The sequence below is a fragment of the Mchenga conophoros genome, linkage group LG22 (genome assembly GCF_057382185.1).
Source record: "Mchenga conophoros isolate Kocher_MC1m ecotype Shallow Benthic linkage group LG22, M_conophoros_male_GT1.1, whole genome shotgun sequence".
Classification (NCBI taxonomy): domain Eukaryota; kingdom Metazoa; phylum Chordata; class Actinopteri; order Cichliformes; family Cichlidae; genus Mchenga; species Mchenga conophoros.
In genome coordinates, this window is record NC_140546.1 from 13,742,942 (window position 1) to 13,860,971 (window position 118,030).

General features: G+C 46.5%; 1 protein-coding gene and 108 non-coding genes across 109 annotated transcripts; 108 read left to right on the forward strand and 1 right to left on the reverse strand.

The window, feature by feature from the left end:
* Window positions 1-537: 537 nt before the first annotated feature.
* tmem42b (transmembrane protein 42b) lies at window positions 538-7,454 on the reverse strand. The gene is made up of 3 exons (XM_085262620.1): window positions 7,139-7,454; window positions 5,679-5,825; window positions 538-5,396 (listed from the first exon to the last, which is right to left on the reverse strand). The coding sequence occupies exons 1-3, from the start codon at window positions 7,313-7,315 to the stop codon at window positions 5,250-5,252; spliced, it is 471 nt and encodes a 156-aa protein (XP_085118746.1). The 5' UTR covers window positions 7,316-7,454; the 3' UTR covers window positions 538-5,249.
* Window positions 7,455-18,079: 10,625 nt separating this feature from the next.
* On the forward strand, window positions 18,080-18,190 carry trnal-caa (transfer RNA leucine (anticodon CAA)). Its single transcript has 2 exons — window positions 18,080-18,117; window positions 18,145-18,190. It is a non-coding gene; the product is annotated as a tRNA-Leu (tRNA).
* A 953-nt stretch (window positions 18,191-19,143) lies between these two features.
* trnak-cuu (transfer RNA lysine (anticodon CUU)) lies at window positions 19,144-19,216 on the forward strand. The gene has a single exon. It is a non-coding gene; the product is annotated as a tRNA-Lys (tRNA).
* Window positions 19,217-19,675: 459 nt separating this feature from the next.
* trnal-caa (transfer RNA leucine (anticodon CAA)) lies at window positions 19,676-19,786 on the forward strand. The gene is made up of 2 exons: window positions 19,676-19,713; window positions 19,741-19,786. It is a non-coding gene; the product is annotated as a tRNA-Leu (tRNA).
* A 952-nt stretch (window positions 19,787-20,738) lies between these two features.
* Window positions 20,739-20,811, forward strand: trnak-cuu (transfer RNA lysine (anticodon CUU)). The gene has a single exon. It is a non-coding gene; the product is annotated as a tRNA-Lys (tRNA).
* A 464-nt stretch (window positions 20,812-21,275) lies between these two features.
* Window positions 21,276-21,386, forward strand: trnal-caa (transfer RNA leucine (anticodon CAA)). Its single transcript has 2 exons — window positions 21,276-21,313; window positions 21,341-21,386. It is a non-coding gene; the product is annotated as a tRNA-Leu (tRNA).
* Window positions 21,387-22,339: 953 nt separating this feature from the next.
* Window positions 22,340-22,412, forward strand: trnak-cuu (transfer RNA lysine (anticodon CUU)). Its single transcript has one exon. It is a non-coding gene; the product is annotated as a tRNA-Lys (tRNA).
* A 464-nt stretch (window positions 22,413-22,876) lies between these two features.
* Window positions 22,877-22,987, forward strand: trnal-caa (transfer RNA leucine (anticodon CAA)). The gene is made up of 2 exons: window positions 22,877-22,914; window positions 22,942-22,987. It is a non-coding gene; the product is annotated as a tRNA-Leu (tRNA).
* A 953-nt stretch (window positions 22,988-23,940) lies between these two features.
* On the forward strand, window positions 23,941-24,013 carry trnak-cuu (transfer RNA lysine (anticodon CUU)). Its single transcript has one exon. It is a non-coding gene; the product is annotated as a tRNA-Lys (tRNA).
* Window positions 24,014-24,474: 461 nt separating this feature from the next.
* On the forward strand, window positions 24,475-24,585 carry trnal-caa (transfer RNA leucine (anticodon CAA)). The gene is made up of 2 exons: window positions 24,475-24,512; window positions 24,540-24,585. It is a non-coding gene; the product is annotated as a tRNA-Leu (tRNA).
* Window positions 24,586-25,537: 952 nt separating this feature from the next.
* Window positions 25,538-25,610, forward strand: trnak-cuu (transfer RNA lysine (anticodon CUU)). Its single transcript has one exon. It is a non-coding gene; the product is annotated as a tRNA-Lys (tRNA).
* Window positions 25,611-26,074: 464 nt separating this feature from the next.
* On the forward strand, window positions 26,075-26,185 carry trnal-caa (transfer RNA leucine (anticodon CAA)). The gene is made up of 2 exons: window positions 26,075-26,112; window positions 26,140-26,185. It is a non-coding gene; the product is annotated as a tRNA-Leu (tRNA).
* A 953-nt stretch (window positions 26,186-27,138) lies between these two features.
* Window positions 27,139-27,211, forward strand: trnak-cuu (transfer RNA lysine (anticodon CUU)). The gene has a single exon. It is a non-coding gene; the product is annotated as a tRNA-Lys (tRNA).
* Window positions 27,212-27,675: 464 nt separating this feature from the next.
* On the forward strand, window positions 27,676-27,786 carry trnal-caa (transfer RNA leucine (anticodon CAA)). Its single transcript has 2 exons — window positions 27,676-27,713; window positions 27,741-27,786. It is a non-coding gene; the product is annotated as a tRNA-Leu (tRNA).
* Window positions 27,787-28,739: 953 nt separating this feature from the next.
* Window positions 28,740-28,812, forward strand: trnak-cuu (transfer RNA lysine (anticodon CUU)). The gene has a single exon. It is a non-coding gene; the product is annotated as a tRNA-Lys (tRNA).
* Window positions 28,813-29,273: 461 nt separating this feature from the next.
* trnal-caa (transfer RNA leucine (anticodon CAA)) lies at window positions 29,274-29,384 on the forward strand. The gene is made up of 2 exons: window positions 29,274-29,311; window positions 29,339-29,384. It is a non-coding gene; the product is annotated as a tRNA-Leu (tRNA).
* A 952-nt stretch (window positions 29,385-30,336) lies between these two features.
* On the forward strand, window positions 30,337-30,409 carry trnak-cuu (transfer RNA lysine (anticodon CUU)). The gene has a single exon. It is a non-coding gene; the product is annotated as a tRNA-Lys (tRNA).
* Window positions 30,410-30,873: 464 nt separating this feature from the next.
* On the forward strand, window positions 30,874-30,984 carry trnal-caa (transfer RNA leucine (anticodon CAA)). The gene is made up of 2 exons: window positions 30,874-30,911; window positions 30,939-30,984. It is a non-coding gene; the product is annotated as a tRNA-Leu (tRNA).
* Window positions 30,985-31,937: 953 nt separating this feature from the next.
* trnak-cuu (transfer RNA lysine (anticodon CUU)) lies at window positions 31,938-32,010 on the forward strand. Its single transcript has one exon. It is a non-coding gene; the product is annotated as a tRNA-Lys (tRNA).
* Window positions 32,011-32,474: 464 nt separating this feature from the next.
* On the forward strand, window positions 32,475-32,585 carry trnal-caa (transfer RNA leucine (anticodon CAA)). The gene is made up of 2 exons: window positions 32,475-32,512; window positions 32,540-32,585. It is a non-coding gene; the product is annotated as a tRNA-Leu (tRNA).
* Window positions 32,586-33,538: 953 nt separating this feature from the next.
* Window positions 33,539-33,611, forward strand: trnak-cuu (transfer RNA lysine (anticodon CUU)). Its single transcript has one exon. It is a non-coding gene; the product is annotated as a tRNA-Lys (tRNA).
* Window positions 33,612-34,070: 459 nt separating this feature from the next.
* trnal-caa (transfer RNA leucine (anticodon CAA)) lies at window positions 34,071-34,181 on the forward strand. The gene is made up of 2 exons: window positions 34,071-34,108; window positions 34,136-34,181. It is a non-coding gene; the product is annotated as a tRNA-Leu (tRNA).
* Window positions 34,182-35,134: 953 nt separating this feature from the next.
* trnak-cuu (transfer RNA lysine (anticodon CUU)) lies at window positions 35,135-35,207 on the forward strand. Its single transcript has one exon. It is a non-coding gene; the product is annotated as a tRNA-Lys (tRNA).
* A 461-nt stretch (window positions 35,208-35,668) lies between these two features.
* Window positions 35,669-35,779, forward strand: trnal-caa (transfer RNA leucine (anticodon CAA)). The gene is made up of 2 exons: window positions 35,669-35,706; window positions 35,734-35,779. It is a non-coding gene; the product is annotated as a tRNA-Leu (tRNA).
* A 953-nt stretch (window positions 35,780-36,732) lies between these two features.
* trnak-cuu (transfer RNA lysine (anticodon CUU)) lies at window positions 36,733-36,805 on the forward strand. Its single transcript has one exon. It is a non-coding gene; the product is annotated as a tRNA-Lys (tRNA).
* Window positions 36,806-37,266: 461 nt separating this feature from the next.
* On the forward strand, window positions 37,267-37,377 carry trnal-caa (transfer RNA leucine (anticodon CAA)). Its single transcript has 2 exons — window positions 37,267-37,304; window positions 37,332-37,377. It is a non-coding gene; the product is annotated as a tRNA-Leu (tRNA).
* A 953-nt stretch (window positions 37,378-38,330) lies between these two features.
* On the forward strand, window positions 38,331-38,403 carry trnak-cuu (transfer RNA lysine (anticodon CUU)). The gene has a single exon. It is a non-coding gene; the product is annotated as a tRNA-Lys (tRNA).
* Window positions 38,404-38,864: 461 nt separating this feature from the next.
* Window positions 38,865-38,975, forward strand: trnal-caa (transfer RNA leucine (anticodon CAA)). The gene is made up of 2 exons: window positions 38,865-38,902; window positions 38,930-38,975. It is a non-coding gene; the product is annotated as a tRNA-Leu (tRNA).
* Window positions 38,976-39,928: 953 nt separating this feature from the next.
* On the forward strand, window positions 39,929-40,001 carry trnak-cuu (transfer RNA lysine (anticodon CUU)). The gene has a single exon. It is a non-coding gene; the product is annotated as a tRNA-Lys (tRNA).
* Window positions 40,002-40,462: 461 nt separating this feature from the next.
* trnal-caa (transfer RNA leucine (anticodon CAA)) lies at window positions 40,463-40,573 on the forward strand. Its single transcript has 2 exons — window positions 40,463-40,500; window positions 40,528-40,573. It is a non-coding gene; the product is annotated as a tRNA-Leu (tRNA).
* A 953-nt stretch (window positions 40,574-41,526) lies between these two features.
* Window positions 41,527-41,599, forward strand: trnak-cuu (transfer RNA lysine (anticodon CUU)). The gene has a single exon. It is a non-coding gene; the product is annotated as a tRNA-Lys (tRNA).
* Window positions 41,600-42,060: 461 nt separating this feature from the next.
* Window positions 42,061-42,171, forward strand: trnal-caa (transfer RNA leucine (anticodon CAA)). Its single transcript has 2 exons — window positions 42,061-42,098; window positions 42,126-42,171. It is a non-coding gene; the product is annotated as a tRNA-Leu (tRNA).
* A 953-nt stretch (window positions 42,172-43,124) lies between these two features.
* trnak-cuu (transfer RNA lysine (anticodon CUU)) lies at window positions 43,125-43,197 on the forward strand. The gene has a single exon. It is a non-coding gene; the product is annotated as a tRNA-Lys (tRNA).
* A 461-nt stretch (window positions 43,198-43,658) lies between these two features.
* On the forward strand, window positions 43,659-43,769 carry trnal-caa (transfer RNA leucine (anticodon CAA)). Its single transcript has 2 exons — window positions 43,659-43,696; window positions 43,724-43,769. It is a non-coding gene; the product is annotated as a tRNA-Leu (tRNA).
* A 953-nt stretch (window positions 43,770-44,722) lies between these two features.
* On the forward strand, window positions 44,723-44,795 carry trnak-cuu (transfer RNA lysine (anticodon CUU)). The gene has a single exon. It is a non-coding gene; the product is annotated as a tRNA-Lys (tRNA).
* A 461-nt stretch (window positions 44,796-45,256) lies between these two features.
* On the forward strand, window positions 45,257-45,367 carry trnal-caa (transfer RNA leucine (anticodon CAA)). Its single transcript has 2 exons — window positions 45,257-45,294; window positions 45,322-45,367. It is a non-coding gene; the product is annotated as a tRNA-Leu (tRNA).
* Window positions 45,368-46,320: 953 nt separating this feature from the next.
* Window positions 46,321-46,393, forward strand: trnak-cuu (transfer RNA lysine (anticodon CUU)). Its single transcript has one exon. It is a non-coding gene; the product is annotated as a tRNA-Lys (tRNA).
* A 461-nt stretch (window positions 46,394-46,854) lies between these two features.
* On the forward strand, window positions 46,855-46,965 carry trnal-caa (transfer RNA leucine (anticodon CAA)). Its single transcript has 2 exons — window positions 46,855-46,892; window positions 46,920-46,965. It is a non-coding gene; the product is annotated as a tRNA-Leu (tRNA).
* Window positions 46,966-47,918: 953 nt separating this feature from the next.
* Window positions 47,919-47,991, forward strand: trnak-cuu (transfer RNA lysine (anticodon CUU)). The gene has a single exon. It is a non-coding gene; the product is annotated as a tRNA-Lys (tRNA).
* Window positions 47,992-48,452: 461 nt separating this feature from the next.
* Window positions 48,453-48,563, forward strand: trnal-caa (transfer RNA leucine (anticodon CAA)). The gene is made up of 2 exons: window positions 48,453-48,490; window positions 48,518-48,563. It is a non-coding gene; the product is annotated as a tRNA-Leu (tRNA).
* A 953-nt stretch (window positions 48,564-49,516) lies between these two features.
* Window positions 49,517-49,589, forward strand: trnak-cuu (transfer RNA lysine (anticodon CUU)). The gene has a single exon. It is a non-coding gene; the product is annotated as a tRNA-Lys (tRNA).
* Window positions 49,590-50,050: 461 nt separating this feature from the next.
* On the forward strand, window positions 50,051-50,161 carry trnal-caa (transfer RNA leucine (anticodon CAA)). The gene is made up of 2 exons: window positions 50,051-50,088; window positions 50,116-50,161. It is a non-coding gene; the product is annotated as a tRNA-Leu (tRNA).
* A 953-nt stretch (window positions 50,162-51,114) lies between these two features.
* trnak-cuu (transfer RNA lysine (anticodon CUU)) lies at window positions 51,115-51,187 on the forward strand. Its single transcript has one exon. It is a non-coding gene; the product is annotated as a tRNA-Lys (tRNA).
* Window positions 51,188-51,651: 464 nt separating this feature from the next.
* trnal-caa (transfer RNA leucine (anticodon CAA)) lies at window positions 51,652-51,762 on the forward strand. The gene is made up of 2 exons: window positions 51,652-51,689; window positions 51,717-51,762. It is a non-coding gene; the product is annotated as a tRNA-Leu (tRNA).
* A 953-nt stretch (window positions 51,763-52,715) lies between these two features.
* Window positions 52,716-52,788, forward strand: trnak-cuu (transfer RNA lysine (anticodon CUU)). The gene has a single exon. It is a non-coding gene; the product is annotated as a tRNA-Lys (tRNA).
* Window positions 52,789-53,252: 464 nt separating this feature from the next.
* On the forward strand, window positions 53,253-53,363 carry trnal-caa (transfer RNA leucine (anticodon CAA)). The gene is made up of 2 exons: window positions 53,253-53,290; window positions 53,318-53,363. It is a non-coding gene; the product is annotated as a tRNA-Leu (tRNA).
* Window positions 53,364-54,316: 953 nt separating this feature from the next.
* Window positions 54,317-54,389, forward strand: trnak-cuu (transfer RNA lysine (anticodon CUU)). Its single transcript has one exon. It is a non-coding gene; the product is annotated as a tRNA-Lys (tRNA).
* A 466-nt stretch (window positions 54,390-54,855) lies between these two features.
* trnal-caa (transfer RNA leucine (anticodon CAA)) lies at window positions 54,856-54,966 on the forward strand. Its single transcript has 2 exons — window positions 54,856-54,893; window positions 54,921-54,966. It is a non-coding gene; the product is annotated as a tRNA-Leu (tRNA).
* A 953-nt stretch (window positions 54,967-55,919) lies between these two features.
* trnak-cuu (transfer RNA lysine (anticodon CUU)) lies at window positions 55,920-55,992 on the forward strand. The gene has a single exon. It is a non-coding gene; the product is annotated as a tRNA-Lys (tRNA).
* Window positions 55,993-56,451: 459 nt separating this feature from the next.
* Window positions 56,452-56,562, forward strand: trnal-caa (transfer RNA leucine (anticodon CAA)). The gene is made up of 2 exons: window positions 56,452-56,489; window positions 56,517-56,562. It is a non-coding gene; the product is annotated as a tRNA-Leu (tRNA).
* A 953-nt stretch (window positions 56,563-57,515) lies between these two features.
* On the forward strand, window positions 57,516-57,588 carry trnak-cuu (transfer RNA lysine (anticodon CUU)). Its single transcript has one exon. It is a non-coding gene; the product is annotated as a tRNA-Lys (tRNA).
* A 459-nt stretch (window positions 57,589-58,047) lies between these two features.
* trnal-caa (transfer RNA leucine (anticodon CAA)) lies at window positions 58,048-58,158 on the forward strand. Its single transcript has 2 exons — window positions 58,048-58,085; window positions 58,113-58,158. It is a non-coding gene; the product is annotated as a tRNA-Leu (tRNA).
* Window positions 58,159-59,111: 953 nt separating this feature from the next.
* On the forward strand, window positions 59,112-59,184 carry trnak-cuu (transfer RNA lysine (anticodon CUU)). The gene has a single exon. It is a non-coding gene; the product is annotated as a tRNA-Lys (tRNA).
* A 464-nt stretch (window positions 59,185-59,648) lies between these two features.
* On the forward strand, window positions 59,649-59,759 carry trnal-caa (transfer RNA leucine (anticodon CAA)). Its single transcript has 2 exons — window positions 59,649-59,686; window positions 59,714-59,759. It is a non-coding gene; the product is annotated as a tRNA-Leu (tRNA).
* A 953-nt stretch (window positions 59,760-60,712) lies between these two features.
* Window positions 60,713-60,785, forward strand: trnak-cuu (transfer RNA lysine (anticodon CUU)). The gene has a single exon. It is a non-coding gene; the product is annotated as a tRNA-Lys (tRNA).
* A 464-nt stretch (window positions 60,786-61,249) lies between these two features.
* trnal-caa (transfer RNA leucine (anticodon CAA)) lies at window positions 61,250-61,360 on the forward strand. Its single transcript has 2 exons — window positions 61,250-61,287; window positions 61,315-61,360. It is a non-coding gene; the product is annotated as a tRNA-Leu (tRNA).
* Window positions 61,361-62,313: 953 nt separating this feature from the next.
* trnak-cuu (transfer RNA lysine (anticodon CUU)) lies at window positions 62,314-62,386 on the forward strand. Its single transcript has one exon. It is a non-coding gene; the product is annotated as a tRNA-Lys (tRNA).
* Window positions 62,387-62,850: 464 nt separating this feature from the next.
* trnal-caa (transfer RNA leucine (anticodon CAA)) lies at window positions 62,851-62,961 on the forward strand. Its single transcript has 2 exons — window positions 62,851-62,888; window positions 62,916-62,961. It is a non-coding gene; the product is annotated as a tRNA-Leu (tRNA).
* A 953-nt stretch (window positions 62,962-63,914) lies between these two features.
* trnak-cuu (transfer RNA lysine (anticodon CUU)) lies at window positions 63,915-63,987 on the forward strand. The gene has a single exon. It is a non-coding gene; the product is annotated as a tRNA-Lys (tRNA).
* Window positions 63,988-64,446: 459 nt separating this feature from the next.
* Window positions 64,447-64,557, forward strand: trnal-caa (transfer RNA leucine (anticodon CAA)). Its single transcript has 2 exons — window positions 64,447-64,484; window positions 64,512-64,557. It is a non-coding gene; the product is annotated as a tRNA-Leu (tRNA).
* A 953-nt stretch (window positions 64,558-65,510) lies between these two features.
* On the forward strand, window positions 65,511-65,583 carry trnak-cuu (transfer RNA lysine (anticodon CUU)). Its single transcript has one exon. It is a non-coding gene; the product is annotated as a tRNA-Lys (tRNA).
* Window positions 65,584-66,042: 459 nt separating this feature from the next.
* trnal-caa (transfer RNA leucine (anticodon CAA)) lies at window positions 66,043-66,153 on the forward strand. The gene is made up of 2 exons: window positions 66,043-66,080; window positions 66,108-66,153. It is a non-coding gene; the product is annotated as a tRNA-Leu (tRNA).
* Window positions 66,154-67,106: 953 nt separating this feature from the next.
* On the forward strand, window positions 67,107-67,179 carry trnak-cuu (transfer RNA lysine (anticodon CUU)). The gene has a single exon. It is a non-coding gene; the product is annotated as a tRNA-Lys (tRNA).
* A 459-nt stretch (window positions 67,180-67,638) lies between these two features.
* trnal-caa (transfer RNA leucine (anticodon CAA)) lies at window positions 67,639-67,749 on the forward strand. The gene is made up of 2 exons: window positions 67,639-67,676; window positions 67,704-67,749. It is a non-coding gene; the product is annotated as a tRNA-Leu (tRNA).
* A 953-nt stretch (window positions 67,750-68,702) lies between these two features.
* On the forward strand, window positions 68,703-68,775 carry trnak-cuu (transfer RNA lysine (anticodon CUU)). The gene has a single exon. It is a non-coding gene; the product is annotated as a tRNA-Lys (tRNA).
* Window positions 68,776-69,234: 459 nt separating this feature from the next.
* Window positions 69,235-69,345, forward strand: trnal-caa (transfer RNA leucine (anticodon CAA)). The gene is made up of 2 exons: window positions 69,235-69,272; window positions 69,300-69,345. It is a non-coding gene; the product is annotated as a tRNA-Leu (tRNA).
* A 953-nt stretch (window positions 69,346-70,298) lies between these two features.
* trnak-cuu (transfer RNA lysine (anticodon CUU)) lies at window positions 70,299-70,371 on the forward strand. The gene has a single exon. It is a non-coding gene; the product is annotated as a tRNA-Lys (tRNA).
* Window positions 70,372-70,835: 464 nt separating this feature from the next.
* On the forward strand, window positions 70,836-70,946 carry trnal-caa (transfer RNA leucine (anticodon CAA)). The gene is made up of 2 exons: window positions 70,836-70,873; window positions 70,901-70,946. It is a non-coding gene; the product is annotated as a tRNA-Leu (tRNA).
* Window positions 70,947-71,899: 953 nt separating this feature from the next.
* trnak-cuu (transfer RNA lysine (anticodon CUU)) lies at window positions 71,900-71,972 on the forward strand. Its single transcript has one exon. It is a non-coding gene; the product is annotated as a tRNA-Lys (tRNA).
* Window positions 71,973-72,436: 464 nt separating this feature from the next.
* Window positions 72,437-72,547, forward strand: trnal-caa (transfer RNA leucine (anticodon CAA)). The gene is made up of 2 exons: window positions 72,437-72,474; window positions 72,502-72,547. It is a non-coding gene; the product is annotated as a tRNA-Leu (tRNA).
* Window positions 72,548-73,500: 953 nt separating this feature from the next.
* Window positions 73,501-73,573, forward strand: trnak-cuu (transfer RNA lysine (anticodon CUU)). The gene has a single exon. It is a non-coding gene; the product is annotated as a tRNA-Lys (tRNA).
* A 464-nt stretch (window positions 73,574-74,037) lies between these two features.
* trnal-caa (transfer RNA leucine (anticodon CAA)) lies at window positions 74,038-74,148 on the forward strand. Its single transcript has 2 exons — window positions 74,038-74,075; window positions 74,103-74,148. It is a non-coding gene; the product is annotated as a tRNA-Leu (tRNA).
* A 953-nt stretch (window positions 74,149-75,101) lies between these two features.
* Window positions 75,102-75,174, forward strand: trnak-cuu (transfer RNA lysine (anticodon CUU)). Its single transcript has one exon. It is a non-coding gene; the product is annotated as a tRNA-Lys (tRNA).
* Window positions 75,175-75,638: 464 nt separating this feature from the next.
* trnal-caa (transfer RNA leucine (anticodon CAA)) lies at window positions 75,639-75,749 on the forward strand. Its single transcript has 2 exons — window positions 75,639-75,676; window positions 75,704-75,749. It is a non-coding gene; the product is annotated as a tRNA-Leu (tRNA).
* A 953-nt stretch (window positions 75,750-76,702) lies between these two features.
* On the forward strand, window positions 76,703-76,775 carry trnak-cuu (transfer RNA lysine (anticodon CUU)). Its single transcript has one exon. It is a non-coding gene; the product is annotated as a tRNA-Lys (tRNA).
* Window positions 76,776-77,239: 464 nt separating this feature from the next.
* Window positions 77,240-77,350, forward strand: trnal-caa (transfer RNA leucine (anticodon CAA)). The gene is made up of 2 exons: window positions 77,240-77,277; window positions 77,305-77,350. It is a non-coding gene; the product is annotated as a tRNA-Leu (tRNA).
* A 953-nt stretch (window positions 77,351-78,303) lies between these two features.
* Window positions 78,304-78,376, forward strand: trnak-cuu (transfer RNA lysine (anticodon CUU)). The gene has a single exon. It is a non-coding gene; the product is annotated as a tRNA-Lys (tRNA).
* A 464-nt stretch (window positions 78,377-78,840) lies between these two features.
* trnal-caa (transfer RNA leucine (anticodon CAA)) lies at window positions 78,841-78,951 on the forward strand. Its single transcript has 2 exons — window positions 78,841-78,878; window positions 78,906-78,951. It is a non-coding gene; the product is annotated as a tRNA-Leu (tRNA).
* A 953-nt stretch (window positions 78,952-79,904) lies between these two features.
* On the forward strand, window positions 79,905-79,977 carry trnak-cuu (transfer RNA lysine (anticodon CUU)). Its single transcript has one exon. It is a non-coding gene; the product is annotated as a tRNA-Lys (tRNA).
* A 1,525-nt stretch (window positions 79,978-81,502) lies between these two features.
* Window positions 81,503-81,575, forward strand: trnak-cuu (transfer RNA lysine (anticodon CUU)). Its single transcript has one exon. It is a non-coding gene; the product is annotated as a tRNA-Lys (tRNA).
* A 459-nt stretch (window positions 81,576-82,034) lies between these two features.
* Window positions 82,035-82,145, forward strand: trnal-caa (transfer RNA leucine (anticodon CAA)). The gene is made up of 2 exons: window positions 82,035-82,072; window positions 82,100-82,145. It is a non-coding gene; the product is annotated as a tRNA-Leu (tRNA).
* A 953-nt stretch (window positions 82,146-83,098) lies between these two features.
* Window positions 83,099-83,171, forward strand: trnak-cuu (transfer RNA lysine (anticodon CUU)). The gene has a single exon. It is a non-coding gene; the product is annotated as a tRNA-Lys (tRNA).
* A 464-nt stretch (window positions 83,172-83,635) lies between these two features.
* trnal-caa (transfer RNA leucine (anticodon CAA)) lies at window positions 83,636-83,746 on the forward strand. Its single transcript has 2 exons — window positions 83,636-83,673; window positions 83,701-83,746. It is a non-coding gene; the product is annotated as a tRNA-Leu (tRNA).
* A 953-nt stretch (window positions 83,747-84,699) lies between these two features.
* On the forward strand, window positions 84,700-84,772 carry trnak-cuu (transfer RNA lysine (anticodon CUU)). Its single transcript has one exon. It is a non-coding gene; the product is annotated as a tRNA-Lys (tRNA).
* Window positions 84,773-85,236: 464 nt separating this feature from the next.
* Window positions 85,237-85,347, forward strand: trnal-caa (transfer RNA leucine (anticodon CAA)). Its single transcript has 2 exons — window positions 85,237-85,274; window positions 85,302-85,347. It is a non-coding gene; the product is annotated as a tRNA-Leu (tRNA).
* Window positions 85,348-86,300: 953 nt separating this feature from the next.
* On the forward strand, window positions 86,301-86,373 carry trnak-cuu (transfer RNA lysine (anticodon CUU)). The gene has a single exon. It is a non-coding gene; the product is annotated as a tRNA-Lys (tRNA).
* A 464-nt stretch (window positions 86,374-86,837) lies between these two features.
* On the forward strand, window positions 86,838-86,948 carry trnal-caa (transfer RNA leucine (anticodon CAA)). Its single transcript has 2 exons — window positions 86,838-86,875; window positions 86,903-86,948. It is a non-coding gene; the product is annotated as a tRNA-Leu (tRNA).
* Window positions 86,949-87,901: 953 nt separating this feature from the next.
* trnak-cuu (transfer RNA lysine (anticodon CUU)) lies at window positions 87,902-87,974 on the forward strand. The gene has a single exon. It is a non-coding gene; the product is annotated as a tRNA-Lys (tRNA).
* Window positions 87,975-88,438: 464 nt separating this feature from the next.
* trnal-caa (transfer RNA leucine (anticodon CAA)) lies at window positions 88,439-88,549 on the forward strand. The gene is made up of 2 exons: window positions 88,439-88,476; window positions 88,504-88,549. It is a non-coding gene; the product is annotated as a tRNA-Leu (tRNA).
* Window positions 88,550-89,502: 953 nt separating this feature from the next.
* On the forward strand, window positions 89,503-89,575 carry trnak-cuu (transfer RNA lysine (anticodon CUU)). The gene has a single exon. It is a non-coding gene; the product is annotated as a tRNA-Lys (tRNA).
* A 464-nt stretch (window positions 89,576-90,039) lies between these two features.
* On the forward strand, window positions 90,040-90,150 carry trnal-caa (transfer RNA leucine (anticodon CAA)). The gene is made up of 2 exons: window positions 90,040-90,077; window positions 90,105-90,150. It is a non-coding gene; the product is annotated as a tRNA-Leu (tRNA).
* A 953-nt stretch (window positions 90,151-91,103) lies between these two features.
* Window positions 91,104-91,176, forward strand: trnak-cuu (transfer RNA lysine (anticodon CUU)). The gene has a single exon. It is a non-coding gene; the product is annotated as a tRNA-Lys (tRNA).
* Window positions 91,177-91,640: 464 nt separating this feature from the next.
* trnal-caa (transfer RNA leucine (anticodon CAA)) lies at window positions 91,641-91,751 on the forward strand. The gene is made up of 2 exons: window positions 91,641-91,678; window positions 91,706-91,751. It is a non-coding gene; the product is annotated as a tRNA-Leu (tRNA).
* Window positions 91,752-92,704: 953 nt separating this feature from the next.
* trnak-cuu (transfer RNA lysine (anticodon CUU)) lies at window positions 92,705-92,777 on the forward strand. Its single transcript has one exon. It is a non-coding gene; the product is annotated as a tRNA-Lys (tRNA).
* Window positions 92,778-93,241: 464 nt separating this feature from the next.
* Window positions 93,242-93,352, forward strand: trnal-caa (transfer RNA leucine (anticodon CAA)). The gene is made up of 2 exons: window positions 93,242-93,279; window positions 93,307-93,352. It is a non-coding gene; the product is annotated as a tRNA-Leu (tRNA).
* Window positions 93,353-94,305: 953 nt separating this feature from the next.
* trnak-cuu (transfer RNA lysine (anticodon CUU)) lies at window positions 94,306-94,378 on the forward strand. The gene has a single exon. It is a non-coding gene; the product is annotated as a tRNA-Lys (tRNA).
* Window positions 94,379-94,839: 461 nt separating this feature from the next.
* Window positions 94,840-94,950, forward strand: trnal-caa (transfer RNA leucine (anticodon CAA)). Its single transcript has 2 exons — window positions 94,840-94,877; window positions 94,905-94,950. It is a non-coding gene; the product is annotated as a tRNA-Leu (tRNA).
* Window positions 94,951-95,903: 953 nt separating this feature from the next.
* Window positions 95,904-95,976, forward strand: trnak-cuu (transfer RNA lysine (anticodon CUU)). The gene has a single exon. It is a non-coding gene; the product is annotated as a tRNA-Lys (tRNA).
* Window positions 95,977-96,440: 464 nt separating this feature from the next.
* trnal-caa (transfer RNA leucine (anticodon CAA)) lies at window positions 96,441-96,551 on the forward strand. The gene is made up of 2 exons: window positions 96,441-96,478; window positions 96,506-96,551. It is a non-coding gene; the product is annotated as a tRNA-Leu (tRNA).
* Window positions 96,552-97,504: 953 nt separating this feature from the next.
* trnak-cuu (transfer RNA lysine (anticodon CUU)) lies at window positions 97,505-97,577 on the forward strand. The gene has a single exon. It is a non-coding gene; the product is annotated as a tRNA-Lys (tRNA).
* Window positions 97,578-99,102: 1,525 nt separating this feature from the next.
* Window positions 99,103-99,175, forward strand: trnak-cuu (transfer RNA lysine (anticodon CUU)). The gene has a single exon. It is a non-coding gene; the product is annotated as a tRNA-Lys (tRNA).
* A 459-nt stretch (window positions 99,176-99,634) lies between these two features.
* On the forward strand, window positions 99,635-99,745 carry trnal-caa (transfer RNA leucine (anticodon CAA)). The gene is made up of 2 exons: window positions 99,635-99,672; window positions 99,700-99,745. It is a non-coding gene; the product is annotated as a tRNA-Leu (tRNA).
* A 953-nt stretch (window positions 99,746-100,698) lies between these two features.
* On the forward strand, window positions 100,699-100,771 carry trnak-cuu (transfer RNA lysine (anticodon CUU)). Its single transcript has one exon. It is a non-coding gene; the product is annotated as a tRNA-Lys (tRNA).
* A 464-nt stretch (window positions 100,772-101,235) lies between these two features.
* On the forward strand, window positions 101,236-101,346 carry trnal-caa (transfer RNA leucine (anticodon CAA)). The gene is made up of 2 exons: window positions 101,236-101,273; window positions 101,301-101,346. It is a non-coding gene; the product is annotated as a tRNA-Leu (tRNA).
* A 953-nt stretch (window positions 101,347-102,299) lies between these two features.
* trnak-cuu (transfer RNA lysine (anticodon CUU)) lies at window positions 102,300-102,372 on the forward strand. The gene has a single exon. It is a non-coding gene; the product is annotated as a tRNA-Lys (tRNA).
* Window positions 102,373-102,836: 464 nt separating this feature from the next.
* Window positions 102,837-102,947, forward strand: trnal-caa (transfer RNA leucine (anticodon CAA)). Its single transcript has 2 exons — window positions 102,837-102,874; window positions 102,902-102,947. It is a non-coding gene; the product is annotated as a tRNA-Leu (tRNA).
* Window positions 102,948-103,900: 953 nt separating this feature from the next.
* trnak-cuu (transfer RNA lysine (anticodon CUU)) lies at window positions 103,901-103,973 on the forward strand. Its single transcript has one exon. It is a non-coding gene; the product is annotated as a tRNA-Lys (tRNA).
* Window positions 103,974-104,437: 464 nt separating this feature from the next.
* Window positions 104,438-104,548, forward strand: trnal-caa (transfer RNA leucine (anticodon CAA)). Its single transcript has 2 exons — window positions 104,438-104,475; window positions 104,503-104,548. It is a non-coding gene; the product is annotated as a tRNA-Leu (tRNA).
* A 6,297-nt stretch (window positions 104,549-110,845) lies between these two features.
* On the forward strand, window positions 110,846-110,918 carry trnak-cuu (transfer RNA lysine (anticodon CUU)). Its single transcript has one exon. It is a non-coding gene; the product is annotated as a tRNA-Lys (tRNA).
* Window positions 110,919-118,030: the final 7,112 nt, after the last annotated feature.

Here is a 118,030-nt window from a genome sequence, read left to right on the forward strand (position 1 = left end):
TATAATAAGGTAAAGACTCTAACATATTAGAAAGAAACTCCCAACAATCAGACAGTTCTTCATTAGCAGCACTTTGCAAAAGTGAAAGAAGAACTCCCTTTTGACAGGAAGGAGACCTCAATTTGTGCAATCTGTGTAGAATTACAGATTTTCATCATTTCAAAACCTTCAAAGGATGAATCACATCCATTGAATCACAATCTGAATGGTTGCTGCCTTTAAGTTTTGAGCGTACTTTTGCAGATTTCATGAAGGGCTGTTTTCCATTTTTACTGGAACAAGACTACTTAAAGAAAGGAGGCCAGTCTAACAGAGCACACATCTCATTGTGTAATTAGATGTAAACTAGCTCAAGGACAGCACTTTCTCCAGCCCCATTATCAACAGTAATGCTGTTTTTTATCGGACACTGCTGTGGTTGAATTTCCTCTTCTCTTCATGAAAACGTACACTCCCATTCAATGTGAATTAACCGGAAACAGCAGAGCTTCAGATTTACAAAGAGCATCTTACTACAACACAGTAATGAGTCAACAATCCGTTTGTTAGATGAGATGTTTAATAGGTTGGGTGGGACTTCTCTCAATGGAGTTCTTACTTTACACATTTTTCTATATTAACAATATATTTACACTTTTACAAATGTTTGTTCCACATAATCTGTAATGCATTTTAATAATGATTCATATCAGAGCAATCTAATCAAACTGTCTCAATGCATATTAAAAAGTTGAACATGAGAAGAAATATTTTGGTGTAGCAGCTTTCAGATTAAAGCGATGACTGAGCTGCTTATAGCAGGAGCCGGAGTACAACAGACACAAAATCAGTCTGTTTTCCTTCAGGTCTTCAGTGAGCTCCCCTTATCTTGTTTTCAAACATGAACTCTACAATTTCCAGCACACAGTAGAAGAGTCATGTTTTGTCACTATTTGAAATATTCTGTTTTAAATCAAAGAGCTGCCTGGATAGAGCATGCAGAATGCAGCATCTTGCCTGTAGTGAAATCACCAGAAAATGACCCATTCTATTATCATTTGGGTTCAACAGCTGCATCATATAGTTGCATTACGGAGCTACCAAGTTAAACACTGTTTAAGACCATTTTAGTTTTCTTGCAGTGCAGCATATTAACTTGTCATTGTGACATGCAGCTTGTCAGGTCAAAGCCCTACTATAGTGATTTTCTAAACACTTTGGACACCCACGGATAGAAATGCATGCCACTTCAATACCATGCTGCTCTCACAAAGCTATAATTTTTGCTACTGCAGAATCTCTGGATGCTTATCTTACAGTGAGAGTGGCTTCACAGGAACATGGTTTCCCATATCATGCCGTTAACTGGAGAAAAGCCAGGCAGATATTAAAGGCAGATTAAAGAAATACATCAGCATTTAATTTCTTGCTGTGAGCCAGATGAGATCATTACCACAGCCAAGAACCCCATAGATAGGCCTAACATTAAGATTGCAAATGGGAGAAGGAGGATCTATCAAAAAGACCCCTCTAAAACTCACTGACATATTACTTTGTTAACATTTAAACTCTCTAGGTGTAAAAATGTAAAGTCATTATGATACGGGGTCTAGAAGCAAAGTCTCTGAACACTGATACTAATCAGACAATGAATGAGTTTGACATTTTTAAGAATTGATGTTATCTAAATTAGCTTGCAGCCGTTTGTAGTCTTTATGCCAGCTGCAAGCTGGTTAGTTTAGGTTAGGTTGTAAATGGTTTGGCATATGGATTTATGTAACAATTTTTAAATCATGCTAAGCTAACTAACTAGGTTAGCTACTTGATTAGCTTAGCATAGGATATAAATCGAATTGTTATTTACTAGCAATCTTCTTTTTAGTCTTTTTAGTCTTAGGCTAACCAACAGCTTAGCTTGTAATTTCAAATGTATTGGTATTTACAGTCCATTTAAAATATTTTTGGTGAGCTAAGCTAACTAACAGTTACTGATTAGCTTAACTTAGCATATAGGCGCTCTTCTAGTCTTGCTGACCACTTAAAGCTTTTTTACAGAGTGGTATAATGATCTCATCAGGCTCCTGTTAAAATATCTTACTGTTACTTTTAAATTAAAGCAAAACATTGAGGCATAAACACCTGATGATGCTTCATGTACATCCCTGCTATGAAATATTGTTCGGCGTGCCTTGAATATGAGAAGATAATATTATAGTCACATTTTCACTGCAGTCACATTAACTGGGATGCAAATCACATGGTACAAAACCTTCACAGCAGCACTTGGAAGGACATTTGATATATTTGTGCGTTACTGCTGTGAGATACTACAGACAAGTACCATAGCTACCATTATGCATTTATATTATGATATGTATCCAAACAACAGCAAAATGTGATTTGTTCATTAAAGCAGCCTTTGATGTCTTGTTCAGGCAAATCCCTGTAGCTGATTATACTAAGAGAACCTCCCTCTGGTAGCATATATTGACATTTTCTCTCTTCATTTATTAATGTTCACAGCTCCCTCCGTAACACACGTCACAGTGTATGAGAAAATACGTTATTGCACTCTCACCGACTCATCCAGAGATGTTGATGGAAGCTGTTAGTGAACAGAGATGTCTATGAAGCCCAAAGAAATAATGAATTATTATTCAAGATGTGCGACAGACTAATATGAGAATTTAAATTCAGGTCAAAGAAGCTAAACTGGCAATCGCAAGGCCTGGCACTGGAGAGATAGCGGGGGACACTTAAGTCACAAGTTTAATGAAGCGGTTCACAAAGGGGACGTCACTCTGATTCTGAGTGGATTGTAGATGCAGGAGGATGCTTTGGTGTGATTTATCTGAGTTCAGGCCCTCTTGATAATATGCACACATCTATCATGAAATCGAAAATCAGCTGCCTCTGAATCAAAATATGTGTCATGCTCATATCTCGAGGTTAAGGTTCAAGCTGTCAAGAAAGGCAGATAAAAATAAATAAATTCAGGCAGAGAGAGAATTCCTCTCGGGGGGATAAGCCTTTGAGTGCTACATCAGAAGCATTATTACTTGTGAAAATATAAGCACACTTCATTAGCTAAGGACTTCACTTATAAAACATTGCCTTGAGCATGCATAAAATGCAATGTTGGTGCTGGATGTTGTGGTGAGTGTCTTAGTAACTTAAGGAAATGGGAGAATTAAGAGAGCTTTTTGGAATACAATACCTAATGCACAGGCTGAGTGATGCACAGAGCAGAAGATGTTATTTGTCCATTGCTAATGACACATGGAAATCAAATATGTGCAGAAATTCTTAAATTATCCTTCTGTATTATTTGAGTTTTCCTATAAAGATTTCCATTTACAGTAATGTATCTATTCCTTTCCTGCAGACAGCCAGATGAAAAGATTGATTACTCTCATGTCTATACAGTTAATGGTGGTGGACAAAGTCTGTCTAATGGCTCAGTCACACTAGAGTAAAATATGATGGTGACTTACTTGCACCTGGGAAAAATTGGTTGTTGCCAGATGACTAGTTGTGGCAACCAACTGGTCACTCAGAGACTGAGCATCTAACACTTTCAGTCTCTGCAGTTACTCTCAGTTGCAAGACAATTGCACAGGTTGCCTGGTGGGAGGCAACCTGTCTCCAGAAAATCGGAGTCTGACTCAGAGTGACAGCAACTGCTCTCAGACAGGTTGACAAGGGTTTGAAAATATTATTGCCAACATGATGCAATCAATCTGAGTTTGTCTGTGCTGATGAGTGCAACTTGTCTGCCATGTCTCTTTGCATTAGTCATCTCAACTCAACTAGTTGCCAACTGGGTGGTTTCTGGTTATATTCCTTAGAAAAGCAAGGTTGATAAGCACCTACGTCACTTTACAGTTATACTGCTGTCCTATAGTAACTACATTACTAATTGTGGAGGAACTTCTCTTTCAAATCTACAAGATTCTGGTTGGACTCTGAGTGCAAGTAGTTAATGTGATTTTTCTGTATATGCAGATGGCAACAGATTTGCAAATTTTCACCAATTTATTTAATCATTGGATTACCACAACAGGTCGCATGTAGTTGCCAATTTGGACCCATTCAATAGCAAACTGATAGCAGAGTTGCTCTTATTGCCTGAAGACAGCAACTGCAAATGATCACAGACTCAGTTCCGTCTTTGAAGCAACTGTTTCAAAGGCAACAAGATCGCAGGTTTATAGCACAGTTAAAATAATTTTGGTCATTTATGGTCTCCAATCACTTTTCCCCTAATAATCTAGTAACTCCCAGCTTGTGTTCTGTGTCAAAAACCAAAGAGTAAAATCAACACCTTGGTTTTAATGACTCCCTTTATCAGGAAGGAAGTCACTACCCTTAGTTAGAAAGTAGTTTCACAAATATTGACCTACAAAGACAATAAATGTCATTTTTGCAGTTCTGTTTGTGAATATATTACACAAACATGACATAATGCATTAATTATTTAAATAAAATGTGTTTAAAAGGAGATTTGGTTATCTTGACACTGAGCCAGGCCAGCTACCCTTTGATTTCCAGTCAGACTAAATTATGCCAGATGAGGCTTCATAAAGTATGTCTCTAAAGACATGTTAGTGGTATCAATCTTCTCATGTAACTCTCAAAAAGAAATCAAACAGATGCATTTCCCAAAATATCTAACAACCTTTTTATTTATCTTCCTTTTTATATTTTCCATTAGCTCAGAAGCTGTTGTGCTATTGTTGACTTTCCAAAAAGTAATGTAAAGCTAGTATAATTTTTGCTTCTTCTTTGTGGACAGAGATGATTTCAGACTTAGCCATCCATTATTTTGTCTCTACTAGCCAGACTTTGGATGTGCTCTGGTTTGACTGTCTGAAAGCCAACATCTCCTCTGATTTTAGGAAAGGGCTAAACAAGGCTGCACCACAGCTGAACCAGCAGGGTTTTACATCCTGCAGGGCTACAAACAGCAACCTGTAAAACAGATATTGATTTCAATAAAGCAATCTTTTTTTAAGTATGTTGATTAATAATTTCACTTTAGGCTAAACAGGTGAAACTGAATTTTGTTATATGACTGGAAGAAAACAACTATTTCTACTTGCTCTTTAACAAGTGGAATAATAACTTTTCCAGGTGTGCCCAGATTAAAGAAGAAAACACTTTAAATTCAACTGCTGTTTCAGATTTTACTGCTCTTTGGCTCTGAAGTCAGAGAAGATGTCTGCCAAAACAGACCACAAGCCACAGCCAGCTGGTAGAGACAGGTCACATTATTCATCTTTTTTGGCAACCGTGTTCTGTTGTCCATCCTGCGGCGAAACCCTCTGCAGTACCAACAAACCAGAGAAGGTCAGAGAGATCCCAACCCACCACAATGTTATCTGGGCTTCCCCAAAGATCAGCTGGCCCAGGAAAGCCTGCAAAGAAAAAAACATCATGCCTGTTTTTAGAAACAAATTGCCAATAAAGGTGCCCTAATGGCCAATATCCCTGCTGAGCTTAACAATGAAGAGCCATAAATCACAGTGACAAGTTATTTCTGAATACAGTCTAGCCTATTTTCTAAAATAAATCAGGTTACATAAGAAGGAAGGACGTTAAGGTCAACGTGAAAATATTTTCACCCTCTACTGTCTGATGTAAAGGATTTCACTCAGAGGACATGAAGTAAGAGCTATAAGAGACAGATCGTCACTTACGGAAGATATGAAGTTGGAGGCAGTGGTGGTCACAGTGGTTCGGGTGGAGGACGAGGAATACCTGAGTGCTTTGGCAAGGAAGGTCCACATCACAGCATTGCAGGTGAAAAGCAGGCCGCCACACAGCAGCCTCAGAGGGATATGAAGCTGAAAGACGAGAGAAGAAACTTATTAAAGATGCTCTTGACAAATTTTTCTCCCCCACTGAAGGGAGGAAGTATCTAATCTGCACAGTTTTTTTGTTTGTGTGTTTCTCTGTTTGTTAGTGGTCTAGTGTCCACAGTTTTCAAGATATCATTTTCAAAATTAATGTGATGGTATATACTCATAACTGATTTCATTTTTGTGAAAATTGGGTCAAGGTCACACCAAATGTGAAATTAAAATTTTTTATTACCCACAATTTCTTTTTGATCATCTTTAAATATCACAACAATGTACTAGGTATTGGGCAGCGTGGATACCTAGTTTGGCTAACATTTGACTTTCACCTTCATGGTTAGCACCCACGGTCAAAGTTAACCTTGTAAAAAAAATTTCAAGCAACCACATCGAGTAATGTGCTATATGAAAGGCGACGGAGAGAGCTGCACAACACACTTTTTCCAATACAAAGTCCAACAACGTCACATTGATGCCATAACGGGTTGATGTCATCATATTGGAATAAAAACGTCATAAAACATCAAAGTTCTTTGTACAGCCCATGCCCTTCGGGGGAAGTTGCACTCTCTGAGAGCTCCAACAATGAGAGAGACCCCCAGCTCTTTCCCGACAGTGGGAAAGAAAAACTCCCTTTTAACAGAAAGAAACGTCCAGCAGTATCATGCTCATAGAGGGGCCAGTGGCCAAAGGTAGTCACTTAGTTCTAACATTTACTTTCCAAAGCTTCACAGTGCATTGTGGCAAATCTCGTGGTGCAAAGTAACAGCCTTTACATACGCTTTGCATCCACCTGCAATCCTAATTTGCAATTCTGTCAATTCATTTGTGCCTTAAATCACGTATCGGGGTCGCTGCTTTCCACGTTTCTACAGTTTAAGGCTTCAGACAGCCGCCTGCAGATGTTTCTGACATCACTGTGTGACGTATGTAGGCAGCTTGAAGGTCATTCACAGAAAAACTTGACATCCTCACCATCAGATACCAGCCGTTCAGCTTATTATCTACACGCAGAGATCATTTTTACGCTTATAGAATAAAACAACGCCTAAATACAAGTAACTGTAGTGGTGTGCTTCGGGGGCGCGGGTACGCCACGAGCGCGCCGCTGCCTGCGCGGGCTCCCCCAGTGTGATGCCGCAGATGGTGCTGATGCTGAGGGAGGCGGTGAGGAGAGGCGGGCGGGGATAACCCCCCTAACTTCCCTCGTGAGAAATCACCCCGCTCGCAGGCGAGCATTATTATTCACCCTCACTGTGTTAATAATTAAAGCGAGTTTAACTGCGGCAATGCCTCACCCGGTCACAGGCGGTAGTTTCGTCCGCCTGTCTGAATTTCCGCTGTTCTCCCCATGTCCGGAGTCCGGTTTCACAGACACCCTTCAGGTAGTCGGCTCCCAGCGACAGTTTGGCCGAGGACGACGCCACGGCCCCGAGGAAACCCGCCAGCAGTGCATAGAAAACTCCCGGGAACATGGTAGTGGCGATGATGGTGATGATAGGCGAGGGACATTATTTTCTAATCCATCTTTTTACATGTCTGCTGCTGAAGCTGGTCGGCGCTGAGCTGCGTGCATGCTTGTATGACTGTCACTGAGCACGTTTTCCTGCACTTTCCATCGACAGCCGTCCGGTGGCAGTCACACAACTCATGGCCGTGGCTCTCCGAGGCATTCTGGGAATTGCAGTTCCGTAATATTAGTTCCGATATTTTAGTTTCGTATTATCTATTTTTTATATTTATATCATTTTGACTCTTAGTTTTTAAGTCAGTCTAGCTTCAGTTAGTTTCCATGGTGTTTTTTTTAGTTAATTTATTATTATTATTATTTTCAGAGTTGGTTTTAGTCTTTTTAATTGTTATTTAACATGTTGTATATTATAGAGGCAAGATTTCGGACAATCAGTAAAGGAATTACAACAAAAACACAACTTTTTGGAAGCAGTGGACTCTCAGTCTTGTAGGGATGCAAAGTCTCCATAAACATGTTCATTTAAATCCCCATCAGGCAAGTTGTAATACCATTTTTTATACCAAACCAACAAATATTTAAAGTAAGGCTATTTCCTTTATATTATTTTTCATTTTATTTTAGTTAAGAGAAGTGACAATTACAGGTAAAGTCACACTTTTGTATAAATCACATAATATATCCCACATTAGTGAATACATGCCTTAAGTTTTTTATTAAAACATTGTGAGGTTAAGAAGAGTTTGAACTGAAGTCCCTTCACATTATTTTGTACTATAAATCCTGGGTGGAGCAGAGGGCAGTCAATACTAATGTAATGTTCTTGAGTGTGGGTGGAGAGCACTGACTCCACTTGATCCAGGGACAAACCTTGGTTTGCTTTTAGCATACTGATGAGCTGCAGTATAAAGGTTCATTACATTAACCCACACAGGGTATAAGTTAAGTGAGTGAGAGGCGTATGAATGTGTGTTGGTCACTTATGGTCCTTCGGTGGTCCTTATAGAGAGAGGACCCTGTAAGAGAGGTGGAACCAGAGCAAGACTAAATGAGTCTCCTAATTAGAGGCAGAAAATTGAGCAACAGCTCAGATCCATGGGTCTGTAATGAGAGTATTAATCAGAGTGTTGTAATAGAGACAAGAGTCATCAGACAGATGTCCGTCTCTTCATCGGACTCTGCAGCTGAACATCTGGTTGTAGATGGATGAGAGACCATTCAGTCAGCATTGCATTTGGCTATTAATTTGGCTTTTCATGTGGAGCAGCATGAATCAGTGCTTCATACACCAGTGTAGTGAACTCAGCATAGCGCACACTGCCTGGCCTTTATAGTAAAACACAAGACTGTGCATGGGAAATAGAAAGAACACAAACAGAGATGCATAAACTCGCCGTAATTACTTTACTTTCAAATGTAGGTGAATACATTTGAACGTGTGATGTCTGCTCTTACAACTGATTGACTTATTGCAAAGAAGGGAGACATGACCTTTTCAAAAAAGAAAAAAAAAAGTCAAAATTTGAATAAATACTGATCTTTTGGTAAAATGGTACAACAGATTGACACTGTTATTCAAAAATTGATTATATCAGTGAAGATAATTCAGGTTGCCTTGGAACTGTTCGCAGCCGAGTGTGAAGTGGTGGGAATGAGAATCAGCACCTCCAAATCTGAGGCCATGGTCCTCAGCCAGAAAAGGGTAGAGTGCCCACTCCGGGTCAGGGACAAGTTCCTGCCCCAAATGGAGGAGTTTAAGTATCTCGGGGTCTTGTTCACAAGTGATGGGAGAAGGGAGCAGGACCTCGACAGACGGGTTGGTGCAGCGGCTGCAGTAATGCGGACGCTGTACCGGTCTGTTGTGGTGAAGAGAGAGCTGAGTGTAAAAGCGAAGCTCTCAATTTACCGGTCGATCTATGCCTCTACCCTCACCTATGGTCACGAGCTGTGGGTATTGACTGAAAGAACGAGATCGCGAATACAAGCGGCGGAAATGAGCTTCCTCCGAAGGGTGGCTGGCCTCTCCCTTAGAGATAGGGTGAGAAGTTCAGCCATCCGGGAGGGGCTCAGAGTAGAGCAGTTGCTCCTCCACATCGAAAGGAGCCAGTTGAGGTGGTTCAGGCACCTGACAAGGATGCCTCCTGGGTGAGGTTTTCCGGGCATGTCCCACCGGGAGGAGGCCCTGGGGGAGACCCAGGACAGGCTGGAGAGATTATATCTCTCGGCTGGCCTGGGAACGCCTTGGTATCCCGCGGACAAGCTGGAGGAGGTGGCTGGGGAGAGGGAGGTCTGGGCTTCTCTGCTTGGGCTGCTGCCACCGCGACCCGGCCCCGGATAAGCGGAAGGAAATGGATGGATGGATGGAGATAATTCAGGTTACTGAAGCAACCAGCTTATTTTTGTAGTTCTGGTTGATTTCTACGTTTCTTATGTATTTTAAAAAGTTTTCTCAACAAAAAAGTTTGATTTATTTATATAAAATAATTTTAAGATGCACTTTAAGTGGTCTAACCATGAGAAATTATATAAAAATACTCGAAGTAGTTTTAGTCTAAGGCAGAGGTGGAGGTTTCTTCTGCTAAGCCAGCATGGTTTAGTCTAAATTTAACATCAACACTTTAATTTGTCTGATATAATAATTAAATGAAGCAACCAGCTTATTTATGTGGAAAAATATCTTAAATTACTGTGATTAAAGTTTACCAAACACAGTGTTAACTACAGGGAGGCAAAAAGAAAACGTCACCTAGCTTATATTTAGACTTAAAACTGTTAGGATGCCTGGGTCGTCGACCCAGGGTTTTTGAGTTTATGATATTATTTATACTGTCTAGTTTTTGGTTTCTTTGAGTTCTGTCTTATGGCTTAGGTCTCTGTCTTCTTTAGTTGCTCTGTCTCCCCTATCACCTGCATCCCCTTGTCTAGTTCGCGTCTATGTGTATCTTAAGTTCCTATATCCCCGTGTTCAGTCAGTGTTTGTGTCTGCCCTGTTCCCACGTCTCTGTTCCCTTTGTAGTGCCTGCATGTGAGTCTGTGTCTTTGTTCAGTCTGTGTTATGTGTTTCCTGTTTTACTTTGAAGGTCTCCGTCTTTTCTCAGTGTGTTCAGGTTACGCTTCTTTGGTCTCGTCAGTTCTGATTTGCCCCAGCTGTGTTTCCCTTCTGTTACTCATTTCCTGATTGCTCCCTCTGTGTATTTAAGCCCTGTGTTTCTTAGTGTCTGGGTCGCGATCTACCGTTTATTTTGCTGTGTGTTTTGCCAGTCCACCGGTGTTAGTTTATGTTCAGTTTTTCCCAGTTATGTTATGTTTACGTTCAGCATTAAAGCTGTTTTGGTTTAAGTTTGTCTCCGGAGTCTGCATCTTGGGTCCTATTCCTGTTTGCACACAGCCGTCACCTAACAAAAACAGACTGCACAGTCTACTGCTTGCACTATGAGCAACATCATGTATTTTATCACAGAGTAAATCATTATTACAGCTATTTTAGCTGATTTAAGGCTCCTTTGACAACGTATTTGAAGCTCTCATACAAGAGAGTTAAGAAAAAACTGTAACAAATAAATAAGTCAATAAAACAATAATATACTTATAATAAATGTCTGTCTATAATATAGACAGACATTTACAAGCATGTTTTTAGATTGTTGGAGAAATCCAGAGAACATGCAAACATCCACACCGAAAGGAATCAGCCAGCAGATTCAAACCCAGATCCCCTTTGGAGTGAGGTGATAGTGCTAAACGCTGCACCAATGTGCCACCACTTCTGAATGTGTATGTGTGTAAACACACATTAACAGTGATGAAGTGGTAAGTCATGACAGTAACTCAGCAACCACAAATAGCAGGATTTTAAAGTAGTGAAGCAGGTAAACGTCACTCAGTCTTCGTTAATCTAATTTAAACCTGCGTCTTTCCATCTGTAACATACTGAAATGGTTATTTGGCAAAAGATTTAGCATATCACCTGGTATTTCCTAAGAAATTATGTGTCACCCTCGTCATACTCAGCTCAGTTCTGGACAGGTTTGGGGTGGCCTACTTTGCTAAGACCAAGTCTACTGTTGCCATTGTTTATAAATCCGGAAAATTACATCATTACTTGGCACAACTTCCCCAACCACATCTTTACTGGCCAGCAGAGGTCTCTAGTGTTCTGCAGAAATATAGACATCGACTACAAACCTGCTGTGGATGTAAATCATTGACTTGCTGCCTGCATGCTGTTGATTCAGGTAACAATTAGGTTGAAGTACAACCTATTTTCACTGTTTATGCTTTGATAAGTTGTTTCCACATCTGCCCATTGCTTTTCCATCTTGACATTTGGAAGTAATAACATTTTGATTATTCCATAAAGAAGTTATTATGACAGCATTGCTGCTGTCAGTGCCTTTGTATGTTAGCTTACAAGAATTTAGCTAAGAAGCAAATCATAGAGTTCTCAAAGGAAATTAGAGTCACAAAACATGGGCAGTAATAAAACCTGAAGCTCATAACAGTGCAGGTTAAATTTGTGTGTGTAGTTTGCATGCAGTATGTGTGTGTGTTTTCCTGTTGCCCATGGAAGAGGAAATTAAAGTGGTGAGCAATGACAAGGCAGAAGACAAGTAAGGTGTCCTCTGCATTGATTTCAGTGAAACAAGCTTCAGGGGAACCATTGTCCTCACTCCATCACATTTAGACTTTTGACACAGTCATCCTTTTGGCTTAGAAGCAAAAATCTTCTCATACTGAGTTTCCAGCCTGAAGCCCCTCTGACAAACACAAGTGTCAAGTTAGACCACTAATTGGGGTCCTTCTGCTTCTGTTCAAATGAGGGATAATTGAGCCCACAGAGAGCCTTAGTGACAGTTTTGCTTAAGGTCTGCCGCTGCTGTCTAGTATCTTTGTCCGCCTTTTATGCTTTCGGTCCTCCAGGGTGATCTAATAATGAAAAAATATGTATGTCTTCAAACTGTAGGGTTCATTAGTGTAATGGCTTTAACTCTGACATTTAACTCTGGCAAACGATTGATGACTAAAATAGATTATAATGAAATTTGATAAGCAAAAAGTCTTTGAAGTGTCTTTTTTTTTATTACCTTTCTATTTTGAATAATTTTTCATGGAAACTAGGGATTTTTATATATGATGTGCAAATAGTTTAACTTCATGATGGAGAAAATGAATTCACAGCTGCAGCTTGCGTTTTCAGTACTGACTAAAGGACTAAAGTGGTCCTAAGGTGCTGGCATTTTTTGATATGTGAAATCTTGCACTGTTGCCAGCCAGATACTTTCCAGATGGTATTACATGGTGGATCAAAAATATTTCAGGTCCTGTCCATGTGAAATATTTGTGAATCCCTTGAGCCAAAGGGCCCAACTTTCACTCTGTAGGAAAACTCCATTATTGATTTGTGTGGCAATTTTCAGTTTCACTACAGCCTGGAGAGTTGTTTGTCACTGGCCAGTCAGTAAATCAGTCACTTCCGTTCACAAAAATATGCTAAAGAACAGAACAATCATATGGAATTTCTCTGCCAACTGACTGGGGAATACACATTTTTCCCTAGTGACAGGTGGTTGCCAGGGGATCACTGAACAGTTTGTAAGTCAATTTTGCAATTATTATAATACTATTTTTTTCCTTGCAATTGTTGGTTGCCAGATGGTTGGGGAGCAGTCTTTAGGTGCTTTATTCACTTGACTCTACATTTCACCATTTGGTCACACGTCCAAAATGGCGGATTTGTTAATGTCACATGGTTAGTGGTCATGTGTCTGCAAACCTGTTTGTTTTCTTGGGGGGTTTTTAACCAGTGGAGTTGCCCCCTGCTGGCAGTTAGAAATAATGCTGGTTTGTGGCATTTACTTATGCACCTTTGTAACTGAAGAGACTTCCTTAAACCTGCAGTAGATTCAGTTTTCATAGACAAAAGCTATATCTATCTTTTATATGCCCTCTACTGCATTAACAGCAATGAATTAACGAGCTTTAAATTAGTTGCGATAAGGTTATCAGAAGGTTATTTCATCAATTTCACTTAAAATATGTTATGTACGGACCTGGATTTTTGATATTATGAAGGCCATCTCTGATACATTTGTGTTAATTTCCTGGTCTTAATTGTCTTCATTCTTGTACAAGTATTGGTATTAAAAAGAATCATACAAAGTGCTGCCTCCATATTTAGCATCACGCAGGCTTATTTCTAAGCCTCCTAATGAATATGCATGGCTTCATCTTACACCTGTGCATGGAAAGAGGCAGTAGGGAGAGAGATACAGTGAAATATTCGGTCAAAGGCAGAGATCCAATAAAATCCCTCTCCTTTGCTTTTAGCTTCTCTTTCCTGTTTCTGTCTGACTTACACACACAAATACACACACAGTCGAATAAACATAGTCAGCTGACCTTGTCAGCATACTGGGTCAATAGCTCCCCTCTAGTTCATTAAGTAGTTAGTGGCGAGGTTGTGAATAATGCAGGCTGGTGTGCAAACATATGCAATCTTTTGGCAAGCTGAGCACTGCTGCATGCCACTTATATAGGCTGTACTCAGTTATACATCTCACTCACAAATTAAATAAAGAGAAAAATGTTTTGACTCAAGATGACATGATGTCATAATTTTAAGATTACGGTAGAGTAAAACCAAAGTAAGAGCTGTCAGAAACAATAAGGTTTTTTTTACATATCAGATAAGAGAGACATTTTATGGAGCCATCTTGGTGGGTAGCAAAGTTTGCACTAAACAGATAAAATGCTCCATAAACAAACTGGCTCAAAATTATCTCAGTTCTCATGGTTGCCAGAAACAATTAGATGATGTAAAATGCTAATCTAATCCAACTTTTCGTTGAACATGCAGTGTCGGCTGAGCAAACGAAGGTTACTGTGTCTGTCTATTTCTATGTTATTACATGGCTTTGATTTGAACTCTGAATCTGCTAGGAGCAAAATGCTGAGGGACATGCAGATTATGAGTGTGAATAGGTGCACAAAGTGATTGGCAGTGTAACATTATGTAGAAGTACCAGGAACAGGGACAGCCAAGCTCACAGATCTAAATAATAATACGATCACTGATGTAATACATCAGTTATTCAAATTCTGACAGCCATCTCTAAATTGAGCCTTGTTATTCATTAGTTTTCCCTGTAACCTTTCAAAATGTGCACAGACTGAACAACAATCTTTTTTTTTTTACATCTACAGTGGGGCAAAAAAGTATTTAGTCAGCCACCGATTGTGCAAGTTCCCCCACCTAAAATGATGACAGAGGTCAGTAATTTGCACCAGAGGTACACTTCAACTGTGAGAGACAGAATGTGAAAAAAAAAATCCATGAATCCACATGGTAGGATTTGTAAAGAATTTATTCGTAAATTAGGGTGGAAAATAAGTATTTGGTCAGTAACAAAAATACAACTCAATACTTTGTAACATAACCTTTGTTGGAAATAACAGAGGTCAAACGTTTACTATAGGTCTTTACCAGGTTTGCACACACAGTAGCTGGTATTTTGGCCCATTCCTCTATGCAGATCTTCTCGAGAGCAGTGATGTTTTGCGGCTGTCGCCGAGCAACACGGACTTTCAACTCCCGCCACAGATTTTCTATGGGGTTGAGGTCTGGAGACTGGCTAGGCCACTCCAGGACTTTCAAATGCTTCTTACGGAGCCACTCTTTTGTTGCCCGGGCAGTGTGTTTTGGATCATTGTCATGTTGGAAGACCCAGCCTCGTTTCATCTTCAAAGTTCTCACTGATGGAAGGAGGTTTTGGCTCAAAATCTCACGATACATGGCCCCATTCATTCTGTCCTTAACACGGATCAGTCGTCCTGTCCCCTTGGCAGAAAAACAGCCCCATAGCATGATGTTTCCACCCCCATGCTTCACAGTAGGTATGGTGTTCTTGGGATGCAACTCAGTATTCTTCTTCCTCCAAACACGACGAGTTGAGTTAATACCAAAAAGTTCTACTTTGGTTCCATCTGACCACATGACATTCTCCCAATCCTCTGCTGTATCATCCATGTGCTCTCTGGCAAACTTCAGACGGGCCTGGACATGCACTGGCTTCAGCAGCGGAACACGTCTGGCACTGCGGGATTTGATTCCCTGCCATTGTAGTGTGTTACTGATGGTGACCTTTGTTACTTTGGTCCCAGCTCTCTGCAGGTCATTCACCAGGTCCCCCCGTGTGGTTCTGGGATCTTTGCTCACCGTTCTCATGATCATTTTGACCCCACGGGATGAGATCTTGCGTGGAGCCCCAGATCGTGGGAGATTATCAGTGGTCTTGTATGTCTTCCATTTTCTGATGATTGCTCCCACAGTTGATTTTTTTCACACCAAGCTGCTTGCCTATTGTAGATTCACTCTTCCCAGTCTGGTGCAGGTCTACAATACTTTTCCGGGTGTCCTTCGAAAGCTCTTTGGTCTTGGCCATGGCGGAGTTTGGAGTCTGACTGTTTGAGGCTGTGGACAGGTGTCTTTTATACAGATGATGAGTTCAAACAGGTGCCATTCATACAGGTAACGAGTGGGGGACAGAAAAGCGTCTTACAGAAGACGTTACAGGTCTGTGAGAGCCAGAGATTTTCCATGTTTGAGGTGACCAAATACTTATTTTCCACCCTGATTTACGAATAAATTCTTTACAAATCCTACCATGTGGATTCATGGATTTTTTTTTTCACATTCTGTCTCTCACAGTTGGAGTGTACCTCTGGTGCAAATTACTGACCTCTGTCATCATTTTAGGTGGGGGAACTTGCACAATCGGTGGCTGACTAAATACTTTTTTGCCCCACTGTACAAATAAAACCCTCCTTTTGCCACTTGCTACAGGTACCTTTCAGATGTCTGGATCAGAAAAAAAAATTGTAGGGCATGGTTCAGAGTTCAAAATTGGGAAACATCTCTAAAGTTCTGAAACAAGAACTCCAGAAACAAAAAGCTGGCAGCACAACATGTGATTGTTTTTCATTAAAGAGGTAGTTTGGCATTTTGAAAAGTATGCGTATGCACTTGGATGCATGTATAAGGTGCACATATACTTAAAAATTAAAGGAACAATTTTTTAATCCGAGTATAGCATCATCTATTATCCTTTTGAAGCCTAACAACTCAGTAGCGAAGAAAGATGTTTCCCAACACTTTTTAAAAACATTTATAACTCCTATAACTGCTAAACCATTTGCTCAATTAAAATAATTCCAACACTTCTAGAAAACAGCGACTCTACACTTTACAGTGATATTAGTGTTATTACTATAATCCCACGCACGGTGTCACATCAGCCCCATGAAGACGAAGGTTGGCTGAGAGAGTTAGTGAGAGAGATGAGCTCTCAAGAAAACAGCTGGTTTATTGGACCTTTGGGTTATGTTTAACATGTTTTTTAATTGTTTTGTTGATGCTTTTTGTTGTTGTTTTTTCTGTAAAAACCGGATAATCACTGAAAAAGACAGAGTTGATGCTTTCAGGAACCATTGGAATTTTTTGATCAAGCTAATGGTTCAAGAGTTATGGTGGTTTGACTTTTGTTTTAATAATTTAAATTCCTAGGATATTAATTTAGTCTGGTATATACCAGACAAGACTTTTGACAGTTTGACCTAATTTGATGTTAAGGAAATTATCAACAGGTACACTAGAGTAGAAAAAACCCTGAAACAAGTGGCACTGGCAATTTTTCCATCCGTGTCATATCTCAAATCAAATCAAATCAAATCACTTTGATTATCACATCACATGTGCTAGTACACTGGTACAGCACATGTGACTGAAATTGCTTCACAAGCAACAGTGGTAAGAAAAATACAGAACCATAAGATACAAGCCAAATATAGGAACAGGAATGTGACAATTGTAAGAAAAGTAAAAATATAAGAATGTATGCACATTACTAGATACATATATATATATATGTGTGTGTGTGTGTGTGTGTATGTGTGTGTGTGTGCACGTATCTACATATATCTAAAATAAAATATGAAGAGGTCAGCAGTATGAATAATGTGCAAAAGAAATGGCAATATGTACAAAATGGAATGCATAAATGTCGAAGTACCAATGAGTGTTTGTGTGTTAAACTCAACAAAGTGCGGCTTGTTGAGGTAGCTGTAGGGTTGCTGTGAAATCAGCTTTGCAGCTTATAGGAACTTTTGTAGTGAAGAGCTTTCGTTAACATGACAGAGCTCTGCTTTCTAAGTGGAAGCCTGAATTGAAATCCCGCTTGTATCTGGCATTTGTCATGGAATACCAGAATTGCCACCTCCACCACTGGCACCCTGTGCTTTTCACAGAGGACAGCGGATTTAACCTTAGAACATATAACACATGTGAAAGCTTCCCGAGAAGTCGTGGGGAACTTTATGCTGAATGTAACATCCTTGATTATGAGTGCTTTGCTGGTGGGTCAGTGATGGTCTGGAGAGGCACATGCACTGAGGTACCATTTGATGATTCTGGACTAACTTTAAGGAGAGCTTAGCAAAAAAGCAACACTCTAGGTTTACCAGCATCCCTACTCTCACCTAGGGTCACAAACTGTGGGTAGTGAATGAAAGCATGAGCTCACAGATATAAGCAGCGGCAATGAGTTTTCTCCGTCGGGTGGCAGTGCTCGGCCTCGGAGATTGGATGACAAGCTTAGTATTTCAGGAGGAACTCAGATTACAGCTGCAACTCCTCCACATCGAAAGGAGCCTGCTGAGGTGGTTCGGACATTTGAACATCCAGGATGACTTTGAAGAGGTCGCTGGTCAACTCGTCAGGATGGCCGAGTGGTCTAAGGCGCCAGACTCAAGGATAGGCTCCTTCCAGACAAAAGGGACTTCTGGTCTCCAAATGGAGGCGTGAGTTCAAATCCCACTCCTAACATCTACTTTCTTTACTTAAAAATATGTTTTCAAGAGCTTCATCAACCTTTGTGTGTTAAACTCAACAAAGTGCGGCTTGTTGAGGTAGCTGTAGGGTTGCTGTGAAATCAGCTTTGCAGGTTATAGGAACTTTTGTAGTGAAGAGCTTTTGTTAACACGACAGAGCTCTGCTTTCTAAGTGGAAGCCTGAATTGAAATCCCGCTTGTATCTGGCATTTGTCATGGAATACCAGAATTGCCACCTCCACCACTGGCACCCTGTGCTTTTCACAGAGGACAGCGGATTTAACCTTAGAACATATAACACATGTGAAAGCTTCCCGAGAAGTCGTGGGGAACTTTATGCTGAATGTAACATCCTTGATTATGAGTGCTTTGCTGGTGGGTCAGTGATGGTCTGGAGAGGCACATGCACTGAGGTATGCACAGGCCTCTACAGGCAAGGCAACGGCACAATGAGTGCAGTTAGGTATGGGCATGAAATTCTCCGACCCACTGTCAGACCCTACGCTGGTGCAATGGCTCCTGGCTTTCTTCCTGCTGCCCGGCCTCATCCGACAAGAGTATGCAGGCAGTTTGCGTGGGGACTGATACCGTTGACCGACACTCCCCAGCCCCCAACCCTATATTGGCCTACTTGACCAAAATTCAATACAACACCCCTGGGACATTTAGCTTTGGTCCATCTGACACCACCAGGTTGGAACTCAGACTGTCCAGGAGCTCAGTGATGCCCTGGTCCAGATCTGGGGAGAAGATTCCCCGGGAGACATTCAGTCGTCTCAATCGGAGCATGCCCGGTGGTGTGGCATGCATACAAGGACATAAGAGCTTGAATGGATGATAGAAAAACTTGAAAGTAGCCTGTGCTTTCTTTGCCTGCGCTTGAAATGCTAGTCAACCTCCCCCAGCTATAAGAACCTGTGTCCATCTTAAAGCCTTACTGCTGAAGAAGCCCAGCTAGCTCAGTCGGGAGAGCATGAGACTCTTAATCTCAGGGTCGTGGGTTCGAGCCCCACGTTGGGCGAGGGGACTTTTGTGCAAATGCCCGCAAGAGCGAAAACACGTGTGTATAGAGAACAGCAAATGGCGTGTTGTGCAAAGGAAGATGAATGTATGGTAACAGAAACCAAAGTTACACTGTCGTGTCTGCACAAGTCCACATCTCCACCATTTGATCATTCTGGACTAAATTTAAGGAGAGCTTAGCAAAAAAGCAAAACTCTAGGTTTACCTGCATCCCTACTCTCACCTAGGGTCACAAACTATGGGTAGTGAATGAAAGCATGAGCTCACACATATAAGCAGCGCAATGAGTTTTCGCCGTCGGGTGGCAGTGCTCGGCCTCGGAGATTGGATGACAAGCTTAGTATTTCAGGAGGAACTCAGATTACAGCTGCAACTCCTCCACATCGAAAGGAGCCTGCTGAGGTGGTTCGGACATTTGAACATCCAGGATGACTTTGAAGAGGTGGTTGGTCAACTCGTCAGGATGGCCGAGTGGTCTAAGGCGCCAGACTCAAGGATAGGCTCCTTCCAGACAAAAGGGACTTCTGGTCTCCAAATGGAGGCGTGGGTTCAAATCCCACTCCTGACATCTACTTTCTTTACTTAAACATATGTTTTCAAGAGCTTCATCAACCTTTGTGTGTTAAACTCAACAAAGTGCGGCTTGTTGAGGTAGCTGTAGGGTTGCTGTGAAATCAGCTTTGCAGCTTATAGGAACTTTTGTAGTGAAGAGCTTTCGTTAACATGACAGAGCTCTGCTTTCTAAGTGGAAGCCTGAATTGAAATCCCGCTTGTATCTGGCATTTGTCATGGAATACCAGAATTGCCACCTCCACCACTGGCACCCTGTGCTTTTCACAGAGGACAGCGGATTTAACCTTAGAACATATAACACATGTGAAAGCTTCCCGAGAAGTCGTGGGGAACTTTATGCTGAATGTAACATCCTTGATTATGAGTGCTTTGCTGGTGGGTCAGTGATGGTCTGGAGAGGCACATGCACTGAGGTATGCACAGGCCTCTACAGGCAAGGCAACGGCACAATAAGTGCAGTTAGGTATGGGCATGAAATTCTCCGACCCACTGTCAGACCCTACGCTGGTGCAATGGCTCCTGGCTTTCTTCCTGCTTCCCGGCCTCATCCGACAAGAGTATGCAGGCAGTTTGCGTGGGGACTGATACCGCTGACCGACACTCCCCACCCCCAACCCTATATTGGCCTACTTGACCAAAATTCAATACAACACCCCTGGGACATTTAGCTTTGGTCCATCTGACACCACCAGGTTGGAACTCAGACTGTCCAGGAGCTCAGTGATGCCCTGGTCCAGATCTGGGGAGAAGATTCCCCGGGAGACATTCAGTCGTCTCAATCGGAGCATGCCCGGTGGTGTGGCATGCATACAAGGACATAAGAGCTTGAATGGATGATAGAAAAACTTGAAAGTAGCCTGTGCTTTCTTTGCCTGCGCTTGAAATGCTAGTCAACCTCCCCCAGCTATAAGAACCTGTGTCCATCTTAAAGCCTTGCTGCTGAAGAAGCCCAGCTAGCTCAGTCGGGAGAGCATGAGACTCTTAATCTCAGGGTCGTGGGTTCGAGCCCCACGTTGGGCGAGGGGACTTTTGTGCAAATGCCCGCAAGAGAGAAAACACGTGTGTATAGAGAACAGCAAATGGCGTGTTGTGCAAAGGAAGATGAATGTATGGTAACAGAAACCAAAGTTACACTGTCGTGTCTGCACAAGTCCACATCTCCACCATTTAATTTGATGATTCTGGACTAAATTTCAAGAGAGCTTAGCAAAAAAGCAACACTCTAGGTTTACCAGCATCCCTACTCTCACCTAGGGTCACAAACTATGGGTAGTGAATGAAAGCATGAGCTCACAGATATAAGCAGCGCAATGAGTTTTCGCCGTCGGGTGGCAGTGCTCGGCCTCGGAGATTGGATGACAAGCTTAGTATTTCAGGAGGAACTCAGATTACAGCTGCAACTCCTCCACATCGAAAGGAGCCTGCTGAGGTGGTTCGGACATTTGAACATCCAGGATGACTTTGAAGAGGTGGTTGGTCAACTCGTCAGGATGGCCGAGTGGTCTAAGGCGCCAGACTCAAGGATAGGCTCCTTCCAGACAAAAGGGACTTCTGGTCTCCAAATGGAGGCGTGCGTTCAAATCCCACTCCTGACATCTACTTTCTTTACTTAAACATATGTTTTCAAGAGCTTCATCAACCTTTGTGTGTTAAACTCAACAAAGTGCGGCTTGTTGAGGTAGCTGTAGGGTTGCTGTGAAATCAGCTTTGCAGCTTATAGGAACTTTTGTAGTGAAGAGCTTTCGTTAACATGACAGAGCTCTGCTTTCTAAGTGGAAGCCTGAATTGAAATCCCGCTTGTATCTGGCATTTGTCATGGAATACCAGAATTGCCACCTCCACCACTGGCACCCTGTGCTTTTCACAGAGGACAGCGGATTTAACCTTAGAACATATAACACATGTGAAAGCTTCCCGAGAAGTCGTGGGGAACTTTATGCTGAATGTAACATCCTTGATTATGAGTGCTTTGCTGGTGGGTCAGTGATGGTCTGGAGAGGCACATGCACTGAGGTATGCACAGGCCTCTACAGGCAAGGCAACGGCACAATAAGTGCAGTTAGGTATGGGCATGAAATTCTCCGACCCACTGTCAGACCCTACGCTGGTGCAATGGCTCCTGGCTTTCTTCCTGCTTCCCGGCCTCATCCGACAAGAGAATGCAGGCAGTTTGCGTGGGGACTGATACCACTGACCGACACTCCCCACCCCCCAACCCTATATTGGCCTACTTGACCAAAATTCAATACAACACCCCTGGGACATTTAGCTTTGGTCCATCTGACACCACCAGGTTGGAACTCAGACTGTCCAGGAGCTCAGTGATGCCCTGGTCCAGATCTGGGGAGAAGATTCCCCGGGAGACATTCAGTCGTCTCAATCGGAGCATGCCCGGTGGTGTGGCATGCATACAAGGACATAAGAGCTTGAATGGATGATAGAAAAACTTGAAAGTAGCCTGTGCTTTCTTTGCCTGCGCTTGAAATGCTAGTCAACCTCCCCCAGCTATAAGAACCTGTGTCCATCTTAAAGCCTTGCTGCTGAAGAAGCCCAGCTAGCTCAGTCGGGAGAGCATGAGACTCTTAATCTCAGGGTCGTGGGTTCGAGCCCCACGTTGGGCGAGGGGACTTTTGTGCAAATGCCCGCAAGAGAGAAAACACGTGTGTATAGAGAACAGCAAATGGCGTGTTGTGCAAAGGAAGATGAATGTATGGTAACAGAAACCAAAGTTACACTGTTGTGTCTGCACAAGTCCACATCTCCACCATTTAATTTGATGATTCTGGACTAAATTTCAAGAGAGCTTAGCAAAAAAGCAACACTCTAGGTTTACCAGCATCCCTACTCTCACCTAGGGTCACAAACTATGGGTAGTGAATGAAAGCATGAGCTCACAGATATAAGCAGCGCAATGAGTTTTCGCCGTCGGGTGGCAGTGCTCAGCCTCGGAGATTGGATGACAAGCTTAGTATTTCAGGAGGAACTCAGATTACAGCTGCAACTCCTCCACATCGAAAGCATCCTGCTGAGGTGGTTCGGACATTTGAACATCCAGGATGACTTTGAAGAGGTCATTAGTCAACTCGTCAGGATGGCCGAGTGGTCTAAGGCGCCAGACTCAAGGATAGGCTCCTCCCAGACAAAAGGGACTTCTGGTCTCCAAATGGAGGCGTGGGTTCAAATCCCACTCCTGACATCTACTTTCTTTACTTAAACATATGTTTTCAAGAGCTTCATCAACCTTTGTGTGTTAAACTCAACAAAGTGCGGCTTGTTGAGGTAGCTGTAGGGTTGCTGTGAAATCAGCTTTGCAGCTTATAGGAACTTTTGTAGTGAAGAGCTTTCGTTAACATGACAGAGCTCTGCTTTCTAAGTGGAAGCCTGAATTGAAATCCCGCTTGTATCTGGCATTTGTCATGGAATACCAGAATTGCCACCTCCACCACTGGCACCCTGTGCTTTTCACAGAGGACAGCGGATTTAACCTTAGAACATATAACACATGTGAAAGCTTCCCGAGAAGTCGTGGGGAACTTTATGCTGAATGTAACATCCTTGATTATGAGTGCTTTGCTGGTGGGTCAGTGATGGTCTGGAGAGGCACATGCACTGAGGTATGCACAGGCCTCTACAGGCAAGGCAACGGCACAATAAGTGCAGTTAGGTATGGGCATGAAATTCTCCGACCCACTGTCAGACCCTACGCTGGTGCAATGGCTCCTGGCTTTCTTCCTGCTTCCCGGCCTCATCCGACAAGAGTATGCAGGCAGTTTGCGTGGGGACTGATACCGCTGACCGACACTCCCCACCCCCCAACCCTATATTGGCCTACTTGACCAAAATTCAATACAACACCCCTGGGACATTTAGCTTTGGTCCATCTGACACCACCAGGTTGGAACTCAGACTGTCCAGGAGCTCAGTGATGCCCTGGTCCAGATCTGGGGAGAAGATTCCCCGGGAGACATTCAGTCGTCTCAATCGGAGCATGCCCGGTGGTGTGGCATGCATACAAGGACATAAGAGCTTGAATGGATGATAGAAAAACTTGAAAGTAGCCTGTGCTTTCTTTGCCTGCGCTTGAAATGCTAGTCAACCTCCCCCAGCTATAAGAACCTGTGTCCATCTTAAAGCCTTACTGCTGAAGAAGCCCAGCTAGCTCAGTCGGGAGAGCATGAGACCCTTAATCTCAGGGTCGTGGGTTCGAGCCCCACGTTGGGCGAGGGGACTTTTGTGCAAATGCCCGCAAGAGAGAAAACACATGTGTGTATAGAGAACAGCAAATGGCGTGTTGTGCAAAGGAAGATGAATGTATGGTAACAGAAACCAAAGTTACACTGTCGTGTCTGCACAAGTCCACATCTCCACCATTTGATGATTCTGGACTAAATTTCAAGAGATCTTAGCAAAAAAGCAACACTCTAGGTATACCAGCAACCCTACTCTCACCTAGGGTCACAAACTATGGGTAGTGAATGAAAGCATGAGCTCACACATATAAGCAGCGCAATGAGTTTTCGCCGTCGGGTGGCAGTGCTCGGCCTCGGAGATTGGATGACAAGCTTAGTATTTCAGGAGGAACTCAGATTACAGCTGCAACTCCTCCACATCGAAAGGAGCCTGCTGAGGTGGTTCGGACATTTGAACATCCAGGATGACTTTGAAGAGGTGGTTGGTCAACTCGTCAGGATGGCCGAGTGGTCTAAGGCGCCAGACTCAAGGATAGGCTCCTTCCAGACAAAAGGGACTTCTGGTCTCCAAATGGAGGCGTGGGTTCAAATCCCACTCCTGACATCTACTTTCTTTACTTAAACATATGTTTTCAAGAGCTTCATCAACCTTTGTGTGTTAAACTCAACAAAGTGCGGCTTGTTGAGGTAGCTGTAGGGTTGCTGTGAAATCAGCTTTGCAGCTTATAGGAACTTTTGTAGTGAAGAGCTTTCGTTAACATGACAGAGCTCTGCTTTCTAAGTGGAAGCCTGAATTGAAATCCCGCTTGTATCTGGCATTTGTCATGGAATACCAGAATTTCCACCTCCACCACTGGCACCCTGTGCTTTTCACAGAGGACAGCGGATTTAACCTTAGAACATATAACACATGTGAAAGCTTCCCGAGAAGTCGTGGGGAACTTTATGCTGAATGTAACATCCTTGATTATGAGTGCTTTGCTGGTGGGTCAGTGATGGTCTGGAGAGGCACATGCACTGAGGTATGCACAGGCCTCTACAGGCAAGGCAACGGCACAATAAGTGCAGTTAGGTATGGGCATGAAATTCTCCGACCCACTGTCAGACCCTACGCTGGTGCAATGGCTCCTGGCTTTCTTCCTGCTTCCCGGCCTCATCCGACAAGAGTATGCAGGCAGTTTGCGTGGGGACTGATACCGCTGACCGACACTCCCCACCCCCAACCCTATATTGGCCTACTTGACCAAAATTCAATACAACACCCCTGGGACATTTAGCTTTGGTCCATCTGACACCACCAGGTTGGAACTCAGACTGTCCAGGAGCTCAGTGATGCCCTGGTCCAGATCTGGGGAGAAGATTCCCCGGGAGACATTCAGTCGTCTCAATCGGAGCATGCCCGGTGGTGTGGCATGCATACAAGGACATAAGAGCTTGAATGGATGATAGAAAAACTTGAAAGTAGCCTGTGCTTTCTTTGCCTGCGCTTGAAATGCTAGTCAACCTCCCCCAGCTATAAGAACCTGTGTCCATCTTAAAGCCTTGCTGCTGAAGAAGCCCAGCTAGCTCAGTCGGGAGAGCATGAGACTCTTAATCTCAGGGTCGTGGGTTCGAGCCCCACGTTGGGCGAGGGGACTTTTGTGCAAATGCCCGCAAGAGAGAAAACACGTGTGTATAGAGAACAGCAAATGGCGTGTTGTGCAAAGGAAGATGAATGTATGGTAACAGAAACCAAAGTTACACTGTCGTGTCTGCACAAGTCCACATCTCCACCATTTAATTTGATGATTCTGGACTAAATTTCAAGAGAGCTTAGCAAAAAAGCAACACTCTAGGTTTACCAGCATCCCTACTCTCACCTAGGGTCACAAACTATGGGTAGTGAATGAAAGCATGAGCTCACAGATATAAGCAGCGCAATGAGTTTTCGCCGTCGGGTGGCAGTGCTCGGCCTCGGAGATTGGATGACAAGCTTAGTATTTCAGGAGGAACTCAGATTACAGCTGCAACTCCTCCACATCGAAAGGAGCCTGCTGAGGTGGTTCGGACATTTGAACATCCAGGATGACTTTGAAGAGGTGGTTGGTCAACTCGTCAGGATGGCCGAGTGGTCTAAGGCGCCAGACTCAAGGATAGGCTCCTTCCAGACAAAAGGGACTTCTGGTCTCCAAATGGAGGCGTGCGTTCAAATCCCACTCCTGACATCTACTTTCTTTACTTAAACATATGTTTTCAAGAGCTTCATCAACCTTTGTGTGTTAAACTCAACAAAGTGCGGCTTGTTGAGGTAGCTGTAGGGTTGCTGTGAAATCAGCTTTGCAGCTTATAGGAACTTTTGTAGTGAAGAGCTTTCGTTAACATGACAGAGCTCTGCTTTCTAAGTGGAAGCCTGAATTGAAATCCCGCTTGTATCTGGCATTTGTCATGGAATACCAGAATTGCCACCTCCACCACTGGCACCCTGTGCTTTTCACAGAGGACAGCGGATTTAACCTTAGAACATATAACACATGTGAAAGCTTCCCGAGAAGTCGTGGGGAACTTTATGCTGAATGTAACATCCTTGATTATGAGTGCTTTGCTGGTGGGTCAGTGATGGTCTGGAGAGGCACATGCACTGAGGTATGCACAGGCCTCTACAGGCAAGGCAACGGCACAATAAGTGCAGTTAGGTATGGGCATGAAATTCTCCGACCCACTGTCAGACCCTACGCTGGTGCAATGGCTCCTGGCTTTCTTCCTGCTTCCCGGCCTCATCCGACAAGAGAATGCAGGCAGTTTGCGTGGGGACTGATACCACTGACCGACACTCCCCACCCCCCAACCCTATATTGGCCTACTTGACCAAAATTCAATACAACACCCCTGGGACATTTAGCTTTGGTCCATCTGACACCACCAGGTTGGAACTCAGACTGTCCAGGAGCTCAGTGATGCCCTGGTCCAGATCTGGGGAGAAGATTCCCCGGGAGACATTCAGTCGTCTCAATCGGAGCATGCCCGGTGGTGTGGCATGCATACAAGGACATAAGAGCTTGAATGGATGATAGAAAAACTTGAAAGTAGCCTGTGCTTTCTTTGCCTGCGCTTGAAATGCTAGTCAACCTCCCCCAGCTATAAGAACCTGTGTCCATCTTAAAGCCTTGCTGCTGAAGAAGCCCAGCTAGCTCAGTCGGGAGAGCATGAGACTCTTAATCTCAGGGTCGTGGGTTCGAGCCCCACGTTGGGCGAGGGGACTTTTGTGCAAATGCCCGCAAGAGAGAAAACACGTGTGTATAGAGAACAGCAAATGGCGTGTTGTGCAAAGGAAGATGAATGTATGGTAACAGAAACCAAAGTTACACTGTTGTGTCTGCACAAGTCCACATCTCCACCATTTAATTTGATGATTCTGGACTAAATTTCAAGAGAGCTTAGCAAAAAAGCAACACTCTAGGTTTACCAGCATCCCTACTCTCACCTAGGGTCACAAACTATGGGTAGTGAATGAAAGCATGAGCTCACAGATATAAGCAGCGCAATGAGTTTTCGCCGTCGGGTGGCAGTGCTCGGCCTCGGAGATTGGATGACAAGCTTAGTATTTCAGGAGGAACTCAGATTACAGCTGCAACTCCTCCACATCGAAAGCATCCTGCTGAGGTGGTTCGGACATTTGAACATCCAGGATGACTTTGAAGAGGTCATTAGTCAACTCGTCAGGATGGCCGAGTGGTCTAAGGCGCCAGACTCAAGGATAGGCTCCTCCCAGACAAAAGGGACTTCTGGTCTCCAAATGGAGGCGTGGGTTCAAATCCCACTCCTGACATCTACTTTCTTTACTTAAACATATGTTTTCAAGAGCTTCATCAACCTTTGTGTGTTAAACTCAACAAAGTGCGGCTTGTTGAGGTAGCTGTAGGGTTGCTGTGAAATCAGCTTTGCAGCTTATAGGAACTTTTGTAGTGAAGAGCTTTCGTTAACATGACAGAGCTCTGCTTTCTAAGTGGAAGCCTGAATTGAAATCCCGCTTGTATCTGGCATTTGTCATGGAATACCAGAATTGCCACCTCCACCACTGGCACCCTGTGCTTTTCACAGAGGACAGCGGATTTAACCTTAGAACATATAACACATGTGAAAGCTTCCCGAGAAGTCGTGGGGAACTTTATGCTGAATGTAACATCCTTGATTATGAGTGCTTTGCTGGTGGGTCAGTGATGGTCTGGAGAGGCACATGCACTGAGGTATGCACAGGCCTCTACAGGCAAGGCAACGGCACAATAAGTGCAGTTAGGTATGGGCATGAAATTCTCCGACCCACTGTCAGACCCTACGCTGGTGCAATGGCTCCTGGCTTTCTTCCTGCTGCCCGGCCTCATCCGACAAGAGTATGCAGGCAGTTTGCGTGGGGACTGATACCGCTGACCGACACTCCCCACCCCCCAACCCTATATTGGCCTACTTGACCAAAATTCAATACAACACCCCTGGGACATTTAGCTTTGGTCCATCTGACACCACCAGGTTGGAACTCAGACTGTCCAGGAGCTCAGTGATGCCCTGGTCCAGATCTGGGGAGAAGATTCCCCGGGAGACATTCAGTCGTCTCAATCGGAGCATGCCCGGTGGTGTGGCATGCATACAAGGACATAAGAGCTTGAATGGATGATAGAAAAACTTGAAAGTAGCCTGTGCTTTCTTTGCCTGCGCTTGAAATGCTAGTCAACCTCCCCCAGCTATAAGAACCTGTGTCCATCTTAAAGCCTTACTGCTGAAGAAGCCCAGCTAGCTCAGTCGGGAGAGCATGAGACCCTTAATCTCAGGGTCGTGGGTTCGAGCCCCACGTTGGGCGAGGGGACTTTTGTGCAAATGCCCGCAAGAGAGAAAACACATGTGTGTATAGAGAACAGCAAATGGCGTGTTGTGCAAAGGAAGATGAATGTATGGTAACAGAAACCAAAGTTACACTGTCGTGTCTGCACAAGTCCACATCTCCACCATTTGATGATTCTGGACTAAATTTCAAGAGATCTTAGCAAAAAAGCAACACTCTAGGTATACCAGCAACCCTACTCTCACCTAGGGTCACAAACTATGGGTAGTGAATGAAAGCATGAGCTCACACATATAAGCAGCGCAATGAGTTTTCGCCGTCGGGTGGCAGTGCTCGGCCTCGGAGATTGGATGACAAGCTTAGTATTTCAGGAGGAACTCAGATTACAGCTGCAACTCCTCCACATCGAAAGGAGCCTGCTGAGGTGGTTCGGACATTTGAACATCCAGGATGACTTTGAAGAGGTGGTTGGTCAACTCGTCAGGATGGCCGAGTGGTCTAAGGCGCCAGACTCAAGGATAGGCTCCTTCCAGACAAAAGGGACTTCTGGTCTCCAAATGGAGGCGTGGGTTCAAATCCCACTCCTGACATCTACTTTCTTTACTTAAACATATGTTTTCAAGAGCTTCATCAACCTTTGTGTGTTAAACTCAACAAAGTGCGGCTTGTTGAGGTAGCTGTAGGGTTGCTGTGAAATCAGCTTTGCAGCTTATAGGAACTTTTGTAGTGAAGAGCTTTCGTTAACATGACAGAGCTCTGCTTTCTAAGTGGAAGCCTGAATTGAAATCCCGCTTGTATCTGGCATTTGTCATGGAATACCAGAATTTCCACCTCCACCACTGGCACCCTGTGCTTTTCACAGAGGACAGCGGATTTAACCTTAGAACATATAACACATGTGAAAGCTTCCCGAGAAGTCGTGGGGAACTTTATGCTGAATGTAACATCCTTGATTATGAGTGCTTTGCTGGTGGGTCAGTGATGGTCTGGAGAGGCACATGCACTGAGGTATGCACAGGCCTCTACAGGCAAGGCAACGGCACAATAAGTGCAGTTAGGTATGGGCATGAAATTCTCCGACCCACTGTCAGACCCTACGCTGGTGCAATGGCTCCTGGCTTTCTTCCTGCTTCCCGGCCTCATCCGACAAGAGTATGCAGGCAGTTTGCGTGGGGACTGATACCGCTGACCGACACTCCCCACCCCCAACCCTATATTGGCCTACTTGACCAAAATTCAATACAACACCCCTGGGACATTTAGCTTTGGTCCATCTGACACCACCAGGTTGGAACTCAGACTGTCCAGGAGCTCAGTGATGCCCTGGTCCAGATCTGGGGAGAAGATTCCCCGGGAGACATTCAGTCGTCTCAATCGGAGCATGCCCGGTGGTGTGGCATGCATACAAGGACATAAGAGCTTGAATGGATGATAGAAAAACTTGAAAGTAGCCTGTGCTTTCTTTGCCTGCGCTTGAAATGCTAGTCAACCTCCCCCAGCTATAAGAACCTGTGTCCATCTTAAAGCCTTGCTGCTGAAGAAGCCCAGCTAGCTCAGTCGGGAGAGCATGAGACTCTTAATCTCAGGGTCGTGGGTTCGAGCCCCACGTTGGGCGAGGGGACTTTTGTGCAAATGCCCGCAAGAGAGAAAACACGTGTGTATAGAGAACAGCAAATGGCGTGTTGTGCAAAGGAAGATGAATGTATGGTAACAGAAACCAAAGTTACACTGTCGTGTCTGCACAAGTCCACATCTCCACCATTTAATTTGATGATTCTGGACTAAATTTCAAGAGAGCTTAGCAAAAAAGCAACACTCTAGGTTTACCAGCATCCCTACTCTCACCTAGGGTCACAAACTATGGGTAGTGAATGAAAGCATGAGCTCACAGATATAAGCAGCGCAATGAGTTTTCGCCGTCGGGTGGCAGTGCTCGGCCTCGGAGATTGGATGACAAGCTTAGTATTTCAGGAGGAACTCAGATTACAGCTGCAACTCCTCCACATCGAAAGGAGCCTGCTGAGGTGGTTCGGACATTTGAACATCCAGGATGACTTTGAAGAGGTGGTTGGTCAACTCGTCAGGATGGCCGAGTGGTCTAAGGCGCCAGACTCAAGGATAGGCTCCTTCCAGACAAAAGGGACTTCTGGTCTCCAAATGGAGGCGTGCGTTCAAATCCCACTCCTGACATCTACTTTCTTTACTTAAACATATGTTTTCAAGAGCTTCATCAACCTTTGTGTGTTAAACTCAACAAAGTGCGGCTTGTTGAGGTAGCTGTAGGGTTGCTGTGAAATCAGCTTTGCAGCTTATAGGAACTTTTGTAGTGAAGAGCTTTCGTTAACATGACAGAGCTCTGCTTTCTAAGTGGAAGCCTGAATTGAAATCCCGCTTGTATCTGGCATTTGTCATGGAATACCAGAATTGCCACCTCCACCACTGGCACCCTGTGCTTTTCACAGAGGACAGCGGATTTAACCTTAGAACATATAACACATGTGAAAGCTTCCCGAGAAGTCGTGGGGAACTTTATGCTGAATGTAACATCCTTGATTATGAGTGCTTTGCTGGTGGGTCAGTGATGGTCTGGAGAGGCACATGCACTGAGGTATGCACAGGCCTCTACAGGCAAGGCAACGGCACAATAAGTGCAGTTAGGTATGGGCATGAAATTCTCCGACCCACTGTCAGACCCTACGCTGGTGCAATGGCTCCTGGCTTTCTTCCTGCTTCCCGGCCTCATCCGACAAGAGAATGCAGGCAGTTTGCGTGGGGACTGATACCACTGACCGACACTCCCCACCCCCCAACCCTATATTGGCCTACTTGACCAAAATTCAATACAACACCCCTGGGACATTTAGCTTTGGTCCATCTGACACCACCAGGTTGGAACTCAGACTGTCCAGGAGCTCAGTGATGCCCTGGTCCAGATCTGGGGAGAAGATTCCCCGGGAGACATTCAGTCGTCTCAATCGGAGCATGCCCGGTGGTGTGGCATGCATACAAGGACATAAGAGCTTGAATGGATGATAGAAAAACTTGAAAGTAGCCTGTGCTTTCTTTGCCTGCGCTTGAAATGCTAGTCAACCTCCCCCAGCTATAAGAACCTGTGTCCATCTTAAAGCCTTGCTGCTGAAGAAGCCCAGCTAGCTCAGTCGGGAGAGCATGAGACTCTTAATCTCAGGGTCGTGGGTTCGAGCCCCACGTTGGGCGAGGGGACTTTTGTGCAAATGCCCGCAAGAGAGAAAACACGTGTGTATAGAGAACAGCAAATGGCGTGTTGTGCAAAGGAAGATGAATGTATGGTAACAGAAACCAAAGTTACACTGTTGTGTCTGCACAAGTCCACATCTCCACCATTTAATTTGATGATTCTGGACTAAATTTCAAGAGAGCTTAGCAAAAAAGCAACACTCTAGGTTTACCAGCATCCCTACTCTCACCTAGGGTCACAAACTATGGGTAGTGAATGAAAGCATGAGCTCACAGATATAAGCAGCGCAATGAGTTTTCGCCGTCGGGTGGCAGTGCTCAGCCTCGGAGATTGGATGACAAGCTTAGTATTTCAGGAGGAACTCAGATTACAGCTGCAACTCCTCCACATCGAAAGCATCCTGCTGAGGTGGTTCGGACATTTGAACATCCAGGATGACTTTGAAGAGGTCATTAGTCAACTCGTCAGGATGGCCGAGTGGTCTAAGGCGCCAGACTCAAGGATAGGCTCCTCCCAGACAAAAGGGACTTCTGGTCTCCAAATGGAGGCGTGGGTTCAAATCCCACTCCTGACATCTACTTTCTTTACTTAAACATATGTTTTCAAGAGCTTCATCAACCTTTGTGTGTTAAACTCAACAAAGTGCGGCTTGTTGAGGTAGCTGTAGGGTTGCTGTGAAATCAGCTTTGCAGCTTATAGGAACTTTTGTAGTGAAGAGCTTTCGTTAACATGACAGAGCTCTGCTTTCTAAGTGGAAGCCTGAATTGAAATCCCGCTTGTATCTGGCATTTGTCATGGAATACCAGAATTGCCACCTCCACCACTGGCACCCTGTGCTTTTCACAGAGGACAGCGGATTTAACCTTAGAACATATAACACATGTGAAAGCTTCCCGAGAAGTCGTGGGGAACTTTATGCTGAATGTAACATCCTTGATTATGAGTGCTTTGCTGGTGGGTCAGTGATGGTCTGGAGAGGCACATGCACTGAGGTATGCACAGGCCTCTACAGGCAAGGCAACGGCACAATAAGTGCAGTTAGGTATGGGCATGAAATTCTCCGACCCACTGTCAGACCCTACGCTGGTGCAATGGCTCCTGGCTTTCTTCCTGCTTCCCGGCCTCATCCGACAAGAGTATGCAGGCAGTTTGCGTGGGGACTGATACCGCTGACCGACACTCCCCACCCCCCAACCCTATATTGGCCTACTTGACCAAAATTCAATACAACACCCCTGGGACATTTAGCTTTGGTCCATCTGACACCACCAGGTTGGAACTCAGACTGTCCAGGAGCTCAGTGATGCCCTGGTCCAGATCTGGGGAGAAGATTCCCCGGGAGACATTCAGTCGTCTCAATCGGAGCATGCCCGGTGGTGTGGCATGCATACAAGGACATAAGAGCTTGAATGGATGATAGAAAAACTTGAAAGTAGCCTGTGCTTTCTTTGCCTGCGCTTGAAATGCTAGTCAACCTCCCCCAGCTATAAGAACCTGTGTCCATCTTAAAGCCTTCCTGCTGAAGAAGCCCAGCTAGCTCAGTCGGGAGAGCATGAGACTCTTAATCTCAGGGTCGTGGGTTCGAGCCCCACGTTGGGCGAGGGGACTTTTGTGCAAATGCCCGCAAGAGAGAAAACACGTGTGTATAGAGAACAGCAAATGGCGTGTTGTGCAAAGGAAGATGAATGTATGGTAACAGAAACCAAAGTTACACTGTCGTGTCTGCACAAGTCCACATCTCCACCATTTGATGATTCTGGACTAAATTTCAAGAGATCTTAGCAAAAAAGCAACACTCTAGGTTTACCAGCATCCCTACTCTCACCTAGGGTCACAAACTATGGGTAGTGAATGAAAGCATGAGCTCACAGATATAAGCAGCGCAATGAGTTTTCGCCGTCGGGTGGCAGTGCTCGGCCTCGGAGATTGGATGACAAGCTTAGTATTTCAGGAGGAACTCAGATTACAGCTGCAACTCCTCCACATCGAAAGGAGCCTGCTGAGGTGGTTCGGACATTTGAACATCCAGGATGACTTTGAAGAGGTGGTTGGTCAACTCGTCAGGATGGCCGAGTGGTCTAAGGCGCCAGACTCAAGGATAGGCTCCTTCCAGACAAAAGGGACTTCTGGTCTCCAAATGGAGGCGTGCGTTCAAATCCCACTCCTGACATCTACTTTCTTTACTTAAACATATGTTTTCAAGAGCTTCATCAACCTTTGTGTGTTAAACTCAACAAAGTGCGGCTTGTTGAGGTAGCTGTAGGGTTGCTGTGAAATCAGCTTTGCAGCTTATAGGAACTTTTGTAGTGAAGAGCTTTCGTTAACATGACAGAGCTCTGCTTTCTAAGTGGAAGCCTGAATTGAAATCCCGCTTGTATCTGGCATTTGTCATGGAATACCAGAATTGCCACCTCCACCACTGGCACCCTGTGCTTTTCACAGAGGACAGCGGATTTAACCTTAGAACATATAACACATGTGAAAGCTTCCCGAGAAGTCGTGGGGAACTTTATGCTGAATGTAACATCCTTGATTATGAGTGCTTTGCTGGTGGGTCAGTGATGGTCTGGAGAGGCACATGCACTGAGGTATGCACAGGCCTCTACAGGCAAGGCAACGGCACAATAAGTGCAGTTAGGTATGGGCATGAAATTCTCCGACCCACTGTCAGACCCTACGCTGGTGCAATGGCTCCTGGCTTTCTTCCTGCTTCCCGGCCTCATCCGACAAGAGTATGCAGGCAGTTTGCGTGGGGACTGATACCGCTGACCGACACTCCCCACCCCCCAACCCTATATTGGCCTACTTGACCAAAATTCAATACAACACCCCTGGGACATTTAGCTTTGGTCCATCTGACACCACCAGGTTGGAACTCAGACTGTCCAGGAGCTCAGTGATGCCCTGGTCCAGATCTGGGGAGAAGATTCCCCGGGAGACATTCAGTCGTCTCAATCGGAGCATGCCCGGTGGTGTGGCATGCATACAAGGACATAAGAGCTTGAATGGATGATAGAAAAACTTGAAAGTAGCCTGTGCTTTCTTTGCCTGCGCTTGAAATGCTAGTCAACCTCCCCCAGCTATAAGAACCTGTGTCCATCTTAAAGCCTTACTGCTGAAGAAGCCCAGCTAGCTCAGTCGGGAGAGCATGAGACCCTTAATCTCAGGGTCGTGGGTTCGAGCCCCACGTTGGGCGAGGGGACTTTTGTGCAAATGCCCGCAAGAGAGAAAACACATGTGTGTATAGAGAACAGCAAATGGCGTGTTGTGCAAAGGAAGATGAATGTATGGTAACAGAAACCAAAGTTACACTGTCGTGTCTGCACAAGTCCACATCTCCACCATTTGATGATTCTGGACTAAATTTCAAGAGATCTTAGCAAAAAAGCAACACTCTAGGTATACCAGCATCCCTACTCTCACCTAGGGTCACAAACTATGGGTAGTGAATGAAAGCATGAGCTCACAGATATAAGCAGCGCAATGAGTTTTCGCCGTCGGGTGGCAGTGCTCGGCCTCGGAGATTGGATGACAAGCTTAGTATTTCAGGAGGAACTCAGATTACAGCTGCAACTCCTCCACATCGAAAGGAGCCTGCTGAGGTGGTTCGGACATTTGAACATCCAGGATGACTTTGAAGAGGTGGTTGGTCAACTCGTCAGGATGGCCGAGTGGTCTAAGGCGCCAGACTCAAGGATAGGCTCCTTCCAGACAAAAGGGACTTCTGGTCTCCAAATGGAGGCGTGCGTTCAAATCCCACTCCTGACATCTACTTTCTTTACTTAAACATATGTTTTCAAGAGCTTCATCAACCTTTGTGTGTTAAACTCAACAAAGTGCGGCTTGTTGAGGTAGCTGTAGGGTTGCTGTGAAATCAGCTTTGCAGCTTATAGGAACTTTTGTAGTGAAGAGCTTTCGTTAACATGACAGAGCTCTGCTTTCTAAGTGGAAGCCTGAATTGAAATCCCGCTTGTATCTGGCATTTGTCATGGAATACCAGAATTGCCACCTCCACCACTGGCACCCTGTGCTTTTCACAGAGGACAGCGGATTTAACCTTAGAACATATAACACATGTGAAAGCTTCCCGAGAAGTCGTGGGGAACTTTATGCTGAATGTAACATCCTTGATTATGAGTGCTTTGCTGGTGGGTCAGTGATGGTCTGGAGAGGCACATGCACTGAGGTATGCACAGGCCTCTACAGGCAAGGCAATGGCACAATGAGTGCAGTTAGGTATGGGCATGAAATTCTCCGACCCACTGTCAGACCCTACGCTGGTGCAATGGCTCTTGGCTTTCTTCCTGCTTCCCGGCCTCATCCGACAAGAGTATGCAGGCAGTTTGCGTGGGGACTGATACCGCTGACCGACACTCCCCACCCCCCAACCCTATATTGGCCTACTTGACCAAAATTCAATACAACACCCCTGGGACATTTAGCTTTGGTCCATCTGACACCACCAGGTTGGAACTCAGACTGTCCAGGAGCTCAGTGATGCCCTGGTCCAGATCTGGGGAGAAGATTCCCCGGGAGACATTCAGTCGTCTCAATCGGAGCATGCCCGGTGGTGTGGCATGCATACAAGGACATAAGAGCTTGAATGGATGATAGAAAAACTTGAAAGTAGCCTGTGCTTTCTTTGCCTGCGCTTGAAATGCTAGTCAACCTCCCCCAGCTATAAGAACCTGTGTCCATCTTAAAGCCTTACTGCTGAAGAAGCCCAGCTAGCTCAGTCGGGAGAGCATGAGACCCTTAATCTCAGGGTCGTGGGTTCGAGCCCCACGTTGGGCGAGGGGACTTTTGTGCAAATGCCCGCAAGAGAGAAAACACATGTGTGTATAGAGAACAGCAAATGGCGTGTTGTGCAAAGGAAGATGAATGTATGGTAACAGAAACCAAAGTTACACTGTCGTGTCTGCACAAGTCCACATCTCCACCATTTGATGATTCTGGACTAAATTTCAAGAGATCTTAGCAAAAAAGCAACACTCTAGGTATACCAGCATCCCTACTCTCACCTAGGGTCACAAACTATGGGTAGTGAATGAAAGCATGAGCTCACAGATATAAGCAGCGCAATGAGTTTTCGCCGTCGGGTGGCAGTGCTCGGCCTCGGAGATTGGATGACAAGCTTAGTATTTCAGGAGGAACTCAGATTACAGCTGCAACTCCTCCACATCGAAAGGAGCCTGCTGAGGTGGTTCGGACATTTGAACATCCAGGATGACTTTGAAGAGGTGGTTGGTCAACTCGTCAGGATGGCCGAGTGGTCTAAGGCGCCAGACTCAAGGATAGGCTCCTTCCAGACAAAAGGGACTTCTGGTCTCCAAATGGAGGCGTGCGTTCAAATCCCACTCCTGACATCTACTTTCTTTACTTAAACATATGTTTTCAAGAGCTTCATCAACCTTTGTGTGTTAAACTCAACAAAGTGCGGCTTGTTGAGGTAGCTGTAGGGTTGCTGTGAAATCAGCTTTGCAGCTTATAGGAACTTTTGTAGTGAAGAGCTTTCGTTAACATGACAGAGCTCTGCTTTCTAAGTGGAAGCCTGAATTGAAATCCCGCTTGTATCTGGCATTTGTCATGGAATACCAGAATTGCCACCTCCACCACTGGCACCCTGTGCTTTTCACAGAGGACAGCGGATTTAACCTTAGAACATATAACACATGTGAAAGCTTCCCGAGAAGTCGTGGGGAACTTTATGCTGAATGTAACATCCTTGATTATGAGTGCTTTGCTGGTGGGTCAGTGATGGTCTGGAGAGGCACATGCACTGAGGTATGCACAGGCCTCTACAGGCAAGGCAACGGCACAATAAGTGCAGTTAGGTATGGGCATGAAATTCTCCGACCCACTGTCAGACCCTACGCTGGTGCAATGGCTCCTGGCTTTCTTCCTGCTTCCCGGCCTCATCCGACAAGAGTATGCAGGCAGTTTGCGTGGGGACTGATACCGCTGACCGACACTCCCCACCCCCCAACCCTATATTGGCCTACTTGACCAAAATTCAATACAACACCCCTGGGACATTTAGCTTTGGTCCATCTGACACCACCAGGTTGGAACTCAGACTGTCCAGGAGCTCAGTGATGCCCTGGTCCAGATCTGGGGAGAAGATTCCCCGGGAGACATTCAGTCGTCTCAATCGGAGCATGCCCGGTGGTGTGGCATGCATACAAGGACATAAGAGCTTGAATGGATGATAGAAAAACTTGAAAGTAGCCTGTGCTTTCTTTGCCTGCGCTTGAAATGCTAGTCAACCTCCCCCAGCTATAAGAACCTGTGTCCATCTTAAAGCCTTACTGCTGAAGAAGCCCAGCTAGCTCAGTCGGGAGAGCATGAGACCCTTAATCTCAGGGTCGTGGGTTCGAGCCCCACGTTGGGCGAGGGGACTTTTGTGCAAATGCCCGCAAGAGAGAAAACACATGTGTGTATAGAGAACAGCAAATGGCGTGTTGTGCAAAGGAAGATGAATGTATGGTAACAGAAACCAAAGTTACACTGTCGTGTCTGCACAAGTCCACATCTCCACCATTTGATGATTCTGGACTAAATTTCAAGAGATCTTAGCAAAAAAGCAACACTCTAGGTATACCAGCATCCCTACTCTCACCTAGGGTCACAAACTATGGGTAGTGAATGAAAGCATGAGCTCACAGATATAAGCAGCGCAATGAGTTTTCGCCGTCGGGTGGCAGTGCTCGGCCTCGGAGATTGGATGACAAGCTTAGTATTTCAGGAGGAACTCAGATTACAGCTGCAACTCCTCCACATCGAAAGGAGCCTGCTGAGGTGGTTCGGACATTTGAACATCCAGGATGACTTTGAAGAGGTGGTTGGTCAACTCGTCAGGATGGCCGAGTGGTCTAAGGCGCCAGACTCAAGGATAGGCTCCTTCCAGACAAAAGGGACTTCTGGTCTCCAAATGGAGGCGTGCGTTCAAATCCCACTCCTGACATCTACTTTCTTTACTTAAACATATGTTTTCAAGAGCTTCATCAACCTTTGTGTGTTAAACTCAACAAAGTGCGGCTTGTTGAGGTAGCTGTAGGGTTGCTGTGAAATCAGCTTTGCAGCTTATAGGAACTTTTGTAGTGAAGAGCTTTCGTTAACATGACAGAGCTCTGCTTTCTAAGTGGAAGCCTGAATTGAAATCCCGCTTGTATCTGGCATTTGTCATGGAATACCAGAATTGCCACCTCCACCACTGGCACCCTGTGCTTTTCACAGAGGACAGCGGATTTAACCTTAGAACATATAACACATGTGAAAGCTTCCCGAGAAGTCGTGGGGAACTTTATGCTGAATGTAACATCCTTGATTATGAGTGCTTTGCTGGTGGGTCAGTGATGGTCTGGAGAGGCACATGCACTGAGGTATGCACAGGCCTCTACAGGCAAGGCAATGGCACAATGAGTGCAGTTAGGTATGGGCATGAAATTCTCCGACCCACTGTCAGACCCTACGCTGGTGCAATGGCTCTTGGCTTTCTTCCTGCTTCCCGGCCTCATCCGACAAGAGTATGCAGGCAGTTTGCGTGGGGACTGATACCGCTGACCGACACTCCCCACCCCCCAACCCTATATTGGCCTACTTGACCAAAATTCAATACAACACCCCTGGGACATTTAGCTTTGGTCCATCTGACACCACCAGGTTGGAACTCAGACTGTCCAGGAGCTCAGTGATGCCCTGGTCCAGATCTGGGGAGAAGATTCCCCGGGAGACATTCAGTCGTCTCAATCGGAGCATGCCCGGTGGTGTGGCATGCATACAAGGACATAAGAGCTTGAATGGATGATAGAAAAACTTGAAAGTAGCCTGTGCTTTCTTTGCCTGCGCTTGAAATGCTAGTCAACCTCCCCCAGCTATAAGAACCTGTGTCCATCTTAAAGCCTTACTGCTGAAGAAGCCCAGCTAGCTCAGTCGGGAGAGCATGAGACCCTTAATCTCAGGGTCGTGGGTTCGAGCCCCACGTTGGGCGAGGGGACTTTTGTGCAAATGCCCGCAAGAGAGAAAACACATGTGTGTATAGAGAACAGCAAATGGCGTGTTGTGCAAAGGAAGATGAATGTATGGTAACAGAAACCAAAGTTACACTGTCGTGTCTGCACAAGTCCACATCTCCACCATTTGATGATTCTGGACTAAATTTCAAGAGATCTTAGCAAAAAAGCAACACTCTAGGTATACCAGCATCCCTACTCTCACCTAGGGTCACAAACTATGGGTAGTGAATGAAAGCATGAGCTCACAGATATAAGCAGCGCAATGAGTTTTCGCCGTCGGGTGGCAGTGCTCGGCCTCGGAGATTGGATGACAAGCTTAGTATTTCAGGAGGAACTCAGATTACAGCTGCAACTCCTCCACATCGAAAGGAGCCTGCTGAGGTGGTTCGGACATTTGAACATCCAGGATGACTTTGAAGAGGTGGTTGGTCAACTCGTCAGGATGGCCGAGTGGTCTAAGGCGCCAGACTCAAGGATAGGCTCCTTCCAGACAAAAGGGACTTCTGGTCTCCAAATGGAGGCGTGCGTTCAAATCCCACTCCTGACATCTACTTTCTTTACTTAAACATATGTTTTCAAGAGCTTCATCAACCTTTGTGTGTTAAACTCAACAAAGTGCGGCTTGTTGAGGTAGCTGTAGGGTTGCTGTGAAATCAGCTTTGCAGCTTATAGGAACTTTTGTAGTGAAGAGCTTTCGTTAACATGACAGAGCTCTGCTTTCTAAGTGGAAGCCTGAATTGAAATCCCGCTTGTATCTGGCATTTGTCATGGAATACCAGAATTGCCACCTCCACCACTGGCACCCTGTGCTTTTCACAGAGGACAGCGGATTTAACCTTAGAACATATAACACATGTGAAAGCTTCCCGAGAAGTCGTGGGGAACTTTATGCTGAATGTAACATCCTTGATTATGAGTGCTTTGCTGGTGGGTCAGTGATGGTCTGGAGAGGCACATGCACTGAGGTATGCACAGGCCTCTACAGGCAAGGCAACGGCACAATAAGTGCAGTTAGGTATGGGCATGAAATTCTCCGACCCACTGTCAGACCCTACGCTGGTGCAATGGCTCCTGGCTTTCTTCCTGCTTCCCGGCCTCATCCGACAAGAGTATGCAGGCAGTTTGCGTGGGGACTGATACCGCTGACCGACACTCCCCACCCCCCAACCCTATATTGGCCTACTTGACCAAAATTCAATACAACACCCCTGGGACATTTAGCTTTGGTCCATCTGACACCACCAGGTTGGAACTCAGACTGTCCAGGAGCTCAGTGATGCCCTGGTCCAGATCTGGGGAGAAGATTCCCCGGGAGACATTCAGTCGTCTCAATCGGAGCATGCCCGGTGGTGTGGCATGCATACAAGGACATAAGAGCTTGAATGGATGATAGAAAAACTTGAAAGTAGCCTGTGCTTTCTTTGCCTGCGCTTGAAATGCTAGTCAACCTCCCCCAGCTATAAGAACCTGTGTCCATCTTAAAGCCTTACTGCTGAAGAAGCCCAGCTAGCTCAGTCGGGAGAGCATGAGACCCTTAATCTCAGGGTCGTGGGTTCGAGCCCCACGTTGGGCGAGGGGACTTTTGTGCAAATGCCCGCAAGAGAGAAAACACATGTGTGTATAGAGAACAGCAAATGGCGTGTTGTGCAAAGGAAGATGAATGTATGGTAACAGAAACCAAAGTTACACTGTCGTGTCTGCACAAGTCCACATCTCCACCATTTGATGATTCTGGACTAAATTTCAAGAGATCTTAGCAAAAAAGCAACACTCTAGGTATACCAGCATCCCTACTCTCACCTAGGGTCACAAACTATGGGTAGTGAATGAAAGCATGAGCTCACAGATATAAGCAGCGCAATGAGTTTTCGCCGTCGGGTGGCAGTGCTCGGCCTCGGAGATTGGATGACAAGCTTAGTATTTCAGGAGGAACTCAGATTACAGCTGCAACTCCTCCACATCGAAAGGAGCCTGCTGAGGTGGTTCGGACATTTGAACATCCAGGATGACTTTGAAGAGGTGGTTGGTCAACTCGTCAGGATGGCCGAGTGGTCTAAGGCACCAGACTCAAGGATAGGCTCCTTCCAGACAAAAGGGACTTCTGGTCTCCAAATGGAGGCGTGCGTTCAAATCCCACTCCTGACATCTACTTTCTTTACTTAAACATATGTTTTCAAGAGCTTCATCAACCTTTGTGTGTTAAACTCAACAAAGTGCGGCTTGTTGAGGTAGCTGTAGGGTTGCTGTGAAATCAGCTTTGCAGCTTATAGGAACTTTTGTAGTGAAGAGCTTTCGTTAACATGACAGAGCTCTGCTTTCTAAGTGGAAGCCTGAATTGAAATCCCGCTTGTATCTGGCATTTGTCATGGAATACCAGAATTGCCACCTCCACCACTGGCACCCTGTGCTTTTCACAGAGGACAGCGGATTTAACCTTAGAACATATAACACATGTGAAAGCTTCCCGAGAAGTCGTGGGGAACTTTATGCTGAATGTAACATCCTTGATTATGAGTGCTTTGCTGGTGGGTCAGTGATGGTCTGGAGAGGCACATGCACTGAGGTATGCACAGGCCTCTACAGGCAAGGCAATGGCACAATGAGTGCAGTTAGGTATGGGCATGAAATTCTCCGACCCACTGTCAGACCCTACGCTGGTGCAATGGCTCCTGGCTTTCTTCCTGCTTCCCGGCCTCATCCGACAAGAGTATGCAGGCAGTTTGCGTGGGGACTGATACCGCTGACCGACACTCCCCACCCCCCAACCCTATATTGGCCTACTTGACCAAAATTCAATACAACACCCCTGGGACATTTAGCTTTGGTCCATCTGACACCACCAGGTTGGAACTCAGACTGTCCAGGAGCTCAGTGATGCCCTGGTCCAGATCTGGGGAGAAGATTCCCCGGGAGACATTCAGTCGTCTCAATCGGAGCATGCCCGGTGGTGTGGCATGCATACAAGGACATAAGAGCTTGAATGGATGATAGAAAAACTTGAAAGTAGCCTGTGCTTTCTTTGCCTGCGCTTGAAATGCTAGTCAACCTCCCCCAGCTATAAGAACCTGTGTCCATCTTAAAGCCTTACTGCTGAAGAAGCCCAGCTAGCTCAGTCGGGAGAGCATGAGACCCTTAATCTCAGGGTCGTGGGTTCGAGCCCCACGTTGGGCGAGGGGACTTTTGTGCAAATGCCCGCAAGAGAGAAAACACATGTGTGTATAGAGAACAGCAAATGGCGTGTTGTGCAAAGGAAGATGAATGTATGGTAACAGAAACCAAAGTTACACTGTCGTGTCTGCACAAGTCCACATCTCCACCATTTGATGATTCTGGACTAAATTTCAAGAGATCTTAGCAAAAAAGCAACACTCTAGGTATACCAGCATCCCTACTCTCACCTAGGGTCACAAACTATGGGTAGTGAATGAAAGCATGAGCTCACAGATATAAGCAGCGCAATGAGTTTTCGCCGTCGGGTGGCAGTGCTCGGCCTCGGAGATTGGATGACAAGCTTAGTATTTCAGGAGGAACTCAGATTACAGCTGCAACTCCTCCACATCGAAAGGAGCCTGCTGAGGTGGTTCGGACATTTGAACATCCAGGATGACTTTGAAGAGGTGGTTGGTCAACTCGTCAGGATGGCCGAGTGGTCTAAGGCGCCAGACTCAAGGATAGGCTCCTTCCAGACAAAAGGGACTTCTGGTCTCCAAATGGAGGCGTGCGTTCAAATCCCACTCCTGACATCTACTTTCTTTACTTAAACATATGTTTTCAAGAGCTTCATCAACCTTTGTGTGTTAAACTCAACAAAGTGCGGCTTGTTGAGGTAGCTGTAGGGTTGCTGTGAAATCAGCTTTGCAGCTTATAGGAACTTTTGTAGTGAAGAGCTTTCGTTAACATGACAGAGCTCTGCTTTCTAAGTGGAAGCCTGAATTGAAATCCCGCTTGTATCTGGCATTTGTCATGGAATACCAGAATTGCCACCTCCACCACTGGCACCCTGTGCTTTTCACAGAGGACAGCGGATTTAACCTTAGAACATATAACACATGTGAAAGCTTCCCGAGAAGTCGTGGGGAACTTTATGCTGAATGTAACATCCTTGATTATGAGTGCTTTGCTGGTGGGTCAGTGATGGTCTGGAGAGGCACATGCACTGAGGTATGCACAGGCCTCTACAGGCAAGGCAATGGCACAATGAGTGCAGTTAGGTATGGGCATGAAATTCTCCGACCCACTGTCAGACCCTACGCTGGTGCAATGGCTCTTGGCTTTCTTCCTGCTTCCCGGCCTCATCCGACAAGAGTATGCAGGCAGTTTGCGTGGGGACTGATACCGCTGACCGACACTCCCCACCCCCCAACCCTATATTGGCCTACTTGACCAAAATTCAATACAACACCCCTGGGACATTTAGCTTTGGTCCATCTGACACCACCAGGTTGGAACTCAGACTGTCCAGGAGCTCAGTGATGCCCTGGTCCAGATCTGGGGAGAAGATTCCCCGGGAGACATTCAGTCGTCTCAATCGGAGCATGCCCGGTGGTGTGGCATGCATACAAGGACATAAGAGCTTGAATGGATGATAGAAAAACTTGAAAGTAGCCTGTGCTTTCTTTGCCTGCGCTTGAAATGCTAGTCAACCTCCCCCAGCTATAAGAACCTGTGTCCATCTTAAAGCCTTACTGCTGAAGAAGCCCAGCTAGCTCAGTCGGGAGAGCATGAGACCCTTAATCTCAGGGTCGTGGGTTCGAGCCCCACGTTGGGCGAGGGGACTTTTGTGCAAATGCCCGCAAGAGAGAAAACACATGTGTGTATAGAGAACAGCAAATGGCGTGTTGTGCAAAGGAAGATGAATGTATGGTAACAGAAACCAAAGTTACACTGTCGTGTCTGCACAAGTCCACATCTCCACCATTTGATGATTCTGGACTAAATTTCAAGAGATCTTAGCAAAAAAGCAACACTCTAGGTATACCAGCATCCCTACTCTCACCTAGGGTCACAAACTATGGGTAGTGAATGAAAGCATGAGCTCACAGATATAAGCAGCGCAATGAGTTTTCGCCGTCGGGTGGCAGTGCTCGGCCTCGGAGATTGGATGACAAGCTTAGTATTTCAGGAGGAACTCAGATTACAGCTGCAACTCCTCCACATCGAAAGGAGCCTGCTGAGGTGGTTCGGACATTTGAACATCCAGGATGACTTTGAAGAGGTGGTTGGTCAACTCGTCAGGATGGCCGAGTGGTCTAAGGCGCCAGACTCAAGGATAGGCTCCTTCCAGACAAAAGGGACTTCTGGTCTCCAAATGGAGGCGTGCGTTCAAATCCCACTCCTGACATCTACTTTCTTTACTTAAACATATGTTTTCAAGAGCTTCATCAACCTTTGTGTGTTAAACTCAACAAAGTGCGGCTTGTTGAGGTAGCTGTAGGGTTGCTGTGAAATCAGCTTTGCAGCTTATAGGAACTTTTGTAGTGAAGAGCTTTCGTTAACATGACAGAGCTCTGCTTTCTAAGTGGAAGCCTGAATTGAAATCCCGCTTGTATCTGGCATTTGTCATGGAATACCAGAATTGCCACCTCCACCACTGGCACCCTGTGCTTTTCACAGAGGACAGCGGATTTAACCTTAGAACATATAACACATGTGAAAGCTTCCCGAGAAGTCGTGGGGAACTTTATGCTGAATGTAACATCCTTGATTATGAGTGCTTTGCTGGTGGGTCAGTGATGGTCTGGAGAGGCACATGCACTGAGGTATGCACAGGCCTCTACAGGCAAGGCAACGGCACAATAAGTGCAGTTAGGTATGGGCATGAAATTCTCCGACCCACTGTCAGACCCTACGCTGGTGCAATGGCTCCTGGCTTTCTTCCTGCTTCCCGGCCTCATCCGACAAGAGTATGCAGGCAGTTTGCGTGGGGACTGATACCGCTGACCGACACTCCCCACCCCCCAACCCTATATTGGCCTACTTGACCAAAATTCAATACAACACCCCTGGGACATTTAGCTTTGGTCCATCTGACACCACCAGGTTGGAACTCAGACTGTCCAGGAGCTCAGTGATGCCCTGGTCCAGATCTGGGGAGAAGATTCCCCGGGAGACATTCAGTCGTCTCAATCGGAGCATGCCCGGTGGTGTGGCATGCATACAAGGACATAAGAGCTTGAATGGATGATAGAAAAACTTGAAAGTAGCCTGTGCTTTCTTTGCCTGCGCTTGAAATGCTAGTCAACCTCCCCCAGCTATAAGAACCTGTGTCCATCTTAAAGCCTTACTGCTGAAGAAGCCCAGCTAGCTCAGTCGGGAGAGCATGAGACCCTTAATCTCAGGGTCGTGGGTTCGAGCCCCACGTTGGGCGAGGGGACTTTTGTGCAAATGCCCGCAAGAGAGAAAACACATGTGTGTATAGAGAACAGCAAATGGCGTGTTGTGCAAAGGAAGATGAATGTATGGTAACAGAAACCAAAGTTACACTGTCGTGTCTGCACAAGTCCACATCTCCACCATTTGATGATTCTGGACTAAATTTCAAGAGATCTTAGCAAAAAAGCAACACTCTAGGTATACCAGCATCCCTACTCTCACCTAGGGTCACAAACTATGGGTAGTGAATGAAAGCATGAGCTCACAGATATAAGCAGCGCAATGAGTTTTCGCCGTCGGGTGGCAGTGCTCGGCCTCGGAGATTGGATGACAAGCTTAGTATTTCAGGAGGAACTCAGATTACAGCTGCAACTCCTCCACATCGAAAGGAGCCTGCTGAGGTGGTTCGGACATTTGAACATCCAGGATGACTTTGAAGAGGTGGTTGGTCAACTCGTCAGGATGGCCGAGTGGTCTAAGGCACCAGACTCAAGGATAGGCTCCTTCCAGACAAAAGGGACTTCTGGTCTCCAAATGGAGGCGTGCGTTCAAATCCCACTCCTGACATCTACTTTCTTTACTTAAACATATGTTTTCAAGAGCTTCATCAACCTTTGTGTGTTAAACTCAACAAAGTGCGGCTTGTTGAGGTAGCTGTAGGGTTGCTGTGAAATCAGCTTTGCAGCTTATAGGAACTTTTGTAGTGAAGAGCTTTCGTTAACATGACAGAGCTCTGCTTTCTAAGTGGAAGCCTGAATTGAAATCCCGCTTGTATCTGGCATTTGTCATGGAATACCAGAATTGCCACCTCCACCACTGGCACCCTGTGCTTTTCACAGAGGACAGCGGATTTAACCTTAGAACATATAACACATGTGAAAGCTTCCCGAGAAGTCGTGGGGAACTTTATGCTGAATGTAACATCCTTGATTATGAGTGCTTTGCTGGTGGGTCAGTGATGGTCTGGAGAGGCACATGCACTGAGGTATGCACAGGCCTCTACAGGCAAGGCAATGGCACAATGAGTGCAGTTAGGTATGGGCATGAAATTCTCCGACCCACTGTCAGACCCTACGCTGGTGCAATGGCTCCTGGCTTTCTTCCTGCTTCCCGGCCTCATCCGACAAGAGTATGCAGGCAGTTTGCGTGGGGACTGATACCGCTGACCGACACTCCCCACCCCCCAACCCTATATTGGCCTACTTGACCAAAATTCAATACAACACCCCTGGGACATTTAGCTTTGGTCCATCTGACACCACCAGGTTGGAACTCAGACTGTCCAGGAGCTCAGTGATGCCCTGGTCCAGATCTGGGGAGAAGATTCCCCGGGAGACATTCAGTCGTCTCAATCGGAGCATGCCCGGTGGTGTGGCATGCATACAAGGACATAAGAGCTTGAATGGATGATAGAAAAACTTGAAAGTAGCCTGTGCTTTCTTTGCCTGCGCTTGAAATGCTAGTCAACCTCCCCCAGCTATAAGAACCTGTGTCCATCTTAAAGCCTTACTGCTGAAGAAGCCCAGCTAGCTCAGTCGGGAGAGCATGAGACCCTTAATCTCAGGGTCGTGGGTTCGAGCCCCACGTTGGGCGAGGGGACTTTTGTGCAAATGCCCGCAAGAGAGAAAACACATGTGTGTATAGAGAACAGCAAATGGCGTGTTGTGCAAAGGAAGATGAATGTATGGTAACAGAAACCAAAGTTACACTGTCGTGTCTGCACAAGTCCACATCTCCACCATTTGATGATTCTGGACTAAATTTCAAGAGATCTTAGCAAAAAAGCAACACTCTAGGTATACCAGCATCCCTACTCTCACCTAGGGTCACAAACTATGGGTAGTGAATGAAAGCATGAGCTCACAGATATAAGCAGCGCAATGAGTTTTCGCCGTCGGGTGGCAGTGCTCGGCCTCGGAGATTGGATGACAAGCTTAGTATTTCAGGAGGAACTCAGATTACAGCTGCAACTCCTCCACATCGAAAGGAGCCTGCTGAGGTGGTTCGGACATTTGAACATCCAGGATGACTTTGAAGAGGTGGTTGGTCAACTCGTCAGGATGGCCGAGTGGTCTAAGGCGCCAGACTCAAGGATAGGCTCCTTCCAGACAAAAGGGACTTCTGGTCTCCAAATGGAGGCGTGCGTTCAAATCCCACTCCTGACATCTACTTTCTTTACTTAAACATATGTTTTCAAGAGCTTCATCAACCTTTGTGTGTTAAACTCAACAAAGTGCGGCTTGTTGAGGTAGCTGTAGGGTTGCTGTGAAATCAGCTTTGCAGCTTATAGGAACTTTTGTAGTGAAGAGCTTTCGTTAACATGACAGAGCTCTGCTTTCTAAGTGGAAGCCTGAATTGAAATCCCGCTTGTATCTGGCATTTGTCATGGAATACCAGAATTGCCACCTCCACCACTGGCACCCTGTGCTTTTCACAGAGGACAGCGGATTTAACCTTAGAACATATAACACATGTGAAAGCTTCCCGAGAAGTCGTGGGGAACTTTATGCTGAATGTAACATCCTTGATTATGAGTGCTTTGCTGGTGGGTCAGTGATGGTCTGGAGAGGCACATGCACTGAGGTATGCACAGGCCTCTACAGGCAAGGCAATGGCACAATGAGTGCAGTTAGGTATGGGCATGAAATTCTCCGACCCACTGTCAGACCCTACGCTGGTGCAATGGCTCTTGGCTTTCTTCCTGCTTCCCGGCCTCATCCGACAAGAGTATGCAGGCAGTTTGCGTGGGGACTGATACCGCTGACCGACACTCCCCACCCCCCAACCCTATATTGGCCTACTTGACCAAAATTCAATACAACACCCCTGGGACATTTAGCTTTGGTCCATCTGACACCACCAGGTTGGAACTCAGACTGTCCAGGAGCTCAGTGATGCCCTGGTCCAGATCTGGGGAGAAGATTCCCCGGGAGACATTCAGTCGTCTCAATCGGAGCATGCCCGGTGGTGTGGCATGCATACAAGGACATAAGAGCTTGAATGGATGATAGAAAAACTTGAAAGTAGCCTGTGCTTTCTTTGCCTGCGCTTGAAATGCTAGTCAACCTCCCCCAGCTATAAGAACCTGTGTCCATCTTAAAGCCTTACTGCTGAAGAAGCCCAGCTAGCTCAGTCGGGAGAGCATGAGACCCTTAATCTCAGGGTCGTGGGTTCGAGCCCCACGTTGGGCGAGGGGACTTTTGTGCAAATGCCCGCAAGAGAGAAAACACATGTGTGTATAGAGAACAGCAAATGGCGTGTTGTGCAAAGGAAGATGAATGTATGGTAACAGAAACCAAAGTTACACTGTCGTGTCTGCACAAGTCCACATCTCCACCATTTGATGATTCTGGACTAAATTTCAAGAGATCTTAGCAAAAAAGCAACACTCTAGGTATACCAGCATCCCTACTCTCACCTAGGGTCACAAACTATGGGTAGTGAATGAAAGCATGAGCTCACAGATATAAGCAGCGCAATGAGTTTTCGCCGTCGGGTGGCAGTGCTCGGCCTCGGAGATTGGATGACAAGCTTAGTATTTCAGGAGGAACTCAGATTACAGCTGCAACTCCTCCACATCGAAAGGAGCCTGCTGAGGTGGTTCGGACATTTGAACATCCAGGATGACTTTGAAGAGGTGGTTGGTCAACTCGTCAGGATGGCCGAGTGGTCTAAGGCGCCAGACTCAAGGATAGGCTCCTTCCAGACAAAAGGGACTTCTGGTCTCCAAATGGAGGCGTGCGTTCAAATCCCACTCCTGACATCTACTTTCTTTACTTAAACATATGTTTTCAAGAGCTTCATCAACCTTTGTGTGTTAAACTCAACAAAGTGCGGCTTGTTGAGGTAGCTGTAGGGTTGCTGTGAAATCAGCTTTGCAGCTTATAGGAACTTTTGTAGTGAAGAGCTTTCGTTAACATGACAGAGCTCTGCTTTCTAAGTGGAAGCCTGAATTGAAATCCCGCTTGTATCTGGCATTTGTCATGGAATACCAGAATTGCCACCTCCACCACTGGCACCCTGTGCTTTTCACAGAGGACAGCGGATTTAACCTTAGAACATATAACACATGTGAAAGCTTCCCGAGAAGTCGTGGGGAACTTTATGCTGAATGTAACATCCTTGATTATGAGTGCTTTGCTGGTGGGTCAGTGATGGTCTGGAGAGGCACATGCACTGAGGTATGCACAGGCCTCTACAGGCAAGGCAATGGCACAATGAGTGCAGTTAGGTATGGGCATGAAATTCTCCGACCCACTGTCAGACCCTACGCTGGTGCAATGGCTCTTGGCTTTCTTCCTGCTTCCCGGCCTCATCCGACAAGAGTATGCAGGCAGTTTGCGTGGGGACTGATACCGCTGACCGACACTCCCCACCCCCCAACCCTATATTGGCCTACTTGACCAAAATTCAATACAACACCCCTGGGACATTTAGCTTTGGTCCATCTGACACCACCAGGTTGGAACTCAGACTGTCCAGGAGCTCAGTGATGCCCTGGTCCAGATCTGGGGAGAAGATTCCCCGGGAGACATTCAGTCGTCTCAATCGGAGCATGCCCGGTGGTGTGGCATGCATACAAGGACATAAGAGCTTGAATGGATGATAGAAAAACTTGAAAGTAGCCTGTGCTTTCTTTGCCTGCGCTTGAAATGCTAGTCAACCTCCCCCAGCTATAAGAACCTGTGTCCATCTTAAAGCCTTGCTGCTGAAGAAGCCCAGCTAGCTCAGTCGGGAGAGCATGAGACTCTTAATCTCAGGGTCGTGGGTTCGAGCCCCACGTTGGGCGAGGGGACTTTTGTGCAAATGCCCGCAAGAGAGAAAACACGTGTGTATAGAGAACAGCAAATGGCGTGTTGTGCAAAGGAAGATGAATGTATGGTAACAGAAACCAAAGTTACACTGTCGTGTCTGCACAAGTCCACATCTCCACCATTTAATTTGATGATTCTGGACTAAATTTCAAGAGAGCTTAGCAAAAAAGCAACACTCTAGGTTTACCAGCATCCCTACTCTCACCTAGGGTCACAAACTATGGGTAGTGAATGAAAGCATGAGCTCACAGATATAAGCAGCGCAATGAGTTTTCGCCGTCGGGTGGCAGTGCTCGGCCTCGGAGATTGGATGACAAGCTTAGTATTTCAGGAGGAACTCAGATTACAGCTGCAACTCCTCCACATCGAAAGCATCCTGCTGAGGTGGTTCGGACATTTGAACATCCAGGATGACTTTGAAGAGGTGGTTGGTCAACTCGTCAGGATGGCCGAGTGGTCTAAGGCGCCAGACTCAAGGATAGGCTCCTTCCAGACAAAAGGGACTTCTGGTCTCCAAATGGAGGCGTGGGTTCAAATCCCACTCCTGACATCTACTTTCTTTACTTAAACATATGTTTTCAAGAGCTTCATCAACCTTTGTGTGTTAAACTCAACAAAGTGCGGCTTGTTGAGGTAGCTGTAGGGTTGCTGTGAAATCAGCTTTGCAGCTTATAGGAACTTTTGTAGTGAAGAGCTTTCGTTAACATGACAGAGCTCTGCTTTCTAAGTGGAAGCCTGAATTGAAATCCCGCTTGTATCTGGCATTTGTCATGGAATACCAGAATTGCCACCTCCACCACTGGCACCCTGTGCTTTTCACAGAGGACAGCGGATTTAACCTTAGAACATATAACACATGTGAAAGCTTCCCGAGAAGTCGTGGGGAACTTTATGCTGAATGTAACATCCTTGATTATGAGTGCTTTGCTGGTGGGTCAGTGATGGTCTGGAGAGGCACATGCACTGAGGTATGCACAGGCCTCTACAGGCAAGGCAACGGCACAATAAGTGCAGTTAGGTATGGGCATGAAATTCTCCGACCCACTGTCAGACCCTACGCTGGTGCAATGGCTCCTGGCTTTCTTCCTGCTTCCCGGCCTCATCCGACAAGAGTATGCAGGCAGTTTGCGTGGGGACTGATACCGCTGACCGACACTCCCCACCCCCCAACCCTATATTGGCCTACTTGACCAAAATTCAATACAACACCCCTGGGACATTTAGCTTTGGTCCATCTGACACCACCAGGTTGGAACTCAGACTGTCCAGGAGCTCAGTGATGCCCTGGTCCAGATCTGGGGAGAAGATTCCCCGGGAGACATTCAGTCGTCTCAATCGGAGCATGCCCGGTGGTGTGGCATGCATACAAGGACATAAGAGCTTGAATGGATGATAGAAAAACTTGAAAGTAGCCTGTGCTTTCTTTGCCTGCGCTTGAAATGCTAGTCAACCTCCCCCAGCTATAAGAACCTGTGTCCATCTTAAAGCCTTGCTGCTGAAGAAGCCCAGCTAGCTCAGTCGGGAGAGCATGAGACTCTTAATCTCAGGGTCGTGGGTTCGAGCCCCACGTTGGGCGAGGGGACTTTTGTGCAAATGCCCGCAAGAGAGAAAACACGTGTGTATAGAGAACAGCAAATGGCGTGTTGTGCAAAGGAAGATGAATGTATGGTAACAGAAACCAAAGTTACACTGTCGTGTCTGCACAAGTCCACATCTCCACCATTTAATTTGATGATTCTGGACTAAATTTCAAGAGAGCTTAGCAAAAAAGCAACACTCTAGGTTTACCAGCATCCCTACTCTCACCTAGGGTCACAAACTATGGGTAGTGAATGAAAGCATGAGCTCACAGATATAAGCAGCGCAATGAGTTTTCGCCGTCGGGTGGCAGTGCTCGGCCTCGGAGATTGGATGACAAGCTTAGTATTTCAGGAGGAACTCAGATTACAGCTGCAACTCCTCCACATCGAAAGCATCCTGCTGAGGTGGTTCGGACATTTGAACATCCAGGATGACTTTGAAGAGGTGGTTGGTCAACTCGTCAGGATGGCCGAGTGGTCTAAGGCGCCAGACTCAAGGATAGGCTCCTTCCAGACAAAAGGGACTTCTGGTCTCCAAATGGAGGCGTGCGTTCAAATCCCACTCCTGACATCTACTTTCTTTACTTAAACATATGTTTTCAAGAGCTTCATCAACCTTTGTGTGTTAAACTCAACAAAGTGCGGCTTGTTGAGGTAGCTGTAGGGTTGCTGTGAAATCAGCTTTGCAGCTTATAGGAACTTTTGTAGTGAAGAGCTTTCGTTAACATGACAGAGCTCTGCTTTCTAAGTGGAAGCCTGAATTGAAATCCCGCTTGTATCTGGCATTTGTCATGGAATACCAGAATTGCCACCTCCACCACTGGCACCCTGTGCTTTTCACAGAGGACAGCGGATTTAACCTTAGAACATATAACACATGTGAAAGCTTCCCGAGAAGTCGTGGGGAACTTTATGCTGAATGTAACATCCTTGATTATGAGTGCTTTGCTGGTGGGTCAGTGATGGTCTGGAGAGGCACATGCACTGAGGTATGCACAGGCCTCTACAGGCAAGGCAACGGCACAATAAGTGCAGTTAGGTATGGGCATGAAATTCTCCGACCCACTGTCAGACCCTACGCTGGTGCAATGGCTCCTGGCTTTCTTCCTGCTTCCCGGCCTCATCCGACAAGAGTATGCAGGCAGTTTGCGTGGGGACTGATACCGCTGACCGACACTCCCCACCCCCCAACCCTATATTGGCCTACTTGACCAAAATTCAATACAACACCCCTGGGACATTTAGCTTTGGTCCATCTGACACCACCAGGTTGGAACTCAGACTGTCCAGGAGCTCAGTGATGCCCTGGTCCAGATCTGGGGAGAAGATTCCCCGGGAGACATTCAGTCGTCTCAATCGGAGCATGCCCGGTGGTGTGGCATGCATACAAGGACATAAGAGCTTGAATGGATGATAGAAAAACTTGAAAGTAGCCTGTGCTTTCTTTGCCTGCGCTTGAAATGCTAGTCAACCTCCCCCAGCTATAAGAACCTGTGTCCATCTTAAAGCCTTGCTGCTGAAGAAGCCCAGCTAGCTCAGTCGGGAGAGCATGAGACTCTTAATCTCAGGGTCGTGGGTTCGAGCCCCACGTTGGGCGAGGGGACTTTTGTGCAAATGCCCGCAAGAGAGAAAACACATGTGTGTATAGAGAACAGCAAATGGCGTGTTGTGCAAAGGAAGATGAATGTATGGTAACAGAAACCAAAGTTACACTGTCGTGTCTGCACAAGTCCACATCTCCACCATTTAATTTGATGATTCTGGACTAAATTTCAAGAGAGCTTAGCAAAAAAGCAACACTCTAGGTTTACCAGCATCCCTACTCTCACCTAGGGTCACAAACTATGGGTAGTGAATGAAAGCATGAGCTCACAGATATAAGCAGCGCAATGAGTTTTCGCCGTCGGGTGGCAGTGCTCGGCCTCGGAGATTGGATGACAAGCTTAGTATTTCAGGAGGAACTCAGATTACAGCTGCAACTCCTCCACATCGAAAGGAGCCTGCTGAGGTGGTTCGGACATTTGAACATCCAGGATGACTTTGAAGAGGTGGTTGGTCAACTCGTCAGGATGGCCGAGTGGTCTAAGGCGCCAGACTCAAGGATAGGCTCCTTCCAGACAAAAGGGACTTCTGGTCTCCAAATGGAGGCGTGCGTTCAAATCCCACTCCTGACATCTACTTTCTTTACTTAAACATATGTTTTCAAGAGCTTCATCAACCTTTGTGTGTTAAACTCAACAAAGTGCGGCTTGTTGAGGTAGCTGTAGGGTTGCTGTGAAATCAGCTTTGCAGCTTATAGGAACTTTTGTAGTGAAGAGCTTTCGTTAACATGACAGAGCTCTGCTTTCTAAGTGGAAGCCTGAATTGAAATCCCGCTTGTATCTGGCATTTGTCATGGAATACCAGAATTGCCACCTCCACCACTGGCACCCTGTGCTTTTCACAGAGGACAGCGGATTTAACCTTAGAACATATAACACATGTGAAAGCTTCCCGAGAAGTCGTGGGGAACTTTATGCTGAATGTAACATCCTTGATTATGAGTGCTTTGCTGGTGGGTCAGTGATGGTCTGGAGAGGCACATGCACTGAGGTATGCACAGGCCTCTACAGGCAAGGCAACGGCACAATAAGTGCAGTTAGGTATGGGCATGAAATTCTCCGACCCACTGTCAGACCCTACGCTGGTGCAATGGCTCCTGGCTTTCTTCCTGCTTCCCGGCCTCATCCGACAAGAGTATGCAGGCAGTTTGCGTGGGGACTGATACCGCTGACCGACACTCCCCACCCCCCAACCCTATATTGGCCTACTTGACCAAAATTCAATACAACACCCCTGGGACATTTAGCTTTGGTCCATCTGACACCACCAGGTTGGAACTCAGACTGTCCAGGAGCTCAGTGATGCCCTGGTCCAGATCTGGGGAGAAGATTCCCCGGGAGACATTCAGTCGTCTCAATCGGAGCATGCCCGGTGGTGTGGCATGCATACAAGGACATAAGAGCTTGAATGGATGATAGAAAAACTTGAAAGTAGCCTGTGCTTTCTTTGCCTGCGCTTGAAATGCTAGTCAACCTCCCCCAGCTATAAGAACCTGTGTCCATCTTAAAGCCTTGCTGCTGAAGAAGCCCAGCTAGCTCAGTCGGGAGAGCATGAGACTCTTAATCTCAGGGTCGTGGGTTCGAGCCCCACGTTGGGCGAGGGGACTTTTGTGCAAATGCCCGCAAGAGAGAAAACACGTGTGTATAGAGAACAGCAAATGGCGTGTTGTGCAAAGGAAGATGAATGTATGGTAACAGAAACCAAAGTTACACTGTCGTGTCTGCACAAGTCCACATCTCCACCATTTGATGATTCTGGACTAAATTTCAAGAGATCTTAGCAAAAAAGCAACACTCTAGGTTTACCAGCATCCCTACTCTCACCTAGGGTCACAAACTATGGGTAGTGAATGAAAGCATGAGCTCACAGATATAAGCAGCGCAATGAGTTTTCGCCGTCGGGTGGCAGTGCTCGGCCTCGGAGATTGGATGACAAGCTTAGTATTTCAGGAGGAACTCAGATTACAGCTGCAACTCCTCCACATCGAAAGCATCCTGCTGAGGTGGTTCGGACATTTGAACATCCAGGATGACTTTGAAGAGGTGGTTGGTCAACTCGTCAGGATGGCCGAGTGGTCTAAGGCGCCAGACTCAAGGATAGGCTCCTTCCAGACAAAAGGGACTTCTGGTCTCCAAATGGAGGCGTGCGTTCAAATCCCACTCCTGACATCTACTTTCTTTACTTAAACATATGTTTTCAAGAGCTTCATCAACCTTTGTGTGTTAAACTCAACAAAGTGCGGCTTGTTGAGGTAGCTGTAGGGTTGCTGTGAAATCAGCTTTGCAGCTTATAGGAACTTTTGTAGTGAAGAGCTTTCGTTAACATGACAGAGCTCTGCTTTCTAAGTGGAAGCCTGAATTGAAATCCCGCTTGTATCTGGCATTTGTCATGGAATACCAGAATTGCCACCTCCACCACTGGCACCCTGTGCTTTTCACAGAGGACAGCGGATTTAACCTTAGAACATATAACACATGTGAAAGCTTCCCGAGAAGTCGTGGGGAACTTTATGCTGAATGTAACATCCTTGATTATGAGTGCTTTGCTGGTGGGTCAGTGATGGTCTGGAGAGGCACATGCACTGAGGTATGCACAGGCCTCTACAGGCAAGGCAATGGCACAATGAGTGCAGTTAGGTATGGGCATGAAATTCTCCGACCCACTGTCAGACCCTACGCTGGTGCAATGGCTCTTGGCTTTCTTCCTGCTTCCCGGCCTCATCCGACAAGAGTATGCAGGCAGTTTGCGTGGGGACTGATACCGCTGACCGACACTCCCCACCCCCCAACCCTATATTGGCCTACTTGACCAAAATTCAATACAACACCCCTGGGACATTTAGCTTTGGTCCATCTGACACCACCAGGTTGGAACTCAGACTGTCCAGGAGCTCAGTGATGCCCTGGTCCAGATCTGGGGAGAAGATTCCCCGGGAGACATTCAGTCGTCTCAATCGGAGCATGCCCGGTGGTGTGGCATGCATACAAGGACATAAGAGCTTGAATGGATGATAGAAAAACTTGAAAGTAGCCTGTGCTTTCTTTGCCTGCGCTTGAAATGCTAGTCAACCTCCCCCAGCTATAAGAACCTGTGTCCATCTTAAAGCCTTGCTGCTGAAGAAGCCCAGCTAGCTCAGTCGGGAGAGCATGAGACTCTTAATCTCAGGGTCGTGGGTTCGAGCCCCACGTTGGGCGAGGGGACTTTTGTGCAAATGCCCGCAAGAGAGAAAACACGTGTGTATAGAGAACAGCAAATGGCGTGTTGTGCAAAGGAAGATGAATGTATGGTAACAGAAACCAAAGTTACACTGTCGTGTCTGCACAAGTCCACATCTCCACCATTTGATGATTCTGGACTAAATTTCAAGAGATCTTAGCAAAAAAGCAACACTCTAGGTTTACCAGCATCCCTACTCTCACCTAGGGTCACAAACTATGGGTAGTGAATGAAAGCATGAGCTCACAGATATAAGCAGCGCAATGAGTTTTCGCCGTCGGGTGGCAGTGCTCGGCCTCGGAGATTGGATGACAAGCTTAGTATTTCAGGAGGAACTCAGATTACAGCTGCAACTCCTCCACATCGAAAGCAGCCTGCTGAGGTGGTTCGGACATTTGAACATCCAGGATGACTTTGAAGAGGTGGTTGGTCAACTCGTCAGGATGGCCGAGTGGTCTAAGGCGCCAGACTCAAGGATAGGCTCCTTCCAGACAAAAGGGACTTCTGGTCTCCAAATGGAGGCGTGCGTTCAAATCCCACTCCTGACATCTACTTTCTTTACTTAAACATATGTTTTCAAGAGCTTCATCAACCTTTGTGTGTTAAACTCAACAAAGTGCGGCTTGTTGAGGTAGCTGTAGGGTTGCTGTGAAATCAGCTTTGCAGCTTATAGGAACTTTTGTAGTGAAGAGCTTTCGTTAACATGACAGAGCTCTGCTTTCTAAGTGGAAGCCTGAATTGAAATCCCGCTTGTATCTGGCATTTGTCATGGAATACCAGAATTGCCACCTCCACCACTGGCACCCTGTGCTTTTCACAGAGGACAGCGGATTTAACCTTAGAACATATAACACATGTGAAAGCTTCCCGAGAAGTCGTGGGGAACTTTATGCTGAATGTAACATCCTTGATTATGAGTGCTTTGCTGGTGGGTCAGTGATGGTCTGGAGAGGCACATGCACTGAGGTATGCACAGGCCTCTACAGGCAAGGCAATGGCACAATGAGTGCAGTTAGGTATGGGCATGAAATTCTCCGACCCACTGTCAGACCCTACGCTGGTGCAATGGCTCTTGGCTTTCTTCCTGCTTCCCGGCCTCATCCGACAAGAGTATGCAGGCAGTTTGCGTGGGGACTGATACCGCTGACCGACACTCCCCACCCCCCAACCCTATATTGGCCTACTTGACCAAAATTCAATACAACACCCCTGGGACATTTAGCTTTGGTCCATCTGACACCACCAGGTTGGAACTCAGACTGTCCAGGAGCTCAGTGATGCCCTGGTCCAGATCTGGGGAGAAGATTCCCCGGGAGACATTCAGTCGTCTCAATCGGAGCATGCCCGGTGGTGTGGCATGCATACAAGGACATAAGAGCTTGAATGGATGATAGAAAAACTTGAAAGTAGCCTGTGCTTTCTTTGCCTGCGCTTGAAATGCTAGTCAACCTCCCCCAGCTATAAGAACCTGTGTCCATCTTAAAGCCTTGCTGCTGAAGAAGCCCAGCTAGCTCAGTCGGGAGAGCATGAGACTCTTAATCTCAGGGTCGTGGGTTCGAGCCCCACGTTGGGCGAGGGGACTTTTGTGCAAATGCCCGCAAGAGAGAAAACACGTGTGTATAGAGAACAGCAAATGGCGTGTTGTGCAAAGGAAGATGAATGTATGGTAACAGAAACCAAAGTTACACTGTCGTGTCTGCACAAGTCCACATCTCCACCATTTAATTTGATGATTCTGGACTAAATTTCAAGAGATCTTAGCAAAAAAGCAACACTCTAGGTTTACCAGCATCCCTACTCTCACCTAGGGTCACAAACTATGGGTAGTGAATGAAAGCATGAGCTCACAGATATAAGCAGCGCAATGAGTTTTCGCCGTCGGGTGGCAGTGCTCGGCCTCGGAGATTGGATGACAAGCTTAGTATTTCAGGAGGAACTCAGATTACAGCTGCAACTCCTCCACATCGAAAGCATCCTGCTGAGGTGGTTCGGACATTTGAACATCCAGGATGACTTTGAAGAGGTGGTTGGTCAACTCGTCAGGATGGCCGAGTGGTCTAAGGCGCCAGACTCAAGGATAGGCTCCTCCCAGACAAAAGGGACTTCTGGTCTCCAAATGGAGGCGTGGGTTCAAATCCCACTCCTGACATCTACTTTCTTTACTTAAACATATGTTTTCAAGAGCTTCATCAACCTTTGTGTGTTAAACTCAACAAAGTGCGGCTTGTTGAGGTAGCTGTAGGGTTGCTGTGAAATCAGCTTTGCAGCTTATAGGAACTTTTGTAGTGAAGAGCTTTCGTTAACATGACAGAGCTCTGCTTTCTAAGTGGAAGCCTGAATTGAAATCCCGCTTGTATCTGGCATTTGTCATGGAATACCAGAATTGCCACCTCCACCACTGGCACCCTGTGCTTTTCACAGAGGACAGCGGATTTAACCTTAGAACATATAACACATGTGAAAGCTTCCCGAGAAGTCGTGGGGAACTTTATGCTGAATGTAACATCCTTGATTATGAGTGCTTTGCTGGTGGGTCAGTGATGGTCTGGAGAGGCACATGCACTGAGGTATGCACAGGCCTCTACAGGCAAGGCAATGGCACAATGAGTGCAGTTAGGTATGGGCATGAAATTCTCCGACCCACTGTCAGACCCTACGCTGGTGCAATGGCTCTTGGCTTTCTTCCTGCTTCCCGGCCTCATCCGACAAGAGTATGCAGGCAGTTTGCGTGGGGACTGATACCGCTGACCGACACTCCCCACCCCCCAACCCTATATTGGCCTACTTGACCAAAATTCAATACAACACCCCTGGGACATTTAGCTTTGGTCCATCTGACACCACCAGGTTGGAACTCAGACTGTCCAGGAGCTCAGTGATGCCCTGGTCCAGATCTGGGGAGAAGATTCCCCGGGAGACATTCAGTCGTCTCAATCGGAGCATGCCCGGTGGTGTGGCATGCATACAAGGACATAAGAGCTTGAATGGATGATAGAAAAACTTGAAAGTAGCCTGTGCTTTCTTTGCCTGCGCTTGAAATGCTAGTCAACCTCCCCCAGCTATAAGAACCTGTGTCCATCTTAAAGCCTTGCTGCTGAAGAAGCCCAGCTAGCTCAGTCGGGAGAGCATGAGACTCTTAATCTCAGGGTCGTGGGTTCGAGCCCCACGTTGGACGAGGGGACTTTTGTGCAAATGCCCGCAAGAGAGAAAACACGTGTGTATAGAGAACAGCAAATGGCGTGTTGTGCAAAGGAAGATGAATGTATGGTAACAGAAACCAAAGTTACACTGTCGTGTCTGCACAAGTCCACATCTCCACCATTTAATTTGATGATTCTGGACTAAATTTCAAGAGAGCTTAGCAAAAAAGCAACACTCTAGGTTTACCAGCATCCCTACTCTCACCTAGGGTCACAAACTATGGGTAGTGAATGAAAGCATGAGCTCACAGATATAAGCAGCGCAATGAGTTTTCGCCGTCGGGTGGCAGTGCTCGGCCTCGGAGATTGGATGACAAGCTTAGTATTTCAGGAGGAACTCAGATTACAGCTGCAACTCCTCCACATCGAAAGCATCCTGCTGAGGTGGTTCGGACATTTGAACATCCAGGATGACTTTGAAGAGGTGGTTGGTCAACTCGTCAGGATGGCCGAGTGGTCTAAGGCGCCAGACTCAAGGATAGGCTCCTTCCAGACAAAAGGGACTTCTGGTCTCCAAATGGAGGCGTGGGTTCAAATCCCACTCCTGACATCTACTTTCTTTACTTAAACATATGTTTTCAAGAGCTTCATCAACCTTTGTGTGTTAAACTCAACAAAGTGCGGCTTGTTGAGGTAGCTGTAGGGTTGCTGTGAAATCAGCTTTGCAGCTTATAGGAACTTTTGTAGTGAAGAGCTTTCGTTAACATGACAGAGCTCTGCTTTCTAAGTGGAAGCCTGAATTGAAATCCCGCTTGTATCTGGCATTTGTCATGGAATACCAGAATTGCCACCTCCACCACTGGCACCCTGTGCTTTTCACAGAGGACAGCGGATTTAACCTTAGAACATATAACACATGTGAAAGCTTCCCGAGAAGTCGTGGGGAACTTTATGCTGAATGTAACATCCTTGATTATGAGTGCTTTGCTGGTGGGTCAGTGATGGTCTGGAGAGGCACATGCACTGAGGTATGCACAGGCCTCTACAGGCAAGGCAACGGCACAATAAGTGCAGTTAGGTATGGGCATGAAATTCTCCGACCCACTGTCAGACCCTACGCTGGTGCAATGGCTCCTGGCTTTCTTCCTGCTTCCCGGCCTCATCCGACAAGAGTATGCAGGCAGTTTGCGTGGGGACTGATACCGCTGACCGACACTCCCCACCCCCCAACCCTATATTGGCCTACTTGACCAAAATTCAATACAACACCCCTGGGACATTTAGCTTTGGTCCATCTGACACCACCAGGTTGGAACTCAGACTGTCCAGGAGCTCAGTGATGCCCTGGTCCAGATCTGGGGAGAAGATTCCCCGGGAGACATTCAGTCGTCTCAATCGGAGCATGCCCGGTGGTGTGGCATGCATACAAGGACATAAGAGCTTGAATGGATGATAGAAAAACTTGAAAGTAGCCTGTGCTTTCTTTGCCTGCGCTTGAAATGCTAGTCAACCTCCCCCAGCTATAAGAACCTGTGTCCATCTTAAAGCCTTGCTGCTGAAGAAGCCCAGCTAGCTCAGTCGGGAGAGCATGAGACTCTTAATCTCAGGGTCGTGGGTTCGAGCCCCACGTTGGGCGAGGGGACTTTTGTGCAAATGCCCGCAAGAGAGAAAACACGTGTGTATAGAGAACAGCAAATGGCGTGTTGTGCAAAGGAAGATGAATGTATGGTAACAGAAACCAAAGTTACACTGTCGTGTCTGCACAAGTCCACATCTCCACCATTTAATTTGATGATTCTGGACTAAATTTCAAGAGAGCTTAGCAAAAAAGCAACACTCTAGGTTTACCAGCATCCCTACTCTCACCTAGGGTCACAAACTATGGGTAGTGAATGAAAGCATGAGCTCACAGATATAAGCAGCGCAATGAGTTTTCGCCGTCGGGTGGCAGTGCTCGGCCTCGGAGATTGGATGACAAGCTTAGTATTTCAGGAGGAACTCAGATTACAGCTGCAACTCCTCCACATCGAAAGGAGCCTGCTGAGGTGGTTCGGACATTTGAACATCCAGGATGACTTTGAAGAGGTGGTTGGTCAACTCGTCAGGATGGCCGAGTGGTCTAAGGCGCCAGACTCAAGGATAGGCTCCTTCCAGACAAAAGGGACTTCTGGTCTCCAAATGGAGGCGTGCGTTCAAATCCCACTCCTGACATCTACTTTCTTTACTTAAACATATGTTTTCAAGAGCTTCATCAACCTTTGTGTGTTAAACTCAACAAAGTGCGGCTTGTTGAGGTAGCTGTAGGGTTGCTGTGAAATCAGCTTTGCAGCTTATAGGAACTTTTGTAGTGAAGAGCTTTCGTTAACATGACAGAGCTCTGCTTTCTAAGTGGAAGCCTGAATTGAAATCCCGCTTGTATCTGGCATTTGTCATGGAATACCAGAATTGCCACCTCCACCACTGGCACCCTGTGCTTTTCACAGAGGACAGCGGATTTAACCTTAGAACATATAACACATGTGAAAGCTTCCCGAGAAGTCGTGGGGAACTTTATGCTGAATGTAACATCCTTGATTATGAGTGCTTTGCTGGTGGGTCAGTGATGGTCTGGAGAGGCACATGCACTGAGGTATGCACAGGCCTCTACAGGCAAGGCAACGGCACAATAAGTGCAGTTAGGTATGGGCATGAAATTCTCCGACCCACTGTCAGACCCTACGCTGGTGCAATGGCTCCTGGCTTTCTTCCTGCTTCCCGGCCTCATCCGACAAGAGTATGCAGGCAGTTTGCGTGGGGACTGATACCGCTGACCGACACTCCCCACCCCCCAACCCTATATTGGCCTACTTGACCAAAATTCAATACAACACCCCTGGGACATTTAGCTTTGGTCCATCTGACACCACCAGGTTGGAACTCAGACTGTCCAGGAGCTCAGTGATGCCCTGGTCCAGATCTGGGGAGAAGATTCCCCGGGAGACATTCAGTCGTCTCAATCGGAGCATGCCCGGTGGTGTGGCATGCATACAAGGACATAAGAGCTTGAATGGATGATAGAAAAACTTGAAAGTAGCCTGTGCTTTCTTTGCCTGCGCTTGAAATGCTAGTCAACCTCCCCCAGCTATAAGAACCTGTGTCCATCTTAAAGCCTTGCTGCTGAAGAAGCCCAGCTAGCTCAGTCGGGAGAGCATGAGACTCTTAATCTCAGGGTCGTGGGTTCGAGCCCCACGTTGGGCGAGGGGACTTTTGTGCAAATGCCCGCAAGAGAGAAAACACGTGTGTATAGAGAACAGCAAATGGCGTGTTGTGCAAAGGAAGATGAATGTATGGTAACAGAAACCAAAGTTACACTGTCGTGTCTGCACAAGTCCACATCTCCACCATTTGATGATTCTGGACTAAATTTCAAGAGATCTTAGCAAAAAAGCAACACTCTAGGTTTACCAGCATCCCTACTCTCACCTAGGGTCACAAACTATGGGTAGTGAATGAAAGCATGAGCTCACAGATATAAGCAGCGCAATGAGTTTTCGCCGTCGGGTGGCAGTGCTCGGCCTCGGAGATTGGATGACAAGCTTAGTATTTCAGGAGGAACTCAGATTACAGCTGCAACTCCTCCACATCGAAAGGAGCCTGCTGAGGTGGTTCGGACATTTGAACATCCAGGATGACTTTGAAGAGGCGGTTGGTCAACTCGTCAGGATGGCCGAGTGGTCTAAGGCGCCAGACTCAAGGATAGGCTCCTTCCAGACAAAAGGGACTTCTGGTCTCCAAATGGAGGCGTGCGTTCAAATCCCACTCCTGACATCTACTTTCTTTACTTAAACATATGTTTTCAAGAGCTTCATCAACCTTTGTGTGTTAAACTCAACAAAGTGCGGCTTGTTGAGGTAGCTGTAGGGTTGCTGTGAAATCAGCTTTGCAGCTTATAGGAACTTTTGTAGTGAAGAGCTTTCGTTAACATGACAGAGCTCTGCTTTCTAAGTGGAAGCCTGAATTGAAATCCCGCTTGTATCTGGCATTTGTCATGGAATACCAGAATTGCCACCTCCACCACTGGCACCCTGTGCTTTTCACAGAGGACAGCGGATTTAACCTTAGAACATATAACACATGTGAAAGCTTCCCGAGAAGTCGTGGGGAACTTTATGCTGAATGTAACATCCTTGATTATGAGTGCTTTGCTGGTGGGTCAGTGATGGTCTGGAGAGGCACATGCACTGAGGTATGCACAGGCCTCTACAGGCAAGGCAACGGCACAATAAGTGCAGTTAGGTATGGGCATGAAATTCTCCGACCCACTGTCAGACCCTACGCTGGTGCAATGGCTCCTGGCTTTCTTCCTGCTTCCCGGCCTCATCCGACAAGAGTATGCAGGCAGTTTGCGTGGGGACTGATACCGCTGACCGACACTCCCCACCCCCCAACCCTATATTGGCCTACTTGACCAAAATTCAATACAACACCCCTGGGACATTTAGCTTTGGTCCATCTGACACCACCAGGTTGGAACTCAGACTGTCCAGGAGCTCAGTGATGCCCTGGTCCAGATCTGGGGAGAAGATTCCCCGGGAGACATTCAGTCGTCTCAATCGGAGCATGCCCGGTGGTGTGGCATGCATACAAGGACATAAGAGCTTGAATGGATGATAGAAAAACTTGAAAGTAGCCTGTGCTTTCTTTGCCTGCGCTTGAAATGCTAGTCAACCTCCCCCAGCTATAAGAACCTGTGTCCATCTTAAAGCCTTGCTGCTGAAGAAGCCCAGCTAGCTCAGTCGGGAGAGCATGAGACTCTTAATCTCAGGGTCGTGGGTTCGAGCCCCACGTTGGGCGAGGGGACTTTTGTGCAAATGCCCGCAAGAGAGAAAACACGTGTGTATAGAGAACAGCAAATGGCGTGTTGTGCAAAGGAAGATGAATGTATGGTAACAGAAACCAAAGTTACACTGTCGTGTCTGCACAAGTCCACATCTCCACCATTTGATGATTCTGGACTAAATTTCAAGAGATCTTAGCAAAAAAGCAACACTCTAGGTTTACCAGCATCCCTACTCTCACCTAGGGTCACAAACTATGGGTAGTGAATGAAAGCATGAGCTCACAGATATAAGCAGCGCAATGAGTTTTCGCCGTCGGGTGGCAGTGCTCGGCCTCGGAGATTGGATGACAAGCTTAGTATTTCAGGAGGAACTCAGATTACAGCTGCAACTCCTCCACATCGAAAGGAGCCTGCTGAGGTGGTTCGGACATTTGAACATCCAGGATGACTTTGAAGAGGTGGTTGGTCAACTCGTCAGGATGGCCGAGTGGTCTAAGGCGCCAGACTCAAGGATAGGCTCCTTCCAGACAAAAGGGACTTCTGGTCTCCAAATGGAGGCGTGCGTTCAAATCCCACTCCTGACATCTACTTTCTTTACTTAAACATATGTTTTCAAGAGCTTCATCAACCTTTGTGTGTTAAACTCAACAAAGTGCGGCTTGTTGAGGTAGCTGTAGGGTTGCTGTGAAATCAGCTTTGCAGCTTATAGGAACTTTTGTAGTGAAGAGCTTTCGTTAACATGACAGAGCTCTGCTTTCTAAGTGGAAGCCTGAATTGAAATCCCGCTTGTATCTGGCATTTGTCATGGAATACCAGAATTGCCACCTCCACCACTGGCACCCTGTGCTTTTCACAGAGGACAGCGGATTTAACCTTAGAACATATAACACATGTGAAAGCTTCCCGAGAAGTCGTGGGGAACTTTATGCTGAATGTAACATCCTTGATTATGAGTGCTTTGCTGGTGGGTCAGTGATGGTCTGGAGAGGCACATGCACTGAGGTATGCACAGGCCTCTACAGGCAAGGCAATGGCACAATGAGTGCAGTTAGGTATGGGCATGAAATTCTCCGACCCACTGTCAGACCCTACGCTGGTGCAATGGCTCTTGGCTTTCTTCCTGCTTCCCGGCCTCATCCGACAAGAGTATGCAGGCAGTTTGCGTGGGGACTGATACCGCTGACCGACACTCCCCACCCCCCAACCCTATATTGGCCTACTTGACCAAAATTCAATACAACACCCCTGGGACATTTAGCTTTGGTCCATCTGACACCACCAGGTTGGAACTCAGACTGTCCAGGAGCTCAGTGATGCCCTGGTCCAGATCTGGGGAGAAGATTCCCCGGGAGACATTCAGTCGTCTCAATCGGAGCATGCCCGGTGGTGTGGCATGCATACAAGGACATAAGAGCTTGAATGGATGATAGAAAAACTTGAAAGTAGCCTGTGCTTTCTTTGCCTGCGCTTGAAATGCTAGTCAACCTCCCCCAGCTATAAGAACCTGTGTCCATCTTAAAGCCTTGCTGCTGAAGAAGCCCAGCTAGCTCAGTCGGGAGAGCATGAGACTCTTAATCTCAGGGTCGTGGGTTCGAGCCCCACGTTGGGCGAGGGGACTTTTGTGCAAATGCCCGCAAGAGAGAAAACACGTGTGTATAGAGAACAGCAAATGGCGTGTTGTGCAAAGGAAGATGAATGTATGGTAACAGAAACCAAAGTTACACTGTCGTGTCTGCACAAGTCCACATCTCCACCATTTGATGATTCTGGACTAAATTTCAAGAGATCTTAGCAAAAAAGCAACACTCTAGGTTTACCAGCATCCCTACTCTCACCTAGGGTCACAAACTATGGGTAGTGAATGAAAGCATGAGCTCACAGATATAAGCAGCGCAATGAGTTTTCGCCGTCGGGTGGCAGTGCTCGGCCTCGGAGATTGGATGACAAGCTTAGTATTTCAGGAGGAACTCAGATTACAGCTGCAACTCCTCCACATCGAAAGGAGCCTGCTGAGGTGGTTCGGACATTTGAACATCCAGGATGACTTTGAAGAGGCGGTTGGTCAACTCGTCAGGATGGCCGAGTGGTCTAAGGCGCCAGACTCAAGGATAGGCTCCTTCCAGACAAAAGGGACTTCTGGTCTCCAAATGGAGGCGTGCGTTCAAATCCCACTCCTGACATCTACTTTCTTTACTTAAACATATGTTTTCAAGAGCTTCATCAACCTTTGTGTGTTAAACTCAACAAAGTGCGGCTTGTTGAGGTAGCTGTAGGGTTGCTGTGAAATCAGCTTTGCAGCTTATAGGAACTTTTGTAGTGAAGAGCTTTCGTTAACATGACAGAGCTCTGCTTTCTAAGTGGAAGCCTGAATTGAAATCCCGCTTGTATCTGGCATTTGTCATGGAATACCAGAATTGCCACCTCCACCACTGGCACCCTGTGCTTTTCACAGAGGACAGCGGATTTAACCTTAGAACATATAACACATGTGAAAGCTTCCCGAGAAGTCGTGGGGAACTTTATGCTGAATGTAACATCCTTGATTATGAGTGCTTTGCTGGTGGGTCAGTGATGGTCTGGAGAGGCACATGCACTGAGGTATGCACAGGCCTCTACAGGCAAGGCAACGGCACAATAAGTGCAGTTAGGTATGGGCATGAAATTCTCCGACCCACTGTCAGACCCTACGCTGGTGCAATGGCTCCTGGCTTTCTTCCTGCTTCCCGGCCTCATCCGACAAGAGTATGCAGGCAGTTTGCGTGGGGACTGATACCGCTGACCGACACTCCCCACCCCCCAACCCTATATTGGCCTACTTGACCAAAATTCAATACAACACCCCTGGGACATTTAGCTTTGGTCCATCTGACACCACCAGGTTGGAACTCAGACTGTCCAGGAGCTCAGTGATGCCCTGGTCCAGATCTGGGGAGAAGATTCCCCGGGAGACATTCAGTCGTCTCAATCGGAGCATGCCCGGTGGTGTGGCATGCATACAAGGACATAAGAGCTTGAATGGATGATAGAAAAACTTGAAAGTAGCCTGTGCTTTCTTTGCCTGCGCTTGAAATGCTAGTCAACCTCCCCCAGCTATAAGAACCTGTGTCCATCTTAAAGCCTTGCTGCTGAAGAAGCCCAGCTAGCTCAGTCGGGAGAGCATGAGACTCTTAATCTCAGGGTCGTGGGTTCGAGCCCCACGTTGGGCGAGGGGACTTTTGTGCAAATGCCCGCAAGAGAGAAAACACGTGTGTATAGAGAACAGCAAATGGCGTGTTGTGCAAAGGAAGATGAATGTATGGTAACAGAAACCAAAGTTACACTGTCGTGTCTGCACAAGTCCACATCTCCACCATTTGATGATTCTGGACTAAATTTCAAGAGATCTTAGCAAAAAAGCAACACTCTAGGTTTACCAGCATCCCTACTCTCACCTAGGGTCACAAACTATGGGTAGTGAATGAAAGCATGAGCTCACAGATATAAGCAGCGCAATGAGTTTTCGCCGTCGGGTGGCAGTGCTCGGCCTCGGAGATTGGATGACAAGCTTAGTATTTCAGGAGGAACTCAGATTACAGCTGCAACTCCTCCACATCGAAAGGAGCCTGCTGAGGTGGTTCGGACATTTGAACATCCAGGATGACTTTGAAGAGGTGGTTGGTCAACTCGTCAGGATGGCCGAGTGGTCTAAGGCGCCAGACTCAAGGATAGGCTCCTTCCAGACAAAAGGGACTTCTGGTCTCCAAATGGAGGCGTGCGTTCAAATCCCACTCCTGACATCTACTTTCTTTACTTAAACATATGTTTTCAAGAGCTTCATCAACCTTTGTGTGTTAAACTCAACAAAGTGCGGCTTGTTGAGGTAGCTGTAGGGTTGCTGTGAAATCAGCTTTGCAGCTTATAGGAACTTTTGTAGTGAAGAGCTTTCGTTAACATGACAGAGCTCTGCTTTCTAAGTGGAAGCCTGAATTGAAATCCCGCTTGTATCTGGCATTTGTCATGGAATACCAGAATTGCCACCTCCACCACTGGCACCCTGTGCTTTTCACAGAGGACAGCGGATTTAACCTTAGAACATATAACACATGTGAAAGCTTCCCGAGAAGTCGTGGGGAACTTTATGCTGAATGTAACATCCTTGATTATGAGTGCTTTGCTGGTGGGTCAGTGATGGTCTGGAGAGGCACATGCACTGAGGTATGCACAGGCCTCTACAGGCAAGGCAATGGCACAATGAGTGCAGTTAGGTATGGGCATGAAATTCTCCGACCCACTGTCAGACCCTACGCTGGTGCAATGGCTCTTGGCTTTCTTCCTGCTTCCCGGCCTCATCCGACAAGAGTATGCAGGCAGTTTGCGTGGGGACTGATACCGCTGACCGACACTCCCCACCCCCCAACCCTATATTGGCCTACTTGACCAAAATTCAATACAACACCCCTGGGACATTTAGCTTTGGTCCATCTGACACCACCAGGTTGGAACTCAGACTGTCCAGGAGCTCAGTGATGCCCTGGTCCAGATCTGGGGAGAAGATTCCCCGGGAGACATTCAGTCGTCTCAATCGGAGCATGCCCGGTGGTGTGGCATGCATACAAGGACATAAGAGCTTGAATGGATGATAGAAAAACTTGAAAGTAGCCTGTGCTTTCTTTGCCTGCGCTTGAAATGCTAGTCAACCTCCCCCAGCTATAAGAACCTGTGTCCATCTTAAAGCCTTGCTGCTGAAGAAGCCCAGCTAGCTCAGTCGGGAGAGCATGAGACTCTTAATCTCAGGGTCGTGGGTTCGAGCCCCACGTTGGGCGAGGGGACTTTTGTGCAAATGCCCGCAAGAGAGAAAACACGTGTGTATAGAGAACAGCAAATGGCGTGTTGTGCAAAGGAAGATGAATGTATGGTAACAGAAACCAAAGTTACACTGTCGTGTCTGCACAAGTCCACATCTCCACCATTTAATTTGATGATTCTGGACTAAATTTCAAGAGATCTTAGCAAAAAAGCAACACTCTAGGTTTACCAGCATCCCTACTCTCACCTAGGGTCACAAACTATGGGTAGTGAATGAAAGCATGAGCTCACAGATATAAGCAGCGCAATGAGTTTTCGCCGTCGGGTGGCAGTGCTCGGCCTCGGAGATTGGATGACAAGCTTAGTATTTCAGGAGGAACTCAGATTACAGCTGCAACTCCTCCACATCGAAAGCATCCTGCTGAGGTGGTTCGGACATTTGAACATCCAGGATGACTTTGAAGAGGTGGTTGGTCAACTCGTCAGGATGGCCGAGTGGTCTAAGGCGCCAGACTCAAGGATAGGCTCCTCCCAGACAAAAGGGACTTCTGGTCTCCAAATGGAGGCGTGGGTTCAAATCCCACTCCTGACATCTACTTTCTTTACTTAAACATATGTTTTCAAGAGCTTCATCAACCTTTGTGTGTTAAACTCAACAAAGTGCGGCTTGTTGAGGTAGCTGTAGGGTTGCTGTGAAATCAGCTTTGCAGCTTATAGGAACTTTTGTAGTGAAGAGCTTTCGTTAACATGACAGAGCTCTGCTTTCTAAGTGGAAGCCTGAATTGAAATCCCGCTTGTATCTGGCATTTGTCATGGAATACCAGAATTGCCACCTCCACCACTGGCACCCTGTGCTTTTCACAGAGGACAGCGGATTTAACCTTAGAACATATAACACATGTGAAAGCTTCCCGAGAAGTCGTGGGGAACTTTATGCTGAATGTAACATCCTTGATTATGAGTGCTTTGCTGGTGGGTCAGTGATGGTCTGGAGAGGCACATGCACTGAGGTATGCACAGGCCTCTACAGGCAAGGCAATGGCACAATGAGTGCAGTTAGGTATGGGCATGAAATTCTCCGACCCACTGTCAGACCCTACGCTGGTGCAATGGCTCTTGGCTTTCTTCCTGCTTCCCGGCCTCATCCGACAAGAGTATGCAGGCAGTTTGCGTGGGGACTGATACCGCTGACCGACACTCCCCACCCCCCAACCCTATATTGGCCTACTTGACCAAAATTCAATACAACACCCCTGGGACATTTAGCTTTGGTCCATCTGACACCACCAGGTTGGAACTCAGACTGTCCAGGAGCTCAGTGATGCCCTGGTCCAGATCTGGGGAGAAGATTCCCCGGGAGACATTCAGTCGTCTCAATCGGAGCATGCCCGGTGGTGTGGCATGCATACAAGGACATAAGAGCTTGAATGGATGATAGAAAAACTTGAAAGTAGCCTGTGCTTTCTTTGCCTGCGCTTGAAATGCTAGTCAACCTCCCCCAGCTATAAGAACCTGTGTCCATCTTAAAGCCTTGCTGCTGAAGAAGCCCAGCTAGCTCAGTCGGGAGAGCATGAGACTCTTAATCTCAGGGTCGTGGGTTCGAGCCCCACGTTGGGCGAGGGGACTTTTGTGCAAATGCCCGCAAGAGAGAAAACACGTGTGTATAGAGAACAGCAAATGGCGTGTTGTGCAAAGGAAGATGAATGTATGGTAACAGAAACCAAAGTTACACTGTCGTGTCTGCACAAGTCCACATCTCCACCATTTAATTTGATGATTCTGGACTAAATTTCAAGAGAGCTTAGCAAAAAAGCAACACTCTAGGTTTACCAGCATCCCTACTCTCACCTAGGGTCACAAACTATGGGTAGTGAATGAAAGCATGAGCTCACAGATATAAGCAGCGCAATGAGTTTTCGCCGTCGGGTGGCAGTGCTCGGCCTCGGAGATTGGATGACAAGCTTAGTATTTCAGGAGGAACTCAGATTACAGCTGCAACTCCTCCACATCGAAAGCATCCTGCTGAGGTGGTTCGGACATTTGAACATCCAGGATGACTTTGAAGAGGTGGTTGGTCAACTCGTCAGGATGGCCGAGTGGTCTAAGGCGCCAGACTCAAGGATAGGCTCCTTCCAGACAAAAGGGACTTCTGGTCTCCAAATGGAGGCGTGGGTTCAAATCCCACTCCTGACATCTACTTTCTTTACTTAAACATATGTTTTCAAGAGCTTCATCAACCTTTGTGTGTTAAACTCAACAAAGTGCGGCTTGTTGAGGTAGCTGTAGGGTTGCTGTGAAATCAGCTTTGCAGCTTATAGGAACTTTTGTAGTGAAGAGCTTTCGTTAACATGACAGAGCTCTGCTTTCTAAGTGGAAGCCTGAATTGAAATCCCGCTTGTATCTGGCATTTGTCATGGAATACCAGAATTGCCACCTCCACCACTGGCACCCTGTGCTTTTCACAGAGGACAGCGGATTTAACCTTAGAACATATAACACATGTGAAAGCTTCCCGAGAAGTCGTGGGGAACTTTATGCTGAATGTAACATCCTTGATTATGAGTGCTTTGCTGGTGGGTCAGTGATGGTCTGGAGAGGCACATGCACTGAGGTATGCACAGGCCTCTACAGGCAAGGCAACGGCACAATAAGTGCAGTTAGGTATGGGCATGAAATTCTCCGACCCACTGTCAGACCCTACGCTGGTGCAATGGCTCCTGGCTTTCTTCCTGCTTCCCGGCCTCATCCGACAAGAGTATGCAGGCAGTTTGCGTGGGGACTGATACCGCTGACCGACACTCCCCACCCCCCAACCCTATATTGGCCTACTTGACCAAAATTCAATACAACACCCCTGGGACATTTAGCTTTGGTCCATCTGACACCACCAGGTTGGAACTCAGACTGTCCAGGAGCTCAGTGATGCCCTGGTCCAGATCTGGGGAGAAGATTCCCCGGGAGACATTCAGTCGTCTCAATCGGAGCATGCCCGGTGGTGTGGCATGCATACAAGGACATAAGAGCTTGAATGGATGATAGAAAAACTTGAAAGTAGCCTGTGCTTTCTTTGCCTGCGCTTGAAATGCTAGTCAACCTCCCCCAGCTATAAGAACCTGTGTCCATCTTAAAGCCTTGCTGCTGAAGAAGCCCAGCTAGCTCAGTCGGGAGAGCATGAGACCCTTAATCTCAGGGTCGTGGGTTCGAGCCCCACGTTGGGCGAGGGGACTTTTGTGCAAATGCCCGCAAGAGAGAAAACACGTGTGTATAGAGAACAGCAAATGGCGTGTTGTGCAAAGGAAGATGAATGTATGGTAACAGAAACCAAAGTTACACTGTCGTGTCTGCACAAGTCCACATCTCCACCATTTAATTTGATGATTCTGGACTAAATTTCAAGAGAGCTTAGCAAAAAAGCAACACTCTAGGTTTACCAGCATCCCTACTCTCACCTAGGGTCACAAACTATGGGTAGTGAATGAAAGCATGAGCTCACAGATATAAGCAGCGCAATGAGTTTTCGCCGTCGGGTGGCAGTGCTCGGCCTCGGAGATTGGATGACAAGCTTAGTATTTCAGGAGGAACTCAGATTACAGCTGCAACTCCTCCACATCGAAAGGAGCCTGCTGAGGTGGTTCGGACATTTGAACATCCAGGATGACTTTGAAGAGGTCGTTGGTCAACTCGTCAGGATGGCCGAGTGGTCTAAGGCGCCAGACTCAAGGATAGGCTCCTTCCAGACAAAAGGGACTTCTGGTCTCCAAATGGAGGCGTGCGTTCAAATCCCACTCCTGACATCTACTTTCTTTACTTAAACATATGTTTTCAAGAGCTTCATCAACCTTTGTGTGTTAAACTCAACAAAGTGCGGCTTGTTGAGGTAGCTGTAGGGTTGCTGTGAAATCAGCTTTGCAGCTTATAGGAACTTTTGTAGTGAAGAGCTTTCGTTAACATGACAGAGCTCTGCTTTCTAAGTGGAAGCCTGAATTGAAATCCCGCTTGTATCTGGCATTTGTCATGGAATACCAGAATTGCCACCTCCACCACTGGCACCCTGTGCTTTTCACAGAGGACAGCGGATTTAACCTTAGAACATATAACACATGTGAAAGCTTCCCGAGAAGTCGTGGGGAACTTTATGCTGAATGTAACATCCTTGATTATGAGTGCTTTGCTGGTGGGTCAGTGATGGTCTGGAGAGGCACATGCACTGAGGTATGCACAGGCCTCTACAGGCAAGGCAACGGCACAATAAGTGCAGTTAGGTATGGGCATGAAATTCTCCGACCCACTGTCAGACCCTACGCTGGTGCAATGGCTCCTGGCTTTCTTCCTGCTTCCCGGCCTCATCCGACAAGAGTATGCAGGCAGTTTGCGTGGGGACTGATACCGCTGACCGACACTCCCCACCCCCCAACCCTATATTGGCCTACTTGACCAAAATTCAATACAACACCCCTGGGACATTTAGCTTTGGTCCATCTGACACCACCAGGTTGGAACTCAGACTGTCCAGGAGCTCAGTGATGCCCTGGTCCAGATCTGGGGAGAAGATTCCCCGGGAGACATTCAGTCGTCTCAATCGGAGCATGCCCGGTGGTGTGGCATGCATACAAGGACATAAGAGCTTGAATGGATGATAGAAAAACTTGAAAGTAGCCTGTGCTTTCTTTGCCTGCGCTTGAAATGCTAGTCAACCTCCCCCAGCTATAAGAACCTGTGTCCATCTTAAAGCCTTGCTGCTGAAGAAGCCCAGCTAGCTCAGTCGGGAGAGCATGAGACTCTTAATCTCAGGGTCGTGGGTTCGAGCCCCACGTTGGGCGAGGGGACTTTTGTGCAAATGCCCGCAAGAGAGAAAACACGTGTGTATAGAGAACAGCAAATGGCGTGTTGTGCAAAGGAAGATGAATGTATGGTAACAGAAACCAAAGTTACACTGTCGTGTCTGCACAAGTCCACATCTCCACCATTTAATTTGATGATTCTGGACTAAATTTCAAGAGAGCTTAGCAAAAAAGCAACACTCTAGGTTTACCAGCATCCCTACTCTCACCTAGGGTCACAAACTATGGGTAGTGAATGAAAGCATGAGCTCACAGATATAAGCAGCGCAATGAGTTTTCGCCGTCGGGTGGCAGTGCTCGGCCTCGGAGATTGGATGACAAGCTTAGTATTTCAGGAGGAACTCAGATTACAGCTGCAACTCCTCCACATCGAAAGGAGCCTGCTGAGGTGGTTCGGACATTTGAACATCCAGGATGACTTTGAAGAGGTGGTTGGTCAACTCGTCAGGATGGCCGAGTGGTCTAAGGCGCCAGACTCAAGGATAGGCTCCTTCCAGACAAAAGGGACTTCTGGTCTCCAAATGGAGGCGTGCGTTCAAATCCCACTCCTGACATCTACTTTCTTTACTTAAACATATGTTTTCAAGAGCTTCATCAACCTTTGTGTGTTAAACTCAACAAAGTGCGGCTTGTTGAGGTAGCTGTAGGGTTGCTGTGAAATCAGCTTTGCAGCTTATAGGAACTTTTGTAGTGAAGAGCTTTCGTTAACATGACAGAGCTCTGCTTTCTAAGTGGAAGCCTGAATTGAAATCCCGCTTGTATCTGGCATTTGTCATGGAATACCAGAATTGCCACCTCCACCACTGGCACCCTGTGCTTTTCACAGAGGACAGCGGATTTAACCTTAGAACATATAACACATGTGAAAGCTTCCCGAGAAGTCGTGGGGAACTTTATGCTGAATGTAACATCCTTGATTATGAGTGCTTTGCTGGTGGGTCAGTGATGGTCTGGAGAGGCACATGCACTGAGGTATGCACAGGCCTCTACAGGCAAGGCAATGGCACAATGAGTGCAGTTAGGTATGGGCATGAAATTCTCCGACCCACTGTCAGACCCTACGCTGGTGCAATGGCTCTTGGCTTTCTTCCTGCTTCCCGGCCTCATCCGACAAGAGTATGCAGGCAGTTTGCGTGGGGACTGATACCGCTGACCGACACTCCCCACCCCCCAACCCTATATTGGCCTACTTGACCAAAATTCAATACAACACCCCTGGGACATTTAGCTTTGGTCCATCTGACACCACCAGGTTGGAACTCAGACTGTCCAGGAGCTCAGTGATGCCCTGGTCCAGATCTGGGGAGAAGATTCCCCGGGAGACATTCAGTCGTCTCAATCGGAGCATGCCCGGTGGTGTGGCATGCATACAAGGACATAAGAGCTTGAATGGATGATAGAAAAACTTGAAAGTAGCCTGTGCTTTCTTTGCCTGCGCTTGAAATGCTAGTCAACCTCCCCCAGCTATAAGAACCTGTGTCCATCTTAAAGCCTTGCTGCTGAAGAAGCCCAGCTAGCTCAGTCGGGAGAGCATGAGACTCTTAATCTCAGGGTCGTGGGTTCGAGCCCCACGTTGGGCGAGGGGACTTTTGTGCAAATGCCCGCAAGAGAGAAAGCACGTGTGTATAGAGAACAGCAAATGGCGTGTTGTGCAAAGGAAGATGAATGTATGGTAACAGAAACCAAAGTTACACTGTCGTGTCTGCACAAGTCCACATCTCCACCATTTAATTTGATGATTCTGGACTAAATTTCAAGAGATCTTAGCAAAAAAGCAACACTCTAGGTTTACCAGCATCCCTACTCTCACCTAGGGTCACAAACTATGGGTAGTGAATGAAAGCATGAGCTCACAGATATAAGCAGCGCAATGAGTTTTCGCCGTCGGGTGGCAGTGCTCGGCCTCGGAGATTGGATGACAAGCTTAGTATTTCAGGAGGAACTCAGATTACAGCTGCAACTCCTCCACATCGAAAGCATCCTGCTGAGGTGGTTCGGACATTTGAACATCCAGGATGACTTTGAAGAGGTGGTTGGTCAACTCGTCAGGATGGCCGAGTGGTCTAAGGCGCCAGACTCAAGGATAGGCTCCTCCCAGACAAAAGGGACTTCTGGTCTCCAAATGGAGGCGTGGGTTCAAATCCCACTCCTGACATCTACTTTCTTTACTTAAACATATGTTTTCAAGAGCTTCATCAACCTTTGTGTGTTAAACTCAACAAAGTGCGGCTTGTTGAGGTAGCTGTAGGGTTGCTGTGAAATCAGCTTTGCAGCTTATAGGAACTTTTGTAGTGAAGAGCTTTCGTTAACATGACAGAGCTCTGCTTTCTAAGTGGAAGCCTGAATTGAAATCCCGCTTGTATCTGGCATTTGTCATGGAATACCAGAATTGCCACCTCCACCACTGGCACCCTGTGCTTTTCACAGAGGACAGCGGATTTAACCTTAGAACATATAACACATGTGAAAGCTTCCCGAGAAGTCGTGGGGAACTTTATGCTGAATGTAACATCCTTGATTATGAGTGCTTTGCTGGTGGGTCAGTGATGGTCTGGAGAGGCACATGCACTGAGGTATGCACAGGCCTCTACAGGCAAGGCAATGGCACAATGAGTGCAGTTAGGTATGGGCATGAAATTCTCCGACCCACTGTCAGACCCTACGCTGGTGCAATGGCTCTTGGCTTTCTTCCTGCTTCCCGGCCTCATCCGACAAGAGTATGCAGGCAGTTTGCGTGGGGACTGATACCGCTGACCGACACTCCCCACCCCCCAACCCTATATTGGCCTACTTGACCAAAATTCAATACAACACCCCTGGGACATTTAGCTTTGGTCCATCTGACACCACCAGGTTGGAACTCAGACTGTCCAGGAGCTCAGTGATGCCCTGGTCCAGATCTGGGGAGAAGATTCCCCGGGAGACATTCAGTCGTCTCAATCGGAGCATGCCCGGTGGTGTGGCATGCATACAAGGACATAAGAGCTTGAATGGATGATAGAAAAACTTGAAAGTAGCCTGTGCTTTCTTTGCCTGCGCTTGAAATGCTAGTCAACCTCCCCCAGCTATAAGAACCTGTGTCCATCTTAAAGCCTTGCTGCTGAAGAAGCCCAGCTAGCTCAGTCGGGAGAGCATGAGACTCTTAATCTCAGGGTCGTGGGTTCGAGCCCCACGTTGGGCGAGGGGACTTTTGTGCAAATGCCCGCAAGAGAGAAAACACGTGTGTATAGAGAACAGCAAATGGCGTGTTGTGCAAAGGAAGATGAATGTATGGTAACAGAAACCAAAGTTACACTGTCGTGTCTGCACAAGTCCACATCTCCACCATTTAATTTGATGATTCTGGACTAAATTTCAAGAGAGCTTAGCAAAAAAGCAACACTCTAGGTTTACCAGCATCCCTACTCTCACCTAGGGTCACAAACTATGGGTAGTGAATGAAAGCATGAGCTCACAGATATAAGCAGCGCAATGAGTTTTCGCCGTCGGGTGGCAGTGCTCGGCCTCGGAGATTGGATGACAAGCTTAGTATTTCAGGAGGAACTCAGATTACAGCTGCAACTCCTCCACATCGAAAGCATCCTGCTGAGGTGGTTCGGACATTTGAACATCCAGGATGACTTTGAAGAGGTGGTTGGTCAACTCGTCAGGATGGCCGAGTGGTCTAAGGCGCCAGACTCAAGGATAGGCTCCTTCCAGACAAAAGGGACTTCTGGTCTCCAAATGGAGGCGTGGGTTCAAATCCCACTCCTGACATCTACTTTCTTTACTTAAACATATGTTTTCAAGAGCTTCATCAACCTTTGTGTGTTAAACTCAACAAAGTGCGGCTTGTTGAGGTAGCTGTAGGGTTGCTGTGAAATCAGCTTTGCAGCTTATAGGAACTTTTGTAGTGAAGAGCTTTCGTTAACATGACAGAGCTCTGCTTTCTAAGTGGAAGCCTGAATTGAAATCCCGCTTGTATCTGGCATTTGTCATGGAATACCAGAATTGCCACCTCCACCACTGGCACCCTGTGCTTTTCACAGAGGACAGCGGATTTAACCTTAGAACATATAACACATGTGAAAGCTTCCCGAGAAGTCGTGGGGAACTTTATGCTGAATGTAACATCCTTGATTATGAGTGCTTTGCTGGTGGGTCAGTGATGGTCTGGAGAGGCACATGCACTGAGGTATGCACAGGCCTCTACAGGCAAGGCAATGGCACAATAAGTGCAGTTAGGTATGGGCATGAAATTCTCCGACCCACTGTCAGACCCTACGCTGGTGCAATGGCTCCTGGCTTTCTTCCTGCTTCCCGGCCTCATCCGACAAGAGTATGCAGGCAGTTTGCGTGGGGACTGATACCGCTGACCGACACTCCCCACCCCCCAACCCTATATTGGCCTACTTGACCAAAATTCAATACAACACCCCTGGGACATTTAGCTTTGGTCCATCTGACACCACCAGGTTGGAACTCAGACTGTCCAGGAGCTCAGTGATGCCCTGGTCCAGATCTGGGGAGAAGATTCCCCGGGAGACATTCAGTCGTCTCAATCGGAGCATGCCCGGTGGTGTGGCATGCATACAAGGACATAAGAGCTTGAATGGATGATAGAAAAACTTGAAAGTAGCCTGTGCTTTCTTTGCCTGCGCTTGAAATGCTAGTCAACCTCCCCCAGCTATAAGAACCTGTGTCCATCTTAAAGCCTTCCTGCTGAAGAAGCCCAGCTAGCTCAGTCGGGAGAGCATGAGACCCTTAATCTCAGGGTCGTGGGTTCGAGCCCCACGTTGGGCGAGGGGACTTTTGTGCAAATGCCCGCAAGAGAGAAAACACATGTGTGTATAGAGAACAGCAAATGGCGTGTTGTGCAAAGGAAGATGAATGTATGGTAACAGAAACCAAAGTTACACTGTCGTGTCTGCACAAGTCCACATCTCCACCATTTGATGATTCTGGACTAAATTTCAAGAGATCTTAGCAAAAAAGCAACACTCTAGGTATACCAGCATCCCTACTCTCACCTAGGGTCACAAACTATGGGTAGTGAATGAAAGCATGAGCTCACAGATATAAGCAGCGCAATGAGTTTTCGCCGTCGGGTGGCAGTGCTCGGCCTCGGAGATTGGATGACAAGCTTAGTATTTCAGGAGGAACTCAGATTACAGCTGCAACTCCTCCACATCGAAAGGAGCCTGCTGAGGTGGTTCGGACATTTGAACATCCAGGATGACTTTGAAGAGGTGGTTGGTCAACTCGTCAGGATGGCCGAGTGGTCTAAGGCACCAGACTCAAGGATAGGCTCCTTCCAGACAAAAGGGACTTCTGGTCTCCAAATGGAGGCGTGCGTTCACATCCCACTCCTGACATCTACTTTCTTTACTTAAACATATGTTTTCAAGAGCTTCATCAACCTTTGTGTGTTAAACTCAACAAAGTGCGGCTTGTTGAGGTAGCTGTAGGGTTGCTGTGAAATCAGCTTTGCAGCTTATAGGAACTTTTGTAGTGAAGAGCTTTCGTTAACATGACAGAGCTCTGCTTTCTAAGTGGAAGCCTGAATTGAAATCCCGCTTGTATCTGGCATTTGTCATGGAATACCAGAATTGCCACCTCCACCACTGGCACCCTGTGCTTTTCACAGAGGACAGCGGATTTAACCTTAGAACATATAACACATGTGAAAGCTTCCTGAGAAGTCGTGGGGAACTTTATGCTGAATGTAACATCCTTGATTATGAGTGCTTTGCTGGTGGGTCAGTGATGGTCTGGAGAGGCACATGCACTGAGGTATGCACAGGCCTCTACAGGCAAGGCAATGGCACAATGAGTGCAGTTAGGTATGGGCATGAAATTCTCCGACCCACTGTCAGACCCTACGCTGGTGCAATGGCTCTTGGCTTTCTTCCTGCTTCCCGGCCTCATCCGACAAGAGTATGCAGGCAGTTTGCGTGGGGACTGATACCGCTGACCGACACTCCCCACCCCCCAACCCTATATTGGCCTACTTGACCAAAATTCAATACAACACCCCTGGGACATTTAGCTTTGGTCCATCTGACACCACCAGGTTGGAACTCAGACTGTCCAGGAGCTCAGTGATGCCCTGGTCCAGATCTGGGGAGAAGATTCCCCGGGAGACATTCAGTCGTCTCAATCGGAGCATGCCCGGTGGTGTGGCATGCATACAAGGACATAAGAGCTTGAATGGATGATAGAAAAACTTGAAAGTAGCCTGTGCTTTCTTTGCCTGCGCTTGAAATGCTAGTCAACCTCCCCCAGCTATAAGAACCTGTGTCCATCTTAAAGCCTTGCTGCTGAAGAAGCCCAGCTAGCTCAGTCGGGAGAGCATGAGACTCTTAATCTCAGGGTCGTGGGTTCGAGCCCCACGTTGGGCGAGGGGACTTTTGTGCAAATGCCCGCAAGAGAGAAAACACGTGTGTATAGAGAACAGCAAATGGCGTGTTGTGCAAAGGAAGATGAATGTATGGTAACAGAAACCAAAGTTACACTGTCGTGTCTGCACAAGTCCACATCTCCACCATTTGATGATTCTGGACTAAATTTCAAGAGATCTTAGCAAAAAAGCAACACTCTAGGTATACCAGCATCCCTACTCTCACCTAGGGTCACAAACTATGGGTAGTGAATGAAAGCATGAGCTCACAGATATAAGCAGCGCAATGAGTTTTCGCCGTCGGGTGGCAGTGCTCGGCCTCGGAGATTGGATGACAAGCTTAGTATTTCAGGAGGAACTCAGATTACAGCTGCAACTCCTCCACATCGAAAGGAGCCTGCTGAGGTGGTTCGGACATTTGAACATCCAGGATGACTTTGAAGAGGTGGTTGGTCAACTCGTCAGGATGGCCGAGTGGTCTAAGGCGCCAGACTCAAGGATAGGCTCCTTCCAGACAAAAGGGACTTCTGGTCTCCAAATGGAGGCGTGCGTTCAAATCCCACTCCTGACATCTACTTTCTTTACTTAAACATATGTTTTCAAGAGCTTCATCAACCTTTGTGTGTTAAACTCAACAAAGTGCGGCTTGTTGAGGTAGCTGTAGGGTTGCTGTGAAATCAGCTTTGCAGCTTATAGGAACTTTTGTAGTGAAGAGCTTTCGTTAACATGACAGAGCTCTGCTTTCTAAGTGGAAGCCTGAATTGAAATCCCGCTTGTATCTGGCATTTGTCATGGAATACCAGAATTGCCACCTCCACCACTGGCACCCTGTGCTTTTCACAGAGGACAGCGGATTTAACCTTAGAACATATAACACATGTGAAAGCTTCCCGAGAAGTCGTGGGGAACTTTATGCTGAATGTAACATCCTTGATTATGAGTGCTTTGCTGGTGGGTCAGTGATGGTCTGGAGAGGCACATGCACTGAGGTATGCACAGGCCTCTACAGGCAAGGCAATGGCACAATGAGTGCAGTTAGGTATGGGCATGAAATTCTCCGACCCACTGTCAGACCCTACGCTGGTGCAATGGCTCTTGGCTTTCTTCCTGCTTCCCGGCCTCATCCGACAAGAGTATGCAGGCAGTTTGCGTGGGGACTGATACCGCTGACCGACACTCCCCACCCCCCAACCCTATATTGGCCTACTTGACCAAAATTCAATACAACACCCCTGGGACATTTAGCTTTGGTCCATCTGACACCACCAGGTTGGAACTCAGACTGTCCAGGAGCTCAGTGATGCCCTGGTCCAGATCTGGGGAGAAGATTCCCCGGGAGACATTCAGTCGTCTCAATCGGAGCATGCCCGGTGGTGTGGCATGCATACAAGGACATAAGAGCTTGAATGGATGATAGAAAAACTTGAAAGTAGCCTGTGCTTTCTTTGCCTGCGCTTGAAATGCTAGTCAACCTCCCCCAGCTATAAGAACCTGTGTCCATCTTAAAGCCTTGCTGCTGAAGAAGCCCAGCTAGCTCAGTCGGGAGAGCATGAGACTCTTAATCTCAGGGTCGTGGGTTCGAGCCCCACGTTGGGCGAGGGGACTTTTGTGCAAATGCCCGCAAGAGAGAAAACACGTGTGTATAGAGAACAGCAAATGGCGTGTTGTGCAAAGGAAGATGAATGTATGGTAACAGAAACCAAAGTTACACTGTCGTGTCTGCACAAGTCCACATCTCCACCATTTAATTTGATGATTCTGGACTAAATTTCAAGAGAGCTTAGCAAAAAAGCAACACTCTAGGTTTACCAGCATCCCTACTCTCACCTAGGGTCACAAACTATGGGTAGTGAATGAAAGCATGAGCTCACAGATATAAGCAGCGCAATGAGTTTTCGCCGTCGGGTGGCAGTGCTCGGCCTCGGAGATTGGATGACAAGCTTAGTATTTCAGGAGGAACTCAGATTACAGCTGCAACTCCTCCACATCGAAAGCATCCTGCTGAGGTGGTTCGGACATTTGAACATCCAGGATGACTTTGAAGAGGTCGTTGGTCAACTCGTCAGGATGGCCGAGTGGTCTAAGGCGCCAGACTCAAGGATAGGCTCCTTCCAGACAAAAGGGACTTCTGGTCTCCAAATGGAGGCGTGGGTTCAAATCCCACTCCTGACATCCACTTTCTTTACTTAAACATATGTTTTCAAGAGCTTCATCAACCTTTGTGTGTTAAACTCAACAAAGTGCGGCTTGTTGAGGTAGCTGTAGGGTTGCTGTGAAATCAGCTTTGCAGCTTATAGGAACTTTTGTAGTGAAGAGCTTTCGTTAACATGACAGAGCTCTGCTTTCTAAGTGGAAGCCTGAATTGAAATCCCGCTTGTATCTGGCATTTGTCATGGAATACCAGAATTGCCACCTCCACCACTGGCACCCTGTGCTTTTCACAGAGGACAGCGGATTTAACCTTAGAACATATAACACATGTGAAAGCTTCCCGAGAAGTCGTGGGGAACTTTATGCTGAATGTAACATCCTTGATTATGAGTGCTTTGCTGGTGGGTCAGTGATGGTCTGGAGAGGCACATGCACTGAGGTATGCACAGGCCTCTACAGGCAAGGCAATGGCACAATGAGTGCAGTTAGGTATGGGCATGAAATTCTCCGACCCACTGTCAGACCCTACGCTGGTGCAATGGCTCTTGGCTTTCTTCCTGCTTCCCGGCCTCATCCGACAAGAGTATGCAGGCAGTTTGCGTGGGGACTGATACCGCTGACCGACACTCCCCACCCCCCAACCCTATATTGGCCTACTTGACCAAAATTCAATACAACACCCCTGGGACATTTAGCTTTGGTCCATCTGACACCACCAGGTTGGAACTCAGACTGTCCAGGAGCTCAGTGATGCCCTGGTCCAGATCTGGGGAGAAGATTCCCCGGGAGACATTCAGTCGTCTCAATCGGAGCATGCCCGGTGGTGTGGCATGCATACAAGGACATAAGAGCTTGAATGGATGATAGAAAAACTTGAAAGTAGCCTGTGCTTTCTTTGCCTGCGCTTGAAATGCTAGTCAACCTCCCCCAGCTATAAGAACCTGTGTCCATCTTAAAGCCTTGCTGCTGAAGAAGCCCAGCTAGCTCAGTCGGGAGAGCATGAGACTCTTAATCTCAGGGTCGTGGGTTCGAGCCCCACGTTGGGCGAGGGGACTTTTGTGCAAATGCCCGCAAGAGAGAAAACACATGTGTATAGAGAACAGCAAATGGCGTGTTGTGCAAAGGAAGATGAATGTATGGTAACAGAAACCAAAGTTACACTGTCGTGTCTGCACAAGTCCACATCTCCACCATTTAATTTGATGATTCTGGACTAAATTTCAAGAGAGCTTAGCAAAAAAGCAACACTCTAGGTTTACCAGCATCCCTACTCTCACCTAGGGTCACAAACTATGGGTAGTGAATGAAAGCATGAGCTCACAGATATAAGCAGCGCAATGAGTTTTCGCCGTCGGGTGGCAGTGCTCGGCCTCGGAGATTGGATGACAAGCTTAGTATTTCAGGAGGAACTCAGATTACAGCTGCAACTCCTCCACATCGAAAGCATCCTGCTGAGGTGGTTCGGACATTTGAACATCCAGGATGACTTTGAAGAGGTGGTTGGTCAACTCGTCAGGATGGCCGAGTGGTCTAAGGCGCCAGACTCAAGGATAGGCTCCTCCCAGACAAAAGGGACTTCTGGTCTCCAAATGGAGGCGTGGGTTCAAATCCCACTCCTGACATCTACTTTCTTTACTTAAACATATGTTTTCAAGAGCTTCATCAACCTTTGTGTGTTAAACTCAACAAAGTGCGGCTTGTTGAGGTAGCTGTAGGGTTGCTGTGAAATCAGCTTTGCAGCTTATAGGAACTTTTGTAGTGAAGAGCTTTCGTTAACATGACAGAGCTCTGCTTTCTAAGTGGAAGCCTGAATTGAAATCCCGCTTGTATCTGGCATTTGTCATGGAATACCAGAATTGCCACCTCCACCACTGGCACCCTGTGCTTTTCACAGAGGACAGCGGATTTAACCTTAGAACATATAACACATGTGAAAGCTTCCCGAGAAGTCGTGGGGAACTTTATGCTGAATGTAACATCCTTGATTATGAGTGCTTTGCTGGTGGGTCAGTGATGGTCTGGAGAGGCACATGCACTGAGGTATGCACAGGCCTCTACAGGCAAGGCAATGGCACAATGAGTGCAGTTAGGTATGGGCATGAAATTCTCCGACCCACTGTCAGACCCTACGCTGGTGCAATGGCTCTTGGCTTTCTTCCTGCTTCCCGGCCTCATCCGACAAGAGTATGCAGGCAGTTTGCGTGGGGACTGATACCGCTGACCGACACTCCCCACCCCCCAACCCTATATTGGCCTACTTGACCAAAATTCAATACAACACCCCTGGGACATTTAGCTTTGGTCCATCTGACACCACCAGGTTGGAACTCAGACTGTCCAGGAGCTCAGTGATGCCCTGGTCCAGATCTGGGGAGAAGATTCCCCGGGAGACATTCAGTCGTCTCAATCGGAGCATGCCCGGTGGTGTGGCATGCATACAAGGACATAAGAGCTTGAATGGATGATAGAAAAACTTGAAAGTAGCCTGTGCTTTCTTTGCCTGCGCTTGAAATGCTAGTCAACCTCCCCCAGCTATAAGAACCTGTGTCCATCTTAAAGCCTTGCTGCTGAAGAAGCCCAGCTAGCTCAGTCGGGAGAGCATGAGACTCTTAATCTCAGGGTCGTGGGTTCGAGCCCCACGTTGGGCGAGGGGACTTTTGTGCAAATGCCCGCAAGAGAGAAAACACGTGTGTATAGAGAACAGCAAATGGCGTGTTGTGCAAAGGAAGATGAATGTATGGTAACAGAAACCAAAGTTACACTGTCGTGTCTGCACAAGTCCACATCTCCACCATTTAATTTGATGATTCTGGACTAAATTTCAAGAGAGCTTAGCAAAAAAGCAACACTCTAGGTTTACCAGCATCCCTACTCTCACCTAGGGTCACAAACTATGGGTAGTGAATGAAAGCATGAGCTCACAGATATAAGCAGCGCAATGAGTTTTCGCCGTCGGGTGGCAGTGCTCGGCCTCGGAGATTGGATGACAAGCTTAGTATTTCAGGAGGAACTCAGATTACAGCTGCAACTCCTCCACATCGAAAGCATCCTGCTGAGGTGGTTCGGACATTTGAACATCCAGGATGACTTTGAAGAGGTGGTTGGTCAACTCGTCAGGATGGCCGAGTGGTCTAAGGCGCCAGACTCAAGGATAGGCTCCTTCCAGACAAAAGGGACTTCTGGTCTCCAAATGGAGGCGTGGGTTCAAATCCCACTCCTGACATCTACTTTCTTTACTTAAACATATGTTTTCAAGAGCTTCATCAACCTTTGTGTGTTAAACTCAACAAAGTGCGGCTTGTTGAGGTAGCTGTAGGGTTGCTGTGAAATCAGCTTTGCAGCTTATAGGAACTTTTGTAGTGAAGAGCTTTCGTTAACATGACAGAGCTCTGCTTTCTAAGTGGAAGCCTGAATTGAAATCCCGCTTGTATCTGGCATTTGTCATGGAATACCAGAATTGCCACCTCCACCACTGGCACCCTGTGCTTTTCACAGAGGACAGCGGATTTAACCTTAGAACATATAACACATGTGAAAGCTTCCCGAGAAGTCGTGGGGAACTTTATGCTGAATGTAACATCCTTGATTATGAGTGCTTTGCTGGTGGGTCAGTGATGGTCTGGAGAGGCACATGCACTGAGGTATGCACAGGCCTCTACAGGCAAGGCAACGGCACAATAAGTGCAGTTAGGTATGGGCATGAAATTCTCCGACCCACTGTCAGACCCTACGCTGGTGCAATGGCTCCTGGCTTTCTTCCTGCTTCCCGGCCTCATCCGACAAGAGTATGCAGGCAGTTTGCGTGGGGACTGATACCGCTGACCGACACTCCCCACCCCCCAACCCTATATTGGCCTACTTGACCAAAATTCAATACAACACCCCTGGGACATTTAGCTTTGGTCCATCTGACACCACCAGGTTGGAACTCAGACTGTCCAGGAGCTCAGTGATGCCCTGGTCCAGATCTGGGGAGAAGATTCCCCGGGAGACATTCAGTCGTCTCAATCGGAGCATGCCCGGTGGTGTGGCATGCATACAAGGACATAAGAGCTTGAATGGATGATAGAAAAACTTGAAAGTAGCCTGTGCTTTCTTTGCCTGCGCTTGAAATGCTAGTCAACCTCCCCCAGCTATAAGAACCTGTGTCCATCTTAAAGCCTTGCTGCTGAAGAAGCCCAGCTAGCTCAGTCGGGAGAGCATGAGACCCTTAATCTCAGGGTCGTGGGTTCGAGCCCCACGTTGGGCGAGGGGACTTTTGTGCAAATGCCCGCAAGAGAGAAAACACGTGTGTATAGAGAACAGCAAATGGCGTGTTGTGCAAAGGAAGATGAATGTATGGTAACAGAAACCAAAGTTACACTGTTGTGTCTGCACAAGTCCACATCTCCACCATTTAATTTGATGATTCTGGACTAAATTTCAAGAGAGCTTAGCAAAAAAGCAACACTCTAGGTTTACCAGCATCCCTACTCTCACCTAGGGTCACAAACTATGGGTAGTGAATGAAAGCATGAGCTCACAGATATAAGCAGCGCAATGAGTTTTCGCCGTCGGGTGGCAGTGCTCGGCCTCGGAGATTGGATGACAAGCTTAGTATTTCAGGAGGAACTCAGATTACAGCTGCAACTCCTCCACATCGAAAGGAGCCTGCTGAGGTGGTTCGGACATTTGAACATCCAGGATGACTTTGAAGAGGTGGTTGGTCAACTCGTCAGGATGGCCGAGTGGTCTAAGGCGCCAGACTCAAGGATAGGCTCCTTCCAGACAAAAGGGACTTCTGGTCTCCAAATGGAGGCGTGCGTTCAAATCCCACTCCTGACATCTACTTTCTTTACTTAAACATATGTTTTCAAGAGCTTCATCAACCTTTGTGTGTTAAACTCAACAAAGTGCGGCTTGTTGAGGTAGCTGTAGGGTTGCTGTGAAATCAGCTTTGCAGCTTATAGGAACTTTTGTAGTGAAGAGCTTTCGTTAACATGACAGAGCTCTGCTTTCTAAGTGGAAGCCTGAATTGAAATCCCGCTTGTATCTGGCATTTGTCATGGAATACCAGAATTGCCACCTCCACCACTGGCACCCTGTGCTTTTCACAGAGGACAGCGGATTTAACCTTAGAACATATAACACATGTGAAAGCTTCCCGAGAAGTCGTGGGGAACTTTATGCTGAATGTAACATCCTTGATTATGAGTGCTTTGCTGGTGGGTCAGTGATGGTCTGGAGAGGCACATGCACTGAGGTATGCACAGGCCTCTACAGGCAAGGCAATGGCACAATGAGTGCAGTTAGGTATGGGCATGAAATTCTCCGACCCACTGTCAGACCCTACGCTGGTGCAATGGCTCTTGGCTTTCTTCCTGCTTCCCGGCCTCATCCGACAAGAGTATGCAGGCAGTTTGCGTGGGGACTGATACCGCTGACCGACACTCCCCACCCCCCAACCCTATATTGGCCTACTTGACCAAAATTCAATACAACACCCCTGGGACATTTAGCTTTGGTCCATCTGACACCACCAGGTTGGAACTCAGACTGTCCAGGAGCTCAGTGATGCCCTGGTCCAGATCTGGGGAGAAGATTCCCCGGGAGACATTCAGTCGTCTCAATCGGAGCATGCCCGGTGGTGTGGCATGCATACAAGGACATAAGAGCTTGAATGGATGATAGAAAAACTTGAAAGTAGCCTGTGCTTTCTTTGCCTGCGCTTGAAATGCTAGTCAACCTCCCCCAGCTATAAGAACCTGTGTCCATCTTAAAGCCTTGCTGCTGAAGAAGCCCAGCTAGCTCAGTCGGGAGAGCATGAGACTCTTAATCTCAGGGTCGTGGGTTCGAGCCCCACGTTGGGCGAGGGGACTTTTGTGCAAATGCCCGCAAGAGAGAAAACACGTGTGTATAGAGAACAGCAAATGGCGTGTTGTGCAAAGGAAGATGAATGTATGGTAACAGAAACCAAAGTTACACTGTCGTGTCTGCACAAGTCCACATCTCCACCATTTAATTTGATGATTCTGGACTAAATTTCAAGAGATCTTAGCAAAAAAGCAACACTCTAGGTTTACCAGCATCCCTACTCTCACCTAGGGTCACAAACTATGGGTAGTGAATGAAAGCATGAGCTCACAGATATAAGCAGCGCAATGAGTTTTCGCCGTCGGGTGGCAGTGCTCGGCCTCGGAGATTGGATGACAAGCTTAGTATTTCAGGAGGAACTCAGATTACAGCTGCAACTCCTCCACATCGAAAGGAGCCTGCTGAGGTGGTTCGGACATTTGAACATCCAGGATGACTTTGAAGAGGTGGTTGGTCAACTCGTCAGGATGGCCGAGTGGTCTAAGGCGCCAGACTCAAGGATAGGCTCCTTCCAGACAAAAGGGACTTCTGGTCTCCAAATGGAGGCGTGCGTTCAAATCCCACTCCTGACATCTACTTTCTTTACTTAAACATATGTTTTCAAGAGCTTCATCAACCTTTGTGTGTTAAACTCAACAAAGTGCGGCTTGTTGAGGTAGCTGTAGGGTTGCTGTGAAATCAGCTTTGCAGCTTATAGGAACTTTTGTAGTGAAGAGCTTTCGTTAACATGACAGAGCTCTGCTTTCTAAGTGGAAGCCTGAATTGAAATCCCGCTTGTATCTGGCATTTGTCATGGAATACCAGAATTGCCACCTCCACCACTGGCACCCTGTGCTTTTCACAGAGGACAGCGGATTTAACCTTAGAACATATAACACATGTGAAAGCTTCCCGAGAAGTCGTGGGGAACTTTATGCTGAATGTAACATCCTTGATTATGAGTGCTTTGCTGGTGGGTCAGTGATGGTCTGGAGAGGCACATGCACTGAGGTATGCACAGGCCTCTACAGGCAAGGCAATGGCACAATGAGTGCAGTTAGGTATGGGCATGAAATTCTCCGACCCACTGTCAGACCCTACGCTGGTGCAATGGCTCTTGGCTTTCTTCCTGCTTCCCGGCCTCATCCGACAAGAGTATGCAGGCAGTTTGCGTGGGGACTGATACCGCTGACCGACACTCCCCACCCCCCAACCCTATATTGGCCTACTTGACCAAAATTCAATACAACACCCCTGGGACATTTAGCTTTGGTCCATCTGACACCACCAGGTTGGAACTCAGACTGTCCAGGAGCTCAGTGATACCCTGGTCCAGATCTGGGGAGAAGATTCCCCGGGAGACATTCAGTCGTCTCAATCGGAGCATGCCCGGTGGTGTGGCATGCATACAAGGACATAAGAGCTTGAATGGATGATAGAAAAACTTGAAAGTAGCCTGTGCTTTCTTTGCCTGCGCTTGAAATGCTAGTCAACCTCCCCCAGCTATAAGAACCTGTGTCCATCTTAAAGCCTTGCTGCTGAAGAAGCCCAGCTAGCTCAGTCGGGAGAGCATGAGACTCTTAATCTCAGGGTCGTGGGTTCGAGCCCCACGTTGGGCGAGGGGACTTTTGTGCAAATGCCCGCAAGAGAGAAAGCACGTGTGTATAGAGAACAGCAAATGGCGTGTTGTGCAAAGGAAGATGAATGTATGGTAACAGAAACCAAAGTTACACTGTCGTGTCTGCACAAGTCCACATCTCCACCATTTAATTTGATGATTCTGGACTAAATTTCAAGAGATCTTAGCAAAAAAGCAACACTCTAGGTTTACCAGCATCCCTACTCTCACCTAGGGTCACAAACTATGGGTAGTGAATGAAAGCATGAGCTCACAGATATAAGCAGCGCAATGAGTTTTCGCCGTCGGGTGGCAGTGCTCGGCCTCGGAGATTGGATGACAAGCTTAGTATTTCAGGAGGAACTCAGATTACAGCTGCAACTCCTCCACATCGAAAGCATCCTGCTGAGGTGGTTCGGACATTTGAACATCCAGGATGACTTTGAAGAGGTGGTTGGTCAACTCGTCAGGATGGCCGAGTGGTCTAAGGCGCCAGACTCAAGGATAGGCTCCTCCCAGACAAAAGGGACTTCTGGTCTCCAAATGGAGGCGTGGGTTCAAATCCCACTCCTGACATCTACTTTCTTTACTTAAACATATGTTTTCAAGAGCTTCATCAACCTTTGTGTGTTAAACTCAACAAAGTGCGGCTTGTTGAGGTAGCTGTAGGGTTGCTGTGAAATCAGCTTTGCAGCTTATAGGAACTTTTGTAGTGAAGAGCTTTCGTTAACATGACAGAGCTCTGCTTTCTAAGTGGAAGCCTGAATTGAAATCCCGCTTGTATCTGGCATTTGTCATGGAATACCAGAATTGCCACCTCCACCACTGGCACCCTGTGCTTTTCACAGAGGACAGCGGATTTAACCTTAGAACATATAACACATGTGAAAGCTTCCCGAGAAGTCGTGGGGAACTTTATGCTGAATGTAACATCCTTGATTATGAGTGCTTTGCTGGTGGGTCAGTGATGGTCTGGAGAGGCACATGCACTGAGGTATGCACAGGCCTCTACAGGCAAGGCAATGGCACAATGAGTGCAGTTAGGTATGGGCATGAAATTCTCCGACCCACTGTCAGACCCTACGCTGGTGCAATGGCTCTTGGCTTTCTTCCTGCTTCCCGGCCTCATCCGACAAGAGTATGCAGGCAGTTTGCGTGGGGACTGATACCGCTGACCGACACTCCCCACCCCCCAACCCTATATTGGCCTACTTGACCAAAATTCAATACAACACCCCTGGGACATTTAGCTTTGGTCCATCTGACACCACCAGGTTGGAACTCAGACTGTCCAGGAGCTCAGTGATGCCCTGGTCCAGATCTGGGGAGAAGATTCCCCGGGAGACATTCAGTCGTCTCAATCGGAGCATGCCCGGTGGTGTGGCATGCATACAAGGACATAAGAGCTTGAATGGATGATAGAAAAACTTGAAAGTAGCCTGTGCTTTCTTTGCCTGCGCTTGAAATGCTAGTCAACCTCCCCCAGCTATAAGAACCTGTGTCCATCTTAAAGCCTTGCTGCTGAAGAAGCCCAGCTAGCTCAGTCGGGAGAGCATGAGACTCTTAATCTCAGGGTCGTGGGTTCGAGCCCCACGTTGGGCGAGGGGACTTTTGTGCAAATGCCCGCAAGAGAGAAAACACGTGTGTATAGAGAACAGCAAATGGCGTGTTGTGCAAAGGAAGATGAATGTATGGTAACAGAAACCAAAGTTACACTGTCGTGTCTGCACAAGTCCACATCTCCACCATTTAATTTGATGATTCTGGACTAAATTTCAAGAGAGCTTAGCAAAAAAGCAACACTCTAGGTTTACCAGCATCCCTACTCTCACCTAGGGTCACAAACTATGGGTAGTGAATGAAAGCATGAGCTCACAGATATAAGCAGCGCAATGAGTTTTCGCCGTCGGGTGGCAGTGCTCGGCCTCGGAGATTGGATGACAAGCTTAGTATTTCAGGAGGAACTCAGATTACAGCTGCAACTCCTCCACATCGAAAGCATCCTGCTGAGGTGGTTCGGACATTTGAACATCCAGGATGACTTTGAAGAGGTGGTTGGTCAACTCGTCAGGATGGCCGAGTGGTCTAAGGCGCCAGACTCAAGGATAGGCTCCTTCCAGACAAAAGGGACTTCTGGTCTCCAAATGGAGGCGTGGGTTCAAATCCCACTCCTGACATCTACTTTCTTTACTTAAACATATGTTTTCAAGAGCTTCATCAACCTTTGTGTGTTAAACTCAACAAAGTGCGGCTTGTTGAGGTAGCTGTAGGGTTGCTGTGAAATCAGCTTTGCAGCTTATAGGAACTTTTGTAGTGAAGAGCTTTCGTTAACATGACAGAGCTCTGCTTTCTAAGTGGAAGCCTGAATTGAAATCCCGCTTGTATCTGGCATTTGTCATGGAATACCAGAATTGCCACCTCCACCACTGGCACCCTGTGCTTTTCACAGAGGACAGCGGATTTAACCTTAGAACATATAACACATGTGAAAGCTTCCCGAGAAGTCGTGGGGAACTTTATGCTGAATGTAACATCCTTGATTATGAGTGCTTTGCTGGTGGGTCAGTGATGGTCTGGAGAGGCACATGCACTGAGGTATGCACAGGCCTCTACAGGCAAGGCAATGGCACAATAAGTGCAGTTAGGTATGGGCATGAAATTCTCCGACCCACTGTCAGACCCTACGCTGGTGCAATGGCTCCTGGCTTTCTTCCTGCTTCCCGGCCTCATCCGACAAGAGTATGCAGGCAGTTTGCGTGGGGACTGATACCGCTGACCGACACTCCCCACCCCCCAACCCTATATTGGCCTACTTGACCAAAATTCAATACAACACCCCTGGGACATTTAGCTTTGGTCCATCTGACACCACCAGGTTGGAACTCAGACTGTCCAGGAGCTCAGTGATGCCCTGGTCCAGATCTGGGGAGAAGATTCCCCGGGAGACATTCAGTCGTCTCAATCGGAGCATGCCCGGTGGTGTGGCATGCATACAAGGACATAAGAGCTTGAATGGATGATAGAAAAACTTGAAAGTAGCCTGTGCTTTCTTTGCCTGCGCTTGAAATGCTAGTCAACCTCCCCCAGCTATAAGAACCTGTGTCCATCTTAAAGCCTTCCTGCTGAAGAAGCCCAGCTAGCTCAGTCGGGAGAGCATGAGACCCTTAATCTCAGGGTCGTGGGTTCGAGCCCCACGTTGGGCGAGGGGACTTTTGTGCAAATGCCCGCAAGAGAGAAAACACATGTGTGTATAGAGAACAGCAAATGGCGTGTTGTGCAAAGGAAGATGAATGTATGGTAACAGAAACCAAAGTTACACTGTCGTGTCTGCACAAGTCCACATCTCCACCATTTGATGATTCTGGACTAAATTTCAAGAGATCTTAGCAAAAAAGCAACACTCTAGGTATACCAGCATCCCTACTCTCACCTAGGGTCACAAACTATGGGTAGTGAATGAAAGCATGAGCTCACAGATATAAGCAGCGCAATGAGTTTTCGCCGTCGGGTGGCAGTGCTCGGCCTCGGAGATTGGATGACAAGCTTAGTATTTCAGGAGGAACTCAGATTACAGCTGCAACTCCTCCACATCGAAAGGAGCCTGCTGAGGTGGTTCGGACATTTGAACATCCAGGATGACTTTGAAGAGGTGGTTGGTCAACTCGTCAGGATGGCCGAGTGGTCTAAGGCACCAGACTCAAGGATAGGCTCCTCCCAGACAAAAGGGACTTCTGGTCTCCAAATGGAGGCGTGGGTTCAAATCCCACTCCTGACATCTACTTTCTTTACTTAAACATATGTTTTCAAGAGCTTCATCAACCTTTGTGTGTTAAACTCAACAAAGTGCGGCTTGTTGAGGTAGCTGTAGGGTTGCTGTGAAATCAGCTTTGCAGCTTATAGGAACTTTTGTAGTGAAGAGCTTTCGTTAACATGACAGAGCTCTGCTTTCTAAGTGGAAGCCTGAATTGAAATCCCGCTTGTATCTGGCATTTGTCATGGAATACCAGAATTGCCACCTCCACCACTGGCACCCTGTGCTTTTCACAGAGGACAGCGGATTTAACCTTAGAACATATAACACATGTGAAAGCTTCCCGAGAAGTCGTGGGGAACTTTATGCTGAATGTAACATCCTTGATTATGAGTGCTTTGCTGGTGGGTCAGTGATGGTCTGGAGAGGCACATGCACTGAGGTATGCACAGGCCTCTACAGGCAAGGCAATGGCACAATGAGTGCAGTTAGGTATGGGCATGAAATTCTCCGACCCACTGTCAGACCCTACGCTGGTGCAATGGCTCTTGGCTTTCTTCCTGCTTCCCGGCCTCATCCGACAAGAGTATGCAGGCAGTTTGCGTGGGGACTGATACCGCTGACCGACACTCCCCACCCCCCAACCCTATATTGGCCTACTTGACCAAAATTCAATACAACACCCCTGGGACATTTAGCTTTGGTCCATCTGACACCACCAGGTTGGAACTCAGACTGTCCAGGAGCTCAGTGATGCCCTGGTCCAGATCTGGGGAGAAGATTCCCCGGGAGACATTCAGTCGTCTCAATCGGAGCATGCCCGGTGGTGTGGCATGCATACAAGGACATAAGAGCTTGAATGGATGATAGAAAAACTTGAAAGTAGCCTGTGCTTTCTTTGCCTGCGCTTGAAATGCTAGTCAACCTCCCCCAGCTATAAGAACCTGTGTCCATCTTAAAGCCTTGCTGCTGAAGAAGCCCAGCTAGCTCAGTCGGGAGAGCATGAGACTCTTAATCTCAGGGTCGTGGGTTCGAGCCCCACGTTGGGCGAGGGGACTTTTGTGCAAATGCCCGCAAGAGAGAAAACACGTGTGTATAGAGAACAGCAAATGGCGTGTTGTGCAAAGGAAGATGAATGTATGGTAACAGAAACCAAAGTTACACTGTCGTGTCTGCACAAGTCCACATCTCCACCATTTAATTTGATGATTCTGGACTAAATTTCAAGAGAGCTTAGCAAAAAAGCAACACTCTAGGTTTACCAGCATCCCTACTCTCACCTAGGGTCACAAACTATGGGTAGTGAATGAAAGCATGAGCTCACAGATATAAGCAGCGCAATGAGTTTTCGCCGTCGGGTGGCAGTGCTCGGCCTCGGAGATTGGATGACAAGCTTAGTATTTCAGGAGGAACTCAGATTACAGCTGCAACTCCTCCACATCGAAAGCATCCTGCTGAGGTGGTTCGGACATTTGAACATCCAGGATGACTTTGAAGAGGTGGTTGGTCAACTCGTCAGGATGGCCGAGTGGTCTAAGGCGCCAGACTCAAGGATAGGCTCCTTCCAGACAAAAGGGACTTCTGGTCTCCAAATGGAGGCGTGGGTTCAAATCCCACTCCTGACATCTACTTTCTTTACTTAAACATATGTTTTCAAGAGCTTCATCAACCTTTGTGTGTTAAACTCAACAAAGTGCGGCTTGTTGAGGTAGCTGTAGGGTTGCTGTGAAATCAGCTTTGCAGCTTATAGGAACTTTTGTAGTGAAGAGCTTTCGTTAACATGACAGAGCTCTGCTTTCTAAGTGGAAGCCTGAATTGAAATCCCGCTTGTATCTGGCATTTGTCATGGAATACCAGAATTGCCACCTCCACCACTGGCACCCTGTGCTTTTCACAGAGGACAGCGGATTTAACCTTAGAACATATAACACATGTGAAAGCTTCCCGAGAAGTCGTGGGGAACTTTATGCTGAATGTAACATCCTTGATTATGAGTGCTTTGCTGGTGGGTCAGTGATGGTCTGGAGAGGCACATGCACTGAGGTATGCACAGGCCTCTACAGGCAAGGCAATGGCACAATAAGTGCAGTTAGGTATGGGCATGAAATTCTCCGACCCACTGTCAGACCCTACGCTGGTGCAATGGCTCCTGGCTTTCTTCCTGCTTCCCGGCCTCATCCGACAAGAGTATGCAGGCAGTTTGCGTGGGGACTGATACCGCTGACCGACACTCCCCACCCCCCAACCCTATATTGGCCTACTTGACCAAAATTCAATACAACACCCCTGGGACATTTAGCTTTGGTCCATCTGACACCACCAGGTTGGAACTCAGACTGTCCAGGAGCTCAGTGATGCCCTGGTCCAGATCTGGGGAGAAGATTCCCCGGGAGACATTCAGTCGTCTCAATCGGAGCATGCCCGGTGGTGTGGCATGCATACAAGGACATAAGAGCTTGAATGGATGATAGAAAAACTTGAAAGTAGCCTGTGCTTTCTTTGCCTGCGCTTGAAATGCTAGTCAACCTCCCCCAGCTATAAGAACCTGTGTCCATCTTAAAGCCTTCCTGCTGAAGAAGCCCAGCTAGCTCAGTCGGGAGAGCATGAGACCCTTAATCTCAGGGTCGTGGGTTCGAGCCCCACGTTGGGCGAGGGGACTTTTGTGCAAATGCCCGCAAGAGAGAAAACACATGTGTGTATAGAGAACAGCAAATGGCGTGTTGTGCAAAGGAAGATGAATGTATGGTAACAGAAACCAAAGTTACACTGTCGTGTCTGCACAAGTCCACATCTCCACCATTTGATGATTCTGGACTAAATTTCAAGAGATCTTAGCAAAAAAGCAACACTCTAGGTATACCAGCATCCCTACTCTCACCTAGGGTCACAAACTATGGGTAGTGAATGAAAGCATGAGCTCACAGATATAAGCAGCGCAATGAGTTTTCGCCGTCGGGTGGCAGTGCTCGGCCTCGGAGATTGGATGACAAGCTTAGTATTTCAGGAGGAACTCAGATTACAGCTGCAACTCCTCCACATCGAAAGGAGCCTGCTGAGGTGGTTCGGACATTTGAACATCCAGGATGACTTTGAAGAGGTGGTTGGTCAACTCGTCAGGATGGCCGAGTGGTCTAAGGCACCAGACTCAAGGATAGGCTCCTTCCAGACAAAAGGGACTTCTGGTCTCCAAATGGAGGCGTGCGTTCACATCCCACTCCTGACATCTACTTTCTTTACTTAAACATATGTTTTCAAGAGCTTCATCAACCTTTGTGTGTTAAACTCAACAAAGTGCGGCTTGTTGAGGTAGCTGTAGGGTTGCTGTGAAATCAGCTTTGCAGCTTATAGGAACTTTTGTAGTGAAGAGCTTTCGTTAACATGACAGAGCTCTGCTTTCTAAGTGGAAGCCTGAATTGAAATCCCGCTTGTATCTGGCATTTGTCATGGAATACCAGAATTGCCACCTCCACCACTGGCACCCTGTGCTTTTCACAGAGGACAGCGGATTTAACCTTAGAACATATAACACATGTGAAAGCTTCCTGAGAAGTCGTGGGGAACTTTATGCTGAATGTAACATCCTTGATTATGAGTGCTTTGCTGGTGGGTCAGTGATGGTCTGGAGAGGCACATGCACTGAGGTATGCACAGGCCTCTACAGGCAAGGCAATGGCACAATGAGTGCAGTTAGGTATGGGCATGAAATTCTCCGACCCACTGTCAGACCCTACGCTGGTGCAATGGCTCTTGGCTTTCTTCCTGCTTCCCGGCCTCATCCGACAAGAGTATGCAGGCAGTTTGCGTGGGGACTGATACCGCTGACCGACACTCCCCACCCCCCAACCCTATATTGGCCTACTTGACCAAAATTCAATACAACACCCCTGGGACATTTAGCTTTGGTCCATCTGACACCACCAGGTTGGAACTCAGACTGTCCAGGAGCTCAGTGATGCCCTGGTCCAGATCTGGGGAGAAGATTCCCCGGGAGACATTCAGTCGTCTCAATCGGAGCATGCCCGGTGGTGTGGCATGCATACAAGGACATAAGAGCTTGAATGGATGATAGAAAAACTTGAAAGTAGCCTGTGCTTTCTTTGCCTGCGCTTGAAATGCTAGTCAACCTCCCCCAGCTATAAGAACCTGTGTCCATCTTAAAGCCTTGCTGCTGAAGAAGCCCAGCTAGCTCAGTCGGGAGAGCATGAGACTCTTAATCTCAGGGTCGTGGGTTCGAGCCCCACGTTGGGCGAGGGGACTTTTGTGCAAATGCCCGCAAGAGAGAAAACACGTGTGTATAGAGAACAGCAAATGGCGTGTTGTGCAAAGGAAGATGAATGTATGGTAACAGAAACCAAAGTTACACTGTCGTGTCTGCACAAGTCCACATCTCCACCATTTGATGATTCTGGACTAAATTTCAAGAGATCTTAGCAAAAAAGCAACACTCTAGGTATACCAGCATCCCTACTCTCACCTAGGGTCACAAACTATGGGTAGTGAATGAAAGCATGAGCTCACAGATATAAGCAGCGCAATGAGTTTTCGCCGTCGGGTGGCAGTGCTCGGCCTCGGAGATTGGATGACAAGCTTAGTATTTCAGGAGGAACTCAGATTACAGCTGCAACTCCTCCACATCGAAAGGAGCCTGCTGAGGTGGTTCGGACATTTGAACATCCAGGATGACTTTGAAGAGGTGGTTGGTCAACTCGTCAGGATGGCCGAGTGGTCTAAGGCGCCAGACTCAAGGATAGGCTCCTTCCAGACAAAAGGGACTTCTGGTCTCCAAATGGAGGCGTGCGTTCAAATCCCACTCCTGACATCTACTTTCTTTACTTAAACATATGTTTTCAAGAGCTTCATCAACCTTTGTGTGTTAAACTCAACAAAGTGCGGCTTGTTGAGGTAGCTGTAGGGTTGCTGTGAAATCAGCTTTGCAGCTTATAGGAACTTTTGTAGTGAAGAGCTTTCGTTAACATGACAGAGCTCTGCTTTCTAAGTGGAAGCCTGAATTGAAATCCCGCTTGTATCTGGCATTTGTCATGGAATACCAGAATTGCCACCTCCACCACTGGCACCCTGTGCTTTTCACAGAGGACAGCGGATTTAACCTTAGAACATATAACACATGTGAAAGCTTCCCGAGAAGTCGTGGGGAACTTTATGCTGAATGTAACATCCTTGATTATGAGTGCTTTGCTGGTGGGTCAGTGATGGTCTGGAGAGGCACATGCACTGAGGTATGCACAGGCCTCTACAGGCAAGGCAATGGCACAATGAGTGCAGTTAGGTATGGGCATGAAATTCTCCGACCCACTGTCAGACCCTACGCTGGTGCAATGGCTCTTGGCTTTCTTCCTGCTTCCCGGCCTCATCCGACAAGAGTATGCAGGCAGTTTGCGTGGGGACTGATACCGCTGACCGACACTCCCCACCCCCCAACCCTATATTGGCCTACTTGACCAAAATTCAATACAACACCCCTGGGACATTTAGCTTTGGTCCATCTGACACCACCAGGTTGGAACTCAGACTGTCCAGGAGCTCAGTGATGCCCTGGTCCAGATCTGGGGAGAAGATTCCCCGGGAGACATTCAGTCGTCTCAATCGGAGCATGCCCGGTGGTGTGGCATGCATACAAGGACATAAGAGCTTGAATGGATGATAGAAAAACTTGAAAGTAGCCTGTGCTTTCTTTGCCTGCGCTTGAAATGCTAGTCAACCTCCCCCAGCTATAAGAACCTGTGTCCATCTTAAAGCCTTGCTGCTGAAGAAGCCCAGCTAGCTCAGTCGGGAGAGCATGAGACTCTTAATCTCAGGGTCGTGGGTTCGAGCCCCACGTTGGGCGAGGGGACTTTTGTGCAAATGCCCGCAAGAGAGAAAACACGTGTGTATAGAGAACAGCAAATGGCGTGTTGTGCAAAGGAAGATGAATGTATGGTAACAGAAACCAAAGTTACACTGTCGTGTCTGCACAAGTCCACATCTCCACCATTTAATTTGATGATTCTGGACTAAATTTCAAGAGAGCTTAGCAAAAAAGCAACACTCTAGGTTTACCAGCATCCCTACTCTCACCTAGGGTCACAAACTATGGGTAGTGAATGAAAGCATGAGCTCACAGATATAAGCAGCGCAATGAGTTTTCGCCGTCGGGTGGCAGTGCTCGGCCTCGGAGATTGGATGACAAGCTTAGTATTTCAGGAGGAACTCAGATTACAGCTGCAACTCCTCCACATCGAAAGCATCCTGCTGAGGTGGTTCGGACATTTGAACATCCAGGATGACTTTGAAGAGGTCGTTGGTCAACTCGTCAGGATGGCCGAGTGGTCTAAGGCGCCAGACTCAAGGATAGGCTCCTTCCAGACAAAAGGGACTTCTGGTCTCCAAATGGAGGCGTGGGTTCAAATCCCACTCCTGACATCCACTTTCTTTACTTAAACATATGTTTTCAAGAGCTTCATCAACCTTTGTGTGTTAAACTCAACAAAGTGCGGCTTGTTGAGGTAGCTGTAGGGTTGCTGTGAAATCAGCTTTGCAGCTTATAGGAACTTTTGTAGTGAAGAGCTTTCGTTAACATGACAGAGCTCTGCTTTCTAAGTGGAAGCCTGAATTGAAATCCCGCTTGTATCTGGCATTTGTCATGGAATACCAGAATTGCCACCTCCACCACTGGCACCCTGTGCTTTTCACAGAGGACAGCGGATTTAACCTTAGAACATATAACACATGTGAAAGCTTCCCGAGAAGTCGTGGGGAACTTTATGCTGAATGTAACATCCTTGATTATGAGTGCTTTGCTGGTGGGTCAGTGATGGTCTGGAGAGGCACATGCACTGAGGTATGCACAGGCCTCTACAGGCAAGGCAATGGCACAATGAGTGCAGTTAGGTATGGGCATGAAATTCTCCGACCCACTGTCAGACCCTACGCTGGTGCAATGGCTCTTGGCTTTCTTCCTGCTTCCCGGCCTCATCCGACAAGAGTATGCAGGCAGTTTGCGTGGGGACTGATACCGCTGACCGACACTCCCCACCCCCCAACCCTATATTGGCCTACTTGACCAAAATTCAATACAACACCCCTGGGACATTTAGCTTTGGTCCATCTGACACCACCAGGTTGGAACTCAGACTGTCCAGGAGCTCAGTGATGCCCTGGTCCAGATCTGGGGAGAAGATTCCCCGGGAGACATTCAGTCGTCTCAATCGGAGCATGCCCGGTGGTGTGGCATGCATACAAGGACATAAGAGCTTGAATGGATGATAGAAAAACTTGAAAGTAGCCTGTGCTTTCTTTGCCTGCGCTTGAAATGCTAGTCAACCTCCCCCAGCTATAAGAACCTGTGTCCATCTTAAAGCCTTGCTGCTGAAGAAGCCCAGCTAGCTCAGTCGGGAGAGCATGAGACTCTTAATCTCAGGGTCGTGGGTTCGAGCCCCACGTTGGGCGAGGGGACTTTTGTGCAAATGCCCGCAAGAGAGAAAACACATGTGTATAGAGAACAGCAAATGGCGTGTTGTGCAAAGGAAGATGAATGTATGGTAACAGAAACCAAAGTTACACTGTCGTGTCTGCACAAGTCCACATCTCCACCATTTAATTTGATGATTCTGGACTAAATTTCAAGAGAGCTTAGCAAAAAAGCAACACTCTAGGTTTACCAGCATCCCTACTCTCACCTAGGGTCACAAACTATGGGTAGTGAATGAAAGCATGAGCTCACAGATATAAGCAGCGCAATGAGTTTTCGCCGTCGGGTGGCAGTGCTCGGCCTCGGAGATTGGATGACAAGCTTAGTATTTCAGGAGGAACTCAGATTACAGCTGCAACTCCTCCACATCGAAAGCATCCTGCTGAGGTGGTTCGGACATTTGAACATCCAGGATGACTTTGAAGAGGTGGTTGGTCAACTCGTCAGGATGGCCGAGTGGTCTAAGGCGCCAGACTCAAGGATAGGCTCCTCCCAGACAAAAGGGACTTCTGGTCTCCAAATGGAGGCGTGGGTTCAAATCCCACTCCTGACATCTACTTTCTTTACTTAAACATATGTTTTCAAGAGCTTCATCAACCTTTGTGTGTTAAACTCAACAAAGTGCGGCTTGTTGAGGTAGCTGTAGGGTTGCTGTGAAATCAGCTTTGCAGCTTATAGGAACTTTTGTAGTGAAGAGCTTTCGTTAACATGACAGAGCTCTGCTTTCTAAGTGGAAGCCTGAATTGAAATCCCGCTTGTATCTGGCATTTGTCATGGAATACCAGAATTGCCACCTCCACCACTGGCACCCTGTGCTTTTCACAGAGGACAGCGGATTTAACCTTAGAACATATAACACATGTGAAAGCTTCCCGAGAAGTCGTGGGGAACTTTATGCTGAATGTAACATCCTTGATTATGAGTGCTTTGCTGGTGGGTCAGTGATGGTCTGGAGAGGCACATGCACTGAGGTATGCACAGGCCTCTACAGGCAAGGCAATGGCACAATGAGTGCAGTTAGGTATGGGCATGAAATTCTCCGACCCACTGTCAGACCCTACGCTGGTGCAATGGCTCTTGGCTTTCTTCCTGCTTCCCGGCCTCATCCGACAAGAGTATGCAGGCAGTTTGCGTGGGGACTGATACCGCTGACCGACACTCCCCACCCCCCAACCCTATATTGGCCCACTTGACCAAAATTCAATACAACACCCCTGGGACATTTAGCTTTGGTCCATCTGACACCACCAGGTTGGAACTCAGACTGTCCAGGAGCTCAGTGATGCCCTGGTCCAGATCTGGGGAGAAGATTCCCCGGGAGACATTCAGTCGTCTCAATCGGAGCATGCCCGGTGGTGTGGCATGCATACAAGGACATAAGAGCTTGAATGGATGATAGAAAAACTTGAAAGTAGCCTGTGCTTTCTTTGCCTGCGCTTGAAATGCTAGTCAACCTCCCCCAGCTATAAGAACCTGTGTCCATCTTAAAGCCTTGCTGCTGAAGAAGCCCAGCTAGCTCAGTCGGGAGAGCATGAGACTCTTAATCTCAGGGTCGTGGGTTCGAGCCCCACGTTGGGCGAGGGGACTTTTGTGCAAATGCCCGCAAGAGAGAAAACACGTGTGTATAGAGAACAGCAAATGGCGTGTTGTGCAAAGGAAGATGAATGTATGGTAACAGAAACCAAAGTTACACTGTCGTGTCTGCACAAGTCCACATCTCCACCATTTAATTTGATGATTCTGGACTAAATTTCAAGAGAGCTTAGCAAAAAAGCAACACTCTAGGTTTACCAGCATCCCTACTCTCACCTAGGGTCACAAACTATGGGTAGTGAATGAAAGCATGAGCTCACAGATATAAGCAGCGCAATGAGTTTTCGCCGTCGGGTGGCAGTGCTCGGCCACGGAGATTGGATGACAAGCTTAGTATTTCAGGAGGAACTCAGATTACAGCTGCAACTCCTCCACATCGAAAGCATCCTGCTGAGGTGGTTCGGACATTTGAACATCCAGGATGACTTTGAAGAGGTGGTTGGTCAACTCGTCAGGATGGCCGAGTGGTCTAAGGCGCCAGACTCAAGGATAGGCTCCTTCCAGACAAAAGGGACTTCTGGTCTCCAAATGGAGGCGTGGGTTCAAATCCCACTCCTGACATCCACTTTCTTTACTTAAACATATGTTTTCAAGAGCTTCATCAACCTTTGTGTGTTAAACTCAACAAAGTGCGGCTTGTTGAGGTAGCTGTAGGGTTGCTGTGAAATCAGCTTTGCAGCTTATAGGAACTTTTGTAGTGAAGAGCTTTCGTTAACATGACAGAGCTCTGCTTTCTAAGTGGAAGCCTGAATTGAAATCCCGCTTGTATCTGGCATTTGTCATGGAATACCAGAATTGCCACCTCCACCACTGGCACCCTGTGCTTTTCACAGAGGACAGCGGATTTAACCTTAGAACATATAACACATGTGAAAGCTTCCCGAGAAGTCGTGGGGAACTTTATGCTGAATGTAACATCCTTGATTATGAGTGCCTACCTTTCATAAAAGGTAGGCACTCATCAACAAATACACGTAGATTACTTAATTTGATAGACTACTCATACAGTAAAAACCTAGAAACTACAATATTCTCTTTAGACGCAGAAAAAGCATTTGACAGAGTTAACTGGAAATTTCTATTTGCAACTTTACACAAATTTGGTTTTGGATCCTCTTTCATAAACTGGTTAAAAATATTATATAATTCCCCAACAGCTTGTGTTAGAACAAATGACCAGACATCCTCCAGCTTCTGTCTCTTGAGGGGCACCAGGCAGGGATGCCCACTCTCCCCTTCACTATTTGCAATTTTTATTGAACCACTAGCAGCAGCAATTAGACAGAATTCAGTAATTAAGGGCATAAAATGCAAGAACGTGGAACATAATATCAGCCTTTATGCGGATGATGTGTTACTCTTTCTCCAAAATTCACAAACCAATATCTCTGGGGTGATTGAATTGATAAACTCTTTTGCAAGAATATCAGATTACTCAATTAACTGGTCAAAATCTACAGTCCTACCGATTAATTGCTCCTTCCATAATTCCTCTTCTACACCACTGCAATTGGGAAATATAAAATATTTAGGTATTAATGTTTCTCCCAAGCTTGCAGATCTAACTAAATTAAATCATATCCCACTTTTAAAGAAGGTAGAAGATGATCTGGCTAGATGGAAATGTCTACCCATATCACTCATGGGAAGGGTTGCCGCTATAAAAATGATGGTCTTACCAAAAATAAATTATTTATTCTCAATGATCCCAACTAAACCGCCACAAGATTGGTTCAGATCTCTAGATTCATGTATGTCCAAATTCCTTTGGAAAAATAAACCCCCACGTATAAGCTTAAAAACACTACAAAGACCAAGGATAAAGGAGGACTAGAACTGCCTAACTTTCAGCACTACTTCTTAGCCAACAGGCTTCAGTTTATCTCAGGATGGCTAAAACACACCCTCTTAGATGAACCTTGGCTAGATGTAGAACAAGCACTCTGCAATAATCTAGAGATCTCAGACCTACCATTTATCAGCTCAAACATCCAACGACATGAATGCTTTAAAAGCATCAACATCAGCTCTTCTCTGACAGCATGGTGGGAGTTTCTAAAATTGACGGCGTCTTCATTAATCCCATGCAAACGTACACCTATCTGGAACAACCCTGACATATTACAAAACAATAATATGATAAACTTTTCAGATTGGAGTGATAAAGGAATCAAATATTTAGAACATATACTAGAAGGAACAGAATTTATTTCATTTGACGGACTAGTTACACAATATGGGATCAACAAGAAAAGATTTTTAGAATATCAACAAATTAAATCCATAGTAAAAAAGAAATTTAAACCGGGTCAAGTTGAACTACAAACACCACCAAGTGTGGTTCAATTTCTTACTCTTAAACCCCCCAAATTACTATCCAAAATATACAGAATGCTTTCTAAAACAGATGAATCAATATCACTTCCTATTGCAAAATGGGAAGCGGATTTATCAGTTAACTTAGACCTAAACTTCTGGTCTCAGATTTGCTTAAAAACCTTTCATCTAATTAGAAATCCCAGTCTTCAATTAATTCAATACAAAATATTACATAGAGTGCACTATACAGGTCATCGGATGTTCAAGATGGGCTTTACGTCTACCAACAACTGCTCACACTGCCAAACCAATTCACCGGACAATTATATCCACACTCTTTGGTTCTGTCCACCAGTTCAGAAGTTTTGGCGCGAGATATGTGAAGACTTATCGAAGTGTCTGAAATGTAACATTCCAACTTCCCCCTTAGTGTGTCTACTGGGCAGCTTAGATAATGTCACTTCAGAAAAGAATATCGCCCATATGGTTTTCACTGCCCTATGCATAGCCAAGAAAACAGTCCTCATGAACTGGAAAAATAAAAATAATCTTAATTCTAACCAATATAGAAATTATCTATTAGATTACATTAGTCTTGATACAGCCTCTGCCACCACATCAGATCAATTGCTCTGGGCTCCTTTGATCAGCTCCATCACCTAGTGGGGGTGGGGGGTCATAGTTTGGTCCCGCCTTCACTGTTGTGATTGGTGTGGGGGTAGGGACAGGCTTAGGGCGTCGGGGGGGTTCCCCGGGGGCATCTTCCTTGGGGGGCTCAACCCGGGGTAGCGGTCATGTCCGGTTAGGGGCTCTGTTGGCTCTCCGGTGACTGTTTCCTCGCGGCTGCGTGCAGCGGGGCTAGGGGAGGGTCTGTGCTGACGGACGTGGGTTACTGACCTGGTAGCCTGGCTGCCCCTGGGTGGGTCCGGGATGGGCGTGAGGTTCTGGGGGCGCTCCGTCTCTGGGCTGGGACCCGGACCGGGCCTGGGGGGCTTGGGTCCTGGTTGGTGTGTTGCCGGGGTTGTGGGCGGGTGGGTGCATGGGGGCCCAGCCCTGGAGCAGGGTGCCGCCGGTGCGTCGAGCCACCTGTGGGGCTCTTCAACTGGTGGGGGAGATTGTCACATCTTGCAGGAGCTTTCCTCTCCTCAGGAGCTGCCTCTGCAGGAGGGGGAGATACAGGAGAGGTGGAGGAAGATCTCAGCCTGGGTGTTTATTGTCTTATGTAGTCTGGAAGATGAGTGGATGGTGGGGTGGGTGCAGTTTTCTCTGTGGTGGGGTTGGGTGGACTGTCCCGGGCTCTGTGGGGCCGGGCGGCGCTGCTGCACTGGGCCCGGTCTGGATGGGCCTGGGCCCCCTTTCCCTGGCGGGTCGCGGAGTATGGGGGTGCCTACTGGGGTCAGCGGGGGAGCTGGCCCCAGGGAGGGTTCACCTGCCCCTCCCTTCCTTCCCTCCCCATCTCCAGCTGCCTCCCTCTTCCCGCTCCACCACAACCACCCACACATGCAGGGCCTTGGAGTAGGGGTATGTCACCAGGGTGCAGAGGAGGCTACCCCCCCCCCCCCCCCCCCCCCTCTGTACCCTTCTGGCTGCCTCTGCCTCAATTTTATCCCACAACTTAGACATTCACATTACTCACACTCTCATTACACATACATATAGGATCTTGGGGGTGGGCACGATACACGGAGTCCAAAGTACCATCAGGGTGTACACCCCACCCCTGGCATCGTTGCCCACCTCTCAATTTTAAATACACGTAGACATTGAGGGCTAGCAGGAGGGACCATGCGCTTACCTGCTGCTCTCTGGCAGGTAGCTCCAAGCCCTCCTGGGTTTTAAATGCACCTTAGAACACACATGCATCAACATTACAATGAGCAGGTGGAGGGAGGTTCGGAGTCTTCTCTCACCCCCGTTCTCTGCGACCTGCTGGAGCAGGGGGGCTAGGACTAGGAGGAGGAGTTGGCCGTCCGACTGCGGTCTGGAGTGTGGAGCCTTCCTGCTGCTGCGGAGTCGGGGCGGTCTGCCTCCCCCCACCGCAGGGAAAAGGGAAACACCACCTGGGTCTGGGTGCAGTTCCCCCCTCCAGGGGCGGGGGCACCTAGACCCGGTTTGTAGAGTACGCTTGGGGAGTGTGATCGTGTGTACAACGTCTCTTTATGTATGTCTCCACGTTGGTTGAGTGTGGAGTAAGTGCATATGAGAGCATGAGGGTGGGAATGGATGTTTGTATCTGTGTGTGCCTGTATGTCTGTGTCTATATGTCAGGTTGGGTGTCAGGCGCCACCTCTCTGGGGACATCTCAGGCCCTCCAAGGCTTGGAGGCCTATCTCCCCCTACCACCACTTCCCCTGCCAGTGGCGGACCCCCTCAGACATCGGTGCGTTGGTGGTTCTTTGTGTCCGGGGATGGGCGTCCAGGTACACACCGGCTCACTCCTTGGCGGCCGCTTATCGGGGCCTGGAGCCTGGGGCTCGCTCGGGCCACTTCGGAGGTGGGGTGCCCCCGGCCTCTCGGCCTGGGGCTCGGTCACTCAGGCACGGCTGGCTGCCGGCGGAGCTCACGGGCGCGTCACTGCAACTCCCCCTGGCTTCTGCTCCGCGGCTGCTGAGTGAGCCCTCATCTGGGACTCTCCTCAGCTCTTTCCGGGACAGTGGCGCAGCTGCCCCTCTGTTGGTCTTCCTTGGTCTCTTGTGTTCTGGGGGCCTCTGGATGTCTGGAGTTTTGATCTCCTCCACACCTGCTTCACGCCCTGGAGGATGGGGCTGTGGCCCCCCCACACCCTCTAGCAGATTATTACATGAAGGAACCTTTTAAAAAAACAAAAAACAAGCGCGTCCATGTTCACAGGTGTACACACGGGTGATCACACCCACAAACTACACCCTTTTTGGCTCCTACCTCAAAGCACACTGTGTTCTGTTGATCTTATGTGCTGCACAATAATGTTTAACATTTAGTATTTACTGTCATATTCCCATATATCATTGTGATGTTGTTTATTCTATTACTCTTGTTCTCTTCTGCTTGCTTTCTTTTTTCTTTCTCAGCAGGTGATCCAGGTGATTGATATATGCATTTTTTTTTCTCTGCCCGTTCTGTTGGTTTTTGTCTTTTGCCCTTCTCCCCTGTCCCTCTTCTCAGCTGTTTCTCTTTCCCTCTTTCTTTCTCCCCTTCTTTCCCCCAGTCAAGTCTGTCCCGTATTCAGTAAGTGAAAATAAAATAAACAATAAAAGGTGAATCAAATGGACCATTACGGCAAGGCTGGGATGGTCAGTTTGGTAAAGTAAATCCGTTGGGCATCTTTCTTTGCCTGTAGACAACAATTCTGATGGCAAAAGAGCCAAACGGGACAGGCAAAAAAAAACAAAAAAAAAAAAAAAAAAAACATTTAAGCAACAGAACCCCGACAAAATGTTTTACTTCTTTTTGGCAACAAATAAAAACGAAATGTCAGGATGAACTAATGGACAAATAAACAAATTTCTGCTGTTTTAAAAAAAAAAAAAAAAAAAAAAAAAAAGGATAGGCTCCTTCCACACAAAAGGGACTTCTGGTCTCCAAATGGAGGCGTGGGTTCAAATCCCACTCCTGACATCTACTTTCTTTACTTAAACATATGTTTTCAAGAGCTTCATCAACCTTTGTGTGTTAAACTCAACAAAGTGCGGCTTGTTGAGGTTGCTGTGAAATCAGCTTTGCAGCTTATAGGAACTTTTGTAGTGAAGAGCTTTCGTTAACATGACAGAGCTCTGCTTTCTAAGTGGAAGCCTGAATTGAAATCCCGCTTGTATCTGGCATTTGTCATGGAATACCAGAATTGCCACCTCCACCACTGGCACCCTGTGCTTTTCACAGAGGACAGCGGATTTAACCTTAGAACATATAATACATGTGAAAGCTTCCCGAGAAGTCGTGGGGAACTTTATGCTGAATGTAACATCCTTGATTATGAGTGCTTTGCTGGTGGGTCAGTGATGGTCTGGAGAGGCACATGCACTGAGGTATGCACAGGCCTCTACAGGCAAGGCAACGGCACAATGAGTGCAGTTAGGTATGGGCATGAAATTCTCCGACCCACTGTCAGACCCTACGCTGGTGCAATGGCTCCTGGCTTTCTTCCTGCTGCCCGGCCTCATCCGACAAGAGTATGCAGGCAGTTTGCGTGGGGACTGATACCGTTGACCGACACTCCCCACCCCCCAACCCTATATTGGCCTACTTGACCAAAATTCAATACAACACCCCTGGGACATTTAGCTTTGGTCCATCTGACACCACCAGGTTGGAACTCAGACTGTCCAGGATCTCAGTGATGCCCTGGTCCAGATCTGGGGAGAAGATTCCCCGGGAGACATTCAGTCGTCTCAATCGGAGCATGCCCGGTGGTGTGGCATGCATACAAGGACATAAGAGCTTGAATGGATGATAGAAAAACTTGAAAGTAGCCTGTGCTTTCTTTGCCTGCGCTTGAAATGCTAGTCAACCTCCCCCAGCTATAAGAACCTGTGTCCATCTTAAAGCCTTGCTGCTGAAGAAGCCCAGCTAGCTCAGTCGGGAGAGCATGAGACTCTTAATCTCAGGGTCGTGGGTTCGAGCCCCACGTTGGGCGAGGGGACTTTTGTGCAAATGCCCGCAAGAGAGAAAACACGTGTGTATAGAGAACAGCAAATGGCGTGTTGTGCAAAGGAAGATGAATGTATGGTAACAGAAAACAAAGTTACACTGTCGTGTCTGCACAAGTCCACATCTCCACCATTTGATGATTCTGGACTAAATTTCAAGAGAGCTTAGCAAAAAAGCAACACTCTAGGTTTACCTGCATCCCTACTCTCACCTAGGGTCACAAACTGTGGGTAGTGAATGAAAGCATGAGCTCACAGATATAAGCAGCGGCAATGAGTTTTCTCAACAAAGTGTGACTTGTTGAGGTAGCTGTAGCGCTGCTGTGAAGTCAGCTTTGTAGGTTATAGGAATTGTGTCTTTCTTCTTTTTCTTATTTCAATAATACATCTAGAATGTCTTAAAATCTACTGTGTATAAGACACTAGAGCACTATCATTCCCAACACGCAACATACTGACGATTTGTCACGGCCTAAGGCGTCTCATAGTTACGCAAAAGGCACTCTTTCACGTCCTCATAATACACTCTGGGTTCTCAGTATATTCCAATATAACCTCACTTGTGGCCGTAAAAGATTCTTAGAGCAGAAGTTCAAACCATCCAGTCGAACATAATCACATCAAGGTGTTTGTGATATTAGTGACAACAATAAAATAGCTTCATGTTTTGGCCATCACATAGTGTATTCCAAACCCAGTCAGGTTTTGAAATTATACAGATTTAAGGTGCTTAATACTTTTTTAGGTTTATTATTTTCATTTCACACGTAGAGCACAAGTATAGATTCGGTCCAACCCTCTCTCATTCTTAGAGGCCCACTGTCATTCCCAACATGTAAATTCCCCACGTCTTCACAGTTCCAAGACATAAAATAGTGATGACTTTTCACAATCATCGCAATGTTGCCTGTTGGGATGAGACCCTATTGCCAAGGAACAACATCCGAGATCTCTGTCCAGAAGAGCGCAGTTCTAGGAACAGCTGAGACGCTATATGTGCTGTGTTGTCTTGTGCTTGAGGTGTTTGGAGTACCAACTACAGTTAAGTTGTTACCAGGCCGGGTCACTGCAAGTTGCTCTTCAGTACCACAGTGGTTCTGCTCTCTGTGGACTTTTATTTGCAGGACAGCACATAGACATAAACGCTTTAATTTTTTAGTGAGGAAACCTTGTTTATTCCAGTTCAAGATACAATTAAATAAGCAGGAGCAATCCAGACAAATCTGCACATTGATAAAGTTTATGTACAAAGCAACACACCTGCCATTAACCGTTTCTTATTTAGTTATTCCAATATTTCACTCTTAAAGTAAAAAAGAATGTTGAAAATCTATTTACATTGGTATTCATATGTGTTCTGCTTATTTCATACATCTCCACATATGTATTATAACTATATGTATCAGATAAAAAATAGTTCAGAATATCCAAAGAGAGCACTTTTAAGAAATGCTGATTGTGACTTATCAGTGTTTGTTTTTAAAAACATACATCTATCAGAGTCATTTTCATTTGTGCAAAAAATACAACCTGGCAAGAAAAAGGAAAACCAAATGCTTTACAAACAAAAATATAGTGTCAATAATTAATTATTATGACATCTAATGACAAGGTGAATGGTACAACGATTATATTCAACAACAAAAATAAAACATGATTGAAAATAACTGTATGAAGAATGAAAGACAGTTATTGATGGTATCGTAAAACCATTAAAATATATATTCAACTTGTCGTTTCAAAAAGGAGTTTTTCCACAAAAAATGAAAGTTGCTAAAGTTATTCCCATTTACAAAACTGGTGAAAGACATCATTTTACAAACTATAGACCAGTGTCAATACTCTCCCAGTTCTCTAAGATACTGGAAAAACTCTTCATAAAAAGATTTGACAGTTTTGTGGAAAAATATGAATTAATGACAGATAGTCAGTATGGGTTCAGAAGCAACAGATCAACAGCTTTGGCACTGATAGATTTAATGGAAAAGATAACGGAATGTATGGATAATAAGAGGTATGCGCTCGGAGTTTTCTTAGATCTAAAGAAGGCGTTTGATACTGTTAATCATGAAAGTCTATTAAAAAAACTGGAAAAGTACGGGTTTAGGGGAGTGGTTTTGGAATGGTTAAAAAGCTATGTAGGGAATAGGCAACAATATGTACAAATAAATGAATATAAATCTAATTTGATGGATATAGCTTGTGGAGTACCTCAAGGTTCAGTACTGGGTCCAAAAATGTTTATTATGTACTTAAATGATATCTGCAGAGTATCGGAGATTTTAAAGTTTGTAATATTTGCAGATGACACAAATATACTGTGTTCAGGTGTGGAGTTGCCACAGGTTTTGGAAATGATCACACAGGAATTAACGATATTAAAGAAGTGGTTTGATATAAATACATTATCATTGAATCTAGATAAAACCAAATTTATGTTGTTTGGAAACCAAAAGAAAAACATCGAAGTAGAAATATGTGTTGACAATGTATATTTAGAAAGAGTAAATGAAATAAAATTTCTTGGGGTGATCATTGACCACAAGCTCTGTTGGAAGCCACACATTACTTATGTTCGGGGGAAATTGGCACGGGGCATTGCCGTCCTGGGGAAAGCAAAGCATATGTTGGATCAGAAAGCACTGCACATTTTATACTGTGCTTTACTACTGCCATATATGAGCTACTGTGTAGAGGTCTGGGGAAACACATACAAAAGTAACACACAAACAATAACTATAATACAGAAAAGGGCCATTAGATTAATAAATAATGTAGGGTACAGGGACCATACAAATGCACTCTTTGTCAAAATGCAAGCTATTAAATTCCAAGACTTGGTGAAGCTTAAAACAGTGCAAATAATGTATAAAGTAAGAAATAAACTGCTTCCCAAAGAAATCTGTAAATTGTTCATAGAAAGAGAAGGTGGGTATAACTTAAGAGGGAAATGGAATTTAAAAATACAAAGTGCTAGAACAACTTTAAGAACTATGTCTATCTCAATTGCAGGAGTTAAATTATGGAACAGTCTAACAGAAGAAATAAAAGACAGTCAAAACATAAAACAGTTTAAAGTAAAATATAAAAACCTAATTTTAAATAAGTATAAGAATGAAGAAAACGGGGTTAACCCAGGACGGTAATGTTGCTGGTAATGGTGTTGCGGTTCTTTTTTGTTTTTTTGTTTTTTTGTTTTGTTTTGTTTTGTTGTTTTTCCATAGTTATCCCAGCCAAACGGCACAAGTTTAGCCACTTACTGCCACCTATAGGTTAAAAGAGAGGTTGAATTAAAGCTCAAATATGAATAATTTCTTGTCAAAAGTCTTTAGCAGGAAGAAAGCCTATAAAAGTCACAAGGGGAATTCAACAAACTCCTGCCTCACTTTGTTCACCTGTGTGCTGTATTCCATGGGCTGGTTGGCTGCAGGACCAAACATTTGGCCTGAAATTACAGACAGTGTCCTAAGCATTTTCCTGTATCCGTCAGACAAAGAGGATTGGGAAAGCCACAACTTTTGCCCTGGCAATGTTATGGTAGAAATATGTCTACCAAGTTTATTAATGCAAAATCCTTGAGTAAAGTGTCACTGAAGGTCTGTGTTGAGGCATCTACTCCAGCAGTGTGACAACTCTGACTTTTAGCTAACTACAAAGTGTTGGTATAGATGACCAGTGTTGGAAATGCCACCAAACTAAAGGTACTTTGATACATACCCTCTGGTTTTCCCAGTTTGGAAAACTGTATTGAAATATATGCAGGGATGGACACCTTGTAACTTGCCCATATCACCTAAATTGTGTCCACTAGGAGACAAAGGAGAAGTTCCACATTGGAAGGACTCCCATACTCCAACACTTAAAAAGTGGAAAGAAAGAATGATTGAGACGTTTCTTGCAAAAAAGATGTTGGGAAGGTTACATCACGCGACTGAAGCTTCGGTGGAAAAATGGGACAGTTTTTGCACCTATTTGTCTACCTGAAGCGGACGTTCCAGCTTAATGCAACAGATGTTAAAACCTCACTGTTTTGTTTTGTTTTTTCTTGTTCTTTATTGTTGTATTTTTGTTTTTGTTGTTATAAAATGCAAAATCTAATAATTATTAAAATTATAAAAAAAGATCAATGGACAGGCATCGCTTTAACTTTGGTTTTAATTGATTAACCTGAAAAGCACTGCTTGTCTTGCCTGCCCTGATGCCATCACATCAAAAAGAGAGTTTCCCATTTCTGGCCCATCAAAATTTTGTGATTTTGTCAAAGCTATTAGTTTCACATTAACATAACAGTGTTGTCAGCGCTGTGATGTATAGGATTATGGCACTATGATTGTGGTACTAGTACTGCTACTGTATCATCAACTGTAAAAAAAAACAAACAAACAAAAACCCCAACATTGTCAGAATCAAGCCGCCTTGACCTCAAGCACGAGCCTACAACAAAACCATTGACTCTCTGTTGCCCAAGGATTTTTTTTTCTCTCTCATATTGGTAAATGGTAAATGGCCTGTATTTGTATAGCACTTTTCTAGTCCTTAAGGACCCCAAAGCACTTTACACTACATTCAGTCATTCACCCATTCACACACACATTCACACACTGGCGATAGCAAGCTACATTGTAGCCACAGCTGCCCTGGGGCGCACTGACAGAGGCGAGGCTGCCGGACACAGGCGCCACTGGGCCCTCTGCCCACCACCAGTAGGCAAACATGGGGTTAGTATCTTGCCCAAGGATATTTGGCATGCAGCCAGGATGCAGCCTTGGGATCGAACCACCGACCTTCTGATTAGTGGCTGACCTGCTCTGCTTTACAAGCAGCCAGTATCTCTCTGTGCCCTGTTAAGCATCTTGTGGAGATTCATTGCGGCACGCCTTCGATTTCTCAGTGCAATCTCAGTCTCTTCTTAATAAAGCAACTGCAATAGTCTTCAGTCTTGTCTTCATTAAAGTGTCCTTTTCACCCTGGTTGTCATGGTTGTGATTGTGAGGGTATGTGCACAAATAGGTTATATAATGCTTTGATTAGAAATATATCCATGCTTCTATCTCAAGTAATTTCAAACTAATACTTCTTTGGTGTCAAGTCTCTTTTACCATATCTGCTCACAGAAAAAAAGTCTTTCCTCATATTATTTAGTTTCCTGGATTATAAAAATGAAAGTGAGCCATGCAAGTAAAATATAAAGTGACACTATACTATGTAGTCTACTGAGTTGGTTGGATGTAATCTCTCTTCGGGCCACAGAAATTGCAGAGTAAAGCAGAATCTGCAGTTCAAAAAAATGCTATTTGTAGTTGATGTCCATGTCTGTTATCTCTTTAACAGTCTTTCTGCATTTACTGCATGGTGGTTCTTGTGCAATGTTTTTACAGCAATGATTATTAAAAAAAAATACTGTTGCTTGGCATTACTAGTGCTTAAATACCCAGGGCACAATTTTTAAAGTAATAACATCTTAAAATGTAACCTGTGTACCAGTAGTTTTTGTGTATTATACGAGAAAGTTTTACACATAAATGGGTTCCTAACATCCTTTCTCTCATGTAAAAAATGACTCAGCCGTGTATTGTGTTTTAACTTCCTCTGGGAAAAAATAAATAAATCAAAAGCTATCAAATGTTCGCTGAAACACACCTGAATCGTTTCATTCTGGCACATACTGTATACAGAAAGATCTTTTGCGCATCTCTCACAAGGACTTTCCTTTAATAATGAGAAAATTAAATCTCACTCACAGGTAGAATATATGAAGTTTATAGCCAGAATTTTAGTGACTGAAACAGAGTACCAATAATTTTAAAAACTGACACTGAGATCACGGTGAATATTGTTATAACCTTTAGATTTATTTAATGTGCATTTGTGCATATGTATATTTTTTATTGTTTCAGTTTGCAATGTGCAACACCAGCCATTTTCAGCAGAGTTAATCATCTGGTGCCATACATTTAGCTATATAGCTTTCGTGTAACAATACACCAGTCTGGTTCACAATTATAATATTTTTCTACATTTTATTTTAATGTTAATCCAGTTGTAAATACTTGCTTTTTTAAAGTGTAAAGAGTCACCTCACAGGGCCATAATGCTACAAATGAAGCAGTCAAAGAAGAGATCCCCCCGTTCACACTAAACTACATCCTCTCACATGCTTCTCTCTCACAAAGCGACTGTGAAATAAAACAAGCTATCTAGTAAGGGCTTCCTTCCTTTTTCTGCTGCTTGTGTAACTTTTTTGTTGCTTTATTTGGATTGGACCTTTATTCTTAATCATGACTGTGCTGCACTGGCAAGTATGCATTGCACTAGTCTGCTTATGAGTATAAACGTGTGTTGATTGTGACATGTTATTTTATTATCATGAGATTAGGTTAATTTATCATGAATAAGCATGAATTGTTGTTTGTATTTCTTACCTATTCAGGACGTACTTTGCCTCTCATCCCATGACATTTGTGGTATTAATATAGACTATAGATTGAATGATTGCTGTACACTTAGGTCCATAATTTGTTAGGCAAAGACACATTTTTTTAGTTCTTCGTTTTTACACTACCACCACAGTGAATCTTAAATCAAATAAGCCAAAATGTAATTGAAGTGCAGACCTTCAGCTTAAATTCGATGGGCTTAATAACAAAAAAATTATGGAGACTTTTTTTTTTTTTTTAAATACAGAATCACCCATTTTCAGAAGCTCAAAATTAAATTAACACTTGACTGATTGAGCAGATTCGTGGTCAGGTGAGGAAATGTTTCCTTTACTTTTTATTTTATCTGTAAACATGAGTGCCAAAGAGATTTCAGTGCAAGTGAGGGAGGCCACCATTAGGTTGAAAAACTAGAATAAACCTATCACAGAGAGCACTTTAGAGATGGAAAAATCAGCAGGGTACAAACTACTTTAACACTCAGGAACAGGAAGCCAAGATTATTTTTTTTTGAAGAAAACATCTAAAGAAGCCTGCACAGTTATGGGGAAAAAAACAGTTGTAAAGATAAAACCAAGATTAATTTGTACCTTGGTGGGAAATATAAATGATGGTGAAGGAGAAAATCAGCTGATAATCCGAAGCAAACAACATGTCAGCCA

Coding starts and splice junctions, on each gene's coding strand:
- tmem42b (XM_085262620.1), bottom strand. CDS start 7,315: ATGTTCCCGGGAGTTTTCTATGCACTGCTGGCGGGTTTCCTCGGGGCC. Junction 5,826..7,138: donor AAACTACCGCCTGTGACCGG/GTGAGGCATTGC, acceptor CTCGTCTTTCAG/CTTCATATCCCTCTGAGGCT. Junction 5,397..5,678: donor CCTCCAACTTCATATCTTCC/GTAAGTGACGAT, acceptor TTTTCTTTGCAG/GCTTTCCTGGGCCAGCTGAT.